At 46.0% G+C, this 139,845-nt stretch overlaps 9 protein-coding genes, 1 long non-coding RNA gene and 1 pseudogene across 16 annotated transcripts in view; 4 read left to right on the forward strand and 7 right to left on the reverse strand.

The window, feature by feature from the left end:
• Positions 1–439: 439 nt before the first annotated feature.
• LOC109576546 (tRNA wybutosine-synthesizing protein 5-like) lies at positions 440–3,890 on the forward strand (annotated as a pseudogene).
• A 9,186-nt stretch (positions 3,891–13,076) lies between these two features.
• Positions 13,077–21,143, reverse strand: LOC109577300 (antigen peptide transporter 2). The gene is made up of 12 exons (XM_070777799.1): positions 20,957–21,143; positions 20,043–20,540; positions 19,840–19,954; positions 18,950–19,080; positions 18,498–18,703; positions 17,850–18,047; positions 17,276–17,404; positions 15,042–15,230; positions 14,755–14,928; positions 14,442–14,601; positions 14,069–14,205; positions 13,077–13,843 (listed from the first exon to the last, which is right to left on the reverse strand). Exons 2-12 carry the CDS (start codon positions 20,530–20,532, stop codon positions 13,613–13,615), a joined length of 2,160 nt encoding a protein of 719 aa, XP_070633900.1. The 5' UTR covers positions 20,533–20,540; positions 20,957–21,143; the 3' UTR covers positions 13,077–13,612.
• Positions 21,144–25,026: 3,883 nt separating this feature from the next.
• On the forward strand, positions 25,027–25,849 carry LOC139178928 (male-enhanced antigen 1). The gene has a single exon (XM_070777802.1). It carries the CDS (start codon positions 25,089–25,091, stop codon positions 25,611–25,613), a length of 525 nt encoding a protein of 174 aa, XP_070633903.1. The 5' UTR covers positions 25,027–25,088; the 3' UTR covers positions 25,614–25,849.
• An 11,141-nt stretch (positions 25,850–36,990) lies between these two features.
• On the reverse strand, positions 36,991–44,691 carry LOC109577140 (antigen peptide transporter 2-like). The gene is made up of 12 exons (XM_019985915.2): positions 44,516–44,691; positions 43,607–44,104; positions 43,404–43,518; positions 42,515–42,645; positions 42,063–42,268; positions 41,416–41,613; positions 40,841–40,969; positions 38,698–38,886; positions 38,411–38,584; positions 38,097–38,256; positions 37,724–37,860; positions 36,991–37,498 (listed from the first exon to the last, which is right to left on the reverse strand). The coding sequence occupies exons 2-12, from the start codon at positions 44,094–44,096 to the stop codon at positions 37,268–37,270; spliced, it is 2,160 nt and encodes a 719-aa protein (XP_019841474.2). The 5' UTR covers positions 44,097–44,104; positions 44,516–44,691; the 3' UTR covers positions 36,991–37,267.
• Positions 44,692–48,417: 3,726 nt separating this feature from the next.
• PSMB8 (proteasome 20S subunit beta 8) lies at positions 48,418–52,425 on the reverse strand. Of its 3 annotated transcripts, none has more exons than XM_070777801.1 (6): positions 52,308–52,425; positions 50,721–50,868; positions 50,450–50,561; positions 49,536–49,665; positions 48,978–49,182; positions 48,418–48,739 (listed from the first exon to the last, which is right to left on the reverse strand). In XM_070777801.1, the coding sequence occupies exons 2-6, from the start codon at positions 50,809–50,811 to the stop codon at positions 48,651–48,653; spliced, it is 627 nt and encodes a 208-aa protein (XP_070633902.1). In that variant the 5' UTR covers positions 50,812–50,868; positions 52,308–52,425; the 3' UTR covers positions 48,418–48,650. The 3 variants fall into 3 exon arrangements, with proteins under 3 accessions (XP_070633902.1, XP_019841475.2, XP_019841477.2); XM_019985916.2 differs by lacking the exon at positions 52,308–52,425 and adding an exon at positions 51,627–51,825; XM_019985918.2 differs by lacking the exons at positions 50,721–50,868; positions 52,308–52,425 and adding an exon at positions 51,627–52,050.
• A 556-nt stretch (positions 52,426–52,981) lies between these two features.
• On the reverse strand, positions 52,982–61,808 carry TAP1 (transporter 1, ATP binding cassette subfamily B member). Its single transcript, XM_019985914.2, has 11 exons — positions 61,071–61,808; positions 60,527–60,641; positions 60,258–60,388; positions 59,093–59,298; positions 57,749–57,946; positions 56,772–56,900; positions 56,421–56,609; positions 55,401–55,574; positions 55,005–55,167; positions 54,604–54,740; positions 52,982–53,613 (listed from the first exon to the last, which is right to left on the reverse strand). The coding sequence occupies exons 1-11, from the start codon at positions 61,666–61,668 to the stop codon at positions 53,401–53,403; spliced, it is 2,253 nt and encodes a 750-aa protein (XP_019841473.2). The 5' UTR covers positions 61,669–61,808; the 3' UTR covers positions 52,982–53,400.
• Positions 61,809–61,928: 120 nt separating this feature from the next.
• On the forward strand, positions 61,929–68,757 carry PSMB9 (proteasome 20S subunit beta 9). Of its 2 annotated transcripts, none has more exons than XM_019985920.2 (6): positions 61,929–62,108; positions 64,184–64,251; positions 66,398–66,529; positions 67,195–67,324; positions 67,568–67,709; positions 68,574–68,757. In XM_019985920.2, the coding sequence occupies exons 2-6, from the start codon at positions 64,193–64,195 to the stop codon at positions 68,699–68,701; spliced, it is 591 nt and encodes a 196-aa protein (XP_019841479.1). In that variant the 5' UTR covers positions 61,929–62,108; positions 64,184–64,192; the 3' UTR covers positions 68,702–68,757. The 2 variants fall into 2 exon arrangements, with proteins under 2 accessions (XP_019841479.1, XP_019841478.1); XM_019985919.2 differs by lacking the exon at positions 61,929–62,108 and adding an exon at positions 62,158–62,313.
• A 17,278-nt stretch (positions 68,758–86,035) lies between these two features.
• Positions 86,036–86,493, forward strand: LOC109576805 (histone H2B type 1-C/E/F/G/I-like). Its single transcript, XM_019985427.2, has one exon. The coding sequence runs from the start codon at positions 86,072–86,074 to the stop codon at positions 86,450–86,452; it is 381 nt and encodes a 126-aa protein (XP_019840986.2). The 5' UTR covers positions 86,036–86,071; the 3' UTR covers positions 86,453–86,493.
• Positions 86,494–105,843: 19,350 nt separating this feature from the next.
• Positions 105,844–110,220, reverse strand: LOC139178929 (uncharacterized). Of its 2 annotated transcripts, none has more exons than XR_011563336.1 (3): positions 110,129–110,220; positions 108,638–108,760; positions 105,844–108,550 (listed from the first exon to the last, which is right to left on the reverse strand). It is a non-coding gene; the product is annotated as an uncharacterized lncRNA (long non-coding RNA). The 2 variants fall into 2 exon arrangements; XR_011563337.1 differs by lacking the exon at positions 110,129–110,220 and adding an exon at positions 109,434–109,523.
• A 12,052-nt stretch (positions 110,221–122,272) lies between these two features.
• Positions 122,273–129,134, reverse strand: LOC109577316 (HLA class II histocompatibility antigen, DM beta chain). 3 transcript variants are annotated; one of them, XM_019986211.2, is made up of 8 exons: positions 128,848–129,134; positions 127,551–127,737; positions 127,158–127,439; positions 125,045–125,329; positions 124,856–124,946; positions 123,652–123,768; positions 123,218–123,253; positions 122,273–122,869 (listed from the first exon to the last, which is right to left on the reverse strand). In XM_019986211.2, the coding sequence occupies exons 3-8, from the start codon at positions 127,312–127,314 to the stop codon at positions 122,821–122,823; spliced, it is 735 nt and encodes a 244-aa protein (XP_019841770.1). In that variant the 5' UTR covers positions 127,315–127,439; positions 127,551–127,737; positions 128,848–129,134; the 3' UTR covers positions 122,273–122,820. The 3 variants fall into 3 exon arrangements, with proteins under 3 accessions (XP_019841770.1, XP_019841768.1, XP_019841769.1); XM_019986209.2 differs by lacking the exon at positions 127,551–127,737; XM_019986210.2 differs by lacking the exons at positions 124,856–124,946; positions 127,551–127,737 and having other exon boundaries at positions 128,848–129,131.
• Positions 129,135–139,360: 10,226 nt separating this feature from the next.
• Positions 139,361–139,845, reverse strand: part of LOC109577307 (HLA class II histocompatibility antigen, DM alpha chain) — a 5,418-nt gene continuing 4,933 nt past the window's right edge. The window contains exon 5 of the mRNA XM_019986197.2: positions 139,361–139,698. Coding sequence (XP_019841756.2) covers positions 139,694–139,698 — 5 coding nt within the window. The 3' untranslated portion in view covers positions 139,361–139,693. The remainder of the gene's footprint in view (positions 139,699–139,845) is intronic.

Here is a 139,845-nt window from a genome sequence, read left to right on the forward strand (position 1 = left end):
TACGGTAAAGCTTCTATGAAGCATGAGACTCCAAGCAATGTTCTCATGTTTCCACTTTTACCACTGCTGCTGCTGCTGCTGCTGCTAAGTCACTTCAGTTGTGTCCGACTCTGTGCAACCCCATAGACGGCAGCCCACCAGGCTCCCCCGTCCCTGGGATTCTCCAGGCAAGAACACTGGAGTGGGTTGCCATTTCCTTCTCCAATGCATGAAAGTGAAAAGTCAAAGTGAAGACGCTCAGTCGTATCCGACTCTTTGCAACCCCATGGATTGTAGCCTACCAGGCTCCTCCATCCATGGGATTTTCCAGGCAAGAGTGCTGGAGTGGGGTGCCATTGCCCTCCACTAACCAGCTGTAAATCCTGAAGGACTAGAACTTCCAAGCACGTGAAGTGTAGGAAGAAGAAAGATGGCAGGTCACAAAGGAACTCTGTTGAAGATGGCGGAAATAATGTTCCAGAAAAGAAAGGCAAAACGTGGAGGTTCCCCAGAGTTGAAGGAGAATGGGCAGCGCGCCCCTGTACCTCAGCTCGAGGGTGATTCGCAGGAGCAGTTCATGGGACACCTGGATCCGCAGAGAAAACCTCTGGTGTTGAAAGGAATTGCTTTGGGAGCATGTACAAGCAACTGGACAGAGGACTTCCCTGGTGGCTCAGATGGTAAAGCATCTGCCTACAGTGTGGGAGACCCAGGTTCTATCCCTGGGCCTGGAAGATCCCCTGGAGAAGGAAATGGCAACCCACTCCAGTACTCTTGCCTGGAGAATCCCATGGATGGAGGAGCCTGGTAGGCTACAGTCCATGGAGTCACAAAGAGTCGGACAGGATTGAGCGACTTCACTTTCACAAGCAGATGAACAGTGGATCACGTAAGCTAAATCAGAAGGAGGGAAGTGAAGAGTCATGTTGGTGCAGTGGCCCCATGGGCTTTCTTAAACTTATAGCAAGCTGGTACAGAGGGCAACTGAAGAAAACCATAAGGAATTCTTTATATCAGAGGATCTACTGTACTTCATGCTTTGTGGATCCACTTTTTACTACAAGCATATATAGAGACACTTCTTCATAAGGCCACCAGAGAGCATTAATAGAAAAGACTGAGAAGGACGACCTAGGATCACTTGGGAAAGAACCTAGAAAGGATCTTGCAAATATCAGAAAACAATTTCTGCAATATCGAGTTTCCAAAATTCTTCAAAGAATGGTTCTTTTCCAGTGCTTTTCAAATTAAGCTCACCAAAGGTACAACTTTGGATCCACTATAATGTAATGGATAACTTCTCAATACAAGTAACAGTGGAAAAAATACATTATACTATTCAGTCTTCAAGATGCCCAATATTTATAATTATCAGGTATTAAATCAGAAGTGCTGAACATAGATAACCCAGACTTATCTAAATATCTACTGTTTGCCAAGGCTAGGTGGTACGAATGTTCCCCTAAAGCTGGAGATGTATTATTCATTCTTGCTTTATGATTCCATAATATAATTTCTGAAGAGTTTGGAGTGGGGGTGAATGTCTTTTGGAAGCAACTTCCCTCTGAATGCTATGGTAAAATGGATACTGCCAAGGTCCAGTCCCGGCTGATCCAGGGTATTCGAAGGGGAGACGGCTTCGGCGAGTACACTGGATACACTGGCTTTAATTAAATATTAATTAGAGATATAAAGAGTAATAGAATAAGGATAGCTCAGTAGGAAAATTCAGTGGAGAAAAGAGGCTGAGTAGCTTGGTTTACGCGGGAAACCAATAAAACTTCAAGACAAGAAGCTTGCACCACTTACATAGGCCGCAGGCGTCCTTCCGTTCTCCCAAAGGAGAGGAGACGCTGAGGCCTCCCCGGTCGGATCTTAGAAGCCCAGGCAAAGTTAGTAAGCTTGGCGGGCTCTGCGCTCCAGATGGAGACTCAGCCAGAGTTTGAGAGAGAGAGAGACATGGGAGACCAGTATTTCGAGGAATTGATCCCAATTCTTTATTTTCCAGAGTCTGTTTTTATACACTGAGGTGTTATACAAAAGTCACGTGGGGACAGCAGTCCTGACTTTTATTAAAGTCAGGTGCTTCATACAAATGTATACAGAGGTCTTAGGGGTGTTACATCATCTTCTGGCCAGGGGGGCCTGCTGACAATTTATGACCCTCTCCTTGTGATAGCAGTCAGTCAACCAGAACACTTATTTCTCCAGGGGTGATTATTTTTGAAACAGACGCCACCTTCTGAAGCTACCAGATAAAGTTACATTCCTATAGGGTGAGGGTGTAGTGGGTTTTAATTAAGGAAAGAATTTGCTTAGCCTAAGGTCTAATGTGATTAATATCAAAGGTTAATACATATTTCTTCTATATATTCATTAATGGCAGGGGATGTGGAGACTTAGCAGTAAACATTGGCTCAACAAATGAAAAACCCTTCACCAATACAATTTCTAATAAGCCCACTGTACTTATACTAATAGTTTTCTAACTAAAGAACCTGTTTTAGAAGGTTTAAAGTATCTCGTGCCTCTCACGGTTGGGAGGCTGTGAGCAATCACATGTAGCCAGACAAGCCTGTAAGGCAGGCTAGAGAACCTTCAGAGGAGATTGTAGGTTGAAACACTTCTATCACGCCCAGGAATTATTATTAACTGGAGCTCTAAGTTAACTCCTTCTCCGAAAGAGGTGGTGGGGGACAGCCCCCCATAAAGTCAGAGGTGTAGGTGAGAGCACAAAGTAGTAAAGTAGGCAGACTCTGGTTTTGGGGGTAGATGCTCGAGAATTTCCAGGGGGACTCCTGAGGCTCAATCCCGCCTTTGCGTATGTCGAGCCTCCTTCCTCATGACCTTTGCCATAGGTGGAGGTCCTCACGCCAGCTCCCTGCAGGATACCTATGGGAACAAAGATCCTACAGCAGCATCAAGAGCTGCACAAATTTTGGACAGAGACTTCAGTTCAGTTCAGTCACTCAGTCGGTCCGACTCTTTGTGACCCCATGAATCGCAGCACACCAGGCCTCCCTGTCCATCACCAACTCCTGGAGTTCACTCAAACTCATGTCCATCAAGTCGGTGATGCAATGCAGCCATCTCATCCTCTGTTGCCCCCTTCTCCTCCTGCCCCCAATCCCTCTCAGCATCAGAGTCTTTTTCAATGAGTCAACTCTTCCCATGAGGTGGCCAAAGTACTGGAGTTTCAGCTTCAGCATCAGTCCTTTCAATGAACACCCAGGACTGATTTCCTTTAGAACGGACTGGTTGGATCTCCTTGCAGTCCAAGGGACTCTCAAGAGTCTTCTCCAACACCACAGTTCAGAAGCCTCAATTCTTCGGCGCTCAGCTTTCTTCACAGTCCAACTCTCACATCCATACATGACCACTGGAAAAACCATAGCCTTGACTAGACGGACCTTTGTTGGCAAAGTAATGTCTCTGCTTTTGAATATGCTATCTAGGTTGGTCACAACTTTCCTTCCAAGGAGTAAGCGTCTTTTAATTTCCTGGCTGCAATCACCATCTGCAGTGATTTTGGAGCTCAAAAAATAAAGTCTGACACTGTTTCCACTGTTTCCCCATCTATTTCCCATGAAGTGATGGGACCAGATGCCATGATCCTAGTTTTCTGAATGTGGAGCTTTAAGCCAACTTTTTCACTCTCCTCTTTCACTTTCATCATGAGGCTCTTTGGTTCCTCTTCACTTTCTGCCATAAGGGTGGTGTCATCTGCATATCTGAGGTTATTGATATTTCTCCCGGCAATCTTGATTCCAGCTTATGCTTCTTCCAGCCCAGCATTTCTCATGAGAGCCTTAAAAACCCTCAAAGAATTGCCAGAGGAACATAGGGACTTCTATGCAGGGCGAATGGTTTTGCACATTCATGATAAAGCCTATAGCAAAAATTTTGAATAAATAATGAACTGAATGCAAAGAGCATAAACATTTAAACACAATTCAGTTCAAATATTGGAAAAGTGTAACAAGATGTAAGTTATTTTTTTAAAGATTTATTCTTCTCAGAGGGGTGCTGCTGCTGCTAAGTCATTTCAGTCATGTCCGACTCTGTGTGACCCCATGGACGGCAGCCCACCAGGCTCCCCCGTCTCTGGGATTCCCCAGGCAAGAACACTGGAGTGGGTTGCCATTTCCTTCTCCAATGCAGGAAAGTAAAAAGTGAAAGGCAAGTCGCTCAGTCATGTCTGACTCTTAGCGACCCCATGGACTGCAGCCTACCAGGCTCCTCTGTCCATGGGATTTTCCAGGCAAGAGTACTGGAGTGGGGTGCCAGTGGTAAAGAATCTGCCTGTCAGTACAGGAGACATAAGAAACATGGGGTCAATCCTGGGTTGGGAAGACCCCCTAGAGTAAGAAATGGCAACCCACTCCAGTATTCTTGCCTGAAAAATCCCATGGACAGAAGAGCCCGGCGGCTACAGTTCATGGGGATCACAAAGAGTCAGACACGGCTAAGCATGCACACCCACAAAATAGGAAAGGCAGCTCAATCTCAGATTTATAAATTAAATAAGTATGAAGGCGAGGGAGGTGAAAGGCAACTTTGTAACCTTTAGTGTCCTGTGATGCCCCTCCCCCTCTACTGTTAGTAAGCATGCTCTGCCCAGGGATCTGAGGCTCCAGAATAAATACTTCCCCTGGAAGGCCATGACAGGAAAAATAAGAAAAAGATGGAGGGAGTTCCCTGGGGGTCCAGGGGCTAAGACTGTGCTCTCACTACCATGGGCCCGGGTTTGATCCCTGGTTGGGGAGCTAAGATTCCCCAAGCCATGGGAAACAAAAATAAAATCAAAGTTTTAAAAGAAAGAAAGAAACAGATGGGGCAGTATGGAAGACATTATTGGTGTTCACCAACTTTCTCTATTCCTTAGGCATACAGAAAACTGCAGCTCCTACTCTCCTATAGCTGCTAGAGACTAGTTCTAGCCCCCCTGAGAGAAGAATCCACCGCATTGATTGTTAAATTCTGGAGGACTTTTCTCTTCCCCTACTGTAACCGACCAGAATCCTATGAGGTCTTCCCAGAATAGACGCCCCACCCACATTCTCCACCTGCCTTTCGTCTGTAGAAAAACCTCAATCAAAGAAATGAGAAAATACAAAAAAAGAAAAAAAATTAAATAGTGAAACAAGACAAAATAATAATATCTGAGCCATCATACAAAGGCAAGGACCTTGAGTTCTTCCTCAAGGACTATAGATAGTATTCTGAGTCATATCCTGTGAGCTGTTTTGAAGATACTGAGCACTCCCTGGTGGAAGACATTAACTGTAGGCTGCCCAAAAGCGTGTAGACCCCAGATCCCGGGAACCAGGAGGTTGATGATGCTGACTCCAGATTACCTCATCACCAACCAATCAGAAGAGCAGTCCACAAGCTGACCAGCCCCCTGCTGCTTGAACACTGTGAGACTCCTCACTACCTTCTCCTCCTATGACACCCCACCCAGCGTGGCAAAGGAATAAAGTTATTTCTTTATACTTCACCAAAACTCTGTCTCCAAGATGTAATCTGGCACTGTTGTAAAGAGGTCCAATTTTGGCAACATCACCAAGTCAACCAAAACAGGCTTGTATTCAAATGTTGGAATCATTATATAAAAGCAATCTAATTAGATGAGTCATTGGGGAAAGAAGGTCCCTGGAGCTTAATTAAGGCATTTGATAATGGGTCCTCCCTGGAGCTTCAGTGATTGGGACTCCACTGCAAGGGGTCAGGTTCACTCCCTGATCAGGGAACCAAAATCCCATAGTCCATGCAGTGCAGCCAAAAAAAAAAAGGCACCAGCAGTCCTTGTTACCACAGCCTCACTAAACTTGCTAGAACAGGAACCAGAATGTCACCCAAGTCCTCAGGTAGATTCAAATATTTATGAATTAAGAGCCTGACCACAGGTCAGAAATTGACTAAGTGTAGAGATGTGTCACCTGTTGTGAGTGTGAGTGTTATGGTTGTGAGTGTTCTAGAGCTGGGTGGGGGTGTTGCTCCCAGTTGGAAGGGTGTGTGTGCGCTGAGTTAAAAAAAAAAAAAAAAGGTAGCCATCAGAAGGAGCTTGAGCCACTGGATTTTAATTTCCTTCTTTCTTCACACAAATACCTATGTATCTTTCCCATGTATCTCACCTCATCTGAAAATGAAGAAAAGTGTTTTGCTTGCGGCTGAGTGAGTGAGGACGTGACCTGGGGGTACCAGAAGCAGAAAAAGTCGGAGATAAGAAGGCCCCAAGGGTCTCAGCCTGTCTCCCCTCCTCTGCTGCCAGCCCCCTGGCCGGGCTCCTGCACCTTCTCTCAGAGATAAACAAGAGCCCGGGGGAGAAGAGGACCGTGGGGCCCAGAGAACACAGAGTAAATGGGTCTTGTGCGTGCATTTGGAGGGAGGAGGAGGTCCTTAGATGGGGAAGACTGGAGGATACGGATGCTGAACCGGAAGTTAGCAGGCCTGTTCTTTCTTACTTCCGGTGTGAATGTGTCCGCACCACGTACGTTCTGAAATCTAACTTGACTGCATCATAACAATAAGAGTTAGTATCTGTCAGCTGCTTGTTACGAATCATTTTTCTAGGCACAGTGTGAATATGGGGGGCAGGAGGAGGGAGAGAGAATCATCAGAACAACTCTTCACTGTGATACTATCATGACGTCCCTTCTACAGGTGAAGTAATGAGAGAATGAACCAGAGTTCACAGGAAGTTAGTCCACGGGCTATGCTGTTTTCATTGCACTGTATTTCTTACTTGGGAACCCAGGAAAACCTCATTTCTACATCTTTAACATCCCTGCAATAAGATGCACAAAAGGTCAAAATGACTGAAGAATCGCACTACAACTTTGGTGCCAGGATAGATCTCCATCCCTGTCTCTTAAAAAGAAGTCAGTGGTCTCATGGATCAGGAACAAGGAATGACAGGGAGACCATCTGTAGGAAAAGGTAGCAAAGTCAACCGAAGAGAGAAGGCAATACCAACCTGGGAATCTCCCTTACCGGTGGCCTCTGAAACAGCTTGAATAAATGAAAGCATCAGGTTGGTCCAATCAGAAGCTCTGTTGTTGAGTCGTTTTCTGTGCTGCTCGTTACCGTCCCCAGCGGGAGGATCTGGGTTTCCCAGGCTCTTCAGAGAAACTAGACATTGCAGGGAGACAGCTAATAAAGACAGAGGTCATGCCTAGTTGCCTTCTCTCACATTTTTGTTTTTTGTTCTACTTGTATGAGTTTGAAAACTAAGATGGGGGATTTTTATTTTTCTCTTCCTGCCTGACTTCAACCAAGAGCTCTACTTCATAGAGATACGGGCTTTTCTGTGATTTTCCCCCAAAACTCACCCCTCATTTTGCACCCCTCATCCGCTTTCCCTCTCTGTTCTCTAGAGAGTGAGAGAAGTCGGGCATGGTAGATGCAGCTGTTCATTGAGGGCGTTAAAAAAATCATTCTCTCATTACCTGGCAAAAATATCTCTTCAGTCGCTATCTTGGTGACTTTATTATTTTTTATTGAGATATAATTAGGTTACAACACTATGTTAGTTCCAAGTGTACAACATAGTAATTTGATACTTCTATACATTACAAAGTGATCAACATGATAAATCTAGATGGCATCTGTCATCATACAAAGCTATTACCATAGGATTCACTGATTTAGCCACCCTGTGGATTTCATTCTTGTGACACATTCATTTGGTGTCTGGAGGTTTACGCCTCTGAATCTCCCTCACCTATCTCACTCACTCCCCAGTCCCCTCCCCTTTGGCAACCACTCTGTACCACGTGTCTTTCTGCTCTTTGCTTGTTCACTTGTTTTTCAGATCCCACATGTAAGTGAAACCGTACAGTGTATGTCTTTCTCTGACTTACTTTGCCTTAGTGTGATGCCTGCTGGGCCTGTCTATGTTGTTGCTAATGGCATGATTTTCTTTTTTTATGACTGAGTAACTTTCCATCGTATGTATGTACTGCATCTTCTTGATCCATTCATCTACGGATAGACACTTAGGCTGTTTCCACTTGATTTTGTTTCCTTTTCACTTAATTCACTTTGTTTCGGTCTTTCCTTTTATTGATATAAGTAATTAAGGTCATGAATTCTCCTCTGAACACTGCTTTAGCCGTATCCTAAAAATTTTGATGTGTGATTTTCAATTGTCATTTTTCTAGAAATTTTCCAGTTGTTGCTTTCTCACTCATGTGGAAGGGCATTTATCTTTTCTGACCTTATTATTATTATTTAGTTTGTTCCATTATAGTCGGAGAATTGTATCTATATCATGCCTACTTTTTTGGGGAAATTACTGAAGTTTATTGTACCAGAATGTGTGGTCCATTTTCATTAATACATTGTTGAAACTTGAAAAATTGTGTTCCCAGTTTTCAGTGAGAAGATGTCAATATAGATCCATCAGATCTAACTTTTGACTAAGTTAGTAGCATCTTCTGTGTTCATAACTTTTGTCTACTTGATTTCTCTAGTCCTAAGAAAAGTAAATTAAAATCACCTATTACTACCTTTCCGAATAGTTTCCTAGTATCTTCCTTAATTTCTGCTCCGTGATGGTTACTTATATGCTATTTGGAACTTATATATCTCTTAGATATCCATTTTTAATTTTACACTTTCCATTATAAAGTGCCTTCTTATCTCAATCAATTTGGGGAGATGGATCTGAATGTCACCTTCTTTAATAATAAGATTGTGACCTCTGCTTTCTTTAGGTTTACATTCTCTTTTTTTGTGCCTTTGTCTATCATTTTATTTGTTGAATAAATGAATGAATCTTTCAGGACTTCCCTATCAATCCAGTAGTTAATATTCCATGCTTTCACTGCAAGAGGAGTGAGTTTGATCTCTGGCCAGGGAACTAAGATCCACATGCCACATGGAGTGGCCAAAAAATTCAAATTTAAAAGTGAAAAAAAAAAGAATCTTTCTGAGTCACTGTATTTTTAAACATATCTTTTGTATATTGCAAACAGTAGAGTTTTTTTTTAATCTAATCTGAAAATATTTTAATATTTTAATGAGTTCAGTCCATTTACAATTATTAATATGGCAAATGGATTCAGTCTAATTTGGAGATTATTATTTTCTATTAAATATGTTTATATGAGCATTGCATTTTTAAAATCTTTCACTATATCTTTCTGTGTTTTTCTAAACTGCAGTCTTTCAGATTTGGGGGAAGCTGTTTATGTTGGCATTATCTTGATTTTACCTTTATATAATGCAGTTAGATAGTTCTTATTAGTTTTCTACTATAAATATCCGAAAACTAGCTTATATTCTCTCCCTTTCTCTTCAGTTGTCCTTGTGTATACCTTTGTATTCTTAAGTATGTTCTAAATATGTGAAGTTGCACAAAGTCCACCTTTACGTAGCTCTGTGTCCCAGGCAAGTGAGCAAATGTTTCTCAGTCTCCATTTCTCATTCTTACAATTGGGAACATAATGCATGCCACATAAGATTACCTTAAAGGTAAAGTAGGGTATGGCAGGTTCTTAGCACAGCAGGAGCACACAGAAAGCACTCCATGAATGATTATCATTGATACTGAATATTGTAATTCATAAAATCCTTGAAACTCAGTATTTCCCAGGACCAGCAGATGGCACTGGATTCAAGAAAATGGATGTTCCTCTCACTCAGCACCCAAAACAGGGAAGATCTTTGTTTTCCCTTCCCCCTAGTCCTTTCTCTGGAGAAGGCAATGGCACCCCACTCCAGTACTCTTGCCTGGAAAATCCCATAGACGGAGGAGCCTGGTGGGCTGCAGTCCATGGGGTCGCTAAGAGTCAGACACGACTGAGCGACTCCCTTTCACTTTTCACTTTCATGCATTAGAGAAGGAAATGGCAACCCACTCCAGTGTTCTTGCCTGGAGAATCCCAGGGACGGAGCATCCTGGTGGGCTGCCATCTATGGGGTCGAACAGAGTCGGACATGACTGAAGTGACTCAGCAGCAGCAGCAGTCCTTTCTCTGCAGATTCTGACAACTCCACACTTCCTTCTGAGGCCCCACTGCCATTCAGAGGCAAGTGGCTGCCCCACTCAGCTGGGGCGTGAAAGACTTGGAGTTCAATATCGTCCCCACATTGGGCAGGGCAGACAGGGTGGGAGGTTGTTTGGGGACCCACAGTAATCTGAGAGTCTCCTAAGTTTCCTCTTCACCATTCATATCTTGCTTCGGAAAGAGCAGCACATGGCTAAGTGGAAAGACTCTGAAGATAAGTGACGAGAAGATGGGGAATTTAAGGGGTGGGAGTGAAATGGTGATGGGCAGTGGGAGGGGAAAATGAAAAGAACTAGAACTGGACTTCCCTGGTGGTCCAGTGGTTAAGAATCCACCTGCCACTGCAGGGTTGCAGGTTCGATCCCTGGTCTGGGAAGATCCCACATGCTGTGTGGCAACCGCACACCACAACTACTGAAGCCAAGTGCCCTAGAGGCTGTGCGCTGCAACAAGAGAAACCACCGCATCAGAAGCCCTTGCACCACAACTCGAGAGTACCCCACTCACCACAACTAGAGGAAGCCTGCAAGCATCAACCAAAACCCAGCACAGCCAAAAAATACATAATTTTTTTTTAAAAAAGAACCGGAACTCGGGACAAATCAGAATTACTAATGCTTGTGGTTACCAGGCAGAACATACTTGTAGGAGTTTGTTGAATGCACTGTCAGGGAATGTTTTTCTGTGTCTCTGAAGTAAGTCTTACCTGGGACTGTCCCTCAATCAGATCAGATCAGTCGCTCAGTCGTGTCCGACTCTTTGCAACCCCATGAATCGCAGCACACCAGGCCTCCCTGTCCATCACCAACTCTCGGAGTTCACTTAGACTCACATCCATCGAGTCAGTGATGCCATCCAGCCATCTCATCCTCTGTCGTCCCCTTCTCCTCTTGCCCCCAATCCCTCCCAGCATCAGAGTCTTTTCCAATGAGTCAGCTCTTCACATGAGGTGGCCAAAGTACTGGAGTTTCAGCTTTAGCATCAGTCCTTCCAAAGAAATCCTAGGGCTGATCTCCTTCAGAATGGACTGGTTGGATCTCCTTGCAGTCCAAGGGACTCTCAAGAGTCTTCTCCAACACCACAGTTCAAAAGCATCAATTCTTTGGTGCTCAGCCTTCTTCACAGTCCAACTCTCACATCCATACATGACCACAGGAAAAACTATAGCCTTGACTAGACGGACCTTTGTTGGCAAAGTAATGTCTCTGCTTTTGAATATGCTATCTAGGTTGGTCATAACTTTGCTTCCAAGGAGTAAGTGTCTTTTAATTTCATGGCTGCTGAGGTTACCAAAGAATTTTAATAGATCCTTTTCTCCATGAAGACTATAGTTCCCACAAGGTAGGGGATATAGAACTTATTATTCCTATTTTACAGATGGAGGAAGGACACTTGGTGGGGAGGGGAAAGAATCAGGCCAGTCTTCTCTCTCCCAATGCTTAATTCGCCCTTGGTGACATTTGAAAGGCTACTGACTCCAGTATTCTGGCCTGGAGAATTCCATGGACTATACAGTCCATGGGGTCGCAGAGAGTCAGACAGAACTGAGTGACTTTCACTTTCTCTCTCTCCCAATGCTTATCTCGCCCTCGGTGAAATTTGAACAATGAACAGGTGTGGAGCAGTAGGACAACCGCGGATGAAGTAGAGGTTTGCACGAATAGGAAGTTATGTACTCTGGCCTCACCCTGATGCCAACAGTTGCCAGGCAGAAACAAACCCCAAACAACGAAAGTTCTGGGGAGTTCAGTGCTAGTCTGGAAAGTATCTGCCACTTCTGGGAAAGTGAAAGTTTCAGTTTTCTAAAAAAGAGCAAATGTAAGACCCTCCAGGAACCAGTGACATGTAGAGCTCTGGAATGTCAGTGATTTGTATGTGTAAGGAATATTGAGATGGAAGACAGTAGAGGAAGGAGATTTATTCATTTACCCAAAACAGTTATTTATCATCCAGTGTGAACGGAGCCCTGTGCCAGGCAGTAGACATAAAGCTTTAATAAGACAGATGGCCTCCCCTGCAGGGGCTCACGGTCTAGTTTAAGGATGGAGGTCGATCGTGGGGGTGGAGAATTTAATAGGGACAGTGAGAGAGGTGAGCCCCGGGAGCAGAGCAGCTGGAGCACATGGAAAGGAGCTCTGAGACATCTAGAGAAAGATTCCTGGGAGACTTAAACCCTGCTGCTGCTGGTGAATCTTAAAGAACTAGGGCCTAACGGGGAGAGCCATTTTGGGAATGGCAGGGCACGCCATATACAGAGGCACAAAGGTATCAGGAGGGCAGGAAGTTTATCATGGATGGAACGTCCTTTCCAAAAGGCAAAGCAGAGAGAAATGGGCTAGATAAGCTGTGTTTCTGGGGAAGAAATATCAGTGCAGAAAAGAGTAGGGACACAGGAAGGATTTTTCAGGAGTGATACTGCTTTACTTGTCCCCTAGAAAGAAAAATGACTTCATTAACAATGTCTGGAAGAGATGAACCAATGGTAGGGGAACCTCTTTGGACATGAGATCATTCCCTGGTGGCTCAGATGGTACAAAAACCTGCCTATGATGCAGGAGACCCAGGTTCGATCCCTGGATCAGGAAAAACCCCTGGAGAAGGGAATGGCTACCCACTCCAATATTCTTGCCTGGAGAATCCCATGGACAGAGGAGCCTGGTGGGCTACAGTCCATGACGTCGTAAAGAGTCAGACACGACTGAGTGACTAACACTTTCACTTTCACAACACAATGAATGAAAGTTGTAACAATGGAATTAGAAAATAAGGAATTCAGAGCTGTTCACAACTAGAAGTGAAAGAGCTTTACGAGGTTTGATTATTCAGTAGACTATAACACAAGGTGCAATATAATTGGTTGACAGTGTGGACTCCGGGGTCAGGCCTGGATTCCAAGTCCAATTCCACCACTGTGCAACCTTGGGAAAGTCCTTTAATCTCTTTGAGACTCAGTTTTCTCATACATACAATGGGTATAAGGGTAAACAACCTCAAAGGGTTGAGGATAAGCATTAAAAATGATAACACATGGAAAAGACTTCGCATATTTCCTACACATATTAAAACACTGTACACAGTAGCTGTTATCAAAATTTTATTAAAACTGTTAATTAGGGAACAGTACTCTGCTCCCCCATATCCTAGTGGTCCCCAAAATATCAGACCCTGGTGGGAACTGAGAAAAAGACAGGGAAGGGCAAACTCATGAATAGTTATGTATCTCAAAGAACAATCCAAAGACTGATCAGACAGCCAGCAAAATAGTCATGGTGATTATCTCTGGGACATGAAACAGTGCATAATTTTACTTTTCTCCTTTAGACTCTTTTCTCTTTTCTTTTCTCCTTTAGACTGTCTCTATTGTCTAAATTTACTATACAAATGTATGCTATTTATGTAAGAAAAAATAGTTTTAAATATACTCAAGATGCCACAATACAGTACTCAGCACCAGGCAAAGCTCTGTTCGTCAAGTAACTAAGGTTCCTGGATGCAGACAGATACCACGTCTTCCGTCCCCCGCCCTCCCACGGCCCCAGCAGAAGTACCCACGGTCTAAATCCAGCTCCAAAAACAACCAGCCAGGGGAACACCCCCAGGGAAAGCCAAGGCAGGAGCTACTCCGGGTCGCTGAGATGGCCCTGGGCGGGGCCGGGTGTGTCTGGGGTCTCCACGTTCCGGTTCTGCTGCACCAGCCAGGAGTAGAGGTCCTGCCCGTCCATGAGCTGCTCGGGGCCCTGCAGCCGCCCCTGCCTCAGCACCAGGACCTGGTCGGCGCTCTGAACCGTCTGCAGCCTGTGGGCGATCACCAGCACCGTGCGGGTCCCCTGTGCTCTCCAGTCCTGCAGCTGAAGGGGGAGGATCGCGATGCCCCGGGTGCCGGGTCAGAAGGGGCTGGAGGCCCGGGCCCACGGGGCTTAGGGGGAAGAGGCGTGAGCCACGAGAAGGTAGCACAGAGCAGAAGGGCAAGGTCAGCTGCCCTCCTCCCTCCGCGGGGTCAGGCAGCCTCAGAGGATCGGGGAGGTCCCCGCCCGGCCCCAGCCCCAAGAGGGGTCCCGCCGCCCCGCACTCACAGCCTGCTCACACTCCACGTCCAGGGCACTGGTGGCTTCATCCAGGATGAGGACGCGGGGGTCCCGCACGAGGGCCCGGGCGATGGCCAGGCGTTGCTTCTGCCCCACGGCCAGCTGGCTGCCTTTCTCCCCCACCTCTGAGGAGACCGAGAAAACCCCTCTCCTCAGAGGCAGGGGCCCAGACAACGCCCGCGTCACAGGCGCGGCTGGTACTTCCACGGGCACCGCTCCGGAGGACGAGCGCCCGTGGACGGGGGTGGGGCGGGGGACCTCCGCGGCGGCCGCTCCTCTGGGAACACAGGCTCCCGAGGGGGTCGGGAGGCCACAGCGCCCACTTCGCGCGCGCAGGGGGCGACGCCGTGGCCGCAGGTACCTGTATCGAGCCCGAGCTCCAGCTCGCGGATGAACTCCTCCGCGCGGGCCGCCCGGGCCGCAGCCAGCACCTTCTCGTCGCTGCAGCCCTTCAGGCCGTAGGTGATGTTGTCCCTCACCGAGCCCGAGAACAGCACGGGCTCCTGCCCTACCAAGACCACCTGAGCGGAGGCGACGGGAGCAGAGGACTGTGCATCATCCCCCGCGGCAGGGACCCGCCCTTCCTCCCCGCCCGCCCGGCTCACCACGGACCCCTTGGGTTCCCGCCCCACACCCTCCCCTGCCCTCTGCCCACCCTTCTCCGTCCTCCCCACCTGACGGTGCAGGTAGTGGTGCTCATACTCGGAGACCGGCTTCCCGTCCAGCAGCACCTGGCCCTCGGTGGGCTGGTACAGATTCTGCAGCAGCGCGGCCACCGTGCTCTTCCCAGACCCGTTAGGCCCCACCAGCGCCGTCATCTGCCCAGGACTCAGGGTGAACGTCAGACCCTAGAACAGCCGGGGAAGAGTCAGAGGCCTGCCCCTTCCCCTGGCCTCCCCTCTGCTTGGAGGCCGATCATCCGCGCGGGGAGTCAGGGGCCCAGTCTCCCCACATCGGACACCTGGAGCGCAGGCTGGTCGGGGCGACTGGGATACGCAAAGGAGACGTTCTGGAAATTCACTCTGCCCTGCAGAGTGGGTGGGGCCAGAGTCCCCGGTGGAGGCAGATCTGGCTTTCGGTCCAGGTAGCGGAACACCTTCTCGGCTGCCCCCACGTTGCTCAGCATGTCCCCAAACATGTACACCAGAGTCTGCAAAACAGGAAGGCGGGGCTCAGCTAAGCAAAGGCAGCTGGGCCACGAACCAGCTTCCCAGCTCCTCACACAGCCCCGCCACACTCCACCCCAGCTAGGCTTCTCCCCTTGTCCCAAAAAAGATCACCACCTTTAAATTTAAAGATTAAAAAAAAAAAAAAAACTTTCTTAGAAAAGATTTTTTAACTGGAGAAAGGAATGGCAACCCACTCCAGTATTCTTGCCTGGAGAATTCCATGGACAGAGGAGCCTGGCAGGTTGAAGACTGGGATGCAACTGAGCAACTAACACTCACTTTCCTGAATAATGAGGCAGATGGCTTCCATATGAGATAACTAGTATAAGAGTCTAAAAAATAAAAATAAAAAAGATTTTTACAAAAAATGTTGGCTGCCCCAGGTGGCAAGTGGGACCCTAGTTGCCCCACCAGGGATCAAACCCATGCATCCTGCAGTGGGAGCACAGAGTCCTAACCACTGGACTATCAGGAGTAAGTGTGCAATTTGACTCAAAATGGGCACCAGCACCCCATTATTCCAATTTGTACTGTAAAGGATGGAGACATCTTTGCCCCTCCCATCCAGCATCACCTTCATCTCCAGACCTTTCCAGCTACTGTGCTGTGTTACTTGTACACAGCTGTCTAGCCTGGTGAGACAGGGACTCCTTAAATGCAAGCACTGTGCCCACCTCATCTTTGCAGCCACCAGACTGCCTCACACAGCTCTCCACACGTAAGAGGTGTTTATAAAAGTTATAAACTAAAGCCCAAGGTGCAGTAACTAATTACTTTTCAAAACTGGTTTATATAAGGAGGGTGTCCCAGGAGGCTCACTGGTAAAGAATCTGCCTGCCAATGCAGGAGACAAAGGTTCAATTCCTGGTCAGGAAGAATCCCTGGAGGAGGGCATGGCAACCCACTCCAGTGTTCTTGCCTTAATATCCCATGGACAGAGGAACCTGGTGGGCTACAGTCCATGGGGTTGCAAAGAGTCAGACAAGACTGAGCAACCAAGCACACATCTCTAGGGAACTAAATGCTATAGAACTAAATGCTAATTAATTCTATAAATCTATAGAACTAAATGTTCATTCTGCCTTTCCTAATCAAACTATACCACTCAGCAGCTTATCAGCACATGAGAAGACATCTCCCCTGAGAGATGCATCCTGGCTAATAACTGAAGAAATGGCAGAGTGCCACCATTTTTGCAACCCTGAATAATTCAATAGATCATGATACTAAGCTTTATTGATTGTTGCCACCACAAATGTATATGAGAGAGAAAAAAAGAGATCAATATAATATATACTTCTATGAAACATGTGGAAATCTGACCACTGTATTTGGTGAGGTTATTGTTAATTTTTTTGGTATGATCATGGCTTTGTGGTTATATATTTGTAATGTTTACATTTAGAGATACATATTTACAGATGAAACCATATCTTGCCTCTGATTCAAAGTAATATGGGTGGGTGGTATAGATAAAATAACATTGGCCATGAGTTGATAACTATTAGATGCTGGGAGATAAAAAACAAGGTCCCATTGTATAGCACAGAGAAGTATAGTCTATATCCTCTGATATATACACACAATTATATATTAAATAGATAACTAATAAGGACCTACTGTAGAGCACAGGGAACTCTATTCAAAACCCTGTAATGACCTACATGGGAAAAGAATCTAAAAAAGAATGGAGATATATATATATATATATATATAGATATATATATATATATAAAACTGATTCACTTTGCTGTACACCTGAAATTGTCATAACGTTGTTAGCCGGCTATATACCAATATAAAGTAGAAAGTTGTCTTTAAAAAGTTAAACAAAAAGTAAAAAAAAAAAAAAAGATGCTGAGTACAAGGAGGTTCACGTTTATAGATTTATCGTTTTCCTCTTTTTTTAACCCAAGTTTGAAATTTTAAATGACAATGAGTTGGGGTTATTTCAGTTTGTTTTTTTAAGGGGAACAAAATAGAAGCCAAAGGAGGAAAATGAGAGCACGCACAGCTCCCAACTCACCTGCATGTACTTGCCCACGTCCTCCTGGTAAAGCAGGAAGGAGAGGAGCCCACCGCGGGTGAGGTCCCCGGCCAGGATCTGCTGCAACGCACAGTTCAGCAAGAGCACCTTCATTGCCAAGTGCAGCATCTGAAGGGAGAAGAAAGGAGAGCCTGAGGACCTTCCACTCTTTGGCCTCCCTGCCCCTATGACGAGACATTCCATCCGACACAAAAACACCTGTTATACTACATTCACTCGACTCTGTAACTATAATAAGTAATATAAACTTTGAAGATGTTGGAGCCAGGTGGCGAATGAAGGAGTAAATGGATGGATGCTTGACACAGAACAGTGAATGAACAAATGCAGACTTTTCTTTGTTTAAGTATTTTGTGCTTTGTGCACAAAGGGGATTGAAAACAGGAGAGTAGGTCCCCTGAAAAAACTGGGGGCTAACAAATCGCTCATCACCTACCTCCCAACAGAGAAGAGACACATGAAAAAGAAGGCACTGGCAAAAGCATCGAGAACCCCAAGGACCCCCAAGACCAGCCCCCACCTGTGCCCCTCCTCCAGCCCTCAGCTTCCTCACCCTCCTTAAGAGCAGATAGAGGGCCCGTTCCAGGTCCCGTCGCCACCACAGCCGCCGGCATCGTTCAAGGGCCTCCTTATAGCGACAGACCTCTTGCTCCTCGGCTCCAAAACTGCGCACGGTCTGCAGCCCTCCAACCGACTCCCGCACCACCTGCCCAGCTTTCGCCGTGGCGTCCTGGATCTCCCAAAGGACTGCCTGGAACAGTGGGGCCAACGATGGAGCGGGCCAATTTGGCAGAAGACAGCCAACCCCCACAGCCCACTCCAGTCCCTTCACGCTAAGTGAAGTAAGACAGAGAAAGACAAATATTATATGATATTGTTTATATGTGCAATCTAAAAAAAATACAAGTGGATCTATGCACAAAACAGAAACAGACTCACAGACATAAAAAATAAAAAATTAAAAAAAACTTATGGTTACCAAATGTGGAGGAGGGGATACATTTGGAGTTTGAGGTTAACAGATATAAATCACTCACACAAAGTAGAGAAGCAACAAGGATTTACTGTATAGCACAGGGAACCACATTCAACATCTGAAAATCTCTCCCTCTCCCCCCACTCCTCTCTCAAAAACACACACGTTCACATAAAGTCCCTGGGATGTGGTCTTCCCTGGGGATTCCCCAGCATCCGCACATACCTGACGGCGGGCATTGTACACCTTTTCAGCCGCTATCATGAGAGGCACCTCGAACAGAGAGAGGAAGGTGAGTCGAGGTGACAGGTTGAGCATGAAGCCATAAAGTCCCAGCACTTTCACCAGGCTTCGAGACAGCACATTGGTGTTATAAGGAAGCCAGTTACTCATCAGTTTGGTATCCGAGCTCAGCCGGGAATTCAGCTCCCCTGGGCAGGACAGAGCAGGCAAGGAAACCATGTGTTGTAATGCAGAACCCCCAGAAATTCCATCCTGACCTCCCAGTCATCTCACGGAGCCCCCCTTCCTTGCAGAGAGACAGGTCCCCAAAGAGAGAAAAACAGCTCCCGGCCCTGGCACCAAGGATGCAGGCAGGCCCGGCTGGGTGCAGGTAGGTGGCAGCAGGTGGGCAAGGAACATGTAGGGGGACCCCAGACCTGCACCCCAGGCCTTACCTGTCTTAGTCTCTTGGAAGAAAGGGAGGTCCTGGTGCAGGAGGGAAGAGAAAAGCATCTCCCGGATCCGCAGGTTGATTCTGGACATGGTGAAGATGAAGATGCTTCCTCGGCAGCCTGCACACAGAGAGCTGTGGGGAAAGAGGGTTGGAGGATGAAGGAGAGAGAGATGCAGAGAGGAAGGGGGAGGGAAGGAGAAGAAAAAGCACAGAAGGAAAAGAAGTACAAAGTTGGGGGTAGTATATCAAGACAGCAGAAGAGAAACAAATAAGAGACATGAAGGGCAGGAATCAACAGAGGAAGGAAAAAAGAGGACCCAGTGAGCCTCATCTTAGTCCCAACCCCTACCAAGTAGTTAGTTTGTAGACAGCAGATTCCTGGCTGTGTTGAAAAACAAAAGGGAAAGTAAATACAGTGGGAAAGAGTAAAGATGCTGGAAAGAAAGGTGACAAGGCTCAGAGTAAGAGCTTCCAAGACTGACAAGATGAGTTAGGGAAGAAGGGTCAGGATGAACAAACATGCCCCCCACCCTGACAATAGGCTAACTGGAAACAAACATGAGCTGGGAGGTCAGATCAGAAAAGAGAAACGGAACTTCACGGAGATAAAAATGCTCACAGGCAACTGAGAGACATTCCACTCAACACAAAAACACCTATTGTACTACACTCACTCGTATCTGAACTATAATAAGCAATATAAACTTTGAAGATGTTGAAGCCAGGCGGCGAATGGAGTAAATGGATGGATGCTTGATATAGACGGTGAATGAACTCATACAGGCTTTTTCTTCATTTAAGAGTTTTGTGCTTTGTGCACAAAGGGGATTGAAAACAGCAAAGTGAGGTCCCCTGTAAAAACTGGGGGCTAACAAATCGCTCATCACCTACCTCCCAACAGAGAAGAGACACACGAAAAAGATGGCACTGGCAAAGGCATCAGGATCAAAGTCGCCCCCCAGGATGTCAATCACACGGCCAAAATAGTAAGGGATCACGGTCTCACCTGCAACAGCCAGGAGGGCCCAGTCAGAGTGCGGCTGCTGAAGGGCCTCCTCCCAACCCCCAAGTCCCTGCGCCCTCTCCCCACTCACCCAACACGGCCAGGGAGAGGAAGGAGAAGGCGGCAACCAGGAAAGGCAGGTCAGGCCAGGACAGCTTCAGCAGCCTCCACATCAAGACTCTGTTCTCCTGGCCCTGCCCCTCCGCCTTGGCTCCTGAAGGGCTCAGCACGGCCCACAGGGCCCTGCTCAGCCCCACTGCCCCATACCCCAGCAGCAGCCAGGCCCAGGTGGCTGCAGCCACTCTGACCAGAGGGGCGCTCAAGGCCCCCAGGACAAGAGCCCTCAGGGAGAGAAACAGGGGGTTCACCAGGCAGAGGATCGGCAGCAGTGCTCCCACGCCCTCCAGCAGCCCTCCCAGCCTCAGCAGCCCCCAAAGTCCACCGAGTCGCAAGGCGCCCTCCAGCCACAGGCCGGGAAGCCCGAGGGGAAGTAGGGCCCCCAGGGGCCCCTGCAGCAGCCAGAGCAAGGCCAAGTCCGCCAGCAGCAGGGAGGCCCAGGGTCTCAGGTCCGGGCTCCGCATGGCGAGATCTAGGGATAGAAAAGAAGGACAGAGGTGGCTTCCAGTCCCTATCCCCACTCCCACTCTGCCCAAGCGTCCGCTGGCTTCCCTTTTTTTTTTTTTTTTTTTTAAACTCTGTGCTGCCCTGAAAGAAGCCCTGGGTACCCCGTCTCACCAGCACCCCCCTCCTAGGACCCAAGGCATTCGGCCTGACAGAGGGAGCTGGGAAGCCTGACCATCAGCAGCCTCGTCCTCTAAAACACGTCCCGTGACCCCCACCGCACACCCCGGCCCCGCCAGCCGCCGCCGAGTTCCCAGGGGCCAGACGATGCCCGCCGCGCTCCCCAGGCCCCGGGTCCAAAGGGGCGGGAGGCGGGGGCGCACGCGCGTGCCGGGCGGGCTGCGCCTGTGTCAGCGTTCCAGGTTTCCACGCGCACAAGCTCACCAGTGGGGGCTCCCGAGCTCTTTGCTGGTGTGCCGAGGGCTGAGCTCTGAGGTCCCCTCGCGCGGCCTCCGCTCCGTCTCGCCTCTTTTGGCAGGCGAGGCTCCCCCAGCCGGGGGCGGCCAGGCTCCTGGGCTTTCGCTTTTGCTTTCGCTTCCGCCTCGGCAGCCGCCGCCTGGTTGCGCGCCTGGCGGCCGGCCGGGGGCGCGCGACACCCGCGGAACGCAGGACCGGTGCCCGAGGCCGGCTCCGCGTGCCAGGGCGAGTCTACCACCCTCAGCCACAAGTACTCTGTCGTAGGAAACTACTGCACTTCTTAAAACTACGGTTAAGTAAGATGACGCTGTTTCAAGGATTGGGATGCTTTGCAATTGAAGAACCGCTGGATTTTCTTACCTCCCCTCTGAGGTGAGTGCAGCCATGAAATTAAGACGCTTGTTTCTTGGAAGAAAAGCTATGACCAACCTAGACAGCATATTAAAAAGCAGACACATTACTTTGCCAACAAAGGTCCGTCTAGTCAAAAATATGGTTTTTCCAGTAGTCATGTATGAATGTGAGAGTCGGACCATAAAGAAAGCTGAGCGCAGAAGAATTGATGCTTTTGAACTGTGGTGTTGGAGAAGACTCTTGAGAGTCCCTTGGACTGCAAGGAGATCCAAACAGTCCATTCTAAAGGAGATCAGCCCTGGGTGTTTTTTGGAAGGAATAATGCTAAAGCTGAAACTCCAGTATTTTGGCTACCTCATGCGAAGAGTTAACTCACTGGAAAAGACTGATGCTGGGAGGGATTGGGGGCAGGAAGAGAAGGGGACGACAGAGGATGAGATGGCTGGATGGCATCACCGACTCAATGGAGGTAAGTTTGAGTGAACTCCGGGAGATGGTGATGCTGGGAGACAGGGAGGCCTGGAGTGCTGCGATTCATGGGGTCGCAAAGAGTCGGACACGACTGAGCAACTGAACTGAACTGAACTGAACTGATAGTAATCCAAACAGTATGCTATTGGCATAAAAATAGACATATGGAACAATGAAACAGAAATTAAACCCACACATATATAATCAATGAATTTTTTTTTTAAGTCAAGACTATACAATGGGGAAAGGACAGACTCTAATAATTTATTGGGATATTGGGGAAATGGGCAAGTTGCATGCAAACCAATAAAAGTTGATCACTAACTTAGACCATACACAAAAATTAACTCAAAATGGGTTAAATACTTGACTAAAGATCTGAAGTCATAAAACTCCTAGTTGTTGTTGTTCAGTCGCTAAGTCTGATCCAGCTCTTTGTGACACCATGGACTGCAGCACCAAGGATCCTCTGTCCTTCACTATCTCCCGGAATTTGCTCAAATTCATGTCTATTGACTTGGTGATGCTATCTAACCATCTCATTCTCTGCTGCCCTCTTCTACCTTTTGCCTTCAATCTTTCCCAGAATCAGGGTATTTTTTTTTTCCTCCAATGAGTCAGCTCTTCTCATCAAGTGGCCAAAGTATTGGAGCTTCAGCTTCAATGTCAGCCCTTCCAATGAATATTTAGGGTTGATTATCTTTATGAATGACTGGATTGATCTCCTTGCAATCCAAGGGAATCTCAAGAGTCTTCTCCAGTACCACAGTTTGAAAACATCAATTCTTAGGCTCTCAGCCTTCTTTGTGGTCCAACTCTCACATCCATACATGACGACTGGAAAAACCATAGCTTTGACTATATGGACCTTTGTTGGCAAAATGATGTCTCTGCTTTTTAAAACACTGTCTATGTTTGTCATAGCTTTCCTTTTGAGTAGCAAGTATGTTTTCATTTCATGACTGCAGTCATTTTGGAGAGACTTTGAAGCCACAGTGATTTTGGAGTCCAAGAAAAAAAATCTGTCTCTTTTTCTCCTTCTATTGGCCACGAAGTGATAGGACCAGATGCCATGATCTTAGTTGTTTTGAAAGTTGAGTTTCAAGTCAACTTTCCCTTCTCCTTTTTCACCCTCATCAAGAGGCTCTTTAGGTCTTCTTCATGTTCTGCCATTAAAGTGGTATAATCTGCATATCTGAGGCTGTTGATATTTCTCCCAGCAATCTTGATTCCAGCTTGTGATTCATCCAGTACAGCATATCACATGATGCACTCTGCACAGAAGTTAAATGAGTGGATTGACAATATACAACTTGTTTTCCTTTCCCAGTTTTGAACCAGTGGTGTTGTTCCATGTGTGGTTCTAACTGTTGTTTCTTGACCTGCATTCAGGTTTCTCAGGAGACATGTAAGGTGGTCTGGTATTCCCATCTCTTTAAGAATTTTCCACAGTTCATTGTGATCCACACAGTCAAAGGCTTTAGCATAGTCAATGAAACAGAAGTAGATGTTTTTCTGGAATCCCCTTGCTTTTTCCATGATCCAATGAACACTGGCAATTTGATCTCTGGTTCCTCTGCCTTTCCTAAATCCTGCTTGTACATCTGGAAGTTCTTGATTCATGTACTGCTGAAGCCTAACTTGAAGGATTTTGAGTATAACCTTGTACAATGAGTGCAATTGTATGATAGTTTGAACATAATGTCATTGCTCTTATTTGGGTTTGGAGTGAAAACTGACCTTTTCCAGTCCTGTGGCCACTGCTGAGTCTTCCAAATTTGCTGACATATCGAATGCAGCACTTCAACAGCATCACCATTTAGGATTTTAAAGAGCTCGGCTGGAACTCCATCACCTCCACTAGCTTTGTTCATAGTAGTGCTTCCAAAGGCCCACTTGACTTCATACTGCAAAATGTCTGGTTCAAGGTGAGTGACCACTCCATCATGGTTATCCAGGTCATTAAACCTTTTTTCGTATAGCTCTTCCATGTGTACTTGCTGGTTCTTCTTCATCTTTTCTGCTTCTTTTAGGTCCTTACCATTTCTGTCCTCATACTCATCCTTGCATGAACTATTCCCTTGATATCTCCAATTTTCTTGAAGAGATCCCTAGTCTTTCCCATTCTATTGTTTTCCTCTATTTCTTTGCTTTGTTCACTTAAGAAGACCTTCTTAACAATTTGATGTATGGCAGAAACTAACACAATGGTGTAAAGCAATTATCCTTCAATTAAATATAAATTAAAAAAAGTTTAAAGGCCTTGTCTCTCCTTGCTATTCTCTGGAACTCTGAACTCAGTTGGATTATCTTTCCCTTTCTCCCTTGCCTTTCACTTCTCATCTTTCCTCAGCTATTTGTAAAGCCTCCTCGATCACCTCTTTGCCTTCTTGCATTTCTTTTTCTTTGGGATGGTTTTGGTCACTGCCTCCTGTACAATGCTATGAACTTCCATCCGTAGTTCTTCAGGCAGTCTGTCTGCTAGATCTAATCCCTTGAATCTAATTATCACCTCTACTGTACAATCACAAGGAGTTTGATTTAGGTCATACACAAATGGCCTAGTGGTTTTCTGCCGGGAGCCGGCATGTGAGTCCCCACCCATGACAAGGTCATGTGAGAGAGGTCTGGTGGGCAAGGCGAGCCAGAACTCGAGGGGTGCCTCTCTGGGCCTGCCTGAGTGTCTACCCCAAAACCTGAGCCTGTCTGTTTTACTGCTTCATGACTTTCACCAACTCCTCTGACAGTCACGAGGGGCTATCCCCAACCACTCTTATCTGTAAGGAAAGCAACTTAAAGCTCTAGTTAACAAGTCTCCAGGGTATAATAAGGTGTGTTCCAATTGTGATCCCCTCAGAAAGCCTTCTAACCTGCCTAACAGGTTTCCGGACTCCTATAGCTACGCCTGTGATTGTTTGCAGCCTCCCAACCAGGTAAGGCACAAGGAGACTTAGTTATCCTAACAGCGCAGAGCCTCTCGGGGAGTTAGAAATTGTTAAAAATAGAACTAATAGAAGATTTCTTTGTTGAGTTAATGCCTGCTGCCAAGTTTCCATATTCCTTGCCCACTGTGTCCCTGGGAGTATATTGATTGATATTGTTGGTATTTAAGAAATATAAGCAGAAGCTTTAATGTTAATAATAACCCTAGACCCTTGAGCTAATAAATTCTTCCCTTAATTACCCCCATGACACTCTTGCCCTATAGGAATGCAACTCTGGGCCGGAAGTGAAGGTGCGGGTTGGGTCGCGGGCTCTGAGCGGCCCCTGCCCGATGGCAACAGTAGTTCTAGGGGGCGACACCATGGGTCCTGAACGTATCTTCCCCAATCAGACTGAGGAACTGGGGCCACATCAGGGCCCCACGGAAGGCACTGGGGATTGGAGCAGTGAGGAACCAGAGGAAGAACAAGAGGAAACGGGGGCAGGACCAGCTGGCTACTCCTACCAGCCTCTGAACCAAGATCCTGAACAAGAGGAGGTGGAACTGGCACCAGTGGGGGATGGAGAAGATGTAGTTGCTGATATCCAGGATCGGATCCAGGCCCTGGGGCTTCATTTGCCGGACCCACCAGTAGAAAGTGAGGACGAAGATGAGCAGGGAGCTACAGCATTGAACAACCACAGCTCTATTCCCATGGACCCAGAACATGTAGAGCTGGTGAAAAGGACAATGGCTGGTATAAGCCTGCCTGCACCAGGGGTTCCTGCCTGGGCTCGCGAGCTATCAGATGCCCAGTGGGAAGACGTGGTACAGAAGGCCCTCCAAGCCCGGCAGGCCGCCCCTGCCTGGAAGTGACCACCCTGAGAGCTGCCCTAACTCCCTGCATTCCAGGCCAGAACCAGCACAGGACTGAACATATCCTGGTGTCACATTCATCTCCATCCTCCCCAGCTCCCCTCCACATCAAGGCAAATCAGACTTCTTCTCAGAGACCCACTTTATTCAGTTCTGTACATATGGGGACATCGGCCCAAGCCCAACCCACCGTAGCATGTATCACTCTGTGGAGAATAAAGCACCCTATGTACACAGCCAAAAAAAAAAAAAAAAAAAAAAAAAAAAAGGAATGCAACTCTGTTTAGTGCTTTGGGGGAGTGGTACTAAACTCTAAGAAAAGTCACCTTTGGAGAAAATAAGTTTTTCTGGTTGACTAATTCTTATCAGAAGAAAAATGTTAGCCGGTCTCCTGACCAGAAGATGATGTAAATCACCCAAAGCCTTTGTATTTGCGATAATGATTCACGTCTGCTGACTTTACATGACTTTGCATCCCTCATTATCTTCTATGTACAACTTGACGTATAAAAGTCCCTGCTAAAAATAAAGCTACGGACCCTGCTCACTGAGCTCGGTCTCCCCGTGTCGTTCTTTCTCGTCTCCTTTTCTTTCCTTTTGTCTCTACTCTTTCTTCAGGCCAAAGTAATTGGAGCATGGGGGTATATTGATTTCCCACATAAACCAATTATAATTAGGCCTCTGATTCTCTCCACTGATGCTATTCCTTTAAATCGCTGAAGCCGTCATCCTGAGGGAATCCCTGGATCCAACTGGGGCTGGACTGCGGTAGTTTTCCCTACTTTCTTCAATTTAAGCCTGAATTTTGCAATAAGGAGCTCATGATCTGAGCCACAGTCAGCTCCTGCTCTTGTTTTTGCTGACTGTATAGAGCTTCTCCATCTTCAGCTGCAAAAAACATAATCAATCTGATTTCAGTATAAAATTCCTGGACGATAACTAAAGGGGACGTAATTGATACCTGTCTTGGTGATGATTTTTAAGATTTGAACCAAAAACAAAGGCAAAAAATCTAAAAATAAACAAGTGGAACTATTTCAAACTAAAAATTCTCTGCACAGCTAAGGAAATCATCAATAAAAGGAAACACAACCTCCTGAATAGAGGAAAATATTTGCAAATGGTATGTCTGATGAGAGGTTAATATCCAAAATATATAAAGAGCCTTTATAGCTTAATCTTTAAATTTTCATTAAAAATGGGTCAGAGGATCTGAATAAATATTTTTACAGAGAAGACGTACAGATACCCAACAGGTACATGAAAAGGTACTCAACATCACTAATTATCAAAGGAATTTAAATCAAGCCACAATATGATATCATATCACCTCAGGCAATTGTAACCCACTCCAGTACTCTTGCCTGGAAAATCCCATGGATGGAGGAGCCTGGTAGGCTGCAGTCCATGGGGTCGTGAAGAGTCGGACACGACTGAGCAACTTCACTTTCACTTTTCACTTTCCTGCATTGGAGAAGGAAATGGCAACCCACTCCAGTGTTCTTGCCTGGAGAATCCCAGGGACGGGGGAGCCTGGTGGGCTGCCGTCTCTGGGGTTGCACAGAGTCGGACACGACTGAAGTAACTTGGCAGCAGCAGCAGCAGCAGCACACCTATTAGAATGGCTTTTATCAAAAAGACAACGAATAACAATGGTTGGCAAGAATGTGGAGAAAAGCGAACACTTGTGCACTGTTGGTGGGAGTGTAAATTGGTGCAACCACTATGAAAAACCCTATGGAATTTGCTGAAAAAATTAAAAAGAGAACTACCTTATGACCCCCCAATTCCACTTCTTGGTATTTGTCTAAAGAAAATGAAAAAACTAAATTAAAAAGATATATGCACCCCCATGTTCATTGCAGTACTATTTATAACAGCCAAGATACGGAAGCAACCTAAGTGCCTGTCAATGGATGAATGGATAAAGAAAATGTAATATAGAAACATCTACTTCTGGTTTGTTGACTACACCAAAGCCTTTGACTGTGTGGATCACAGCAAACGGTGGAAAATTCTCAAAGAGATGGGATTACCAGACCACCTTACCTGCCTCCTGAGAAATCTGTATGCAGGTCAACAGGCAACAGTTAGAAATGGATATAGAACAACAGACTGGTTCCAAATAGGGAAAGGAGTACGTCAAGGCTGTATAATGTCATCCTCTTTGGACATGAGATCATTCCCTGATGGCTCAGATGGTAAAAAAAAATCTGCCTATGATGCAGGAGACCCAGGTTCGATCCTTGGATCAGGAAAAACCCCTGGAGAAGGGAATGGCTACCCACTCCAGTATTCTTGCCTGGAGAATCCCATGGACAGAGGAGCCTGGTGGGCTACAGTCCATGACGTCGTAAAGAGTCAGACACGACTGAGTGGCTAACACTTTCACTTTCACAACACAATGAATGAAAGTGGAATTAGAGAGAAGATAAGGGATTCAGAGCTGTTCACAACCAGAAGTGAAAGAGCTTTACGAGGTTTGATTATTCAGTAGACTATAACACAAGGTGCAATATAATTGGTTGAGAGTGTGGACTCCGGGGTCAGGCCTGGATTCCAAGTCCAATTCCACCACTGTGCAACCTTGGGAAAGTCCTTTAATCTCTTTGAGACTCAGTTTTCTCATACATACAATGGGTATAAGGGTAAACAACCTCAAAGGGTTGAGGATAAGCATTAAAAATGATAACACATGGAAAAGACTTCACGTATTTCCTACACATATTGTAGGAACATATTGTGTACACATATGTACACAGTAGCTGTTATCAAAATTTTATTAAAACTGTTAATTAGGGAACAGTGCTCTGCTCCCCCATATCCTAGTGGTCCCCAAAATATCAGACCCTGGTGGGAACTGAGAAAAAGACAGGGAAGGGCAAACTCATGAATAGTTATGTATCTCAAAGAACAATCCAAAGACTGATCAGACAGCCAGCAAAATAGTCATGGTGATTATCTCTGGGACACGAAACAGTGCATAATTTTACTTTTCTCCTTCTCCTTTAGATTCTTTTCTCTTTTCTCCTTTAGACTGTCTCTATTGTCTAAATTTACTGTTAGGTAGGTAGAATAGGGAAAAGGAGTCCAAAATGGCAGTGGCTAAAAGACAAGGAAGGTCCGAGGACCAGAGTGAAGACTTCAGGCAGAACAAACAGAACAAACAGCACTCCTGGCTAAGCCCAATTTGCATAGGGCAGGCCCAGGTGGAGGAAAAAACATATAAAAGGAGGAGCCAAAGCGCTTTCTCTCGGACTCTCTCTCCCGCGTGCATGCGCGCTCTCTCTCTGTCTTTCTCTCTCTCTCTTTCTCCCTCCCCACACACTTCTCCACTCTCTTCTCTTCAAGTCTTGGATTCTCCTCCTATCTTATAAATAAAATAGAGCTGTAACACTGATTTGCCTAAGAGCTGTAGCACGGTTTGTCCAAGACCTGAGAGCTGTGACGCGCCAAGGGCTTTAAAGTCCGTTGCTCCAAATCTTTGTTGTGACAAGACAAAGAACCGAGGAACATACACTCGCGTGACATTTACTATACAAATGTATGCTATTTATGTAAGAAAAAAATAGTTTTAAATATCTTCAAGATGCCACAATACAATACTCAGCACCAGGCAAAGCTCTGTTCGTCAAGTAACTGAGAGAGTCATTTCCTAGGCAGGTCGATAAGGAGTCTAGGGGTTCCCAAGGAGAGAGGGGTCTGGAATTCTCAAGGAGGAAGAAAGGACAAACTTTTTTTTCTTTCTCCACATTCCTTAGGATTAAATAACAATAATGTATCCTGCCTAAGGACAGTCTCTGGATTAAGGACAGTCTCTGGTTTAAACCTTCTATTATCTTAAAATGTAAATTATGGGAGTAGGTCTGACAAGGTCTTTACAACCTCCAGACATTCTTTGGATTATATAACTTCATTGTTATCACTAGCAAGTGGGTACTCTTTCTGCCCCCTTCTGATGCCTATGTCAGAAGCTTTCTCTATCTCCTTTATACTTTAATAAAACTTTATTACACAAAAGCTCTGAGCGATCAAGCCTCGTCTCTGACCCCGGATTGAATTCTCCGGGGGCCAAGAATCCCGGTGTCTTCGCGTGATTCAACAACAACCTTTCATCTTGGGGGCTCGTCCGGGATCCTTCAGGACAAGGTAAGGCTGCTTGGAGCTTTAGTTCTTTGTTCTCTTAGCGAACACGTTTTCTGCTGTGCTTTACTAACTCTACGGTGTGCTTGTGTGAATGAATGACAGGCTCTGCATGAAGCAAGTAAGGAGCCCTGCTCTGCGGTTCCATGGTGATCTCATATGGCTTATGGCAGAAACCTGTCGGGGCATTATACCGACCTGCCAGTGCCAAGAGGCACCCAATGTCTCCTTCGGGAACCGACCAGAAATGGGCAAAGCGTGTGGACCGAACCCTCCTTTCTCAGTCAAACTTTTCGGTCCCTTTGACCATTTCATAACTCCTTGGGAATTAGAAGTACTAACCTAATCTATTGGATATAGACTTTCAAGGGACTTGTGATCTATACTGTTACTGTATACTGTGGCTTAGGTCCAAAACTTGGATTGGTAGTCAAGAAAGCGCCTAGCCTCGCTAGGAATCGAAAGTTTGGAAGCTAGATGGAGCTCTAGCTCCCAGAACATCTCTGAGGTTAAAGGTTACTCAGATTAGGACTGCAATGGGTTTTTTTTTCTTTGGTAACGCCGGCTCTTAGTGGATCAGAGGAGGCTGTTATACTGGTGTGGTGATGCTTGGAAAGAACATCTCAGTTTTGTTGGGGGCCAGAGTGAGGCACTCTGCCGGTGGCAAAGGTCATGAGGAAGGAGGCTCGACATACGCAAAGGCGGGATTGAGCCTCAGGAGTCCCCCTGGAAATCCTCGAGCATCAACCCCCATAACCAGAGCCTGCCTACTTTACTACTTTGTGCTCTCACCTACACCTCTGACTTTACGGGGGGCTGTCCCCCACCACCTCTTTCGGAGAAGGAGTTAACTTAGAGCTCCAGTTAATAAAAACTCCTGGGTGTGACAAGAGTGTTTTAACCTACAAACTCCTCTGAAGGTTCTCTAGCCTGCCTTACAGGCTTGTCCAGCCACATGTGATTGCTCACAGCCTCCCAACTGTGAGAGGCACGAGATGCTTTAAACCTTCTAAAAACAGGTTCCTTAGAAAAGTTAGAAAACTGTTAGTATAAGTATAATGGGTTGATTAAAAATTGTATTGGTTAATTGTATTGGCTCAAACATTTGTTGAGCCAATGTTTGTTGCTAAGTCTCCATATCCCCTGCCCTTATACACATTAATGAATATATAGAAGAAATAAGTATTAACCTTTGATATTAATCACGTTAGACCTTAGGCTAAGTAAATTCTTTCCTTAACTAAAACCCACTATACCCTCACCCTATAGGAATGTAACTTTATTTGGGTGGCATCTGTTTTAAGAATAATCACCCCTGGAGAAATAAGTGTCCTGGTTGACTGACCGCTGTCACAAGGAGAGGGTCATAAATTGTCAGCAGGCCCCCCTGGCCAGAAGATGATGTAACACCCCTAAGACCTCTGTATACATTTGTATGAAGCACCTGACTTTAATAAAAGTCAGGACTGCTGTCCCTTGTGTGACTTTTGCCTAACATCTCAGTGTATAAAAACAGACTCTGGAAAATAAAGAATTGGGATCAGTTCCTCCAAATACTGGTCTCCCCATGTCTCTCTCTCTCTCAAACTCTGGCTGAGTCTCCATCTGGAGCGTGGAACCCACCAAGCTTACTAATTTTGCCTGGGCTTCTAAGATCTGACTGGGGAGGCCTCAGTGTCTCCTCTCCTTTGGGAGAACAGAAGGACGCCTGCGGCCTACGTAAGTGGTGCAAACTTCTTGTCTTGAAGTTTTATTGGTCTCCCGCGTAAACCAAGCTACTCAGCCTCTTTTCTCCACTGAATTTTCCTACCGAGCTATCCTTATTCTATTACTCTTTACATCTTTAATTAATATCTAATTGAAGCTATTGTATCCTGATCCTCGCCGATGCTGTCCCCGCTTCTAATACCCTGGATCAGCCGGGGCTGGACCCCGGCACAGTTTTATATTCGCGTCGGTCTTGTAGTCAGGAAATACTCAGGGTTGTGCACAGGCACTCAGGTGACGAATGTTTCCCCTAGTAGTCTTAGCTTGGGAGGCATTCCGGAAGGTTACTCTGATTCACCCCGGGTGACATCAGAGGCAAGCAAGGTTAAAGGTGAAGAGCTGGACGTCAAGTAGGGATGCTATCAAGTCTACCCCTGGTACATCCCCACCCCATCTTGGTGGTAGAATCGGGAGGGATGCAGACTGCGCCTGCGCCGGTAAGGGACAGACTAAGTCCGACCAGGAAGGAAAAGCTTTTGGTGTAACGTCTGTCTACACCCCCATCTAGAGCAGGGAGGGACGCCTCCGGTAGAAAAATGGCGCTGGTCGCTTTTTTTCTCTCTTACAGATGGGAGCTAACAATTCCAGCCTCACTCCTTTGAACTGTATCCTGAAAAACTGGGATAGATTTGATCCCCAGGGCTTAAAGAAGACACACCTGGTCTTCCTATGTGATACTGCATGGCCACGGTATCCATTGGAGGACGGCGAATGGTGGCCAGTTGGAGGGTCTCTTAAGTATAATACTGTTCTACAATTAGACCGGTTCTGTAAGGAACAGGGAAATGGGTAGAAGTAGCATATGTGTTGCCCTTTTTCTCTGCGAAATATGCCAGACTTATGTCCTAAGGGTATAGATTTGGGCGTGAAACCTTCAGCTCCCTCCTGTCCTCTTACTTTGCCCCCATACCTAGGACTCCAAGTTGAGCAAACTGAAAGCCAGAGAACCCCCCTCAGAAGGGCTGCCTTGGTCTCAAGCTGCCCACGTGGAGGTCCAAACAACTCCTGTCTCAGTACGACCTCAGACTACTCCGGTTTCAGTAGAAACTCAGACCATCGAAGTAAGAGATGAGATGGAGGACAGGAGACAAAGAGAAGAGGAAAAACAGGTTTCTCCAATCTATCCCTGGGATTATATGCACAGAGCAGCCAGAGAGACTGAGGAACAGCCACACAAGCTGTTGCCTCTTTATGAAACACCCACTGGGAGAAATAATCAGTCTGTGAGAGTTAATAAGCCTTTCTCTTACCAAGAAATACAAAGAATCAAGGAGGATCTGGGAGACTATTTAGAGGACCCAGAAAAATATATTAGAGCTTTTAAAGGTGTTACTCTGTTTTATGACCTCACTTGGAAGGATGTGATATATATCTTGAGACAAACGCTGACTCCCGAGTCAAAGACTCGAATTTTGGGAAAAGCGGTTGCTTATGGAGATGAATGACTTGGTAATGCATCAGTAGGGAAGAGGGAGAATGAGATAGCGGCCCTCCCCACTGGGAATCAGGCAGTCCCAACTATAGAACCAGACTGGGACTACAACACAGCTAAAGGAAGATAGGATCAGAGTCATTTTGTTAGATGTATTCTTGAAGGACTTAGGCAGGCGCGTTCTAAGCCTTTAAACTATGGCAAATTGGCAGACATAGAACAGGAGGGGAAGGAAGCTCCTGGTAAATTCCTAGATAGACTGAGAGAAGGCCTTCACAGATTCACTGAGATTGATCCCGAAAGTGAAGAGGGAAAAGTGATCTTAAAGGATAGATTTCTCACTCAGTCGGCTCCAGATATCCGATGTAAGCTATTAAAACAGGCGTATGGACCAAATCAGTCTTTAGATACTCTGTTACAACTGGCTCAGACAGTCTATTATGATAGGGAATATGAGCAAAAGAAAGGCAAAAAAAGACAAAGGAAAAGGCGGAAGCCTTCACCATGGCTATGAAAAATGTTCTTAAACAGCCTGAGAAAAATGCCCAGAGGGGCCCAGGTGAAAAGGGATGGGCTTGCTATTACTGTGGAAAGGAGGGGCACCTCAAGCGGGATTGCCCTCAGGCATTTAAGCTGCCCCCGGCTCCATGTCCGGTCTGCAAGAGACCACACTGGAAGAGAGACTGCCCCCAGAGGCATAGGTCTCCAGGGTCGGACTCTCAAGACAATCAGGACTAAAGGTGCCCGGGGGTCCCCACACAAGCTCCCGTCCTAATTACACCTGAGGAGCCCCGGGTATCAATAATTGTGGGGGGCCAATACGTCGATTTCCTTTTAGATACTGGGGCAACTTATTCTGTGCTTACTGAAGCCCCTGGCCCACTTTCTTCCTGATCCGCTTCAGTAATGGGGACTGTCTGGACGAGCCAAAAGGTTATTATTTCAGTTATTCTTTATCTTGCAACTGGGATTCTGTGCTATTTTCACACGAGTTTCTGATCGTGCCAGAATCTCCCTCACCCCTTTCGGGAAGGGATATACTGAACAAGGTCCATGCCTCTGTTTTCATGAATATGAAGCCCTTCCTTTCTCTCCCTTTAGTTGAACAAAATGTAAATCCTAGAGTATGGGCTGATGGAAAATCTGTGGGTCGAGCACAAAATGCTATTTCTGTAGTTGTTAAGGTCAAAGACCCACACGTATTTCCACATAAGAAGTAGTATCCACTGAAACCTGAAGTTAAGGAAGGGTTAAAACCCATCATCGAAAATTTAAAGGAGCAGGGACTATTAATTCCCTGTAACAGTCCTTGCAACACTCCTATTTTGGGTATAAATAAATCAAATGGTAAATGGAGACTAGTTCAAGATTTATGAATAATAAATGAGGCTGTAGTTCCTTTACACCCCGTGGTGCCTAATCCTTATACTCTATTGTCTGAAATTCCTGAACGGGCCAAATATTTCTCAGTAATTGATTTAAAGGATGCCTTCTATTCAGTGCCTTTGGCGGAAGAAAGTCAATTTCTATTTGCCTTTGAAGACCCTACGCAGCCAGCTTCTCAGTTAACCTGGACAGGTTTGCCCCAGGGATTTCGTGACAGCCCTCACTTATTTGGACAAAGTTTGTCACGGGATCTACAAAACTTTAATAGCTCTGAAGTGGTGGTGTTACAATATGTAGATGATATTTTGCTCTGTGCTGAGACAGAGGAAGCTTGTTCGCGAGCCTCAGAAGATTTCTTAAACTTTCTGGCAGGCTGTGGTTACAAGGCGTCAAGAGAAAAGGCTCAGCTTTGTCAACAATTGGCTAGATATCTGGGCCTAATCATATCAGAAGGGACTAGGGCCATAGGCCCTGAAAGAATTAAACCTATACTAAATCATCCCCTACCTATGACTTTAAGACAATTGAGAGGATTTGGGGGAATCACAGGTTACTGTCGCATTTGGATTCCCGGTTATGGGGAACTTGCCCGGCATTTATATAAACTTATAGCTGAAACTCAGCAGGCCCAAACCGACAAACTGGTTTGGTCTCCAGAAACTCAAAAGGCTTTTAAGGTTCTTCGGACTGCTCTCCTGCAAGCTCCAGCTCTGAGCTTGCCCACAGGGTCAGAATTTAATTTGTTTGTCGCTGAAAGGAAAGGTGTGGCACTGGGAGTTTTGACACAACCCGAGGGCCTCACCAGCAACCTATTGCTTATCTAAGCAGAGAATTAGATGTAGTTTCATGTGGGTGGCCCCACTGCCTAAGAGTAATTGGGGCAGCGGCTTTATTAGCACCTGAAGCTTTAAAAATAATTAATGGACGAAACCTTACTGTACTGACTTCTCATGATGTGAGTGGAATATTAAATTCTAAGGTTAATATTTGGATGACAGACAGTAGGCTTCTTAAATATCAGTTATTGTTGTTAGAAGGACCAATAACTAAGCTTAAAGTTTGTGGAAATCTAAATCCTGCCACTTTCCTTCCTGAGAAGGAAAATCAAACACCTGATCACGATTGTTCTCAATTCCTAACTTTAAACTATGCAGCTCGGGAGGATCTAAAGGATACCCCACTAGACAATCCTGACATGGAAATATTTACAGATGGCAGTTCTTTTGTTCGGGATGGAAAGTGTAAAGCAGGTTACGCCGTGGTGACTGCTAAACAGGTTTTGGAAGCAAAATCTCTCCCCTAGGGAACCAGTGCTCAGTTAGCTGTGCTTGTGGCTCTGACCCGAGCTCTAGAGTTAAGCAAAGGGCAGCGGATGGGCCTGATAATCTATGTGAGTCTACTTCTGCTGACTCCAAAAATCCTGAGTCTGCCGTTTGAGCCTCAAGACAATGCCTTCCTGTCCTGGGCTCACTCCTACGCTGCATTCCACAATCGGTCTAACTGCTGGGTCCGTGGAGCACTCCCCTCTTCATCAGTGGAAGGCTTCTGGAGGTGGACATCTCCACTTCAAGGAAAAGACTTTCTCCAAGTCTGTGAATACCTTCGACAACAATCACATGCAATGCCTCTTCTTCATCTGATGACATCTACCAACCTTAAAATGGACTGATGCAGCACTTTGCACTTTAACTATGTACATAATGTGACTTTTAATTTCGATTTTAACTTGTTTTAATGACTGTGTTGCCTGCATCCGTAACTGTATAACTGGATTTGTTTCTAGCCGCTTGAAAGCTTTTAAGTTACAAATGGTTGCTCAAACTCCTGCTACTGCTGCAGCTTCCTCCAACTACTATTTGGGGCCCCTAGATCAGATATCCTCAATATGAGGATTAGGAGAATATGTTGCCTCACCAATTTAGGGACAACGTCCCTTGTCAGCTTGGAAGCAGTTATGGAACGAGAACAACACCCCTTTTCCCTAGGCAACATAATTCTCCTAAAAGAAAAGGGGGGAATGAGAGAGTCATTTCCTAGGCAGGTTGATAAGGAGTCCAGGGGTTCCCAAGGGGAGAGGGGTCTGGAATTCTCAAGGAGGAAGAACGGACAAACTTTTTTTTCTTTCTCCACATTCCTTAGGATTATATAACAATAATGTATCCTGCCTAAGGACAGTCTCTGGATTAAGGACAGTCTCTGGATTAAACCTTCTGTTATCTTAAAATGTAAATTATGGGAGTAGGTCTGACGAGGTCTTTACAACCTCCAGACATTCTTTGGATTATATAACTTCATTGTTAACACTGCTGCTGCTGCTAAGTCGCTTCAGTTGTGTCCAACTCTGTGCGACCCCATAGATGGCAGCCCACCAGGCTCTCCCATCCCTGGGATTCTCCAGGCAAGAACACTGGAGTGGGTTGCCATTTCCTTCTCCAATGCATGAAAGTGAAAAGTGAAAATGAAGTCGCTCAGTCGTGTCTGACCTTAGCGACCCCATGGACTGCAGCCTAGCAGGCTCCTTCATCCATGGGAGTTTCCAGGCAAGAGTACCGGAGTGGGGTGCCATTGCCTTCTCCATTGTTAACACTAGCAAGCGGGTACTCTTTCTGCCCCCTTCTGATGCCTATGTCAGAAGCTTTCTCTATCTCCTTTATACTTTAATAAAATTTTATTACACAAAAGCTCTGAGCGATCAAACCCCGTCTCTGGCCCCGGATTGAGTTCTCCTCCTCCAGGGGGCCAAGAATCCCAGTGTCTTCGCGTGATTCAACAACAACCTTTCATAACTAAGGTTCCTGGATGCAGACAGATACCACGCCTCCCGTCCCCCGCCCTCCCACGGCCCCAGCAGAAGTACCCACGGTCTAAATCCAGCTCCAAAAACAACCAGCCAGGGGAACACCCCCAGGGAAAGCCAAGGCAGGAGCTACTCCGGGTCGCTGAGATGGCCCTGGGCGGGGCCGGCTGTGTCTGGGGTCTCCACGTTCCGGTTCTGCTGCACCAGCCAGGAGTAGAGGTCCTGCCCGTCCATGAGCTGCTCGGGGCCCTGCAGCCGCCCCTGCCTCAGCACCAGGACCTGGTCGGCGCTCTGAACCGTCTGCAGCCTGTGGGCGATCACCAGCACCGTGCGGGTCCCCTGTGCTCTCCAGTCCTGCAGCTGAAGGGGGAGGATCGCGATGCCCCGGGTGCCGGGTCAGAAGGGGCTGGAGGCCCGGGCCCACGGGGCTTAGGGGGAAGAGGCGTGAGCCACGAGAAGGTAGCACAGAGCAGAAGGGCAAGGTCAGCTGCCCTCCTCCCTCCGCGGGGTCAGGCAGCCTCAGAGGATCGGGGAGGTCCCCGCCCGGCCCCAGCCCCAAGAGGGGTCCCGCCGCCCCGCACTCACAGCCTGCTCACACTCCACGTCCAGGGCACTAGTGGCTTCATCCAGGATGAGGACGCGGGGGTCCCGCACGAGGGCCCGGGCGATGGCCAGGCGTTGCTTCTGCCCCACGGCCAGCTGGCTGCCTTTCTCCCCCACCTCTGAGGAGACCGAGAAACCCCCTCTCCTCAGAGGCAGGGGCCCAGACAACGCCCGCGTCACAGGCGCGGCTGGTACTTCCACGGGCACCGCTCCGGAGGACGAGCGCCCGTGGACGGGGGTGGGGCGGGGGACCTCCGCGGCGGCCGCTCCTCTGGGAACACAGGCTCCCGAGGGGGTCGGGAGGCCACAGCGCCCACTTCGCGGGCGCAGGGGGCGACGCCGTGGCCGCAGGTACCTGTATCGAGCCCGAGCTCCAGCTCGCGGATGAACTCCTCCGCGCGGGCCGCCCGGGCCGCTGCCAGCACCTTCTCGTCGCTGCAGCCCTTCAGGCCGTAGGTGATGTTGTCCCTCACCGAGCCCGAGAACAGCACGGGCTCCTGCCCTACCAAGACCACCTGAGCGGAGGCGACGGGAGCAGAGGGCTGTGCATCATCCCCCGCGGCAGGGACCCGCCCTTCCTCCCCGCCCGCCCGGCTCACCACGGACCCCTTGGGTTCCCGCCCCACGCCCCTCCCCTGCCCTCTGCCCACCCTTCTCCGTCCTCCCCACCTGACGGTGCAGGTAGTGATGCTCATACTCGGAGACCGGCTTCCCGTCCAGCAGCACCTGGCCCTCGGTGGGCTGGTACAGATTCTGCAGCAGCGCGGCCACCGTGCTCTTCCCAGACCCGTTAGGCCCCACCAGCGCCGTCATCTGCCCAGGACTCAGGGTGAACGTCAGACCCTAGAACAGCCGGGGAAGAGTCAGAGGCCTGCCCCTTCCCCCGGCCTCCCCTCTCCTTGGAGGCCGATCATCCGCGCGGGGAGTCAGGGGCCCAGTCTCCCCCCATCGGACACCTGGAGCGCAGGCTGGTCGGGGCGACTGGGATACGCAAAGGACACGTTCTGGAAATTCACCCTGCCCTGCAGAGTGGGTGGGGCCAGAGTCCCCGGTGGAGGCAGATCTGGCTTTCGGTCCAGGTAGCGGAACACCTTCTCGGCTGCCCCCACGTTGCTCAGCATGTCCCCAAACATGTACACCAGAGTCTGCAAAACAGGAAGGCGGGGCTCAGCTAAGCAAAGGCAGCTGGGCCACGAACCAGCTTCCCAGCTCCTCACACAGCCCCGCCACACTCCACCCCAGCTAGGCTTCTCCCCTTGTCCCAAAAAAGATCACCACCTTTAATTTTTAAAGATTAAAAAAAAAAAAAAACTTTCTTAGAAAAGATTTTTTAACTGGAGAAAGGAATGGCAACCCACTCCAGTATTCTTGCCTAGAAAATTCCATGGACAGAGGAGCCTGGCGGGTTGAAGACTGGGATGCAACTGAGCAACTAACACTCACTTTCCTGAATAATGAGGCAGATGGCTTCCATATGAGATAACTAGTATAAGAGTCTTAAAAAAAAAAAAAAAAGATTTTTACAAAAAATGTTGGCTGCCCCAGGTGGCAAGTGGGACCCTAGTTGCCCCACCAGGGATCAAACCCATGCATCCTGCAGTGGGAGCACAGAGTCCTAACAACTGGACTATCAGGAGTAAGTCTGCAATTTGACTCAAGATGGGCACCAACACCCCATTATTCCAATTTGTACTGTAAAGGATGGAGACATCTTTGCCCCTCCCATCCAGCATCACCTTCATCTCCAGACCTTTCCAGCTACTGTGCTGTGTTACTTGTACACAGCTGTCTAGCCTGGTGAGACAGGGACTCCTTAAATGCAAGCACTGTGCCCACCTCATCTTTGCAGCCACCAGACTGCCTCACACAGCTCTCCACACGTAAGAGGTGTTTATAAAAGTTATAAACTAAAGCCCAAGGTGCAGTAACTAATTACTTTTCAAAACTGGTTTATATAAGGAGGGTGTCCCAGGAGGCTCACTGGTAAAGAATCTGCCTGCCAATGCAGGAGACAAAGGTTCAATTCCTGGTCAGGAGGGCATGGCAACCCACTCCAGTGTTCTTGCCTTAATATCCCATGGACAGAGGAGTCTGGCGGGCTACAGTCCATGGGGTTGCAAACAGTCGGACAGGACTGAGGGAGTGAGCACACGTCTATAGGGAAAGAACTAAATACTCATTCTGCCTTTCCTAATCAAACTATACCCCTCAGCAGCTTATCAGCACATGAGAAGACATCTCCCCTGAGAGATGCATCCTGGCTAATAAATGAAGGAATGACAGAGTGTCACCATTTTTGCAACCCTGAATAATTCAATAGATCGTGACACTAAGCTTTATTGATTGTTGCCACCACAGATGTATATGAGAGAGAAAAAAAGAGATCAATATAATACATATCTCTATGAAACATGTGGAAATCTGACCACTGACTGTATTTGGTGAGGTTATTGTTAATTTTTGTGGTATGATCATGGCTTTGTGGTTATATATTTGTAATGTTTACATTTAGAGATACATATTTACAGATGAAACCATATCTTGCCTCTGATTCAAAGTAATATGGATGGGGAGAAGTCGGTGGGTGGTACAGATGAAATAACATTGGCCATGAGTTGATAACTGTTAGATGCTGGGAGATAAAAAACAAGGTCCCATTGTATAGCACAGAGAACTATAGTCTATATCCTCTGATATATACACACAGTTATATATTAAATAGATAACTAATAAGGACCTACTGTAGAGCACAGAGAGCTCTATTCAAAACCCTGTAATGACCTACATGGGAAAAGAATCTAAAAAAGAATGGAGATTGATTCATTTGCTGTACACCTGAAATTGTCATAACGTTGTTAACCGGCTATATACCAATATAAAGTAAAAAGTTGTCTTAAAAAAGTTAAACAAAAAGTAAAAAAAAAAAAAGATGCTGAGTACAAGGAGGTTCACGTTTATAGATTTATCGTTTTCCTCTTTTTTTAACCCAAGTTTGAAATTTTAAATGACAATGAGTTGGGGTTATTTCAGTTTGTTTCTTTAAGGGAACAAATAGAAACCAAAGGAGGAAAATGAGAGCACGCACAGCTCCCGACTCACCTGCATGTAGTCACCCACGTCCTCCTGGTAAAGCAGGAAGGAGAGGAGCCCGCCGCGGGTGAGGTCCCCGGCCAGGATCTGCTGCAACGCACAGTTCAGCAAGAGCACCTTCATTGCCAAGTGCAGCATCTGGAGGGAGAAGAAAGGAGAGCCTGAGGACCTTCCACTCTTTGGCCTCCCTGCCCCTAGAAGGAGACATTCCATCCGACACAAAAACACCTGTTATACTACATTCACTCCACTCTGTAACTATAATAAGTAATATAAACTTTGAAGATGTTGGAGCCAGGTGGCGAATGAAGGAGTAAATGGATGGATGCTTGACACAGAACGGTGAATGAACAAACGCAGACTTTTCTTCGTTTAAGTATTTTGTGCTTTGTGCACAAAGGGGATTGAAAACAGGAGAGTGAGGTCCCCTGAAAAAACTAGGGGCTAACAAATCGCTCATCACCTACCTTCCAACAGAGAAGAGACACACGAAAAAGATGGCACCGGCAAAGGCATCGGGAACCCCAAGGACCCCCAACACCAGCCCCCACCTGTGCCCCTCCTCCAGCCCTCAGCTTCCTCACCCTCCTTAAGAGCAGATAGAGGGCCTGTTCCAGGTCCCGTTGCCACCACAGCCGCCGGCATCGTTCAAGGGCCTCCTTATAGCGACAGACCTCTTGCTCCTCGGCTCCAAAACTGCGCACAGTCTGCAACCCTCCAACCGACTCCCGCACCACCTGCCCAGCTTTTGCCGCAGCGTCCTGGATCTCCCAAAGGACTGCCTGGAACAGTGGGGCCAACGATGGAGCGGGCCAATTTGGCAGAAGACAGCCAACCCCCACAGCCCACTCCAGTCCCTTCACGCTAAGTGAAGTAAGACAGAGAAAGACAAATATTATATGATATTGTTTATATGTGCAATCTAAAAAAAATAGAAGTGGATCTATGCACAAAACAGAAACAGACTCACAGACATAAAAAATAAAAAATAAAAAAACCTTATGCTTACCAAATGTGGAGGAGGGGATACATTTGGAGTTTGAGGTTAACAGATATAAATCACTCACACAAAGTAGAGAAGCAACAAGGATTTACTGTATAGCACAGGGAACCACATTCAACATCTGAAAATCTCTCCCTCTCCCCCCACTCCTCTCTCAAAAACACACACGTTCGCATAAAATCCCTGGGACGAGGTCTTCCCTGGGGATTCCCCAGCATCCGCACATACCTGATGGCGGGCATTGTACACCTTTTCAGCCGCTATCATGAGAGGCACCTCGAACAGAGAGAGGAAGGTGAGTCGAGGTGACAGGTTGAGCATGAAGCCATAAAGTCCCAGCACTTTCACCAGGCTTCGAGACAGCACATTGGTGTTATAAGGAAGCCAGTTACTCATCAGTTTGGTATCCGAGCTCAGCCGGGAATTCAGCTCCCCTGGGCAGGACAGAGCAGGCAAGGAAACCATGTGTTGTAATGCAGAACCCCCAGAAATTCCATCCTGACCTCCCGATCATCTCACGGAGCCCCCCTTCCTTGCAGAGAGACAGGTCCCCAAAGAGAGAAAAACAGCTCCCGGCCCTGGCACCAAGGATGCAGGCAGGCCCAGCTGGGTGCAGGTAGGCGGCAGTAGGTGGGCAAGGAACATGCAGGGGGACCCCAGACCTGCACCCCAGGCCTTACCTGTCTTAGTCTCTTGGAAGAAAGGGAGGTCCTGGCGCAGGAGGGAAGAGAAAAGCATCTCCCGGATCCGCAGGTTGATTCTGGACATGGTGAAGGTGAAGATGCTTCCTCGGCAGCCTGCACACAGAGAGCTGTGGGGAAAGAGGGTTGGAGGATGAAGGAGAGAGAGATGCAGAGAGGAAGGGGGAGGGAAGGAGAAGAAAAAGCACAGAAGGAAAAGAAGTACAAAGTTGGGGGTAGTATATCAAGACAGCAGAAGAGAAACAAATAAGAGACATGAGGGGCAGGAATCAACAGAGGAAGGAAAAAAGAGGACCCAGTGAGCCTCATCCTAGTCCCAACCCCTACCAAGTAGTTTGTAGACAGCAGATTCCTGGCTGTGTTGAAAAACAAAAGGGAAAGTAAATACAGTGGGAAAGAGTAAAGATGCTGGAAAGAAAGGTGACAAGGCTCAGAGTAAGAGCTTCCAAGACTGATAAGATGAGTTAGGGAAGAAGGGTCAGGATGAACAAACATGCCCCCCACCCTGACAATAGGCCAACTGTGGAAACAAACATGAGCTGGGAGGTCAGAGTCAGAAAAGAGAAACGGAACTTCACGGAGATAAAAATGCTCACAGGCAACTGAGAGACATTCCATTCCACACAAAAACACCTATTGTACTACACTCACTCGTATCTGAACTATAATAAGCAATATAAACTTTGAAGATGTTGGAGCCAGGCGGCGAATGGAGTAAATGGATGGATGCTTGATATAGACGGTGAATGAACTCATACAGGCTTTTTCTTCATTTAAGAGTTTTGTGCTTTGTGCACAAAGGGGATTGAAAACAGCAAAGTGAGGTCCCCTGTAAAAACTGGGGGCTAACAAATCGCTCATCACCTACCTCCCAACAGAGAAGAGACACACGAAAAAGATGGCACTGGCAAAGGCATCAGGATCAAAGTCGCCCCCCAGGATGTCAATCACACGGCCAAAATAGTAAGGGATCACGGTCTCACCTGCAACAGCCAGGAGGGCCCAGTCAGAGTGTGGCTGCTGAAGGGCCTCCTCCCAACCCCCAAGTCCCTGCGCCCTCTCCCCACTCACCCAACACGGCCAGGGAGAGGAAGGAGAAGGCGGCAACCAGGAAAGGCAGGTCAGGCCAGGACAGCTTCAGCAGCCTCCACATCAAGACTCTGTTCTCCTGGCCCTGCCCCTCCGCCTTGGCTCCTGGAGGGCTCAGCACGGCCCACAGGGCCCTGCTCAGCCCCACTGCCCCATACCCCAGCAGCAGCCAGGCCCAGGTGGCTGCAGCCACTCTGACCAGAGGGGCGCTCAAGGCCCCCAGGACAAGAGCCCTCAGGGAGAGAAACAGGGGGTTCACCAGGCAGAGGATAGGCAGCAGTGCTTCCACACCCCCCAGCAGCCCTCCCAGCCTCAGCAGCCCCCAAAGTCCACCGAGTCGCAAGGCGCCCTCCAGCCACAGGCCGGGAAGCCCGAGGGGAAGTAGGGCCCCCAGGGGCCCCTGCAGCAGCCAGAGCAAGGCCAAGTCCGCCAGCAGCAGGGAGGCCCAGGGTCTCAGGTCCGGGCGCCGCATGGCGAGATCTAGGGGTAGAAGAGAAGGACAGAGGTGGCTTCCAGTCCCTATCCCCACTCCCACTCTGCCCAAGCGTCCGCTGGCTTCCCTTTTTTTTTTTTTTAACCCTGTGCTGCCCTGAAAGATGCCCTGGGTACCCCGTCTCACCAGCACCCCCCTCCTAGGACCCAAGGCATTCGGCCTGACAGAGGGAGCTGGGAAGCCTGACTATCAGCAGCCTCGTCCTCTAAAACACGTCCCATGACCCCCCTCCGCACACCCCGGCCCCGCCAGCAGCCGCCGAGTTCCCAGGGGCCAGACGATGCCCGCCGCGCTCCCCAGGCCCCGGGTCCAAAGGGGCGGGAGGCGGGGGCGCAGCGCGCGTGCCGGGCGGGCTGCGCCTGTGTCAGCGTTCCAGGTTTCCACGCGCACAAGCTCACCAGTGGCGGCTCCCGAGCTCTTTGCTGGCGTGCCGAGGGCTGAGCCCTGAGGTCCCCTCGCGCGGCCTCCGCTCTGTCTCGCCTCTTTTGGCAGGCGAGGCTCCCCCAGCCGGGGGCGGCCAGGCTCCTGGGCTTTCGCTTTTGCTTTCGCTTCCGCCTCGGCAGCCGCCGCCTGGTTGCGCGCCTGGCGGCCGGCCGGGGGCGCGCGACACCCGCGGAACGCAGGACCGGTGCCCGAGGCCGGCTCCGCGTGCCAGGGCGAGTCTACCACCCTCAGCCACAAGTACTCTGTCGTAGGAAACTACTGCACTTCTTAAAACTACGGTTAAGTAAGATGACGCTGTTTCAAGGATTGGGATGCTTTGCAATTGAAGAACCGCTGGATTTTCTTACCTCCGCTCTGAGGTGACTGCAGCCATGAAATTAAGACGCTTGCTCCTTGGAAGAAAAGCTATGACCAACCTAGATAGCATATTAAAAAGCAGACACATTACTTTGCCAACAAAGGTCCGTCTAGTCAAAAACATGGTTTTTCCAGTAGTCATGTATGAATGTGAGAGTCGGACCATAAAGAAAGCTGAGCGCAGAAGAATTGATGCTTTTGAACTCTGGAGAAGACTCTTCAGAGTCCCTTGGACTGCAAGGAGATCCAACCAGTCAATCCTAAAGGAGATCAGTCCTGAATATTCATTGGAAAGACTGATGCTGAAGCTGAAATTTCAATACTTTGGCCACCTGATGCAGAGCTGACTCATTGGAAAAGACCCTGATGCTGGGAAAGATTGAAGGCAGGAGGAGAAGGGGATGGACGACAGAGGATGAGATGGTTGGATGGCATCACTGACTCAATGGACATGAGTTTGAGTAAGCTCCAGGAGTTGGTGATGGACAGGGAGGCATAGCGTGCTGCAGTCCATGGGTTGCAAAGAATCAGACACGACTGGGTGACTGAACTGAACTGAGCTGAACTGAGCCTATTTTGAGAACAGCCCTCTTTCCCCCATCCAAGTTCCAGTTGTGGGATCTTGGGGTTAAAAAAAAAGAGAGAGCAGAGACCAAGTGAGAAACAAGCAGGACTTCTGCAAAACAGAAGGCCCCTCCACTCTCACCAGGACCTGTGTGAGTTTCCACCTGCAGATTCTTATCTGAGAAGGCACTCACCCCACATCTTCATGTCTTCCTCAGCAGAGCTCCTGAGCAAGCACGTGCTCAGAAGCCTCTAAATGTGTGCCTCAGTTATTTGGGGAGTGCCTTCATCATATGAGGAAAGTGGGCTTTGTTTCTTGGTCTACTCTAACACTGATTAGCTCAGTAATCAGGTTTCTATAGGTCCTACCAGACCCAGAGCCCATTTGTGGAACATGCAACTGGGTTTATTCCAGAAATAACTCTTCTAGTTGAAACTACCTCCCAGACTCAAAATGTCCCCCAAGGGAGGACCACTTGAATTCCAAACCACCCTCTTGGAATGTTGTTGGCACAATTACCATGAGTCACTTCAAATTTAGATTTGAAGTTAGGAAATTATTTAAACTTCTCCAACCCTGTTCATTCTGGAATTTTAAGGATCTCTCTCTAATTAAAAAAAAAAAAAAAAAAAACTCCACACTCAGCTGCTTTCTACTTACAGGCTTTTCTCTTGATTAATTCTCCTGGGAAAGTGACACTGTGCTGCTTCTCCCTGCAGGCCCAACATAATTCAGAGAATCTCACAGTGGGGACCTCCCTAGCTGTCAAGTGGGACGTTTCTAATCCAGGAGACATGGTTCGATCCCTGGTGAAATGATTTTAATATTTAATAGAGGATTATCTGGCCTGATTTCAATAGACAGTCATTAAAAGAAGAGAAATAGAAACAATTGAGAAAATTGAACAACAAGTACATCACCAAATTGGGCTAACCAACATTCCGACTTAAACAGCTGGGAAGTCCCTCATTAACAGCAATCTGGAATCCTAGTTAGGAAAAGTTCCCGAGTGGTGCATCCACCCCACGAGTGAGACTTCGAATTGCAGTTTCCGGGGCTCCTGATTATAATTCCAAACCATAGACTGATATCATCATGAGTTTGTGTGCAAAAATACCTTTTTATAATGCTGTTTCTTTTACCTTGTGAGTCATAGGGTTTCATTATATCTTGGGGGGGTTGGCCAGACCTCCAGGGGCTCAAGAATTCCAAGGTGCACCCCTTTCTCTTTTTTTAATATAATTTTATTTTTGGTTATTTTTGGCTGTGCTGGGTCTTTGTTGCTGCTCAGGCTTTTCTCTAGTTGTGGTGAGTGGGGGTACTCTCTAGTTGCTTGCGTGGGCTTTTCATTGCAGTGGCTTCTCTCGTTGCCAAGCACAGGCTCTAGGGCAGGAGGGCTTCGGTAGTTGTGGCTCCCGGGCTCAGCAGTTTGGCTCCGGGCTCTAGAGCACAGGCTCAGTGGCTGCAGCACTCGGGCTTAGTTCCTCTGAGACACGTGAGATCTTCCTAGATTGGGGATCAAACCCGTGTCTCCTGCATTGGCAGGTGGATTCTTCACCACTAAGCCACCAGGGAAGCCCCACCATTATCTTTATTTCAAGTGCCACCTGACTTGCTCTGCTTGAAGACAGCCACGGAATTGGGCAGTGTCCAGGCAGGTCAGAAGCAGGTCAGAGGCCTGCTCTCCTGCTTCTGAAGCCTGAACAAGACTACCTCCACTTTAATTTCCCTAACAGTCAGGGGACTAAAATCCCACATACCATGCAGCACAGCCGAAAGAAAAAGGAAATCTTACTATGCCTGTCTCATCTTTCTAACCGGTTACTTTTTCCTCATTTTTTCCCAACTTCAGGGAAGCCTCCTTTATCTCCTCTTCCACTTCAATCGCAGTCTTGTCATCTGGCAATGAGTGTGACCCATCATGAAACTGAATGGCTAACGTGCATCTTTTCATGTAATATCCACTCCACAGGAGCGAAGCGGGCAGGGCCCCACCTTTAAAGGAATGAAGGAGCCCAAGGACATAACACAAACTGACTGAACCAAACAGGTCCAAGATGGTGGACAAGTCGACTCACCCTAGATCTTGATCCTAGGTGAATGCTCACTGTAACACATAATCCAGGTAAATGACACTCCCACAAGGTGCCATGACAGTTCCAAGATCAACCAGCAAAGACCCATATGTGGGTGGGGGCCCAGTTCCTGGAAATCTCCACCCCTTCCCCAAAATAGTTGGAATAATCCTCCCACTCATTAGCCTATGAAGTTACCCAGCCCATGAAAGCTAACCGTACTACGTTTCAAGCCCATTCTTGCCTTCTGAGATGGCCCACACTCCATCTGTGGAGTGTGTTCCTCTCTGAATAAATCCACTTCTCATCTATCACTTCGTCTCTCACTGAATTCGTTCTTCAACGAGACGTCAAGAACCTGAGCTCCATTAAGTCCTTAAGCCAGGTGTGTGATCTGTCGGAAGATTCTGAGTTTTGTCTGGGTTCACACCCTGGCCACGTGTGTTCGAGTCCCAACCTGAGGTGAACGGTTTCATCTCCGTGGGGCTATATGAGGTAAATGGGGCTGTGTTCACAATTCGTGCACACATGTGAGGAGGAAACTTGTTCCTCCCATTCTAACGCAGTTAAAAACAGGTGTTCCAAGTGCCCTCCTCCAACATATCCAAACCATTAACAAGCAGCCACACAGGAGCCGCCTGGTTGAGAGCCCGCAGAAAGGACCCTAACCTCGGTTAAACACAGATAACACAGCCTTCCAGCGGTCCTGGAGGAATGAGAGTGGAAGCCCGGGAGAAATATTTGGTGAGGCCCCATTTCTGAGGCAGGGGTTTCTCTCTTCTCAGGAAAAACCTGTCTCTATTTCCTGTCCCCTCCTCCCAGCCACCCCAGCCCTGAGCCCACAGCCACAACACACAGCTTTTATAACCGTTTTCCTTTATTGTGCTTAGTGGGGCATCCAGGAGGGGGGGTGGGGGTGACGTTCATTGAGACAGAGAATACACAAAGGGATAAACTCTGTGCTGCCTTCCAGTGGCCGCTGGTTCTCCGTCTCTGGGCCAGGTCAGGCCTCCTTCTCCCAGAGTGCGATCCGGCCCAGGTCCCTGAGTCAGCCAGGCTTCCCCCGAGGAGGCCCGCGGGTCACCGCCACCATCACTGACTGGCCTCCCGGTACTGGTGCATCAGGTCACTGACGTCTGTACTTTCCACTTTCACCCAGCCGTCCTCCTTCATGTGGTACACTGCAGGCAGACGGGAAAGAGCATGGAGTCATGGTCCCCTCGGCGAGGTCCTGCTGACACTGTTACATCAAAGGCGACAACAGCAGCACACGCTCTCAATGCCCTTGTGACAGGGGCTTCAGTGCCCCTCTTCTGGCTCAGAAAACCTGCTCTCTGCCACCCTGCCTCCCCCATACCTCCCAATCTCAACCCCCTTGCCCCCACCCCAGGGACAGAGGGGGGCACTTTGATCTCTTACTATTGACAACGCCTCCAGAATAGCTGTCTCGGTGGGTGGCATGAACAATTGCCCTTCGGCCCAGGTCATAGGCCTCTTCAATACTAAGGTCAGGTCGATAGCCACTATCCATGACCCCATAGGCATGGGAGTTCCCACTACCGGTGGAGAACATATTTCCCGAGAGTCGAGTCCCATTCTCATCCACATAGTAGAGTCCAGGACCCTGTAGGAAGCAAGAAGGTTGGAAGTTGTTGGTAACACCCAGATACAAGTGTGAGCCACAAGAAGTGGACCAGAGACTACAGATGAGTCCAGGAACATGGGAACTAGGAAAGCACTTTGGAAACAATCGTAGAACTTTGAGGAGGAAAAACAAACTTGGAATCAGCCATTTGATCCAAAGGGACAAGCTTATGAAACAATGGTCCACATCCGGACCTAGAAATTGCTGTTGAGCAACAGTTCTGCAACTAAGCTTTCTCTGTGCCCTGCAGAGGAGGGGAGGGAGGGGAGTGTAAGGCGAGGAAACTTACCTCTCGTCTACACCTTGGAATATGGAGCAGGGAGGGGACTCACCTTCTTGTCCCAGCCACAGATCATGCTGCCCATGGAGAGGCCCATGCCCCGGTACTGGCACATCATGTTGGAGAGCAGCTTGGAGGCGGCCGACACGGAGATACGCTCCCCATTCCGCAGATAGTACAGCCTGGGTGAGGACCGGACAGTCCAGGGAGAGAGTTTACAAGGGGCAGGAGGGCAGCCCTCTGGGCAGGTTACTTGATGGGCAGAAAATGGCTGAAGAGATTAGCATCTAAAAGGAATGGTTCTGTAGGATCTCAGGATGGGCAAAGATCTGGAATTTATATAGAATTCTTTTCTTTTTTTTAATTCTTTGGGCTCTTGGTGGAGCATGTGGGATTTAGTTCTTGAACTAGGGATCAAACCCATGCTCCCCGTGTTGGTGTGTGGAGTCTTAACCACTGGACTGCCAAGGAAGTCATCAAAATCACCTAGAGAAATCCCAGTAAATGATATCCCACTAGGGTTGATGGTCATTGCTAAATAGTTGACAAATAACCTGGGCTTCCCCAGTGGTTCAGATGGTAAAGAATCTGCTCGCAATGTAGGAGACTTGGGTTCAATCCCTGGGTTGGGAAGATCCCCTGGAGAAGGGGCTGGCAACCCACTCCAGTATTCTTGCCTGGAGAATCCCATGGACAGAGGAGCCTGGTGGACTATACAGTTCATGAGGTCTCAAAGAGTCAGACAGGACTGAGCTACTAACACGTTCGCTTTCACTTTCAATCTGGCTTCTTGGCAGGAGCACAGGCTTGAGATTAGAGAGAAGGTTTTTTAATCACCAAAAGGTGGCTTTTTGAGATAAGACATTAGCACTAAGATGTTCTGTGAGTGTAGGGAGAATGGGGGAGGAGCAGTGATCTGCAAGAAGCAGAACCTGGGCTTAGAAGAGAGTAAGAGGCCTGGCCTACCTGCACTCCTTAGCCAGCAGGCGCTCCCAGTACAAGCAGTCAGCCGCACAGCCGGACATGGTGCCGAGCAGGTAAGGGTTAATCTCAATCACCTTGTTCACCTTTAATGTGGCTGGAAGAAGATGGAGTTTGGGGAGTGGGGGGATGAGTGCACAGGTTTCCCTGAATGTCCTGAGTCAACATCTGGTCCCACTTTGGTGCAGATACTGGACTCCTGCTGAGAGGAGGGCCCAGCTCCCTAGATTCCACCAGCCGGAACCCACACACTCACCAATGTAATTCCCAGCTGAGGCCCGAGAATCCACGGCCACAATCACCCCATGCTGGAACTTGAAGGCCAGCGTGGTCGTGCCATGAGCCATCTCGATCTGCACCTTACTTTCTCCATTCCCACCCAGGGACCGGAAGAATTCAGTGGGCTAATGAGACAGAAGAGGCAGAGAAAGGACCACTGCAAACTTCCGAAGATGGATGCTCCAGGAAAGCAAATTTGCAGAGCGTGGGATGGTGAAGATAGCCATACCACGAATAAATGAAGCAGTTAACAACCCAGTTTTGCAAGGAAACGATTGGGGAGACGAAAAAGACAAGGCCACGACACTGACCTTTTCCATTTACCAGCACAATCAGAAATGAAAATAAAAATTTTTTAAGTTACCATAACTAAACATTTTAAGGGTAACTATAATGATTTTCCATTCATAGGTCATTTAATCCTCAGGAAACACGTTTTATGAATTGTATCCCCACTTTACAGAAGAGAGGCCCAGGAGATCTAGACCAAGTGCTAGGGGACTTGGCCAAGGCACAACAATGAACGGCCGGGGCCAGGCCAAGCGCTCAAGGTCATAGGTTTCCCAAGAGAGTCTACAGCCCCTGTATCATAGGGTCGCCCAATACGGAAGACTCCGTGATCTGTGTGTGATGGAGAACGGGGATCCCACCCTCAGCTCTTTGTCCTAATCTGCACTTCCTAGCCCTCAGGCGGCCAGCCCCCAGGTCCCACGTGGCCTCTTCCCCAGCTCCGGCCCTGGACCCCAAACGAGGCTCTCCTAAAGGATGCCCCCTGCGCGTTTCCCTGCCTCGGAACAGCCTCCAGGCAGCCCCTCCGTTACTCTGTGCACACCCCCACTGCACCGCCCGCCTGCCTCCCACGGGATTTTGTTAGAGCCCTGACCTGCATGCCCCGGGGGAGGGCGAGCTCCGGAGATCGCAGGGAGAAGCCGTAGTGGCCGGGGTCCGAGCGCTGCCGGCTTCCCGCGAGGGGCACAGCCCAGTCCCCCCGCTGCCCTCCGGGGGCTCCGCACACGTCTAGCAGCGCCATGGCCGCCCAGCACCCAGAGATCTGGCGGCTCGCGGAGGAGGAAGTGAAAGCGAAAGCCCGAAGCCTTAAGGGGAGGGAACCAAAATGTTTTCCACATCCCCCTGCCCTTTCCGAGGAGCCGTCCCGTGCGAGTCCGGGCACGGGGAGTGTTAGGTTGGGAAGAGGCTTCTCTGCTTCGCCTTCATGGAAATTGGGGAAACGAGGGTGCCAGGCCGTTAGAAGAAAGGAAGAAAGACAGAGCGGCTTCGAAAGCCACCCCCCTCCCCACCCGGCGATGAGGTTTCAGCGAAAGACACGGCCAGCCTGCGGCATCCTCCGGGGACAGTTACGGGGCGGGGTGGGGGTCATAGCATCAAAAGCGCAGCCTCACCCCAAACGGGCTCAACCTCAGCGAGAACCTGGGAGCAGTTTCAGCGGAAACGGAGGAGGGGGGCGCCTAGGAGCCTCGTTTTATAAAAAGTAGGGGAGGGCTAGGAGTGCGTGGCGGCCCTGAGTCCCAGGACAGGTCCCGGGGCGACCGCCCGCCGAATATACCTGCACGAGTGGGGGAACGGAGCGCCCAGGAGAAGGCACAGCCCCAGACTTCCGCCTGGTGCCTCCTAGGGCCTCTCCCAGTTCAACGGTCTCCCCAACCTGTAGCCACCCACAAGAACTGCGCTTTCCGCCCCCAGCTCCTCGCGTAATTCTTGCTGGACCGAGCACTCCGGAGCTCGCCTTTTCTAAACCCCGCCTCTCCTTGCAACCTGATTAGGCCTCATCTGCCCAGCAACTGTTGACGTCACACGAGCACGGCGCGCTCTGAATGGAGGAGGTGTACTAGAGCGCCCCGCCCACTACGCTGATGACTCCCGCAGGTTCCACCGCACAGCGCGGTGAACCCCGCTGCAAAGGGCCGGCGCTAGCGAGAGGGATGAACTGCTTTCAGCCGTGCTCACCCTCCAGCCTCCTCCTCCAGGTTCTGAGGCACTGCTGCTGCTGGCGCCTTGGAGGACGCTGCATCCCTGTCTGGCTCACTCTTAGGGGGGCTGGCACAGAGGGCTGGAGAAGTGGAGAGAGCAACCATGGAACAGAATACTTAGGGGAGAAGATGCCACACTTCGGGCTGGGGATCACTGAGGATGCCGAAGGAGGGAAAGATCAGGCTTCCGAAAAGTGCGCTGCAAACTTCGGCGGGCCACTTGGGCCAATGAAAACATGAGAAACCAGGGTAACAAAACACCAATTTTATTATAAATATCAAGAAACTACAGTGTACTTACGCAAGAAACTATAGTGTATTTATGGGCCAGCATCTGCCTGGGGTCGGACTGGAAAGAAGCCGACCTTCCATGTGTATTCTAAATATTTCTCTTCATTGTCTGGGTGCTAGCCACAGCAACCCTGGCTCCAAACCCAGTTACACAAGGAGTTAGCACCCCTGTTTTCAAGCCTGAAATCCGCATCACCACAAGAGGAGCTTGGAGAGCAGGTAACACTCATGGCAAAATTTCAGGCATCACCTAGGGGGTTACGTTTCAGAAGCAGCTGCCCATGCTGCAGCTCTGGTAAGACCTCTGTTCTCAAACTCTCCACTATAGACAGGAGGGAGTGAGGGAGGGAGACAGAGTCTGCGGGTCTGAGGAGTGTTTCATTCTGGAGCCCCTGGCCCGCCAGGAGCCTGCACCATGGCCCAATAGCGTCCTTCATTCGTCATGAGCTGCTGGTGGGTTCCTGCCTCAATGATCGTGCCTCCTTCCAGAAAGAGGATGTGGTCAGCCTGCTCCACCGAACTGAGGCGCTGGGTGATGAAAAGCACTGATCGAGAGCCCCGCTCAGGGCTTTCATAGAGCAGCCGCTCCACCTGAGAAAAGACACAGACTGTCAGAGCTGAGGACCCCTCCCGGCTCAGGAAGACACCTGTGTTTCCAGAGCTGGGAGAGACTTTGCCTCAATCAATACCACCTCTGCCAATAACCTCAAAGAGAGTGAAGAGTCTCCTTCTGAGTGCTTCTCTGTCAAACTTATGATCTGTGAAGGGCTGTTTACATGAGGTGGCAACAGTGGAATAAAAGTAAAGAGTCCTAGGGTGAAACTCAAAACAAGAGAGGGGAGGGTACTGGAAAGTCTCTCCACCCTAATTTTTATATTCTTTTAAGGAAATAAACTGAGTAAAGAGCATGAGCATTCAAGTCAAGCAGACTTTAACTGGGGTCCAGGTTCTGCTACTCAACAGCTGCACAACACTGAGCAGGTAATTCCACCTCTCTTAGTGTCCATGTGCTCATCTGTTGAATGAGGATGACAAGAGCCAGCTCACAAGGGTTCGTGATAAGTGAGGGAGAGAGTACATGTGAAGGGCCATCCAGCATGGCTGGCACATAGAAAAAGTTCAATTCACATTAGCATTACAAGCATGGCCTTTTGCTCATGTTTGGCTTCACTGATTCAGGATTGTAGATCATCTCTTCTAACCAGTTTTAGGCCTCTTGGGCTCCCCTGATGGCTCAGTGGGTAAAGAATCCACCCACAATGCGGGAGACACAGGAGACTCGGATTCCATCCCTGGGTCAGGAAGATCCTCTGGAGGAGGAAATGGCAACCCACTCCAGTATTCTTGCCTGGGAAATTCCATGGACAGAGGAGCCTGGTGGGCTACAGTCCAGGGGGTTGCAAAGAGCCAGATATGACTGAGCATATGGCTCCAGGCACTAGGCCACCTTGGAGAGAAGCTCATGGGAACTGAGAACTACAAGGACTGGATTGGAAAATTTCCACGTAGTATAATGACAGAGGACGAGTGAGGCAAGGCAGCTTGGGTGGGAAATAGGCGATAAGAAGACGACTGTCTCACCAGGGATTGGCTGTTTGCATCCAGGGCGCTGGTAGCATCATCCAGAATGAGTACGCGTGGTTTCCGGATCAGGGCTCGAGCCAAGGCCACTGCCTGTCGCTGACCCCCTGACAGCTGGCTCCCAGCCTCACCCACCTCTGCAGAGACAAGGGCCAAGGCGAGGACTGGGTAAGCACACATGCACACACACGCACACCCAACAAGGACTGCTGGATGCAGCAGGGTAAGAAAGGTTCTGGGAAGGTAAAGGAGTTCTGAGAATATGAGGATGCAAGAGACACGAGAACAGGATCTTAACTTCAAACTGATGTCAGTGGGGTGGGAGGACCTAAGGAATGAAGGCAAGACTACTGGGGTTTCAGTGAAGGTAAAGATGTCTGGGGGGTGATGGGAGCAAGCACCTGTGTCGTAGCCTTCAGAGAGCTCAGAGATAAAACCGTGGGCTCCGGACTCCACCGCAGCAGCTGTGATTTCCTCCATGGTTGGCTCCTGGACCAGGCCATAGGCAATATTTTCTTTAAAGCTTCTTCCAAACAGCAGAGGCTCTTGTCCCACAGCAGCCACCTAGGACAAAATACAGTGCAGAGTCATAGAACGAGGAACATAGGAGTGTGGTCATCTAGAGACTGAAGGCTGAGCATCTCCACTGACAGCCTGTCACAGAGTGACACGGCCTCTCTGCTGACCACACGCCCACCTCTCCCCCAGGGTCTCCTAACTTCCGCTCAGAGTGCCCGCAGAGAAGGCTCTCCTGACTTGAGGCTCCCTGCCCTCCCCCATGCCATCTTCTTGCTCACCTGTCTGTGCAGGTAGCGGTGCTCGTATTTGGGGAGGGGCTCCCCATCCAGCAGCACCTGGCCCTCGGTGGGCTGGTACAGGTTCTGCAGCAGCGCGGCCACCGTGCTCTTCCCAGACCCGTTGGGCCCCACCAGCGCCGTCACCTCACCAGGACGAAGGGTGAAGGTCAGCCCCTGGAAGCCGGAGAACCACACACTAAAAGAGAGCCAGAGGCCCCTAACCTTAAGTCCAGGTATCATCCACTCATTATGGTGTCTCGTCTATGTCTTCCCCCAGAGAAGAAAGGAGAAAAGCAGGGGAAATACAGCAGCTCCTCCCTTCCAACAGACATAGATTGCTCCCCGTGGAGTAGAGATGAAAGATGAAACAAAGACAAAGGCAGAACTTAAGCACCAAGAGCCACACGCTGGATCTCAGACACTGCGGGGAAAAAAGAAAAAATCATATTCAAAAGCACAGTTGGAAAGAAAAAGGAAATACGGAAGACTGGAGACACAGCCTCTGCTTCGGTGATGCCTTACAGGAGAACCTTCTCCCTAAGAGCATCCACTCCCATTCTCCTTGGAAATCTGGACTATTCTTGAGTTTGGGGCGGCTTTTTGTTTATTTATGTGTGTATTTTGGCTGTGCTGCATCTTTACTGCTACATGCGGACTTTCTCTAGTCGCAACAAGCAGGGGCTACTCTATTTATGGTGTGTGGACTTGTCTTTATGGTGGCGTCTCTTGTTACACAGCACAGCCTCTAGAGCACATGGTCTTAATTGCCCCATGGTGTGTGGGATCCTCCCAGATCAAGGGTCGAACCCATGCCCCAGCATTGGCAGATGGATTCTTAACCAGCGGACCACCCACGGAAATCCCTGGGGCAGTTTTAGGGGACAAATGCTACTCATCTTTGCCTCTGAGGGGTGAGGGAGGGTCTGTACATGGTGCTAAGCAGGCTGAAGGCAGGAAGACCATTTAGGATGACCGAGTTGAGAGGGAGGCTGGAGGAACGGAGGGATCTGTAGGTTGTACCTGCAGCACGGGGACATCCGGACGGTTTGGGTAGGCAAAGGAGACATCCTGGAACTGGACGCCGCCGCGCAAAGTTAAGGAAGCCAATGATCCACTCTTTGGGCAGTTAGGGACCCGGTCCAGGTATTCAAATATTTTCTCTGAAAAGCCCACAGCCTTCTGTACCCTGGGGTAGCTGGACAGCAGCACCTGGAGGGGAGGTATGAATAGTGCGGTGGGACGCAGGAAGGACCCAGTCTGTTGCTAGGGTTACAGGATGTAAGGAGGGTGAGGGAGGGAAGGGAGGTGACTTGAATGGCGGTGGCACACAGGAAGGAAAAGCACTGGGGAGTGGCCACGGAGGGACCTCACCTCTACAGCTATGGTGAACTGGATCTGGTACAGAATAAAGGTGACCAGGCGCCCACTGCTGACAGACCCACTTGTCACCAGCTGCCCGCCAAAATACAGGATTCCCACCTTCAGCAGCATCCCTGAGAGCTGTGGAGAGACCACAGAGAAAAAGGGACTGAAGCAGGAAAGTCAAGAACCAGAAAAAGTCAAGAACCAGAATGGTTAATATCAAGGAGAGAGAAAGTCCCTTTGCACCAAGTAACACATGGGGCTCAACGGGGATTAAAGGATGAATCACAGCATCCCGTAGTGTGATCACTCAGGCGCACAGGATACAAGTCAACTACCATCATCACCATCACCAGGAATGCCTTGTTTGGGGAGCATTCTGCTCTTCACAAGAGGCTTTCATGAACGTGATGTCATCTAATTTTCATATCAAGAATCTTATAAACAAGGTTATAGCACTCTCATCTTTTAAAATAAGAAAAAATAAGTCTCAGAGAAGGTAAGTTACTATTAATAGCCCATGGCTACAGAGCTAACAAGTGGTAGCATCAAGGCAGGAACTTCTGATCACTGGTCTAATTCTCGGTCAATTACATCACAAGATGCCCCTCCTCCTTGGCTTCTGCTAGTCCCTTGTCTCTCACAAGTTCATCTGCATAGTCCCAGCATGAAGCTGCCCAACAAAAGCTACCTGCCATTCCCCATGCTGCCCCATGAGGCAAGGAGAAGTCCTGGGACTGGAAGACATGGTGCTTTCCTACAAAGGGGGTCATGGAGATTCTGTGCACCATGGGGAAAAGAAGCCATGTAGCATGCCTAGAAAGAAGGAGGGGGTTCAGAACACTAGGTCACCCAGCCCCTGGTTGCTAGGATACAGACACTGAACCCACCCCTGCCCAGTGAAGGAAGAGTGCGGAGCAGGGTCAGGGGAAGGGGAATGGTGATAGGGGATATCAGGGGATAGGCATTCATGCCCAGGTGCTCACACTGGAGGTCCAGAGGTTGACCGCGTAGGCCAGGGCCTCCTTCCGGTTGAGCACCATCATCTCATGCAGCTTTTGCCTGAACTTCTGGGCCTCACCCTCTTCATTGGCAAAGCTCCGAACTGTAGGCATGGCTGACAGCACCTCGATGGCCACCTGGCTGGACTTTGCCAGAGATTCTTGTACCTGTTCTGCCAGCACCTGTGGAGATATGAACCAGAGATACCACACAAGGTTGGCAAACCATGAGGGATGCTAGGACCTGAATTATCCAATCAGAGATTACAGGTGAGAGGCAGCAGAGGGACAAGAGAGAAAAAGACACAGCTCCTACCACTCACCAACCCCCCCGCCCCCATACCAAAGAGAAACAGAAAAGAGGGAAATGCTTCAGAAGGGCCATGGGGGTCATATTCCTGAGATTGGTGTCATATTCTTTTATTTTCTTTTATATTACAGTACAGTTTATTTGGGGGCTTCTGTTGTGGCTCAGTGGCAGAGAATCTACCTGCCAGTTCAGAGATATGGGTTTGATCCCTGGGTCGGGAAAATCCTCTGGAGAAGGAAACAGCAACCCACTCTGGTATTTTGCCTGGGAAACCTCATGGACAGAGGAGCCTGGTGGGCTACAGTCCAGGGCAGGGGTTGCAAAGAGTTGGACATGACTTAGCAACTAAACATGGAAAAGGAAATGGCAACCCATTCCAGGACTCTTGCCTGGAAAATCCTGTGGATGGAGGAGGCTGGTAGGCTACAGTCCATGGGGTTGCAAAGAGGTGGACACGACTAGTGACTTCACTTTCTTTCTTTCTAGCAACTAAACAACAACATAGCTGATTTATAATATTGTATTAGCTTCAGTAGTACAGGAAAGTGATAGATATTTATGTATATATATATATACATATATATATGACTTCCCATGTGGCTCAGTGATAAAGAATCCGCCTGCCAATGCAAGAGATCTGGGTTCCATCCCTGGGTTGGGAAGATCCCCTGGAGAAGGAAATGGCAACCCAGTATCTATTCTTTTTCAGATTCTTTCCCTATATATCATTACAAAGTATTGAGCAGAGTTCCCTGTGCTATCCAGTCGGTTGTTACTGATTATTTTATTAATATATATACAGTAGTGTCTATATGTTAATCCTAACCTCAGGTTGTGGGAGACGTTAGAAGACACGGAGAACATGAAAACTGACACTGAGCAGCCCAAGAATGTGCACAAATAGACCCACAGAGATGATGAATCAGTGCAGGTGCCAGGAAAGAACCCTGACAGGAAGCGAGCCCACCACATCTGGGCAATAGGAGTCAGTGTAGGTTGAGGCAACTCCCCAGACACACCTTGTACCATTTCCCCATCTTCTCAGGCAGAAGAAAAAGCAGGGGCAGGGCGACCAGGGTGATCATAGTGAGGGACGGGGACGCCCAGAGCATGAGCCCCAGGAGACACAGTCCCCGGATGAGGTACCACAGCAACAGGCTGAGATCCGAACTCAGAGACTCACTCATGGTGGACGTGTCATCTGTCACCCGAGATGTGATTTCACCTGTCAAGGGTTGGGGAGAAGAGGGTGGTGTGAATGAGAATCTCAGAGTGATGGGAGGGACAGGTGAGCCAGGGTGCCAAGGGAAGGGTTCTAAGAAGGCTGAGAAGACAAGGTCAGTGGTTAGGGAGACTTGGAACCTCAACACAAGGAGAAAGTATTCCAGAGGAAAAGACTGGCTAAAGACTTTCCAGTTTAAAAAAAAAAAAAAAAGATGCACTTGTGAATTTCCTTTTCTCTGACAGATTTCTGTTCTCTAAGAACTTTTATATCCCAGGTACAGGGGCAGGAAAAACTTAAGCAGATCATCTAACATAGCTGGAGAGAAACAAAGTTGCTGTTAGACAGCAGTCCAGGAAACTGTAGCAAGCACTGGACTGAGAATCAAGAGAGGGGTTCTGTCTCCGAGTTCATCTCTGTCCATACGGATCTATTCAAGTGCCAGCAGTTGGGGATGGCCTCAGTTCCCTTCTCTGCAAAGCAAGGTGGCTGGACTCTGTGATCTCAAAATTCCAAGGTTTTAAATTCCAGTCATTTGTATCTAAACACACACAGAGGGATAAGTCTGTAAGGCTTGGATGGAAACACTAGGCTTTTCTTAAATAAAAGGAGTATGTTTTGCTCTTGAGACATGTTGAGAATAAGACATGACAATGTTTATGTGTGAGAGATAGAAATCAAGGTTATAAGTAAAAGAGGAGGTATGGGCTTCCCTGGTGGCTCGGATGGTAAAGAATCTCCCTGCAATGCAGGAGACCTGGGTACGATCTCTGGTTCGGGAAGATCCCCTAGAGAACCCACTCCAGTATTCTTGCCTAGAGAATTCCATGGACAGAGAGCCTGGTGGGCCACAGTCCATGAGGTCCCAAAGAGTCGGACATGACTGAGAGACTAATAATTTAATACTTTATGGGTATATAAACAGTAAGTGAATGGATAGTGAAAAGATTTTCATGAGAAACCTGTTTGGTTCTTTTGAAAGAACTCTGTCTCCTGGCGCAGGACAGCCTGAAACACCTCTCCCTGCAAGTGGCTATGCACGCGGCCCATGGTGCTGTTGTAGATTCCATCCGCTGCGAACTCCAGCACTGCGCTACAGGGAGACAAGAGAAGGGGGCCCAGGGCGGTCAGGAGGTCCCCCAGAAGTTCACCCTGGACGGCAGCCCCAACTTCCAATTCCCACTTTTTCCGAATCCCCTGTCCCCCAGCCTTCTAACTTCAGTGCCCAGACCTGGCTATGGTGAGGACCGACATGAGAGTCACGTTCTGAGTGAAGGCAGCGGCGGTCTCATCCTGTACAATCCAGTCGGTGAGCCGGCCAGTGAAGAACGGAATGGCCATCTCCCCTGCGGAGGGGAACAAATAGCAAGTCTAAGCAGGTCAGCTCTCACCAGGCCCTGGCCCACCGGCCTTTATTCATTCTCCTGCAGAGCAGTGGCAGAAAGATACCATCTCCACTTACACGGGGCCCAAAGACCTTTAGAGGTTTAATGAGGAAGCCTAGCGGTTGTAGGATGGGCTGCCCCGGAAAAGCCCTTGTCCACGGTGGCCAGTAAAGCAACAACACGCAGGGCAGCCCTGGAGTCCAGGACCCCTGACAATTACCCAGTCAGGACCTTCCCGCTCCAGTGGGGTGATCAAGACCTGAGCTGGGTCCCCTTCCCCTCACCCACATTTCCGAGAACCCACACCAATTGATCTCACTGACCATGCCCCTCGATTCTTACCCAGTCCTCCAGTCCCGTCCCCCTTCCCGTTGCACCACCCCCCCTTACCGAAACAGGAGAGGAACACCAGGGCCAGAATGAACTGCACGTGGCTTTTCTCCGGACCCAGGAAGACTAGAAGCCGACTCATCGCCAGGCCAAAAGCCCCGCGAGCTCCTTGCACCCAGAGGCTCCTGATCTTATACCACAGGGTGGCCGCGGGCAGTGCCGCCCAGTAGCTGAAAGCGAAAGCATCCAGGCGACCTTCCCAGTGCAGGTGCCCGGCGCTGTCCGCGTCCTCGGGGGCTCGCCAGGAGACCAGCTCTCGGAACAAGGCAAGTCCCGGCAGGGCCAAGCCCAGCGCCGCCGCCAGCGGCTCCAAAACAGCCAGCCACCCGAGGACTCGCGTGCTTTCCCTCCGGAAGCCCAGCGCGGCCCCGACGACGCCGCGGGCCCCCAGCCACAGCAGCGCGCAGCGGCTCAGGCCGGCCACCCAGACCCGGAGCAGCGGCAGCTCAGGGGGCACCAGCCGCGAGGCCACTCGGGGCAGCGCCGGCCGGAGCAGCATCCAGTCGGCGAGGAGAAGCAGCGCCGTCCCCAGCCACCCGACGGCGGCGCGGGGGAGGCGCGGGCGCCCGCGGGGAACTGGGGACCCCGAGCAGGCCATGGGCGCGCGCGGTCCCGGATCTCGCTGTCCCCGACGGGGTGCTGTAGGAGTCCGAGCCCGGGGCAGGAGCCGGGACCGCCGCGGGGAGGGGCCGGGGCGGGCCGGGGCGGGGCCTCGGAAAGTCCCGGGAGCCGGCCGAGCCCGCGGCGCTGCCCAGAAGCGGGCGGTTTAGAGGAAAGAGAAAACGAAAGCGGCCCGGCTTCCCAGGCCCGGCCCCTACGGAGGCGGCCGGCCCAGAGCACCTAGGAGGAGCACGGAGACCTCAGATCCGAGGCTGACCTCCTCCATCGCCACCCGAGCCCCGCCTGCAGGTGCCGCGCTGCTGGGGACTTTCTGGCCCCGGGTCTGCAGGCGGGGCTCCTGCGTCATCCGTCTCTGGGCAGATCCGCTGGCCCCGGTCTCTTGCGTCATCTATCTCCGGGTAGACCCGCCCCGCACAGGTTAGCTCCGGGCCGCCCCACGCGGCGGCGCGGACTCGGGCGCCCCCTGGCGGGCGCGGCGCGGGGGCGGGGCCTCGGGCAGCGTGCCGCGCGCGGTCCCAGGTCGGAAACCAGAGCCCGGAGCGGCGAGCCTCGCGGAGCCGGGATGCTGCGGACCGGAGCCCCCAACGGGGACTTGCCCCGGGCAGGAGAAGTCCACACCGGGGTAATGAGTCTGGAGCATCAGCTGAGGGACGAAGGGACGGGCGGACCCTGGAAGCGCCACAGGGTGAACTCGGAGACTCGCAAGAGGGAGGAGACAGCTTGCAGCAACCGGGGCGCGCATCCCAAAAGGAACACGGGCGTCTCCGTACAGAAGCAGGGTGCCCGGGTGGCCGCCAAGGGACTGGGCGCGAGGGGCCGGCGGGGAAGGGGCGCTTGGGCTCCGATCTGAAAGCGTTGAGGGGAAGCTGCTCTAGAGCGCTTTCGCTTTCACTCTGGACTAGAGACAGGGGCTGCTTCAATGAAGGGGAGAGAGCTGGGGAAGGTGCGCAGAGATAAGGACACGGTGCCCAGAGTGAACAGGACGGCACTTGGGGAGGAACGCGTCCCACAGACCTTTGATGGACTCGCGCGGGGGAACTTACGGCCGGGGCCCTGCTCACGAGGGTTCCCTGTGAGCTGGCGCTGCCAGTGCCCAGCCTGGTCCAGGAAGGAAGGCAGCTACTTGGGCCGGGTGCACCGTGCTCCCCTCCCGGTGTCTTCCTCATCCACCTCCACAACCTGCTAGAGGACTTTTGCCCAGGCTGGGCCCCCGGGGGGCTGGTGGCAGCCCTTGGCTGGCTGGCTTCTGCTCTCAAGTGACCGCCACCATTCTCAGCTTCCGGCAGCCTTGTTATAACGGAGTAACCTCTCGGGTGGGGTTACTCCTTATCTCTGGTCCGCTCTTCACGATGAATCAGTGTGTCAAAATGAGCACCCCGGCCAATATCCCCGGAGGCCAGAACAACTTATGAAGCCCTGAGGAATATAGCAGTGAAATCATTTATTAATTAGAAACTCTTCCCCTCACCACCAGATGAACAGTGGAAAGTAAGAAGTACAAGTCAGAACAAACCCTGGGAGCTGGATGGGGGTTTTAGTCCTGTGTGACCTTGGGCAAGTCACTTGCCTTCTGTATGATGCAGTTTCTTCCTTTGTAGGATCTTTAAAGTTAAAAAAAAGAAAATGTGGCTTTATTCTCCTTCACTTTTCCTGGAAAAGTCAGCTAAAACTCCCCAATCAAATCCTCTCTTGCTACAGATCTCTTCCCCTGGCTATTTACTCTTTTAAAGAAAAAAAAATTACTTTTTAGCCATTCCACATGGCATGTGGGATCTTGGTTCCTTGACCAGGGATCAAACCCATGGCCCCTACAAAGGAAGCACAGTCTTAACCACTGGACCGCCAAGGAAGTCCCCTTGCTGTTTACCTCTTGATCAGAAATTCTTAAATGAGACCTTTATTTTAAACTGTCCCATGTGTTTCTTGATATTTTACTCCTTCCTGGACACGTGGCCATGGTAACCACTGACCTCCGAGATGTTTTCCCTTGTTCAGTAAACTGATTAAGGGGAGAGTGGGGTGGACGATTCTGGGCTAATAAAAAGGCTTGAGCTTGTTTCCCAAGGTCACGGTCACTTGCTGTGTGGCAAGATCTGCAGCACATCTGTTCACACAACAAGCCCGAGCAGAGGTCATTCATTTGTGCAGCTGCGTCATCAGGGCCTGGAAGTGCCCCCCTGAGCCCTTCACTCAGAGGGAGCACTTAAGCCCCTGGGAGCTTCATCCCACCTCTCTCTTCACAGCGGGAATAATTTTAGGGATGCCATTCTTTCTATGTGATACCACCAGCCAGACTCTGACGTTCCCTTGCAGCCAGGAAAGACAATAGACAAAACGGGAAGAAAAAAAAAATCCCATCCTGGGAGTCAACTCTGGCCTAAATTACCAGATAACCTTGAGCCAGTTGCCTCCCCTCTCTGAGAATGTTTCCTTATCTAACATGAAAGGGTCAAGGCTCTTCTGCTCTGACGTTCTATCCCATGTCTCCGCAGACAACCATCATGGCAGTAGAGTTTGATGGGGGCGTTGTGGTGGGATCGGATTCCCGGGTGTCTGCAGGGTGAGTACCAGTGACCCTGGGTACTTTTGGAAGGAAGCCCATGGCGCCTAATGCACAATTTTAATCATTCATAAAGAGACTGGCAAACTGAAGCTCTGGAGAAACTGAGTGAACCTTTCAGAAAGGCACTATAATAAGATATTGGGTGAGGGATTGGGTCTCTGAATTCATGGAGAGCAATCTGGGGCCTGAATGCTAACGTGGCCTGTCCCAGGGGGTCATCGAATTGGGTCTGAAAACAGTTTAGGAAATAGGGATTTCAGAGGTCTTCCTTCCATCTGTGTTTAGAGATAGAAAAGATGGTTCTGCCGAGCAGGTATCCTGGTTTCCGATCCACTGTGTGAACTAAGTTTGTCTTTCTCCCTTTGGCCAGTTTCCCCACATACAAGAAAAGTATACAGGATTAGATCAACATTACTTACTTTACATGCCATAGGACACACAACTTCCTCAAGATGGTTAATAACAAAGAAAAATTAGTAAGGGGAAGATTGTTCTTAATTTAATGTAGTATTTTTGTTTTATTATAAAATGTAAGTCTGATTTTGATTATTACTTGCAGGGTTTCATTTGTCTGAGACAATTTTTTCCTTCCTGCTTTAATCTAGGCATTAAATTTCATGTACTCTGAAGCCATTCTATTGTCAAAAGAACATCAGAAATTTTAACAACTCGATGTATGATCCTGCAGTCCCACTCCTGGGCATATAGCCAGGCAAAACTGTAATTCAAAAAGATGCCTGCACCCTTGTGTTCATAGCAGTACACATGTTCTTTATCCATTCCTCTGTTGATGGACATTTAGGTTGCTGCTGTGTCCTGGCTATTGTAAATAATGCTGCAATGAACACTGGGGTGTATATATCTTTTTGAATTATAGTTTTCTCCAGAAATATGCCCAGGAGTGGGATTTCCAGGTGATATGGTAGTTCTAGGTTTAGATTTTTAAGGAAGCTCCACACTGTTCTCCATAGTGTCTGTACCAATTTACATTCCTATCAACAGTATTAACGATGTTCCCTTTTCTCCATACCTTCACCAGCATTTATTGTTTGTAGATTTTTTTTATGATGGCCATTCTGACCAGTGTGAGGTGATACTTCATTGTAGTTTTTATTTTTACAAAAACAGAGACTCACAGACATAGAAAACAGACCTGTGGATGTTAGGGTGGGAGAAAGGAGGAGGACAGGGTCTGGGATTGGCAGGTGCGAACTGTTAATGTACAGAGTGGATAGAGCGTGTCTCTGATAATCAGTGGTTGAGCATCTTTTCATGTGCTTTTTGGCCATCTGTATGTCTTCTTTGGAGAAATGTCTATTTAGATCTTGCACCCGTTTTTTGATTGGATTATTTGTTTTTTGATATTCAGCTGAATGAGCTGTTTGTATATTTTGGAGATTAATCCCTTGTTGGTTGCATCATTTGCAAATATTTTCTCTCATTCTGAGGACTGTCTTTATACTAAATTTTAAAAAAGGAGTGGATAACTGTATATAATTCACTTTGCCATACACCTCAAAGTAACACAACAGTGTAAATCAACTATACTCCAATACAAAATTTTTAAAGATGTGATATATATGTATATTATGTGTGTGTGTGTGTATATATATATCACAATGGACTATCAGTCCTAAAAAAGAATGAAATAATGCCATTTGCAGCAATGGCAGAGATGATCAAATTAGGCACAGTCAGAAATAGATACCATATGATATCACGTATACATGGAATCTAAACTACGACAAATGAACATAGCCGCAAAATGGAAACAGACTCACAGACGCAGAGAGCAGACCTGTGGTTGCCGAGGTGGGGGCGGGGAGAGGACTGGGAGTCTGGGATCAGCAGACGCAGTTATATACATAGAATGGATAAACAAGGTCCTACCATACAGCACAGGGAACTTATTCAAAATCCTGTGATAAACCATGATGGAAGGGAATATGAAAAAGAAGAGTATATATGTATAACTGAATCACTTTGCTGATCGAACCTGGGTCTCCCGCATTCCAGGCAGACGCTTTAACCGCTGAGCCACCAGGGAAGCCCCGTAGAAATTAACACAACACTGCAAATCAACTATACTTTTTTTTTTAATTGGCAACTCTGACGCTGATGACTCTGCACTGCTTGCTGACAGGGAGGCGGTGGTGAACCGAGTGTTTGACAAGCTCTCCCCGCTGCACCAGCACATCTACTGCGCTCTCTCCGGCTCAGCTGCTGACGCTCAGGCCATAGCGGACATGGCCGCCTACCAGCTGGAGCTCCATGGGTATGAAACGGTGGGCTCCCCCGTCCAGGCTGCCTAGAGTTCCCCCACTCAGTGAACGCCAGCACCGTGTCCTATTCCAGGGGTGCTACCGTGGAAAATGAAAACTTCTTGCTTTGCCTTCAGCTTTCATTTCTCTTTGAACTGGCACTTGGCTCTCTCAAAGCTGGTTTCTGCATCTGTAAAGCAGAGATAACTAACAACACCTCCCCTACCTCACCAGATAGTTATTTCCAAAACCAAAAAATATGCGTAAAAGTGATTTGAACACTGCAAATCACTCTCCTAATATAAATAGTGAGGAAGAAAATGAGGACTTCGCCCACCACGGTATCAGGTGGTGACCGTGTGGGAACCAAGGTCACGGGGCAGAAGTGATGCTTATCTGCTAAACCCATATGTGCAGGGCTCCGGCAGCCAGGAGACTTTTGTCACTGGGGACCGGGGGGCGGGGGACAGAGTAAAGGAGGGAGAACAATTAACAATTGAAACCTTCTTCCTAGTGGGTAATGTGAGACTCTGGTTCCCCTGCACCAGTGGGAAGGGAGCTGGAGTCTGAATCCTTACAGCTAGTTTTTAGGGGTCACCTGGCAGAGATGAGGATGATGGTCTAGGAGGGTGGACCTCCAGGAAAGCGTATCACCACCTATTCCTAACCCTTCCTTCAGGATGGAACTGGAGGAACCCCCGCTCGTTCTGGCTGCTGCCAACGTGGTGAGAAACATCACCTATAAATATCGAGAGGACTTGTCCGCACATCTCATGGTAGCTGGCTGGGACCAACGCGAAGGGGGCCAGGTGAGTCTCTCCCAGCGTCCCCCCTTCCTTGGAGTTACCCTCTCCCCCAGAGAGGGAGATGGCGGTTATATGGCATTCCAGCCTTGAGTTCCAAGACACTGCCCCTAAAAGCATAGGACCGTCTCAAAGGAGAAGCGTATGAGGTGCTGGGACTTCACTGCAGGGCGTGGAGACCACCTGCCTGTCTCAGGGCTGAGCAGAGGATGCAGGCTCCCAGAGTCTGAACGGAGGGTGCCTCCCCAGGTGTACGGGACCATGAGCGGGATGCTGATTCGACAGCCCTTCGCCATCGGTGGCTCTGGCAGCACCTACATCTATGGTTACGTGGATGCAGCGTATAAACCAGGCATGTCCCCGGAGGAGTGCAGACGCTTCACCACAAATGGTAATACGCAGGTGGGAGGGCACCTGGGGCAGGGGCTACACATGGTAAGGACGTCGAGTGTGAGGACGAGAAAGACATCGATGCCCATCTAACGAAATGTCCAAATGGGACACCTTTGAGAGTGAAGGGGCAAAGGCTAAATGAGATGGGCTTTCAGGACAAAGTTCAGATGGTCAAGAGTCCGCCTGCAATGCAGGAGACTTGGGTTCGATCCCTAGGTTGGAAAGATCCCCTGGAGAAGGGAATGGCTACCCACTCCAGTACTCTTGCCTGGAGAATTTTATGGACAGAGGAGCCTGGCGGGCTACAGTCCATGGGGTTTCAAAGAGTCGGACACGACTGAGGAACTAACGCACTTCAGGACAAAAGGCATAAACCAAGACTGTTCTGCGCACACCAAAGATCTAGGGTGACCGCAGGAAACGAGTTGTGTGCTTGGGCCAGCCCGTAAGAGCCAATTGTTACATATTCAAGGATTTGGGAGCTGCTTGCTTATCTACTTGTTACAAAATCATCATGGTGGGAGTATTGAGACCATGGACATTGCATGAAGACCTTTGTATTTTTCTAAGTTGCATCTCTAAATACGCATCTCTAGGAGATGTGCTCTGAAGTCTGCATGTAGTAGTAGGCATATGGGCAGAAGGGAAGGGAAACCGTTTTTTAAAAATAGTTATTTATCTGGCTGCACAGGGCCTTAGTTGCAGCATGCGGGATCTAGTTGCTTTACCAGGAATGGATCCCAGGCTCCCTGCACTGGAAGCACAGGGTCTTAGCCACCAGACCACCAGGGAGGTCCCATGGGACGCGACTTCTGCAGCTAAGCTGCTCTCACTTCCTCTCTCCACCCGGCACCCTTTGCAGCGATTGCCCTGGCCATGAAGCGGGACGGCTCCAGCGGGGGTGTCATCTACCTGGCCACCATCACGGGCGCTGGGGTGGACCATCGCGTCATCCTGGGCGATGAGCTGCCAAGATTCTATGACGAGTGAATCTCCTTCCTCGGACTCTCCTTCTTTATTTTGTAATAAACTTTCTGGAACCAGAAGCTGGTATGGTCCGTGTGCACTCAGAGAGGTGAAGCTTGGGAAGGGGGCTTCTGCCCACCCAAATGTTAGCGTATCTTTTGTATTGTTTTGTCCCCTACTTCTAAAACATCTTTCCCAGAGGAGGGCAGTGGGGGAGCAGGTGAGAATCAGGTGTACGTGACAGATCTCAGGTAGCTAAGACAGCTACACACCTGAGAATTAGCTAGAAGCACCAGCCAGATCACATGGAAAAGGATTCCTCTCATAACGCATTCATTCACATTAGAAGCCAAAACATGATAAGTGTTTAAATATTTGTGGAAGGGGGACTTGTGAATTTCAAAGAATAGTAACAATAACCCAAAAAAGCAACATTTATTGAACTGAGCATTGGCTACATGCCTGTAAACTTTTTATGTCTTAGAACCCAAACCAAAAGACCTTAGGTATGGGCTACAACTATTGACTCTTCAATGTAAGAATCGATGGAAGGTTACTATGAGTAAGTCATGGCAATTCAAAAGTGGAGATGTGGGATTTTGTTTACAAATGCCCTTCCTCTACCACTGACGTGAAACCTGTTCCCTCAAGACTCAGATACCATCTCCTCCCTGAAATCTGCAATAATTAGCCCAGCCCAACATTTAACACTTGGGACGCTGTTTGATGTTTGAATAACGGTATTCAACAGGCTGAGCTCTGGACCTGTCTTTGCCAGGCATTTCCTGAGAAACAGGACAAACCACCCCCCTCCTCTGAGCCCTTGTTTTCTCTTCTGTCAAATGGGGTGTTGAGTGACTTCTGAGATGCTTTAATGACAGTCAATGCCATTTGACACACAAGTGAGCAGTCAAGAGGTATATTTAACAGAATCCTAGTGGGCCACCGAGGAAGCTTCTGTCTGCTTTTCTTTCCAGATCTCAGGGGAAACATACAAAGCACCCTAAGACATCCCTATGTTCTTGGTAGTATGTATTCGGTTTGGAGAAAATGAATCTAAAATTACTATTGCCTTGAGTTCTTTCTAGCCACGAGATTTAACTTATTTTGAAATTCAGTGTAATAGTTTTGAGTATATTTTTCCTGCTGATTACAACAACTCAGAACACTGGAGAGTAGACAAAAGCAGGCACTAAACCACTCTGAAAAATAAACAAAAAACAGGTGGATTGTAGAGAGACTGAAAACCGGAGGAGACAGCATTCTGAGGGGAAAGGAGGGCTCAGAGGCTTTTCCACTTTCCTCTCACAGCTCTGCCCTGAAGTCCAGCGTCGACTGCAGAGCTGCACTCCTGAGCTTCATCTCCGAGAAAAACACTATGGTTCTGGCCAGGGGAAGGGAGAAAGCGGCCCCTGTGGGCCGGAGGGCGCAGGGGAATCTCCCAGATGAGAGAGCTGGGGATGGGGATTCCCTGACTCTAGGGATGAATCCTTGTGACGACCTAAACTGCACATGTGCGCCACAAAATCAGACAGCACAGCAGAGGCCTTGAGAACGTAATGCAGATACCAACCTTTAAAAACTGGAGAACTCAATGCAGATACCAACCTTAAAAACCGGATGGCCGGCTTTTTCTTTATTGGTCAAAAAATTTGCATTGTTTGCCCCTCATTCCACAAAGGGCTTGTAGCAGCTTACAATGTAAAAAGGAGGAGGAGGAAAAGAAGAAAATAATTGGAGAAAAGACAAAGTTAAATAAATGAAGCCAAGAGGTAAAACTAAAATACAACATGAATATCTGTTTTTAAAAAAGAGCAGTGATATGCTGGAGCTGTCTTGAACAGCTTAACAAGAGCAGATTGTAAAACACTCAGGAGATTCGAAAGGCAGTTGTTAACCACTGGTAGTTTTGACATTGACCACGGCAGAAATATTTATACTACAGAAACCAGAAATGCTACGTATCAGAACTTTGGGTTTTGTTTGTTTTTTTTCCCCAGAAAGCCGGTTTACCAGGCCATGCATTGACCAGCCAGCTATCCACAAGCTTAGTTAGTTTTAAGCTACAGGGTAGTGAAAGCAAAGAAGGAAATGAAATCAGGTACAAGATTCAAAAGATTCATTTAAAAAGCAGGGACCTCCCTGGCAGTCCAGGGGTTAACACTCTGCACTGTCAAAGGCCCACATGCCACCTGCTATGGCCAAAAGATTAAAATAAATAAATACAATGAATATAAGGAGGAAAGCTTTTTAAAAAACTATAGGGACTTCCCTAGTGGTCCAGCAACTAAGAATCCATCTTCTAATGCAGGGCATGCAGGTTCGATCCCTGGTCAGGGAACTAATAAGCCCGCATGCTACATTGAAGACCCAGTGCAGGCAAAAAAAAATGTTTTTAATTTTTGAACTAAAAAAATTAATAAAACTTCTAAGAGTATTTTAAAAATAATAATAAAGGAAGAAAGAAAATCATCCAAAAGCAACTATATATATAATTTTTCAAGTCACGTAGAACATTTACTGAAAGAGAATATGCATGATGCCATAAACTCCAAAGTATTAATATCTTTGAAACCACACTCAGCAGCCATACCCTATTAAATTAGAACTTGATAACAAAAGGACACCTAAAATTCTCATGGTTTGCAAACTAAGAAAATTTTGATAAATAGCAGATTTAAAAGATGAGTCATAAAAGAAACTTACTCATTCAGGAGCACACGGTAAAACTGTTAGCTATCGAATTCTGTGAGACACGATTAAAGGAGTGCTGGGAATTTTATAACTTCAAATACATTTATTAGAACAAAAAAATGTTTAAAATAAATGATGTAAAAATTCTCCTAAAACTTTGGGAAAATAGCAATTAACAAACCTAAAGAAATAAGGAAGGAAATTCTCTACAGTGGTATCATACCCACTGCATTGTGTTGTGTGTTCGTCGCTCAGTCGTGTCCGACTCTTTGCGACCCCGTGGACTGTAGCCCGCCAGGCTCCTCTGCCCATGGGATTCTCTGGGCAAGAATACTGGAGTGGGCTGCCATTTCCTTCTCCAGGGGGTTTTCCCAACCCAGGGGTCAAACCTGGGTCTCCTGCATTGCAGATCTTAGTAACCTATTGCTATGTAAAAAATGACACTGAAATTTAGCAGCTTAAGGTAACAATCATTTACAAGTGGGCATTACTAGGATCACAGGGGAAATTTAAATATGGACTGCGTGTTAGATAATATTATATCCTACGTGAGTATCTTGGAGGTGATGTTATTCTGCTTCTGTAGAAGAAATGTCCTTATTCTTAAAATACACATGCCAAACTATTTCAGGGTAAAATGTCATGATGTCCACAAATTTTCTCAAATGGCCTAAAAAAATAGTTTCTCAACAGGAAACAAACATAGCTTATTAATACAACAGAATACTACATAAGCAATGCATATTAATGAACTACTAATAATGCAACAAGATAAATTTCATAGAAATAATTTGAGTAAAAAAGCCACACATACACAAAGCTACATAATACAGTATGTTTTGAAACACCAAGGTCCTACTGTGTAGCATGGGGAACTATATTCAATGTCTTGAAACAAACCATAATGGAAAAGAATATGAAAAAAAATGTGTATAGCTGAGTCATTTTGCTGTGCAGCAGAAATTAACACAACATTGCAAATCAAGTATACTTCAATAAAATTAGAGAAAGAAAAAAAAAATAGTGTATCTATTGCTGTGGAACAAACCACCCCTAGACTTTGAAGCTTAAAACAAAGATAATCATTTTATGATTTCTTGTGAGTCTGGGGGTTAACTGAACTTGAAGAACTAGTGATGTAACCCATGAACCAAAGCATTTATCACAGCAGCCACTCCACACAGCCCCTCACAATTCATGTAAGGACACTGGTTATGTGTCCCATCAGACTTGAACACCTTAAAAATGCCATAAAATTTCCCCGGACTTTCTGGACCCTGCCTTTCCATAGTACAGTGTGGAAAGCCCACTGCTGCTGGCCCTCTTGGAAGTCAGGGCACCAATAGAGGACCTAAGTCCTACTTTTAAAAAAAAATCAAATTTGGGCTTTCCTGGAGGCTCAGTGGTGAAGAATCCCCCTGCCAGTGCAGGAGACATGGTTCAATCCCTGGTCCAGGAAGACCCCACATGCCTCAGAGCAGCTAAGCCCATGAGCTCCGACTACTGAGCCTGTGCCTTAGAGCCCAGGAGCCGGGACTACAGAGCCTGTGCTTTAGAGACCATGAGCCCCAACTACTGAGCCTGTGCCTTAGAGCCCAGGAGCCCGGACTATGGAGCCTATGCTTTAGAGACCATGAGCCCCAACTACTGAGCCTGTGCCTTAGAGCCCGGGAGCCCCAACTACTGAGCCCACGAGCTGCAGCTACTGAAGCCTGCATGCCCCAGAGCCTGTGCTCCGCAACAAGAGAAGCCCCCACACCGCAATGAGGAGTAGCCCCCGCTCGCCATAACAAGAGCAGCAACAAAGACCCAGCACCGCCAAAAATAAGTTAAAAAATTTTTAATAAATCAAATTCATGCACCTGAGACTTCAATTCACAGTTAAGCAACAGGAGGAAATGGGAATCTCCCCTCCATTCATTTCACTGGCAAAGGTGACAAGAAAAGCAACTGGCTTTGGAGAAGCAGCGTTAAAAAAAGGTGAAGTTCCTGACACAGAAGTGGCTTGGAAGTGGTTTGAGCGGTGGTTGCTGTAAAGTCTAATTCCTGACGACACAGCAAACAGCAACACTTAGAAGCAGAAGTAAAGCGGTTTGTCAGATCGGTTCTGGCTGGCAGTTGCAGGGGGTGCTTTATCTGTTTATAATGTGCCTCCCATATGTTGCAGAAATGTATTTGTTAGACTTTTTAAAGTGTTACCAAACATGAATCGGAATCAGGAAGAATACAAGAGGCTGGATTCAAAGAGTATTTGCAAACCAAAGATGTACATACATAGTCTGGGAAATGGCTGTTGGAGATTCAGAATGGTTAATGTACTACAAGCAATAAAATCATAACCATGGACTTATCTTCCTCACCAGAGAAAAGGCAAAGTCATCAGACCTTATCAGCTTTCTGCAGATCAACCTCTCATGGTACAGGGCCAGCTGGGTTTTTAGTCAAGTTACAATCCTTGAAAACACTCAGACTTTGGTCAGGCAGGATTATGAGAAAATGTTCACATACAATATTAATCAAGAAAGCTGATTTTTGCCTTATTTCCAATTTTTGGAATATTTTCCCTACATGGTTCCTACCCTTAAGGTAATGAGTTGACCAAATAAAATTTTCCGGAAATGTTCTAACTCCATGTCCTTAATCTGACAGGCTGTTTTATATGGTCTGTTTTAGAATAAGATGTGACGATCGCCTTGCTGTGTGGCTAACAAATAGAGGTCTCAGTGATGTTAAGACTAGAGAGTTGTCGTCTCTCTAGAAGACTTTTGCCCATAAGGTCATAGTTTTATTTACCCCTTTGATAACCAGAAATAATTTTATTGCCATGTATCAACTTACTGATTCCAAGAACCCTCCCCCAACTCACCTTCTCAGAGCTTTGCTGATAGGGCCTTTCACTGTGGATGAAATCTCATTTTCTCTGAGACACCCGAAGCTCATCAATGATCCTGGCTCACCAGAAATTAACATCCTTTCTGGGATTTTCCTGGTGGCCCAGTGGCTAAGACTCCATGCTCCCAATGCAGGGGTCCTGGGTTCAATCATTTCAATCAGGGAACTAGATCCCTTATGCCGCAACCAAGACCTGGTGCAGTCAAATAAGTAAATAAATATTTTTTAAAAACAGAAATAAAAAACATCCTTTCCACCTGTCAGGCAGTGACTTAATAAACTAGGAACTGATGTGCTCAGAGGATTTCGTAGGCCTTGTTTCCACATATAAACTTCAGTCCTTTCTCTTATTACTGACTGGTCATACCCAATTAAATGAGATTTTCTTTTACATGTGACATTTCTGGCCTGCTCAGGATTCCAAATTAGGGGATGTGAACCACTGCTTATCACTACATTGCCATAAAGACAAAGCAACCCATAAAAGCACTTGGCATAGTATTTGCAGAGAAGAACCATATACCAGATTTTCTATAGAATCATCATATATTCCACCAGCGAGGCTGGCCACAAAAATATTTCATTGTCTCTAGAGGTATGGTAGCTCTAAAAAGCAAAATTTGACTCACTATCCTTTAACCAAGAAGAGTTGGGATTTTTCTAAGCTTAAAAATTGTAAAAGCATTTGTCGGAATTCCAGTCATTAGGGTCATCATTATCTTTCATTTTTCTTGAGTAGTTTTCAGTCTATATTAAGATTTAGATAGAATACTTTTCTTGAGTTGTGAAGTTTCACTGGAACAAGAAAGACATGGTTCAAAGAACACTGAGTTTCATTTTCCACAGGCACAGGCTAACGTTGAGGATTATAGATAGATAAGAAGAAAATAAAATGGCTTATTCACAAGCTTATCAGAAAACAGAACATTTAAAACCATATTCTAAAACAAATCACCACAATTAAATATGGGTTAACAGTTTCACTCAGTCTTATTCCTTATTCCATTGATCTAGGGCTAGCAGACTATCTTAATGCCAAAGAATGTTCAAACTACTACCCAGTTACACTCATTCCACACGCTAGCAAAGTAATGCTCGAAATTCTCCAAGCCAGGCTTCAACAGAAATATGAATGGAGAACTTCCAGATGTTCAACCTGGATTTAGAAGAGGCAGAGGAACCAGAAATCAAATTGCCAACATCTGTTGCTGCTGCTGCTAAGTGGCTTCAGTCGTGTCTGACTCTGTGCGACCCCATAGACGGCAGCCCACCAGGCTCCCCCATCCCTGGGATTCTCCAGGCAAGAACACTGGAGTGGGTTGCCGTTTCCTTCTCCAATGTATGAAAGTGAAAAGTGAAAGTGGAGTTGCTCAGTCATGTCCAACTCTTAGCTACCCCATGGACTGCAGCCTACCAGGCTCCTCCGTCCATGGGATTTTCCAGGCAAGAGTACTGGAGTGGGTCGCCATTGCCTTCTCTGACCAACATCCATTAGATCATAGAAAAAGCAAGAGAGTTCCAGAAAAACATCTATTTCTCCTTCATTGACTATTCTGAAGCCTTTGTATGGATCACAACAAACTGTGGAAAATTCTTAAAGAGATGAGAATACCAGACCACCTGATCTGCCTCCCGAGAAATCTGCATGCAGGTCAAGAAGCTGTCAGAACGAGACTGGTTCCAACTTGGGAAAGGAGTACATCAAGGCTGTATATTTTCACCTTGCTTATTTAACTTACATGCAGAGTACATCATGCAAAATGCTGGGCTGGATGAAGCACAAGCTGGAATCAAGATTGCCGAGAGAAATATCAGTAACCTCAGATATGCTGATGACACCAAAGTGAAGAAGAACTAAAGAGCCTCTTGATGAAAGTGAAAGAGGAGAATGAAAAAGTTGGCTTAAAACTCAACATTCAGAAAGCTAAGATCATGGCATCCAGTCCCATCACTTCATGGCAAATAGATGGGAAAACAATGGAAACAGTTACAGACTTTATTTTCTTGGGTTCCAAAATCACTGCAGATGCTGACTGCAACCATGAAATTAAAAAACACTTTGCTCCTTGGAAGAAAAGCTATGACCAACCTAGACAGCATATTAAAAAGCAGAGACATTAAAATCTTCTGCACAACAAAGGAAACTATAAGCAAGGTGAAAAGACAGCCTTCAGAATGGGAGAAAATAATAGCAAATGAAGGAACTGATAAAGAATTAATCTCGAAAATATACAAGCAACTCCTGCAGCTCAATTCCAGAAAAATAAATGACCCAATCAAAAAATGGGCCAAAGAACTAAACAGACATTTCTCCAAAGAAGACATACAGATGGCTAACAAACACATGAAAAGATGCTCAACAGCACTCGTTATCAGAGAAATGCAAATCAAACCCACAATGATGTACCATTTCACGCCAGTCAGAATGGATGCTATCCAAAAGTCTACAAGCAATAATTGCTGGAGAGGGTGTGGAGAAAAGGGAACTCTCTTACACTGTTGGTGGGAATGCAAACTAGTACAGCCACTATGGAGAACAGTGTAGATATTCCTTAAAAAACTGGAAATAGAACTGCCATATGACCCAGCAATCCCACTGCTAGGCATACACACTCAGGAAACCAGAATCGAAAGAGACACGTGTACCCCAATGTTCATCACAGCACTGTTTATAATAGCCAGGACATGGAAACAACCTAGATGTCCATCAGCAGACGAATGGATGAGAAAGCTGTGGTACATGTACACAATGGAGTATTACTCAGCCATTAAAAAGAATACATTTGAATCAGTTCTAATGAGGTAGATGAAACTAGAGCCTATTATACAGAGTGAAGTAAGCCAGAAAGGAAAACACCAATACAGTATCAGTTCAGTTCAGTTCAGTCGCTCAGTCGTGTCCGACTCTTTGCGACCCCATGAATCGCAGCACGCCAGGCCTCCCTGTCCATCACCAACTCCCGGAGTTCACTCAGACTCACGTCCATCAAGTCAGTGATGCCATCCAGCTATCTCATCCTCTCTCTCCCCTTCTCCTCCTGCCCCCAATCCCTCCCAGCATCAGAGTCTTTTCCAATGAGTCAACTCTTCGCATGAGGTGGCCATAGTACTGGAGTTTCAGCTTTAGCATCATTCCTTCCAAGGAAATTCCAGGGCTGATCTCCTTCAGAATGGACTGGTTGGATCTCCTTGCAGTCCAAGGGACTCTCATGCATATATATGGAATTTAGAAAGAAGGTAACAATAACCCTGTATGCAAGACAGCAAAAGAGACACAGATGTACAGAACAGTCTTTTGGACTCTGTGGGAGAGGGCGAGGGTGGGATGATTTGGGAGAATGGCATTGAAACATGTATATTATCGTATGTGAAAAGGATCGACAGTCCCGGTTTGATGCATGATACAGGGTGCTCGGGTCTGGTGCACTGGGATGACCCAGAGGGATGGGATGGGGAGGGAGGCAGGACAGGGGTTCAGGATGGGGAACACATGTACACCCATGGCTGATTCATGTCAATGTATGGCAAAACCAATACAATATTGTAAAGTAAGATAAAGAAATAAATTTTTTAATTAATTAAAATTTTAAAAATAAATAAATAAAATAAAAAGCAGAGACATTACCAACCAAGGTCCCTCTAGTCAAAGCTATGGTTTTTTCAGTAGTCATGTATGGATGTGAGAGTTGGACCATAAAGAAGGCTGAGCGCCAAAGAATTGATGCTTTTGAACTGTGGCATTGGAGAAGACTCTTGAGAGTCCCTTAGACTACAAGGAGATCAAACCAGTCAGTCCTAAAGGAAATCAGTTCTGAATATTCATTGGAAGGACTGATGCTGAAGCTGAAGCTCCAACACTTTGGCCACCTGATCCAAACAGCTGACTCACTGGAAAAAACCCTGATGCTGGGAAAGATTGAAGGTGGGAGGAGAAGGGGACAACAGAGGATGAGATGGTTGGATGGCATCACCAACTCAATGGACATGAGTTTGAGCAAGCTCCAGGAGATGATAAAGGACAGGGAAGCCTGGTGTGCTGCAGTCCATGGGGTCACAAAGCGTCGGACACAACTGAGCGACTGAACAACAGCAACAAAAGGGCTAACAGACTATGTTAGTGACTTCCTCTGCTTCTGTACTAAAGCAGTCTTACAAGTTCCCATTTTTAAGTCCCTGGTACAGTTTGACAAGTGTCAACAGGTGGCAATGGCAGCTTACACTGACCAGTTTGTTCTCATAATTCTATGCTCTGCAAGAGTGAGGATCAAGAAATCATGGTCATCTCATTTCAACTGAGCCCTGAGATTGTCCTTTTCTGTTGTTTCTCTCAGAAGACCGAATTTTCTAACACTTTTCTTTCTTTATTTGGCTGTGCTAGGTCTTAGTTGAGGCATTCAGGACCTAGTTCCTCCACCAGGATGGAACTGGGGCCCCCTGCATCAGGAGCATAGGGTCTTAGCCATCCGACCACCATGGAAATCCCAGAAGACCCAATTTTGATGACAGCTTCTAGCAAAGGGCTTCAGAAATTATGAGAGAAAAACAGAAAACATCTCTTTGGTCCTGTTGCTGCTGCTGCTTCTAAGTTACTTCAGTCGTGTCTGACTCTATGAAACCCCGTAGACGGCAGCCCATCAGGCTCCCCCATCCCTGGGATTCTCCAGGCAAGTGGGGTTTAATTAATCGCAGTAACCAACAATATCAGAATAGAGGAATAGAATCTAGAAATCTCACAGTTTCACAAAGACTTACCAGTCATTACCCCAAAGGTAAGTACACATCTGGACACTGAGGGACTTTGGCCACTTTCCAAGGTCTTCTAATCCAGCCTGTAAATTGAAGACTAGGGTTTCTACTAATCAACAAGGGTATTTTAAACCCAGAAACAAAGCTTCTTTAAAATGAATGTATTAAAATAAGCCTGCCAGACTTGGAATATGAACCAGAGTGTGCTTTACTCTTTCTGAAACATCTACGTGCGTGCATACTAAGTCACTCCAGTCGTGTCCGACTCTGCAAACCCGTGGACTGCAGCCAGCCAGGCTCCTCTGTCCATGGGGTTCTCCAGACAAGAATACTGGAGTGGGTTGCCATGCCCTTCTCCAGGGTTACAGTCATTAATAAACCCCTACAATCTGCAGTGGGGCTCCCTGGTGGCTCAGATGGTAAAGAATCTGCCTGCAATGCAGGAGACCCTGGTTCAGTCCCTGGGTGGGGAAGATCCTCTGGAGTAGGAAATGTAACCCACTCCAGTGTTCTTGCCTGGAGAATCCCATGGACAGCGGAACCTGGTGGGCTACGGTCCACGGGATCACAGAGTTAGACACGACTGAGCAACTAATGCACACACACACACAATCTGCAATACTTTTATCCGGACAAGATTAATCAAAGAAAGATTGAGCACCCTGTGTTTTGTCAGCTCTTTCTACATTGTGGGGTTGAGACACAAGGTAGCTTTTTTGAGAGTACGGAATGACTTCAAAGTGAATGCGCTGTGCTGTCCTTCACCACAGCGTGTGCTAAGTGCTACACGTAGTGGGAAGTGTATGAAGCTTGCCAAGTGCACCTAAATAACGTCCTTCTGCAGTTCATGTGGTGACAGGTTAAGCCTTTGGCGCCACCTAGTGGTCAAATAAGTAGTGGCTATCTAGTGGGGGGAACGGAGGCAACGGCACCCCACTCCAGTACTCTCGCCTGGAGAATCCCATGGACGGAGGAGCCTGGTAGGCTGTAGTCCATGGGGTCGCTAAGAGTCGGACACGACTGAACGACTTCACTTTCACTTTCCACTTTCATGCATTGGAGGAGGAAATGGCAACCCACTCCAGTATTCTTGCCTGGAGAATCCCAGGGATGGGGGAGCCTGGTGGGCTGCCGTCTCTGGGGTCGCACAGAGTCGGACACGACTGAAGCGACTTAGCAGCAGCAGCAGCAGCAGTGGGGGGGAAAGGGTTTTTTTAAGAGTAAAAAATAGCTGGACAATTTTAGTATTTTCAATTCAGAGTTTAGGCTTCAGGAAGGGGACAAAAATTTTTTTTTTTCAGATGGAAACTGGTCACTTAACTAATATAAATGGACAGGCACTTAAGAGTGGGCAGTTGTTAAAGCTTTTGCTATCCCAATAACCAGAGTGAAAATAAAACATTTTAAAATAAAGAAGTTAACATAATAATTATAAGAAGCTTTAGGTCTCTCATGATTCAAAGGGGTTTTGTTATTTGTTTTTAAAACAATTTAAGAACATGGAAGTATCAGCAAAATATTCAAATTATCAGGATACTGAGTGAGTGAGAGTATTCTGAAAAGAAATGGCTGTTGGCTGGGCTGATTACACTCAAGGGGAAAAAAAAAAAACTTTTTTATTTCTTTTTAAGAGTTCAGTGAATATTCCAAGAGCAAATTTGAACAAATCCTCTCTTTTTTTGCTTATTAATTTTAATTCATCATTGTGTATGTGTTTTAAATGTACAGAAATATAGTTAGATGACAATATTATTTAAAGCTTTCAGCTTCAGCTTTAAATGTAAATTAATCTTATTAATACAATACAGTAATGTGTGTATGACACTGAGCTGACCATCATTTTTTTATTGAAGTATAGTTGATTTACAGTGCTGTGTTAGTTTCAGGTGTATAGTTTTACATATATGTGGGTTTCCCAGGTGGTGCTAGTGGTAAAGAAGCTGCCTACCAAAGCAGGAGATATAGAGACGTGGGTACCATCCCTGGGTCAGGAAGATCCTCTGGAGGGGAGCATGGCAACCCACTTCAGTATTCTTGCCTGGAGAATCCGCATGAACGGAGGAGCCTACAGTCCATGGGGTCGCAAAGAGTCAGACACGACTGAAGTGACTGAGCATGCACACATGCAAATATGTATGTGCATATATTCTTTTTCATTTCTCGGCCTTCCGGCTAAGATCAAGTGTAGTATGGGGGCTTCCCAGGTGGCACAGTGGTAAATAAACTGCCTGCCAATGCAGGAGATGCAAGAGATGCAGGTCCAACCCCTGGGTCGGAAAGATCCCCTGGAGTAGGAAATGGCAACCAACTCCAGTATTCTTGCCTGAAAAATTCCTTGGAAAGAGGAGCCTGGTGATCTATGGTCCATAGGGTCTCCAAGAATCAGACGTGACTGAGCACACATATTCTTTTTCAGATTATTTTCCTGTATCTGTTCAGCTCAGTTGCTCAGTCATGTCTGACTCTGCGACCCCATGGACTGCAGCACACCAGGACAAAATTTTGAGTATAGTTCTCGGTGCTATACAGTGGGTCCTTCTTGGTCATCTGTTTTATATATAATAGTGTGTGTGTGTGTATGTTACTTCCAAATTCCTAATTTATCCCTCCCACCAACCTTTCCTCTTTGGTAACCATAACTTTATTTCCTCTGTCTATGAATCTGTTTTATAAATAAGTTCCTTTATATCATTTTATTTATTACCACATATAGGTTATACATGGGACTTCCTTGGTGACTCAGATGGTAAAGAATCTGCCTGCAATGCAGAAGACCAGGGTTCGACCCCTGGGTTATATATGGTATTTGTCTTTCTTTGTCTGACTTACTTCACTTAATATGATCATCTCTAGGCCCATCTAGGTTGCTGCAAATGGCATTATTTCATTCTTTTTTATGGCTGAGAAATATTCCATTATACAAACACACACACACACACACACACACATATGCCACATTTTTTAATCCATTCATCTTAAGTTGACCATCTTAATTTGAGTTTTGCAAAAAATAAATATTGTTAAGAGTATATACATAAAAGCTGATTCAGTCTTTTTCAGTGAGTCAGTATTTTTCTTCCTTTGTCTCTATAAATTGTTATTTCTTTTAAGCATGCTGCAGGTAATCAAAAGTTATTTCTTGATTAGCTCAATTTAAATTAGTCCAAAGTTATAAAATCATTTAGGTGAGACTACAAAGTTAACATAATCACTATTGATCTTAGAAGTTTTCACTTAGAGGTGAAATTTTGAATTTTTAGGGAGAAAGTAAGTGGAGAAACTGTCAAATGATTTGCAACATTGTCTAAAGGTCACAAGAACCAATAGTTTAAAAAATAAAAGCATGTCCTGTGTTAATTAGATTAAATATGTATGCCTACATTTAGGTTTGCTTCCCAGAAATTGAGACAGCAAAATGAATCTGAGGACAGAAGTCCTTTAGTTTTTTTCCCCCAAAATCAATTTAAAGTGATAGAAATCAAATTAGTAAGTGACTAGACTGGGAAGTGGGAGAAGGCAATGGCACCCCACTCCAGTACTCTTGCCTGGAAAATCCCATGGATGGAGGAGCCTGGTGGGCTGCAGTCCATGGGGTCGCTAAGAGTCAGACACAACTGAGCGACTTCACTTTCACTTTTCACTTTCATGCATTGGAGAAGGAAATGGCAACCCACTCCAGTGTTCTTGCCTGGAGAATCCCAGGGACGGGGGAGCCTGGTGGGCTGCCGTCTATGGGGTCGCACAGAGTCAGACACGACTGAAGCGACTTAGCAGCAGCAGCAGCAGAGTGGGAAGTGGCTGCAAAATGTCAAGACAGAGTGAACTTTTTGAGGCAAGAAAAATGTTCTATGTATCAGCTGAGGTGGTGGTTACACGTGTATTCATTTGTTAAAACTCATCAAGCTGAATACTTCAAATGGTTCCATTGGGTTTTAGGTAAATTACACCTCAATAAAGTTTTTCATGTTCTTAAATCATTTTAAAAGCAAATAACAAAACCCTTTGAGTATAAGAGACCTAAAACTTCTTATAATTATCATGTTACCTGCTTACATTTATTTTTAAATGTTTTATCGTCACTCTAGTTATTGGGACAGCAAAACCAAATAGGTTATAGGTCAAGAAGAGCACATCAAATATACTGTTTCCTTTTTTGCTCCCGAATTTAGTAGGTCAGATTTTTAAACTCAAATTATTTAAACTAAACTAAAACAAAAGCATCTGTGACACAGTTTAGAAGGATTAGAGTGTAAGGCTCCTGTCCAGTCCCTGACACTCTCCTCAGCCCATAGATCCTGTATCGACTCCAGGCAAGAAAAGTGGCACTAACTTCATCAGGAGTCCTTCCCAAATCTACCATTTACTGACCAGATATTTACTAATTTAGGCCTTTCATTCTTCTTTCTTCTACCGTAGTTTTCAAAAGTAAACTTTAAGTTCAAAAGCTTCACCATTTTTTATCTTTTTTTTTAAAAAAACTGAAGTATAGTTGATTTACAGTACTATGTTAGTTTCAGGTGTAAAGTGATTCAGTTATACATTTTTTCCAGATTCTTTCCCCTTACAGGTTATTATAAAATCCTGAGTACAGTTCCCTGTGTTATACAGTGGATCTTGCTGCTAAGTCGCTTCAGTCGTGTCCAACTCTGTGCGACCCCATAGATGGCAGCCCACCAGGCTCCCCTGTCCCTGGGATTCTCCAGGCAAGAACACTGGAGTGGGTTGCCATTTCCTTCTCCAATGCATGAAAGTGAAAAGTGAAAGTGAAGTTTCTCAGTTGTGTCCGACTCCTAGCAACCCCATGGACTGCAGCCTGCCAGGCTCCTCCGTCCATGGGATTTTCCAGGCAAGAGTACTGGAGTGGGGTGCCATTGCCTTCTCCGACAGTGGATCTTAGTTATCTGTTTTATATAGTAGTGTGTTTATGTTAATCTCTAACTCCTAATCTATCCCTCCAAGAGTTTAACCTTTTGACCATCTTTGTCTGCCTGTGGCCACTCAAGGCATGAAGTGGTGATGCTTTATCTGTCTCTATAATATAAGGACAAAACAATCTTCAGCTGATGTCTTAGAATTTTTCTGCTGTACATCTGAATATGTAAAAAATACAGGAAGTGTTCTTGCAGGATACAGGACACAGGGCACAGTTACCTTTGGGAAGCAGAGTGATAGGGGAAGGGGAAGTGAGAAAAGGAGCCCTTTCACCCTTTTTACACTCTTCTGTAGGGTTTGAACTTTTTATAACAAGATAACTTTATAAGAAATCAGGTATTTACTGCTGCTGCTAAGTCACTTCAATTGTGTCCGACTCTGTGCAACCCCATAGACAGCAGCCCACCAGGCTCTGCTGTCCCTGGGAGTCTCCAGGCAAGAACACGAGTGGGTTGCCATTTCCTTCTCCAAGGTATTCTCCAGATATTTACAACAAAGCTAGTGGAGGTGATGGAATTCCAGTGGAGCTATTCCAAATCCTGAAAGCTGATGCTGTGAAAGTGCTGCACTCAATATGCCAGCAAATTGGGAAAACTCAGCAGTGGCCACAGGACTGGAGAAGGTCAGTTTTCATTCCAATCCCAAAGAAAGGCAATGCCAAAGAATGCTCAAACTACCGCACAATTGCACTCATCTCACAGGCTAGTAAAGTAATGCTCAAAATTCTCCAAGCCAGGCTTCAGCAATATGTGAACCGTGAACTTCCTGATGTTCAAGCTGGTTTTAGAAAAGGCAGAGGAACCAGAGATCAAATTGCCAGCATCCGCTGGATCATGGAAAAAGCAAGAGAGTTCCAGAAAAACATCTATTTCTGCTTTATTGACTATGCCAAAGCCTTTGACTGTGTGGATCACAATAAACTGTGGAAAATTCTGAAAGAGATGGGAATACCAGACCACCTGATCTGCCTCTTGAGAAATTTGTGTGCAGGTCAGGAAGCAACAGTTAGAACTGGACATGGAACAACAGACTGGTTCCAAATAGGAAAAGGAGTATGTCAAGACTGTATATTGTCACCCTGCTTATTTAACTTATATGCAGAGTACATCATGAGAAATGCTGGACTGGAAGAAGCACAAGCTGGAATCAAGATTGCCGGGAGAAATATCAATAACCTCAGATATGCAGATGACACCACCCTTATGGCAGAAAGTGAAGAGGAACTCAAAAGCCTCTTGATGAAAGTGAAAGTGGAGAGTGAAAAAGTTGGCTGAAAGCTCAACATTCAGAAAACGAAGATCATGGCATCTGGTCCCATCACTTCATGGGAAATAGATGGGGAACAGTGGAAACAGTGTCAGACTTTATTTTTCTGGGCTCCAAAATCACTGCAGATGGTGACTGCAGCCATGAAATTAAAAGATGCTTACTCCTGGGAAGGAAAGTTATGACCAACCTAGATAGCATATTAAAAAGCAGAGACATTACTTTGCCAACAAAGGTTCGTCTAGTCAAGGCTACGGTTTTTCCTGTGGTCATGTATGGATGTGAGAGTTGGACTGTGAAGAAGGCTGAGCGCCGAAGAATTGATGCTTTTGAACTGTGGTGTTGGAGAAGACTCTTGACAGTCCCTTGGACTGCAAGGAGATCCAACCAGTCCATTCTGAAGGAGATCAGCCCTGGGATTTCTTTGGAAGGAATGATGCTAAAGCTGAAACTCCAGTACTTTGGCCACCTCATGCGAAGAGCTGACTCATTGGAAAAGACTCTGATGCTGGGAGGGATTGGGGGCAAGAGGAGAAGGGGACGACAGAGGATGAGATGGCTGGATGGCATCACTGGCTCGATGGACATGAGTCTGAGTGAACTCCAGGAGTTGGTGATGGACAGGGAGGCCTGGCGTGCTGCAATTCATGGGGTCGCAAAGAGTCAGACATGACTGAGCGACTGATCTGATCTGATCTGATCTGATTTACTATGGAATTACTATGGAATTTACTATGGAATTTTTAAAATAAGAAACAGATGGATTTTCCACTAGGTGGTAGTAGAGAATTACAATCAGTATTAGTCTGAACCTATAGGGCATTTTCAGATTTTTCTGTGTTGTTGGGTGTTGTCATTATAGACATGCCTGAACCGGCTAAAAAAGCTCCTGCCCCTAAAAAGGGCTCTAAAAAAGCTGTGACCAAGGCCCAGAAGAAGGACGGCAAGAAGCGCAAGCGCAGCCGCAAGGAGAGCTACTCCGTGTACATGTACAAGGTGCTGAAGCAAGTCCATCCGGACACCGGCATCTTGTCCAAGGCCATGGGAATCATGAACTCATTCGTCAACGACATTTTCGAGCGCATCGCTGGCGAGGCATCATGCCTGGCGCATTACAACAAGCCCTCGACTATCACATCCAGGGAGATCCAGACCGCCGTGCGCTTGCTGCTACCTGGGGAGCTGGCCAAGCACGCCGTGTCCGAGGGCACTAAGGCTGTCACCAAGTATACCAGCTCCAAGTAAATATAATATGCCTAGCCGCTGTTAACGGAGAAGGCAATGGCACCCCACTCCAGTAGTCTTGCCTGGAAATCCCATGGACGGAGGGCCTGGTGGGCTGTAGTCCATGGGGTCGCTAACAGTCAGACACGACTGAGCGACTTCACTATAGGGCAGAAGGAAATACTAAGCTGAGAAGAAAAGGCTCTAGTTCATTTGTAGCTACAAATGTTTATTTAGAAATTCAGTCTCAGGTTTCATTGCTTCATGAACATTAGATAACAGATTTATGCATTTGAGCAACGCTTTTCTGGTCACATTCTCCTATAACCTGCCTTTCTGAAAACTGGCCTGAGATGTACTTCTACTGAAATTGAACAGTCATAATACCAGGAGCCCTGCCTGGCTCTCTGTGATGACCTAGACAGGTGGAATGTGGGGTGGAGCTCAAGAGGGAGGGGATATATATATACAATTATGACTGATTCATGTTGATGTACAGCTGAAGCCACCACAACATTGTAAAGCCATTATCCTTCAATTAAAAAAAGAAGTATAAAAAGCTTGGTTTCTTTGGTTGCAGAAGTCTGAAAGGGTTTCTTAAAATTAATTATTGAAGTTTCACTGTTATGATACTATGTGATACTATTTCTTGAGACTTTTACTCTAAGGAGTTGAGGAATTTGGATGTAACAACTTTGCATCCTGAAGGAAAGAATTAGATTGTTGATTGTCTCTTCCATGGAAGATCTAACAGAGAAACTATAGAGGTTCAGAGACATGGGTTTTTTAAACTCTGTTAATTCAACCTTTCTCTCTGGGCTTAAAAGATAAAAAAAAATTTTTTAAGGACTTCTGGGAAAAAAAAGAAATTTGAATAATTGAGATGCATTATGGAATAATGGAATCTTGAGAAAAGATACATACTGATAACAAATATATACATTTTTTCCTTAGCTGAAGTGAAATTGCAGAAATATACATTGAATCTGCACACATTCCTCCCCTTAAGTCTCCCTGGATGGAGGCAGGGTGTGTGTGCTGAAGGAGGAGCCTCCCACAAGCCGGCTGCCGCATCCTCACCCAATCTCTTGACCCATCGAGTCAATGACCCTCATGTCTCCGCCCAGTTGCAGTGCCCACTCCACCCAAAAGCAGCGGGACACACGTTCTTCTCAAGTGCACGGGGGACATCCTCCAAAGCAGATCGCATGTTTGGTGACGAAATAAGTCTCAAGAAATTTAAGGCTGAAATCATATCAAGCATCTTTTGGGATCACAACAGTATAAAAGTAGAAATCAACTACAAGAAAAAAGCTGCAAAAAACACAAACACGTGGAGACTAAACTACACGCTTCTAAACAACCGGTGGGTCAAGGAAGAAATCAAGGAAGAAGTCAAAAAGTACCTTGGGACAAGTGAAAATAGAAACACATCTGTCCAAAATCTATGAGACACAGAAAAGCAATCCTAAGGGGGAAGTTCAAAGCAATACAGGCCTAATCCCAAGAAACAAGAGAAATCTCAAATACATAACCTACTTTTACACCTAAAGGAATTAGAAAAAGAAGAACAAATAAAGCCCAAAGTTCACAGAGGAAAGAAAATAAAGATTAGAGCAGAAATACATGAAATACAGACTTTTTAAAAGGAGAAGACTAATTAAGAGACTAAGAATTAATTCTTTGAAAAGATAAACAATCAGCACTTAGTCCCTTATATATTTTTGATATGTCTCCTTAGGCAAAAGAAAAAATAAAGAAATGGGATTACACCAAACTGAAAAGTACAGCAAAGACATCACCAACAGTGCAAAAAGGCCCCTACTGAACTGAAGCCAGCATTTGCCCATGACATACCCAACAATGGGTTGGTATCCCAAATGTGTAATGAACTCATGCAACTAAAGCAGAAAAGCACAACCCGGTTAAAACCTGGGCAGAGGACCTGAAGCAACACTTTCCCCCAAGATGCATAGATGGCCAACAAGCACATGAGAAGGCGAGCAACTTCACTAATCATCGCAGAAAGGCAAGTCAGACCCTGATGAGACACCACTCATACCTGTCAGAACGGCCGACGAGAGGACAAGAAGTAACAAGCGCTCATGAGGGTGCGGAGCACAGGGAGCCCACATGGACAGCTGGCGGAAATACTGGTGTCATCATTGTGGAAAACAGCATGGAGGTCCCTCAAAAACCTAAAAATAGAACCATCATGCTGCTGCTGCTGCTAAGTCGCTTCAGTCGTGTCCGACTCTGTGCGACCCCATAGACGGCAGCCCACCAGGCTCCCCCGTCCCTGGGATTCTCCAGGCAAGAACACTGGAGTGGGTTGCCATTTCCTTCTCCAATGCATGAAAGTGAAAAGTGAAAGGGAAGTCGCTCAGTCATGTCCGACTCTTAGCGACCCCATGGACTACAGCCTACCAGGCTCCTCTGTCCATGGGATTTTCCAGGCAAGAGTACTGGAGTGGGGTGCCATTGCCTAGGACCCAGCAATTCTGGGTCTTTATCTGAAGAACATGAAACACTAATTTTAAATCCAGTATATATATATATGTGTGTATATATATATATATATACATACACACTTCTATGTTCATTGAAGTACTATTTACAATAGCCAAGATTGGAATCAACCTAAATGTGGATCAATAGATAGATGAAGAAAAAAGATGTGGTACATAAATATACAGCAGAATACTCCTCAGCCATAAAAAAGATGAAATCTTGCCATTTGCAGCAACATGAATGGACCTGGAGGGTATTACACTAAATGAAATGTCAGAGAAAAACAAAGCCCATGTGAGTTTATATAGGGATCCACATAGGCAGTGACAAAAAGAAATATGGACAACAACAAAAAACAGAAATAGACTCACGGATACAGAGAACAAACTGGCGGTTCTGAGAGGGCGAGGGGCTGGGAGGGCGGATGAAATCAGTGGAGGAGATTCACAGGTACAAACTGCCAGGTATAAAGTAAATCACCCGAATGTAATGTACACATAGGGAGTATAGTAAAGACTATGGTAACAGCTATGTGTGGTGACAAAGAGTAACTGGTCTTATTGCAGTGACCATGTCATACACACGGATTTGGATCACTGTCGTAAACTGAAACGAATGTAATATTGTGTGTTGATACAACTCAATACAAGAATAAAATAAAAAGTGATTCCAAATGCATCTCTATTGCAGGGCAGCAATGGAGATGCAGAGAGAACAGACTTGTAGACACAGGGAGGAAGGAGAAGGGAGGAAGAATAGAGAGGGTAGCTTAGAAACATATTCACGAAAAGACCCTGATGCTGGGAAAGACTGAAGGCGGGAGAAGAAGGGGACGACAGAGGATGAGATGGCTGGATGGACATGAGTTTGAGCAAGCTCCGGGAGTTGGTGATGGACAGGGAGGCCTGGCGTGCTACAGTCCATGGGGTCACAGTCAGACACGACTGAGCGACTGAACTGAACTGAACTGAACCTTATGTAAAATAGTCAGTGGGAATTTGCTGTGACTCAGCTCAAACCAGGGCTCTGTGACAACCTAGAGGGGTGGGACGGGGTGGGGGGCAGGAGGGAAGTTCAGGAGGGAACCTATGTATATCTCGGCTGACTCATGCTGATGTATGGCAGAAACCAACACCGTATTATAGAGCAATCATCCTTCAATTAAAAATAAGTAATTTTAAAAGGCCATTCTAATTCATAATTCTGATAATTATTGAGGATGTACATAATTTTGTATATTTATTGGTCATTCATATTTCCTTCTTTTGTGAAATGCCTATTCCCATCTTTGACCATTTTCTCTTGGATTGCTATGAACTATTCTGAATATAATCCTATGTGAATTATGTGTGATACAAGTAAATCTAGTTTGTAGCTTTTGGTTTTCTTTCTTTAAAGTGTATTTTGATGGAAGTTTCTAATTTTAATATGGCCAGATTTATTAACCTTTCCTTTATTTTTCTGTTTTCAAGTATTTGTGTGTGTCTTATTTGATAACTGTTTTCCCATCTTGAAGTCATACAGTTAATTTTTTTACATTTTTATCTGAAAGTTTTAATGTCTTGTCTCTAACATTTTTTTTTTAATTATTTAATTAGTATACATATGTTCCCCATCCTGAACCCTCCTCCCTCCTCCCTCCCCACACCATCCCTCTGGGTCGTCCCTTGCATGTGTGTTAAATTGTTTCAGTCATGACCAATTCTTTGTGACTCTATGGACTGTAGCCCCCGAGGCTCCTCTGTCCATGGGATTCTCCAGGCAAGAAATACTGGAGTGGGTTGCTGTGCCCTTCTCCAGCAGATCTTCCCAACCCAGGGATCAAACCCATGTCTCTTATGTCTCCTGCATAGGCAGGCAGCTTCTTTACCACTAGCACCACCTGGGAAACCCTTTTAAACCTTAGTTCTTCTGAAATATATTTTTACATGTGATGAATGTATATTCAATTATTTCAGTGTCTTTTATTTAAGAGTACATCTTTTACCCACTTGAAGTGAATGCCCACTCTTCATATATTGGTACCAGGGGACCTGATGCTGTCTTTCTATTCTATTTTATTGGTCCAGTTGGCTACACACATACCATCATCAGTAGTGCATGCTCTTAACTACAGTGGCATTGTAATATCTTGTTACATAGTTGAGAAATCCCCTCAACTTCCTCTTTCTCTTCAGTGGTATCTTGCTTCTTCTTAACCTTTTTCTACTTTATTTCATTTAGAATCAGTTTGTCTACATTCCATGGGACTTCCCTGGTGGCTCAGCCAGTAAAGAGTCTGCCTGCCATGTAGGAGCCGCAAGAGATGCAAGTTCGATCCCTGGGTCCAGAAGATCTCCTGGAGGAGGGCATAGCAACCCACTCCAGCATTCTTGTCTGGAGAATCTCATGGACAGAGGAGCCTGGCAGGCTCTAGTCCATAGGGCCCCAAAGAGTCAGACACAACTGAACCCACTTAGCACCCACATTCCATGAAATACCCAATAGAGACTTTTTTTTTTTTTTTGAGGAATTGCATTGAAGTTGTAGATCATACAGGGGAAAACTGACATCTTCTAATATTGAGGCTTCCTAACCATGATTATGGTATATCTCTCCATTTCCACGGGGCTTTCAATATTTTTAGTTTCCCCCATTTAAATCTTGTATGTCTTTTCTTTCTGAGAATTTATTTCTAGTTCCTGTAAATTTGTTATTAAATGAGACCATTTTATCACGTCCCACTTGTTTGTTTTGAAAGTGCAATTGATTTTTGTGTGCATTTATCCCACCGCCTGGCTAAACTGTTATTTATCCTTATATCTTAGATTTGGGGGTATTTTTCCTGTAGACAGTCATACCATGTATGAATAATGAAGATTTGTTTTTTCCTTTGCTACCCTTCTAACTATATTTTTCCTTCTTTCCTTCCTTTTGGCTGTTGTTAAAACTCCTGAATTCTCTCCCTAAGGAACTCCATTTTCCATTTCACAGTATAACATTTGACTCTCTAGAAGGGTCTACCTCTTTTTAACTCAATGCCAATGATAGGATTTCAGTTCTTAGCCTTAAGACGCAAGTGACAAAATTCTCTGTAAGATAATAAAAAAAAGATGTTCTTTTCTTCTCAGGAAGATGGGGAGAACAATGAATACATTTTTAACATAAATCTGTCTTTGTAAATGCTATATCTAACAAAGATAATTTGTCAAACCCTTAGACCTCAAAGACTTTGGACAAGATCAGATCAAATACCCCTTAACCTGTAAGTTTGAGCACCCATCTTTCTTAACAGTGTAGAGAGCCCTAGTGATATTGTTAACATCTCCATCTGCAGGAAGTTAAAATTACTTGAGAATTTTTTTCTGTCAAAAAAGAAAAAGAATAACTTGCATTTTTCTCTTCTCATACACAGAATAAAATGACTCTACTGGACTTTATATTAAACAAAGAATGAGAGACTGTTGAATGACTGAACCAAGCAGAAAGTAGAACCATAAGGTGAGTGATTCTATGCTGAGCCTAAAGATGAGCCCACAGTAATAACAAGAAGAAAAGTTCTTAATCCTAAGAAATCAGGTAAGACAAATCTCTGTTTGGGCTTCAATGGGAGTCTGCCCAGTTCTGTGATCTTTCCCCAGATATCTCAAAACTTTGTCACTCAAGACTCATTTGTACTAAAAATCCAGAGCTATTAGAAAGTAAGAGAATTACAGGATTTTCTTTCATTGTTGATTTTTGTCTAAAGATTTTTGCCAGATGTCACAGGTGTGGGTCCAGGTGGAATCTCATCTGTGCGTGACTAGTTGAACCACGCAGGCATTCCCAAACTTGAGTGCGTAGAAACTCTCTGTAAAGTGGGTTAAAATGCAGATTCCTGGGTCCTGTATCCGGAATGTCTGATGCAGAAGGTTTGAGTTCAGACAAAAGAATTTGCATTTTAAGTACATCTCTGGGTGATGAAGGTTCTAGTCTGAAGACCACATGTTGAGAACTACTGGAGTAGAAAAACACCTGTAATTCCAGCATACGTTCTATATTCATTTTTCTAAGTTGGTTGTGCTCTAAATTCATCTGATTCCAGGTGAGTGATTCTTTGTGAGAAATGAGGCTGAGCTGGAGAGTGTCTCCATGGAGAGGCCTGAGAACAACCCAGCCTGGGTTAAGTCCATGCTGCAGAGCACAGAGGTTGCGATCGGTGGTTATTCCTCAGTAAGACACCCACAACCCACCACCCCAAGTTTTTATTAAGGAAACATAAGGAAGCCATGTGCTTTTTTTTCTCTTCTAGATGTATGCATTTTCTTCTTTCTTTTCCTTGGCAGGAAAACGCTATTGTACAATCTCCAGCTTTCCCAAGAAGTTAATGATTTCTCCTTTATTAGAGTGTGAGATTTATTTTCCCTGTTGTGAAAGCCCACGTGAGCCATGTGTTTAGGATGTTTGTATCTATATTCATGGATGAGACTGACTTATTTTCCTTTCTTGTACTGTCTTTGTCAAACTTTTAGAGTAAAGTTTACATAAGCCTCCTACAGGGCTTCCCTGGTGGCCCAGTCAGTAAAGAATTCAGGAGACATAGATTCAGTCCCTGGGTTGGGAAGATCCCCTGGAGGAAGGCATGGCAACCCACTCCAGTATTCTTTCCTGGGGAATCCCCAAGAACAGAGGAGCCTGGCAGGCTGCAGTCCATAGGGTCGCAAAGAGTAGTACATGACTGAGCACCTAAAGCATAGCATAAGCCTCCTAAAGTACGGGATATACCCTCCTTTAATACTCTGTACGAATTTCTATAGGATTAGAATTGCTTTTTCCTTCATTGTTTGGTACAACTTTGTTGTTATTGAGTTGCTAAGTCATGTTCGAACTCTTTTGGACTGTAACCCGCCAGGCTCCTCTGTCCATGGGATTCTCCAGACAAGAATACTGAAACAGGTTACCATTTCCTTCTCCAGGGGATCTTCCCAACCCAGGGATTGAACCTGCATCCACCCGAGTCTCTGCATTGTAGGCAGAGTCTTTACCACTGAGCCATCAGAGAAGCTCTTGGTACAACTTACTGGTGTAGCATTCAGGGTTTGAGTTTCTTTTGTGCAAAGACATTCAACAATCAATTTAATTTTTCCTACACGATTATTAAAACAAAGAATTCAATGCAACTGAAAAATGATGAGTTGATCACTGTGTGGAACCTCCACCCAGAGCTATTTTCAGAAAGAAATGGCAGAGTCCCTTTCCATTACATGCCATGTCCTGAAGGAAGGTCACTCTGACTCAGGGCTCCTTTCCTTATAAATGAGTCTAAGGGTGGTGGGGGAGGGCTCAGAGGGAGAAGGCTCTCAGTTACCTTGTTTGGGGGTGGGGGGGTTGTGTTTTTCTTTGCTTTTCTTTTCTTAATTTTATTTACATATAGTTGATTTACAATGTGTTAATTTATGCTGTACAGCAAAGTGATTCAGTTTTATATATATATATATAGTATTCTTTTCCATTATGGTTTATCACAGGGTATTGAATAAAGTTCCCTCTGCTATATAGTAGGACCTTGTTGCTATCCATCCCATATATAATAGTTTGCATCTGCTAATCCCAAATTCCCAATCCATGTCCCTCCTGCCCCCAAACGCCTTAGCAACTACAAATGTGTTCTTTATGACTGTGAGTCCCTTTCTGTTTTGTAGAAAGGTTCATTTGTGTCAGATTTGAGATTCCACATGTAAGTTGGGGGGGGGGGGTGCTAAGTCGCTTCAGTTGTGTCTGACTCTGCAATTCTATGGACTGTAACTTGCCAGGTTCTTCTGTCCATGTGATTCTCCAGGCAAGAACACTGGAGTGGGTTGCCATGCCCTCCTCCAGGAGACTTTCCCAACTCAGGGATCAAACCTGCATCTCCTGCAGCTCCTGCCTTGTAGGCAGATTCTTTACCACTGAGCCACCAGGGAACACCCCCATCTCCCCCAGCCTGCACATAAGTGATACATGGTATTTGTCTTTCTGTTCCTGACTCACTGGGTCCATCCATGTTACTGCTGCTGGTTTACTTTGGAAGCAAGGGCACCAGGAGTTCAGTTCATGGAGAGGGATCAGTGCTTTACAAACTTGAAAAAAAAAAAAAAAAAGTTTTGTTTAGGACTCCCCTGGTGGTCCAGTGGTTAAGAATGCACCTGTCAATGCAGGGGACACAGGCTCAATCCCCGGTCCGAGAAGATCCCACATGCTGTGGAGCAAACTAAGCCTGTGATCCACAGCTATTGAATCCACATACTCTGGAGCTCATGCTCTGCAACAAGAGAACCCACCGCAATGAGAAGCCATGCACCGCGGGGAGAAGGCCCAGGCACAGCAGTGAGGGCCCAGTGCTGCCAAAAATTAATTAATTAAACATTTTTAAGTATTTACAAAGAAGCAAGTTTTTTTAAATATATTCACCTGTTGATACACACTAATATATTTAACTGAAGCATTTCACGAAACTGTAGTTACACTCACTATCTGTGGTGCAGGTTGCTACTTTCTATTCCACTGTATTATATTCCATTCCACTAAATATATAGTTATAGTATATTTATTTCATATAGGGCTTCCCTGGTGGCTCAGCTGGTAAAGAATCCGCCTGCAATGCAGGAGACCCGGGTTCGATTCCTGGGTTAGGAAGATCCCCTGGAGAAGGAAATGGCAACCCACTCCAATATTCTTGTCTGGAGATACAATATTACTATATATTTTATAAATATCTATATAGATATAGATATATATAGATGGCGCTAGTGGTAAAGAACCCGCCTGCCAATGCAGGAGACCTAAGAGACCAGGGTTCGATCTCTGGGTCGGTAAGATCCCCTTGAGAAGGGCATGGCAACCCATTCCAGGATTCTCGCCTAGAAAATCCCATAGACAGAGAAGCCTGGCGGGCTAGACAGTCCATAGCTGTCGTTCAAAGAGTCGGACACGACTAGAGCGACGTTAGCACGCCCATATATTATATATAAAATATATACAAATATTACATACATTTACATTACTTACCCCATTCCACTAATAATACACATACACATACATACAGGCTTTCAGCGCCGTGGATGAGGCTCGGGAATGGATCTAGGAGCGTGACCCGCGCTGGGGATTCCCAGGACCCACCTTTCCACATCCGTGGTGCCAGTGACTCCAGGTTTCTCTCTTCCACCCGCCCACGGGGAAGATTCCAGCCTTAGTCAAGATTCGCACTGATCAAGTCAAAGGCAGGGAATTTCCTTTCTGAGTTCCCACTTCGTGCTGTGGCATCTGGAACCCGATAACTACTAGAAGTGCCCGTCCAGCTCCTTTCATGGGCCCTGCCGCAGGGGCGAGCAGGTGCGTGGGGAACCGCGCTGAGGCCGAACAGCCCGGGTCACGGCGGGATGGCGCTCCTCCCGGGAGAGCGGAGAGCAGCCCTGCCTGGTCCAAGCGGGAGGGTGGGGCTCTGTGCCCCGGGCCGGGAGCCGAGCTGTGACTGGCGTTCCAGAGAGCCAATCTTACCCTCCGACGCGAGCGGGTGGGGCCCGAGTGCGCCAGGCGCGGTGACTGAGAATCCTCCCGGCCCGGTGCTGCGGTTTCACCAGCGCCGGAGGAGCGCCCCGGGAGTCCTGCTTCTCCGCGCCTCAGACAGCGCTCCTTAAAAGTTTGCACCTGGGCCTGGAGACTCGACAGAAGCGGAAGCTGCGTCTCGAAAGCCCAGGCTCCGTGGGAGATTGCGAAAAGTCCTGGAGCGCCTGGCTGGAGGAAAAGGGTATCCGTTCGGTGGCTGGCACACAGCTACAGAGCGCGCAGGAGACGCTTATAGCGGGTGAATTTTGGGACGGTGATTGTAGCCCCCAGGGATCACCTAAGTAGGGTTCAGTTCAGTTCAGTCGCTCAGTCCTGTCCGACTCTTTGCGACCCCATGGACTGTAGCACGCCAGGCCTCCCTGTCCATCACCAACTCCCAGAGCCTACTCAAACTCATGTCCATCACATCGGTGATGCCATCCAACCATCTCGTCCTCTGTCGTCGCCTTCTCCTGCCTTCAATCTTTCCCAGCAGCAGAATCTTTTCCAGTGAGTCAGTTCTTCGCGTCAGCTGGCCAAAGTACTGGAGCTTCAGCTTCAGCATCAGTCCTTCCAAGGAATATTCAGGACTGATTTCCTTTAGGATTGACTGGTTTGATCTCCTTGCTGTCCAAGGGACTCTCAGAGTCTTCTCCAACACCACAGTTCAAAAGCATCAATTTTTCGGTGCTCAGCTTTCTTAGTAGTCCAACTCTCACATCCATACATGACTACTGGAAAACCCATAGCTTTGACTAAACGGACCTTTGTTGGTTATGTCTCTGCTTTTTAATATGCTGTCTAGGTTGGTCATAGCTTTTCTTCCAAAGAGCAAGCATCTTTTAATTTCTTGGCTGCAGTCACCATCTGCAGTGATTTTGGAGCCCCCAAAATAAAGTCTCTCACTGTTTCCATTGTTTCCCCATCTATTTGCCATGAAGTGATGGGACCGGATGCCATGATCATAATTTTCTGAATGTTGAGATTTAAGCCAACATTTTCACTCTGCTCTTTCACTTTCATCAAGGTTGCCTGAGCTGCTCAGACCTGGGAAGGCCACAAAACACATGCCCAACCCGCAGAGACTGAGCCAGAACTGTGTTTGAGCATCTCCTGTGGAGGTACGGGTCAGCAGTGGCCTGCCACAGGGTCAGGGGCTCTGGGGCAGCAGACCTGAGTATGGCATAAGCCCTCTTGGAGGAGGTCGCTATTAACCCCACCATAGAGCCTCCAGAGCTTACACAGGACTGGGGAGACAGACTCTTGGAGGGCACAAACAAAACCTCATGTGTACTGGGACCTGGGGGAAAGGAGCAGTGACCCCACAGGAAGCTGACCAAGACATGCACATGAGTGGGACCCAGACTTGCCCGTGAGGGTCCAGGAGTCTCCGGCAGTGGCCTGCTGCAGGGTTGGGGGCACTCTGCAGCAGTGTGTGCACGGGACCTGTTGAAGGAGGTGCCATTATCTTCATTACCCCTACCACAGTTTGGCCTCAAGTCAAGCAACAGGGAGGGAGCACAGCTCCGCCCATCAACAGAAAATTGGACTGAAGATCTGAGCATGGCCCCTCCAATCAGAACAAGACCCAGTTTCCCCCTCAGTCAGTCTCTCCCATCAGGAAGCTTCCAAAAGCCTCTTATCCTTATCCATCAGAGGGCAGGCAGAATGGAAAGCGAAGTAGGGTAGTGAGGAAGGAATCCGGACCTCCAGAGTCCTTTCTCCTTCCCTCCACGAAGCCCTGGCGAAGCCCTGGGCGGGGCTGCCCAGACCTGTAGACCCTGTGCTGCTGGCAGGCACACTGAGTGCTCCTCCAGGGTCGTGGCGGGAACCCAGGTCCTTGAGGAGAGTCCTAGGAGAACACTAAGGACGGGACATTTATCCCTTCATGTCTCACTGCTTAACCTGCGGTGGCCTTAGTTTGTACAATAGTCTTCTTCTTATACATTACCTTCTTATACATTCTCTTATACATTACCCTCTGAGCCTCACACCCACATCTGTCACCTTAGGAAGGGTTACTTAGGAAGGAGGGATGTGGGCAAGGAAACCTCTTATCAGACCGGGGCAATCAGGAGCCATCCAGGGCGCCTTAAGCAGGACCAGAGTTCCAGCCGAGAGAGAATCATAAGCCATCTCCTTTCCTCTACTCAAAACCCATCTTCCTACCTCCTTGTAATCATGAACACAGTTGCTCAATAATTCAAACTAATAAAGAAATTTAAGGGGAAAAAAAAACCCTAAGTTGAGCTTCTTCTAAATATCATATTTCTAACTGAAATGTCACTGATTAGAAATATCTCTACACGCATGGGATAAATAGTATTGTAGATATTTGTTCTATACATAGTCCTGAAAGTAAATATATTAACTAACGATTTTTTTTTTTTTTTTTACTGTTTGGAATGGTATAATCATGGAAGTATAAAACAAAGATAAAATGTACAATTAAAAATTTTAGCTGTAGAAAGCAAGTTTTTTATGGAATCTTCACAATATCTAAAAAGCAATTTTAATTTAGTTTCATAATTTAAGATAAAAGCCAAGAGCTTTTTGCATCCCAGAAATAATCTTCTATTAAAGTAAGATATCTCATGTATTCTATATTCAATCTGAACTATGTAGCCCTCCCTTTTATAGATCTTTCAGTTGGTATGGAAAAGGACTAATGAGGCAAAAAATTTACTGATAAAAAGTTGAATGAACTTCCATTTTTCTGTAAATCTTAAAAAAAAAAAAAAACATTATGGACATAATTGCTGGCCTGCTCTTCCCTGGTGCTCTGGTTATCAGAATGGAGATTGGATAATATAGAGGAAAAGCTTTAAAAAAAAAAAAAAAAAAAAGTGGATTGAATTTGTTACAATATTGCTTCTGTTTGAAGTTTTGAGTTTTTTGACCCTGAGGCAGGTGGAATCTTAACTCCTCCACCAGGTATCAAACTTGCACCCTCTGCATTGGAAGGTGAGGTCTTAACCACTGGAGCACTGGGAAATCCCTAGATGGAAAACTTGAGTGAGGATGCCAGATCCGTTTACCCTGACTTGTGGGTTTCCCACTCAAGTCGGTGAGTTACACGATCACCCCCAGCTCTTACTCCAGGGCCAGAGACGGTGACTCACAGGTGTGCTGCAGAGAGCAGGGAGCTGTCTGGTGTGAGGCAGGCAAGTCCAGCTTGGTAGAAGGGTGTGGCCAAGTGGCCAAGTAGCCACTCGCTGAGGGGCCAGAATGTGCAAGTGTGTTCCCAGCGCTGCTTGTGTGAAATGAGGGAAGGTGAGAAGCTGCTGAAAACTCAGCCTCATGGGCAATCCAAGCAGCAGTCAAGACGGAGGACTGCAAAATCCGCAGTCCAGGTTTTCCAGATGTCCCGGGGCCCGGTGGCAGGCTTCCAGCAGGGATAGCCAGGCTCTGAGGGCTGTGCCCCGTGCCTGGTCTGCACTCAGACCTCCCCTGCTTACTCAGCTGGGGGAGCTGAGCCAGGGGCCTGAAGAGGGACCAGAATGGGACCCAGGCACCCGAGGAAGGGTTCTCCTGTCTTCAGGAGATCCTCTCCAGGAATCTTCTTCTCCACTTTGTCAACAGTGATTCCAAGGGAGGAAACCAGGTGCCAGCCTTGGTTAAAAACAGAAGCAAACCCCGAAACCTCTAGGTGAGCATGTGTGGGTACGGATGGTGCTACAGCTGGCATGCCAAACACTCAGAAGGGGACATCTACCCCAAGCAGAGAGGAGGAGAATTGTAGAGCAGAAGCAATGGTGTGGCCCCCAGACGGAGGGTCCACTGGAGGAGTCACTGCTGCAGGACAGACCTCTAAGACAGTCTCTGTCCATCTTCCCCTCCCTTGTTTCCAGACACCGCCCTCGGCCTGGTGTCCACCTTTTTATACTACTTCAAAGAGAAGACTGACGGGGCTGCTCCAGGACGTCACAACCTCCACTCCACCCTGACCCCACAGGGCCATTTTCTCTTCACAGAAATGAAAAAGGGTAGGATCTTCATCATGGGGAAAATAAAGGGGACGGATTCAAATCACATGGGAAAGGGAAAACTGGTTCTTTGCTGTGGGGAAGAGTTACTGAGAGTTTAAGAACAGTCTACTGAGCAGAAGGGAGCCTTGGTGGTTGGTCATTGATGTTGCGGGCAGGCCTTCCAGAATACCAGGGGTTTCAAAGCTCGTGTGTCTTATTGTCTCTTTCCTCAGTTTGAGTGGACTTCCTGGCATAGAACTGAGAAAAAGGTCCCCTCCTTCCCATCTCTGCTGACGCGGAGGTTCCTTCCCCAGTTGCAGGTCTGTGTTCCTATCACGGTAACACAGAGAGGGTAGAGTTACTTAGTGCTTGTCTATCCACCTCGCTCCTAAAAGAAATGTGAAACATCTTCCCACTTCGGGCTGAAGTGGACCTGAAATTCTCAGCATGGATTCAAATAGTTGCAAAGAAAAGAAATTTCAGTATATTATATATTTACATTAAACTGTCATTCACTCCATCACATGTCCAGTGGAATCCATGTACCGTAATGATTGACACCCATCATTAATTTTTGAAATGTGCAAGCAACCCCTTCCTTAACAGTTGGAATTTTTACTTTGCTCCTCCTCCTTTTTCCTTTGAATTCCTATTTTCATTGTACTGTCCCCTATAGAATTGTTTTTGAATTCTCCATGCTGGCTGCATCCTAATGTAATATGTTTTTGTTCTTGGAAATCTTTTCTTGATCCAGCTATTATGTTTCTTTGCAGTAAAGTACATTCTTAAAATGAATTTTTAGTTTTCTCTGCTAAGTGCTTAAAAAGTCCTGTGGATTAAAATAATATTACAATTATTAAAGATACACAGTTGCTCAAAACAATACAAATAATACAGGTTATGGTAAATAAAAATATAAAAAGTAGAGGGAACTTTCTGGTTTTCCAGTGGCTAAGACTCCACGCTTGCAATGCTGGGGCCCCAAGTTCAATCCCTGGTCAGGGAGCTAGATCCCACATGCTGCGACAAATGTTTACCTGCTGCAACCAAAAGATCTCGTGTGGGGCATCTGAGAACCAGCACAGCCAAATAAATAAATAAAAATGAACTTTAAAAAATACACACAGAACAATGTCTATAAAAGATTGACATATATAAAAAGTATGTTTTAAAAGTAAAATTTAACCAAAATGCATCTCTTACTGAGATGAACAGGAGACTTATTTTCCCAGCTTCATGTTGATGAAAGTTACTTACCGATTGTGAGGCCAGGTTCGGTATGATTTCTGTTCCTTAGGAAAAAAGTTTACCATCGAATAACTAAATAATTTTGTTCACGTATAGAAGTATGGGGAACAGAAAAAATATGGGAGTGGGAAAGAATCTTCTTGAAGCAACTTCACCCAATTTTACAAATTTTCTCTTAGTTAAATGCCAAAAACTCACATAGCAAGCTCTTATTAAATGCTATTTTTAATAGCCTCACAACTCAAACTTAGAATCTTTCTGCAGTTTTGTTGAAGCAAAGAATTAGAAATTACTTGATTTGCAAAACACATACATAAGGTTTTATCACTTTCTCAATGCCAAAAAGGCTTTACACATGCTTGTAGAAATAACTAATAATTATATGTTAGCCCTTCACTGAAGAGACATCTTGTTTGTGAAACTCAAATTACATGAAAATGGGGTTAGAAAGAAACAAGTGCACAAAATTGAAAATGAAAATTCAGTAGGTTCTGAATAGACTTTTTTTCCACTTTTTAATGTCATCTGGAAATGCATTTATAATGCAAAATATGGCACAGAGGATACTTTAACATGTGTATATCCTTTTATTTCATTGTCAAAAATGATGTTTTATAATTTTTCACTTGACAAATAAAAAACAGTGAGGCAACATTCAAGATGGAGAAATTAATCCAAAATAAATGAACCTGCGTTTTTAAATTTAAGGTATTACATCTAAAATTGTATTTGGGAACATTTTGTTTTGTATTTATTCGTAAGTGGCTTTCTGCTTTTAAGATCACCATTTAATCTACTTAATGAAAATCAACAGCAAAATGAAAATAAAGTATTAGGTCATCAGTGTGTTACAGAAATCCTATCCCTGATTGCTGTGTGCATTATGTAAAGCAGAATTCACAAGATCTTTTCATCAGATTAATGTGAATCTGGTCAGTATATGATAATAGATAAATGAACCAAGAAATAACAGTCTATCATAGACCAGAACCCAAGCAGAAAAATGTATTTCTACAATCCAGTAATATTTGGTAGAAGTTAAAACATTTCTCCTATGAGTCTGAATAAGTTTAAGAAAATATATATTAAAGTACCCCGGATACGTGTTTCTTTTACTGCAAAATGTGGTGTCGATCATTCAGAAATGAATGTTGAGACTTTTGCCTTCACTGCCTCGAAATCATGCGAACTAAGCAAGTGAAGTACCAGTGAGATACGAGTGAGTCTTTGTTAGCTTAGACTGCTTTGCCGCAAGTTACTGTTTCTTTCCATGGTTTTATAAATTACATATCCTAATCTTGAAACAGGTAAGGATTGGAACCTTGCCTTGAGTTTGTCACTTGAATGAAATCACCACTACCATCAGTATTTCTTGCCAATGCCAAGGAGCTATTCATTCTTTATCACTATCAGAGAGGAAGCATCAAAATCATCAGATGAAACTTTTCAGCATCCCAGCTTCTCCACCGAGAGATTACATCACTCTGGAATATTGTAAGGTAGGCCAAAGCTCCTTTTTTTTCTAATGCCACCTCACCCTTAACACAAGGTTCCCACTCAACCTGAAGCATTATTTATCCTTTTTAATTGAATAGTTGATTTACAATGTTTCAGGTGTAAAGCAGAGCGATTCAGTTACATACACACACATACATATTCTTGTTCAGATTCTTTTCCATTATAGATTATAAAATACTGAATGTAGTTCCCTGTACTATGCAGTAGATCCTTATTATTTTATATATAGTGGTATGTATCTGTTAATCCCAGATTCCCAATTTGTCTCTCCCTACCACTTTACCCTTTGGTAACCGTACGTTCGTTTCCTATGTCTGTTAGTCTAATTCTGTATTGTAAATAAGTTCATTTGTATCATTTTTTTAGTTTCCACAATGTAAGTGATATCATATGATATTTGTCTTTGTCTGACTTACTTCACTTAGTACGATCATCTTAAGGTCCGTCCATGTTGCTTCAAATGGCATTTTTTCAAAGTATTATTGACATCTGAGGTTCAACAATTCTTCATTGTAGGGGGCTGTCCCGTACCATGTAAGATGTATGGTGTAGCATCTCCCCACCTCTGCCCACTAGATGCCAGGAGCACCCATCTCCAACCCCAGAGACAACCAAAAATGTCTACAGATACTGCAGATGTTTCCTGGGGAGCAAAGTGTCTCAGGGTCATTGCCCTTAACAGAAATAAGACATGAGACAAAGAAGACACAGCGCTGCAATGAAAGAAGGCTTCACGGATGCAGGTTTTGAATTGTCCTTTCCTTTAGTACTCAGGTCAAAGTACTGTAGTTATACTTGGGATAGGCAAGCTGTATGCCTTTCTTGTGTAAAGTGAGAGGAAAATTATTATGAGAGGGCGGTGGGAAAGAGTAAGAGCAGTAAGTACTGTTACAGTCAGTGTGCATGTAGGTGTTGGGCATCTAGATTCCCTTACAATTTTCTGTGCCTAGGTACCCAGAAATATAAGAACCCCAGTTTAAAGACTGCTACTCTTGGAGCCTGGAACAAATACCAGCACAGACACAGGGCCATGATAGATAAAGCAGAGCAAATAAGTTCTACCTTCAACACAGGAACTTCTGGGGTTTTTTCCTCTAAGATGAAACAAAGAAGTACCAATTCTCTAATGTCCATGTCCTGAACACTTAGGGAGGTTTTCACCTCTGACTGCCCAGCTGTTCAACACACATGGTGTAACTCACACATACCACACCGATTCCGCCCTTGGTACCAAGTAGAATGTGAAAGCATCCTTGGCCTTTAAAAACTTTAAGTGTTTTGTGAATAGTTATGACAGTCCAGTGAATATTATTAGTGAATCTTTGAATTCCCAAAAAAAAACATTCATTGTGTTATTAGACAGATTTAAATATTTTATGATATCTCACAAGGACATTTCTCAAAACATGGTGAGAAATGATATGCACTGACTTTAAGATAATAATTACATCTGAGGAGGGAAAAGAATGGTGGAACTTAAGTCAGTCCATAAGTATGACTCTATGTTTTCTGTGTGTTAGAAATGTTTAATATGAATTATAACAATGTAAAATGTACTCTAGATCCCTCATGCTGCCAATTATAGAATGCTACTCTTCGGATCAAACTTCTTATTCTCATAATCCATATAGAGATGATAGAATAAGTTTTAATTCTGTCTAGTTCTAATGGAATCAGGTATTATTAATTATATCTGGTTCTTTGGGCAAGTAACAACTGATTTTCTTCCTATACTTAATATTTTTTAAAATCCATTTACTGATTTAAATCCATTTAATAAAAATCCATTTAATGATTTTTATTTTATTTTAACAGTTACATATTTAGACATAAAGACTAAAAAACATCCTTGCCTGAACACCCAGGTTTATTAAATCTTAATATTTTGCCTTACTTGTTTCAAATCTTTTTTAGGAAATCAATGACCGTTTGTATATTTTGGAAGCTAATTCCTCATTGGTCATATTTGCAAATATTGATATTTTCTCCCATTTGTAAATAATGTGACCAACGAGGGATTAATTTCCAAAATACCCAAACAGCCTATACAGCTCAATATAAAAAATCAACCAACCCAATCAAAAACTGGACAGAAGATCTAAATAGACGTTTCTCCAAAGGAGAAATACAGACGGCAAATAGGTACATGAAAAAATGCTCGACAGAATTAATTATTAGAGAGGTGCAAATCAAAAGTACAGTGAGGTATCACCTCACACCAGCCAGAATGGCCATCATCAGAAAGTCTACAAATAATAAACGCTGGAGAGGTGTGGCAAAAATGGAACCCTCCTACACTGTGGTGGGAAAGTAACTTGGTACAACCATTATGGAGAACAATATGGAGGTTCCTTAAAAAACTTAAAGTAGAATTACCATATGATCCTCCAATCCCATTCCTGGGCATATAACTAGAGAAAAGATACCTGCACCCCAGTGTTCATTGCAGCACTGTTTACAATAGCCAAGACATGGAAGCAACCTAAATGTCCATTGACAGATGAATGGATACAGATGTGATATATATAACTTACAAGGAAAGAGAATCTAAAGAAGAATAGGTAGATGGATATATAGGTATTTTATATATATATATATATATTTTGCTATTGTTGTTCAGTAGGTAAGTCATGTCCAACTCTTTGCAACCCCATGGACTGTAGCACACCAGGCTCCTCTGTCCTCCACTACCTCCCAGAGTTTGCTCAAATTCATGTTCATTGAGTCAGTGATGTTATCTAACCATCTCATTCTCTGCCGCCCTCTTCTTCTTTTGTCTTCGGTTTTTCCCAGCATCGGGGTCTTTTCCAATGAATCTCTTCATATCAGCTGCCAAAGTATTAGAGCTTCAGCAAGAGTCCTTTCAATGAATACTCAGGGTTGATTTTGTTTAGCATTGACTGGTTTGATTTCCTTGCAGTCCAAGGGACTCTCAAGAGTCTTCAACAGCACAATTCAAAAGCATCAGTTCTTTAGGATTTGGCCTTCTTTATGGTCCAACTCTCACATCCATACATGACTACTGAAAAAACCATAGCTTTGACTAGACAGACTTTTGTCAACAAAGTGATGTCTCTGCTTTTTAATACGCTGTCTAAGTTTGTCATAGCTTTTCTTCCAAGGAGCCAACGTCTTCAAATTTCATAACTGCAGTCACTGTTGTTCACAATGATTTTGAAGTCCCCCAAAATAAAATGTCACTGTTTCCACTTTTTCTCCATCTATTTGCCATGAAGTGATGGGACTGGATGCCATGCTTTTAGTTTTTCGAATATTGAGTTTCCAGTCAGCTTTTTCCACTCTCCTCTTTCACCCTCATCAAGAGGCTCTTTAGTTTCTCTTCGATTTCTGCCATTGGAGTGGTATCATCTGCATATCTGAGGTTGTTATTTCTCCTGGCAATCTTGGTTCTAGATTGTGATTCATCCAGCCTGGCATTTTGCATGATTTACTCTGCATGTAAGTTAAATAAGCAGGGTGACAATTTACAGCCTTGTCAAACTCCTTTCCCAGTTTGGAACCAGTCAGTGGCTCCATGTCTGGTTCTAACTGCTGCTTCTTGGTCCACATACAGGTTTCTCAGGAAACAGGTAAGATGGTCTGGTACTCCTATCTCTTTAAGAATTTTGCATGGTTTATTGTGATCCACACCGTCAAAGGCTTTAGCATAGTCAACGAAGCAGAAGTAGATGTTTTTCTGGAACTCTTTTGCTTTCTCCATGATCCAACAAATGTTGGCAATTTGATCTCTGGTTCTTCTGGCTCTTTGAAACCTAGCTTGTACATCTGAAATATCTCAGTTCATGTACTGCTGAAGCCTAACTTGAAGGATTTTGAGCATAATTTTGCTAGCATGTGAAATGAGCACAGTTGTACAGTAGTTTGAACATTTTGGGGCTTCCCTGGTGCCTCAGATGGTAAAGGATCTGCCTGCAATGCAGAAGACCGGGGTTCGATCCCTGGGTCAGGAAAATCCCCTGGAGAAGAGAATGGATATTCACTTTAGTATTCTCGCCTGAAAAATTTTGTGGACAGAGGAGCCTGGCAGGCTACAGTCCGTGGGGTCGCAAAGAATCAGACACAACTAAGCAATTAACACACTTGAACATTATTTGGCGTTGCCCTTCTTTGGGATTGGAATGAGAACACCTTTTCCAGTCCTGTCACCCTGCAGAGTTTCCCAAATTGGCTAATATATTGAATGCAGCACTTTAACAGCATCATCTTTTAGTATTTGAAATAGCTCAGCTGGAAAGCATCATCTCAGGATTTTAAAGAGCTCAGCTCCACTAGTGTTGTTTGAAGTGATGCTTCCTAAGTCCACCAGACTTCACACTTCAGGATGTCTGGTTCTAGGTGAGTGACCACACCATCATGGTTATCCAGATCATTAAGACCTTTTTGTTTAGTTCTTCCATGTATTCTTGCCACCTCTTCCTAATCTCTTTTGCTTCTGTAAGGTCCTTACCATTTCTGTCTATGGTGCCCACCCTTGCATGAGATATTCCCTTGATACCTCCAATTTTCTTGAAGAGATCTCTAGTCTTTATCCATTCTATTGTTTTCCTCTATTTCTTCACAGTGTTCATTGAGGAAGGCCTTCTTATCTCTCTTTGCTATTCTCTGGAACTCTGATCTCTGAGTATATCTTTCCTTTTCTCCCTTTCTTTCACTTCTCTTCTTTCCTTAGCTATTTGTATAACCTCCTCAGACAACCATTTTCCCTTCTTGTGTTTCTTTCTCTTGGGAAAGGTTTTGGTCACTGCCTCCTGTACAGTATTACAAACCTCTGTCCTTAGTTCTTCAATAACTCTGCTTCCCAGTTCTAATCCCTTGAATCTATTCATCACCTCCACTGTGATTTGATTTAGGTCATACTTGAATGGCCTATTGGTTTTTCCTACTTTCTTCAATTTCAGCCTGAATTTTGCAATAAGGAACTTATGAGCTGAGCAACTGGCAGCTCCAGGTCTTGTTTTTGCTGACTGTATGGAGCTTCCCCATCTTTGACTGCAAAGAACATAATCAATCTCATGTCAGTATTGACCATCTGGCGATGTCCATGTGTAGAGTTGTCTCTTGAGTTGTTGGAAAAGGGTGCTTGCTATGACCAACGTGTTCTCTTGACAAAACTCTGTTAGTCTTTGCCCTGTTTCTTTTTGCACTCCAGGGCCAAACTTGCCTTTTATTCTGGGTATCTCTTGACTTCCTACGTTTGCATTCCAATCCCCTATGGTAAAAAGGACATCCTTTTTTGGTGTTAGTTCTCGAGGGTGTTGGTCTTCATAAAACCGATCAGCTTCAACTGAATTATTGTGCTGTACACCTGAAACTGACACATTATTGTAAATCAACTATACTTCAATAAAATTAATTTTTTAAATAAAAAAAAAATTTCACAGTGTACATATACACCTACCTTAGGAACAGGATTCAACAGAACTATACCTAATTTCTTGGTGATGTCATGTTTTACTGTATAGTCGTGGTCTATAAGTTAAGGAATATTTGAAAACCCAGTGCCTTCAAATTGATACATATTCTGGAGAAAGAATAAACATGAAGACATTGCTTCAGCAATACCACATTCATCAATAAATTAAGTTCCATTTAAGAAAAACTGTGGTTGCACAACAACATGAAGATACTTAAACACTAAACACTTAAAACTGGTTAAAATGGTAAAAATAAAAATATATAAAATATTTATTGTTATATTTTATTTATATATATATATTATATATATACAAAATTCCAATGTGTTACCTTTGCATCAAGAAATTAATTTTCATAAAGACTAAATATAATTCATATTATTTTTTTAAAAAAGAAAAGATAAGAAAAAGAAAACTTTACAAACAGATCTGGAATGCATTTTGTGAAAATGATAGTCATTTAACTTAAGGAATAAGAAATATATGCATGCATGCATATATGCTGCATTTCATAAAATTTTCAAGATTAAAAATAACTTTGAGGAAGTATATCCAATATAGTAATAAATACCTTAAGAATAAAAAAAGGAAAGAATAAAGGTAAGTAAACACAAGTGTCTGTCTTAAAGGCAACTACAGAAGAACAGAATCAATATGTATATTTTTTAATCCAGCAGGAAAAAAAATCAGTCTATCAAACTTAAAGCAAAAAAAAAAGGGGGGGAAGAAACAATGTAGAATAAATATAAAGCATGAGATGAATTGCAAAATAAGCCTTACTATGTCAGCAGTCGCCAATCAAAAAGATAGATCTTCTCATAACGGAGGAAGTAAAAAGACCAAAATATGGGTTATTCACATACAAATACTCCTAGAGCAAGAAGACACATAAAGATTGAAATTAAAAGTAGGAAAAAGATTAACCAGGTGGCAAATATGACCCCCCCCCAAAAAAACTGGGCAATAATTACACAACAAAATAGAATTCAAGTTTTAATAAAACCGTGTAAAGGAAAAAACAAAATGTGTTTATATAATTAAAAAGAAACAATAGACCCAGAAGAGTATCATAAATATATATATAAAATTTAAAATTCAGCCTCACAATTTATAAAGCAAGCACTACAAAAACTACAATTAGAAGCTGTGGGTCTTTTTAAATTGCAGTTGGAGATTTTAACAAATCCCTGTCAAAATATGGAAGTTAGAAAATAAACAGATCTTAAATAGCAGAATATCAAATTATTCAGATCTCAATAAATAAGAAACTGAAGAGCTCTTCCAGATTATAAATGACTAAAGAGATAAGACAACTTGAGAAGTCCCTGGCAGTGCAGAGGTGAGGACTCCATGCTTTCAATGTGGGGGGTGGGGAGGTATAGGTTCAATCTCTGGTTGGGGACCTAACATCCCCCAAAGCTGTGTAGCCAAATTAATTAATTCATTAAAAATAAAAAAGAGGTAAGACAACTTACTGAAATGCATGATTCTGGATTGCAGGGCAGAAGGTTGGGGATGGGAGACTTTGAGGATCTTTATTGGGAAAATTAGTGAAACTTGAATATGCACTGTGGATTAAATAATAGTATTACAACAAAATTAAAATATCTTGGATATTATTATTATTATGTATTTATATAAAAGAATATCCTTGCTGTTAGGAAATACACTGAAATATTTAGTAGTAAAGAAACATCTGTTTCAACTTAATCTAAAATATTAGGAAAAAATCTTAGAGAAAGGGGCAGAAATAGGGGAAAAAAAAAAGCAAATATGAAAAAATGTTAAAAAAACTTGAATCGGGAGGAAGTGTACATAGGAATCTTTGTACTATTCTTATAACTTTTCTGTAAGTTTGAAATTACTTCAAAATAAAAAGTTTACACTTTTCATAAACAACTTTCAAGTTAAAATTATTAAGAATAATTCAAACTGAATAGAAATCAAATCAGTACATGTCAAAATATGTTAGATAAACTAAAGCAGAACTTAAAGATATTTTTTACCTTTAACTATACTTATCAGGAATAAAAAGATGTGAATAAAATGAGCTAACCATTCAACTCAAAACTTAAGATGGAGCTTCCCTGGTGGTCCAGTGGTTAGGAATTACACCTGAGAATGGAGGTTCAATCCCTGGTGTGGGGAGATTCCACATGCTGCAGAAACACGAAGCCTGTGAGCCCCAACTACCGGGCCTCGAGCCCTAGAGCACATGCTCTGCGACAAGAGAAGCCCCAGCACTGCAGCAAAGAGAAGCCTCTGCTTGCCGCAACTAGAGAAAGCCTGCACGCAGCAGTGAAGACCCAGTGCAGCCAAAAATAAATAAATGTTTTTTTAAGATGACTAGAACAAACCCAAAGAGGGAAAGAAATGATAGAGATAAGTACAGAGATTAGTGAAATAGAGAACAGAAAGCAATAAAGTTATTAATGAAAACAAAAGCCGGGTGTTTGAAAAGATACATATGTACCTTGTTCCAGAAAACAGAAGAACAAAATCTGCTCACCACATTGTATAAAGGAATTTTTACTGCAAAAATAAGTAAAGAAATAAAAGAAAAACAAATTTTATGTCCATGCTTTATAAAAGTAAGTATATACCCTAAGTAAAATATTATCTAAATAAAACCAACATTAATATGTAATTATAGGGTGATCAAACAGGGTTTATCATAAGAAGGCAAAAATGGTTCACATCAAAAATCTCTCAATATAATTCACTATGTTTGGAGATTAAGAGGGGAAATATATATAATGAAATAAATCAATGCTGGGAAACTATTTTTTTAATTTCAACATCTATTTATGATTTTTTTTTTATTTTAAAAAACTCAGAAAACTAGGAATAAAAGAAAACCTACTTAATTTAGTGAAGGTTGTACTCAAAAACCTACAGAAAGGAGTTCTGTTTCTGGGAGGAAGAAATAGATGTATATTTCCTACTCCTCCTGCTAAGTACAGCCAAAAACCCCAGGCATCATATATAAGACAAACATAAGACTCAGAAAGGTAGAGATAAGAAGGCAAGCCATCTAGAAGGCCAAGATCTGAGGACTGGCCACACCATCCATGGGACGATACAGCAAGAAGGTACCATCTGCAAGCCAGGGAGAGAGTTCTTACCAGAAGCCTGTCATTCTGGCAGTCTGAGATCAGAATTGAGAAACTTAATTTCTGTTGGTTAAGCCACCCAATCGGTGGTATTTTGTTATGGCAGCTCAAGTAAATGTGCATATCAATAATTACGTTAAATGTAAACAGTCTAAATACATCAATTAAAAGAGATTGGAAGAGTTGACTTTTAAAAAGGTGTACCAAAGATATGCTAACTACAAGAAACTCAGTTCAAATACAGTCATACCTCATTTTGTTGCACTTCACTGCATTGCATTTTGCAGATATTGTGGGTTTTTTTTTTTAACAGATTCAAGGTTTGTGACAACCCTGCGTCAAGCAAATCTATCAGCATCATTTTTCCAGCAGCATTATTTTTAAATTAAGATACATACATTGTTCTGTTAGACATAATGTTTTTGCACATGTGATAGACTATGGTATAGTGCAAATATGAATTTATATGCACTAGAAACAAAAAAATTGTGACTTGCTTCATGGTGATATTGTTTTATTGCAGTGGTCTGGAACCAAATGTACAATATCCTGAGGTATGCCAGTATGTTAACAAAGGTCCCTCTGGACAAAACTATGGTTTTTCCAGTAGTCATGTATGGATGTGAGAGTTGGACTAGAAAGAAAGCTGAGCGCCGAAGAATCGATGCTTTTGAACTGGGGCGTTGGAGAAGATTTTTGAGAGTCCCTTGAACTGCAAGGAGATCAAACCAGTCTGTCCTAAAAGAAATGAGTCCCGAAAGGACTGATGCTAAAGCTGAAACTCCAATACTTTGGCCACCTGATGTGAAGAACTGACTCACTAGAAAAGACACTGATGCTGGGAAAGATTGAAGGCAGGAGAAGGGGACGACAGGTTGGATGGTTGAATGGCATCACCAACTCAATGGACATGAGTTTCAGTAAACTCTGAGAGTTGTTGATGGACAGGGAGGCCTGGCATGCTGCAGTCCATGGGGTCGCAAAGAGTCGGACACGACTGAGTGGCTGAACTGAACTGATGCCAGTACAGCAATATGCATGCATGCTAAGTTGATTCAGTTGTGTCTGACTCTTTGAGACCCTACGGACTGTAGCCCACCAGGCTCCTCTGTCCATGGGATTCTCCAGGCAAGAATACTGGAGTGGGTTGCCATGCCCTTCTCCACAGGATCTCTCCCACCCAGGGACAGAACCCAAGTCTCTTATATCTCCTGCATTGACAGGCAGGTTTTTTTACCACTAGCGCCACCTGGGAAGCTTCAGTATAACCAAACTGGTAGGCTAGAAGTAACATTTGCAAATCATATATCTGCTAAGGGATTAATATCTAGAATCTATTTTTTTTAACTTACATGATACATGTGGGGTGTCTGGTTTATTCGAATAGTCAGAATTCCCACCAAGGAGCAGAAACTTACTAGCTGGGAGCTGTGGAGCTGAACAGGGCAGGAATGTCCAAGTATCAGAAAATAAAAGGAGTTCAGCTTAGCAGCCAGGGAAGCGTTGGGGCCAAGCCAAGCCTCATAGAGCTCAGCCCCACTCATGGCTTCAGCAATATCCAGAATCTAAAAGCCACTACAATATTGTAAAGTAATTAGCCTCCAAATAAAATAAATAAATTTTTTAAAAATTCCTGTAACTCAACAACAACAAACAAGACCATGCGCAAAAACAACTAAAAAAATGGGCAAAAGACTTGAACAGACACATCTCTATAGATGTGGCCAACAAGCCTATCTAAAGACGTTCTACATTACTCCTCATCAGAAATGTGTAAATCAAAACCGCAGTGAAATACCACTGGGATGCATTGATGTGCTCAGTCATGGCTGACTCTTTGCAACCCCATGGACTGTAGCCAACCAGGCTCCTCCGTCCATGGGATTTTCCAGGCAAGAGTACTGGAGTGGGTTGCCATTTCCTTCTCCAGGGGATCTTCCCAACCCAGGGATCGAACCCAGGTCTCCCGCATTGTAGGCAGACGCTTTACCGTCTGAGCCACCAGGGATCAGACAGTTACATATTTTCAGAAGCTGGTTTTATGAGTCCAATTCTTGTATCTCCTCATATCTAGAAAAGCACTAAAATCCTTCATGGGGATGACTGTTCCCCGTGACTAGCAGAAACCTTCTGCAAAAATATGTGCTTGGTTGCAAGCACTCTCCTTTCATCAAAAATCACACATATGTACTGTCCTCCTCGCCGCCCCCCCGCCCCCCGCCACCTCCCCCCCACCCCCGCCTCTTAGGAGCAGTTTCTCAGAGCTATCTGAGGCGCTGTCTCTCAGGCTACAGTCCTCATTTTGCCCCCAATAAAACTCAACTTGCAGCTTCCACATTGTGGATTTTTGTAAGTTGACATGAGGTGTCTAAAGCAGTCAAATTCAGTAAAACATAAAGAAGCACAGTGGTCAGCAGGCGCTGGGGAGAGAGGGACACGGAGAATTGGTGTTTAAGGGGTACAGAAGCTCAGTTGTGCAAGATGAAGACATTTGAGCAATTTGTTACACAAATATGCAACAAGTGAACGTGCCTAACACTGAAACTTATACTTTAAAGTGGTTGAAATGGTCGATTTTACATTAAATGTTTATCACAATTTTTAAAAATTGGCTATATTTCTCTGTACCAGAAATAACTAACTTGAAAGTAAAATTACAATAAGACACCAATCCCTATCACAACAAAATCTCTAAAATGTCCAAGAGTTAACCAGCCATACCCTGGTCACTATGAAAAAGTGAATTTTTAAAAACATAATAAGTTCCCTCGTGGCCTAGTGGTTAGGAATCTGCTTTTACTGCCAAGGCCCAGGTTCAATCCCTGGTTGGGAAACTAAGATCCTACAAGCTCCATGGTGCGGCGAAAAAGCATCTAAGAGCAAATAAGTCATTTGAATGAATGAGGACATACCCTCTGCTTTTTCGTGGGATGACCTGACAAGAAAAGGAAATCAATTCTCCCCACGTTGCTGTATATATTCAGTATAACCTCAATCAAAATTCTACTTTAATTCTGAGAACTCAGTAAACTTACTGTGAACTAAGTAGGAGAAAAAAGGAAGATTCAGAAAGAGTTACAGAACCTTGCGGGGGAAGGGGTGGAGAAGGGAGTGTTCCACCCAGTCTCCCAGCAGGAAAGTACAAACCTGGTCTTGCTACTGAGGTCTTGTCCAAGGCCAGAGAAACCAAGGCTTTGCATCTCCCACACACACACACCCACACGCCCCGACCTTGGCTTCTTTCCTTCACATTGTAAACTGTGCTGACCTCCTCCCTCTGCCTTCTGGCCCCGCCCTCTGTATGCTCCACCTGCGGGTCTGTATGACATCACAGGATTCCTGCTCCCTGGCCTCTCCTGCTTTCAGCCTCACCCAGAGAGGAAGGGAAGAGAGGGAGGTCAGGGTTTTTATTCCCTTGGCTCTCACCCTCCAAGGTCACCTTAGGCCAGCTGTGTCTCTGGGCTGAAGGGCATCTGCTGGCAAGGCGGGGGCGCTACGGGATTCGTCCTCCTCTGGGTCCTGACAGCCCCTCCCATTGCGGGCGGGGGTGGGCTGGTGCTACTGTCCTGTCCTCCAGCCGCTTCCTTGTAAACAGACTCTCCTTGAACTATCCTGGTTGAGGGCCCTGAAATAAGAGACATTTGAAAGTGACAATGAAAGTCACTTATGTCTTCATTCCCTGCCCTGCTTAGAAGCCTCCCGCTTTAGAAGCCTCATGTGCAACAGAAAAGAGGGAGAGACAGGGTCGGGAGAGTCAGTGAGTCCCGGTCTAGGAGTACACTCTGAACTCGGGGCCTCTTGCTGCAGCCCCCAGGGGCCAGTCTGGCCAAGAGGTGGCCAGAAGCTCTGTGGCCGAAAGCTCGGCCTCTCTGTCAGTCAGTCAGTTCAGTCGCTCAGTCGTGTCCGATTCTTTGTGACCTCATAAATCACAGCACACCAGGCCTCCCTGTCCATCACCAACTCCCGGAGTTCACTCAAACTCATGTCCATCGAGTCAGTGATGCCATCCAGCCATCTCATCCTCTGGCGTCCCCTTCTCCTCCTGCCCCCAATCCCTCCCAGCATCAGGGATTTTTCCAATGAGTCAACTCTTAGCATGAGGTGGCCAAAGTACTGGAGTTTCAGCTTCAGCATCAGTCCTTCCAATGAACACCCAGGACTGATCTCCTTCAGAATGGACTGGTTGGATCTCCTTGCAGTCCAAGGGACTCTCAAGAGTCTTCTCCAACACCACACTTCAAAAGCATCAATTCTTCAGCACTCAGCTTTCTTCACAGTCCAACTCTCACATCCAATACATGAACACTGGAAAAACCATAGCCTTGACTAGATGGACCTTTGTTGGCAAAGTAATATCTCTGCTTTTCAATATGCTATCTAGGTTGGTCATAACTTTCCTTCCAAGGAACAAGCGTCTTTTAATTTCATGGCTGCAATCACCATCTGCAGTGATTTTGGAGCCCAAAAAAATAAAGTCTGCCACTGTTTCCACTGTTTCCACATCTATTTCCTATGAAGTGATGAGACCAGATGCCATGATCTTCGTTTTCTGAATGTTGAGCTTTAAGCCAACTTTTTCACTCTCCTCTTTCAGTTTCATCAAGAGGCTTTTTAGTTCCTCTTCACTTTCTGCCATAAGGGTGGTGTCATCTGCATATCTGAGGTTATTGATATTTCTCCTGGCAATCTTGATTCCAGCTTGTGCTTCTTCCAGCCCAGCGTTTCTCATGATGTACTCCGCATGTAAGTTAAATAAGCAGGGTGACAATATACAGCCTTGACGTACTCCTTTTCCTATTTGGAACCAGTCTGTTGTTCCATGTCCAGTTCTGTTGCTTCCTGACCTGCATATAGGTTTCTCAAGAGGCATGTCAGATGGTCTGGTATTTCCATCTCTTTCAGAATTTTCCACAGTTTATTGTGATCCACACAGTCAAAGGCTTTGGCATAGTCAATAAAGCAGAAATAGATGTTTTTCCAGAACTCTCTTGCTTTTTCGATGATCCAGCGGATGTTGGCAATTTGATCTCTGGTTCCTCTGCCTTTTCTAAAACCAGCTTGAAAATCTGGAAGTTCACGGTTCACGTATTACTGAAGCCTGGCTTGGAGAATTTTGAGCATTACTTTACTAGCGTGTGAGATGAGTGCAATTGTGCGGTAGTTTGAGCAATCTTTGGCGTTGCCTTTCTTTGGGATTGGAATGAAAACTGACCTTCTCCAGTCCTGTGGCCACTGCTGAGTTTTCCAAATTTGCTGGCATATTGAGTGCAGCACTTTCACAGCATCATCTTTCAGGATTTGAAATAGCTCAACTGGAATTCCATCACCTCCACTAGCTTTTTCAGCCTCTCTGTAGCTGGTGCCAAATCAGATCCCGGAGACACAGTTTTGGGTGAGGTAGAAAAGAATCACTTTATTACTTTGCCAGCCAAAGGGAGACACACCAGGCTTCTGCCTTGAAAAACTGTTGCCACCCGGGAGGATTTGATGAGGATTTTTATAAAGGTGGGTCAAAGGTGAGGTCTAACAAGATTAGGGTGGGAACAAGGCTAGTGAAGTCATGTCCAACTCTTTGTGACCCGGCCCTGGACTGTGTAGCCCGCCAGGCTTCTCTGTCCATGGGATTTTCCAGGCAAGAATGCTGGAGCGGGTTGCCATTTCCTTCTCCAGGGGATCTTCCCAATCCAGGGCCAGGTCTCCCACATTACAGGCAAGACTCCTTACCCTCTAAGCCACCAGGGAAGCCTCAGTTGTGGGAACAAGGCTAGCACTTCCTTAAACTCTTCTCAGGCAGTCTGTCTCCTAATCTCCTAACTTTCTCAGGTCCCTTTAATCTTTTTTTCTAATTTAAGTTTATTTATTTTAATTGGAGGCTAATTACAATATTGTATTGGTTTTGCCATACATCAACATGAATCCGCCACGGGTGTAGACGTGTTCCCCATCCTGAACCCCCCTCCCACTTCTCTCCCCATACCATCCCTCTGGGTCGTCCCAGTGCACCAGCCCCGAGCATCCAGTATCATGCATCGAACCTGGACTGGCGATTCGTTTCATATATGATATTATACATGTTTCAATGCCATTCTCCCAAATCATCCCACCCTCTCCCTCTCCCACAGAGTCCAAAAGACTGTTCTATACATCTGTGTCTCAGGTCCCTTTAATCTTGCCTTGGGTGGTTTCTTGGCTGCCCCTCCCTTGATGAGCAGCCATTGGAAGTGGAACTCAGGGTAGGTTGTGGAAGCTGGAGTCTCGCCTATAAGCACCAGGAGACAAGGGCCTCCATGCCTGGAAGCCCTACTGGCGCTGCTTGGTTTCCACACCCAGAAGGAATCCCCCAGGCCCTGCTCCAGGGCAGTTTGAGGACTCTTGGGAATAGCAGGCACTCCAACCACGACCATGGTTCCACTCCACCCTCGTTTGTCCTCTGATCCATCTGATTTTACTGGGGAAACAGAATTACTTGAGATGATGATCTAAAAATAATTTCCCTAAATTATTTTTCCTAAATGAACAGTGAGATTAGCTACCAATGCCTATCTGCTCCTTTCCCATGATCGTGCAGTAAGGAAGCCAAGTACCTGGAACATGGGGCCCCGAGGAGACAGCCTCCTGGGGTGCATTTGATGCTTTACAAAAGGGGGTGGAGCAGAAATTGATTCTCACACGGCTAAGAAGCCCAGAAGTCCAAGATCAAGCTGCCGAGAGGACTGGTCCTCCCTGGAGACTCTAAGGGGAAATCTGTTCCCTGCCTCTCTCCTGGCTTCCTGGGTTGCTGGAAATCCTTGGTGTTCCCTTCGTTTTTCCCTTTTACATGTTAAAATTTTATTAGCACTTAGTTGGCTTACAATGTTGTGTTCTTTTCAGGTGGGGGTGCATCTGGTTTTACTCCCATCGTGTTCAAGGGCCCAGAGAGCCTCAAACTTGGGGTCAACACCTTTGACTAAAGCGTTGGTATCTGCCCTCATGGACACAGACGCATGTCTGCTATGCTCTGAGAGTTGGACTAGATGACCTTCAAAGTCAATTCCCTGCTCCCAGTTCGGTTTTTAAAACAAAGAAGACATTGAAGGGAGAGAACAATCGTTGAGCCACTTATATTAGACATAATGTAAAAGCCCAGCTCTTTCTCTCTCTCTCACACACACACACACACCCCTTTCTGGCACTTTGTGGTATGCAGCATTTTACTCCCCTCACACAGTCCTGGAGGTGACCCATCATTCTGCCTTCCTTCCAGGCTCCACTCGCTTGCCTGGGTAGCACACACATCCTCCTTTCTCTCCCCTTGTAATCTGGTTTCCTGGATCCCAGGAGATCTACGTGGTATTTTTTTTTTTTTTTCCAGCTCCCCATCTGAAAGAGGACAGCCTTCCCTATAAAACAAAACCCAGTAAGATTAGGGCAGAGCAAGCGTGCCTGGGGTCTCCAGAGGGGGACTGGAGGCATACTCATTAGCTGCCTCTCTCCCTCTTCCCCTGGGGTCCTGCCCCTTTGATTTCCACAGCTGAGGCCACACTCACACCCTCCAAATGTACAGCGTCTCCTTCACAAATGGCCAAGCATAGACCAAAGCCCCGCCCCAGACTAGACTAGAATTTCAGAAGGAGTTGACTTTGTCAAGCAAACAAAAGAACAGTGAACAGAAAAGTGGAAATGAAAGGATATGGCAAGGCTTCAGACGGCAAGATCTTAAAGCTCAGAGTTGCGGAGAGACCATAGATTGTTTACATGATACACAAGCTAATTAACTAAATGTTACATAAAAACCGTTTCCCTTTGTTTTTTTTGGTTTTTTTTTTTTTGCTGCACTGCACAGCATTTGGGATCTTAGTTCCCTGACCAGGGATCGAACCCAAGCCCCCTGAAGTGGAAGCCTGGGGTCTTAACCACTGCACTGCCAGGGAAGTCCCTATAAAAACCTTTTTTCAATAAAACATAAAATTGATAAAATTTGTAGGGATTTGTTTCTGAGCCTACACTCACCAATCACAGCACAGAGCACCCTACTGCTTCCTACCTTACATGGCCCAGCTCAGAGAAGAGCCATTTTGAACTCAGGAGCCTTTTCCCGTTCCATTGACTTTCTGGTGAAACTCCTTCCAGAAGAGGTGCCTTGATCACAAGGACCTTTCTGGGGAAAGCATGGACGTAGTGGAAATCAACTCACTGACTAGACAAACCCTGAGCACCTACTTTTTTTTTCAATTGAAGCATAGTTGATTTACAATGTTGTTAATTTCTGCTGTACAGCAAAGTGATTCAGTTACACACACACACACACATATCAGTTCAGTTCAGTTGTTCAGTTGTGTCCGACTCTTTGCAGCCCCATGGACTGCAGCACCCCAGTCTCCCTGTCCATCACCAACTCCCGGAGTTTATATATACGCATCCTTTTTTATATTCTTTTCCGTTATGATTTATCACAGGATACTGACTATAGCTCCCTGGGCTCTACAGTAGGACCTTGTTGTTTATCCATTCTTTTTTTTTTTTTTTTTGGCCGGGACTTGCAGACTGCCTACCCCCCCAGCTCGGACTCGGCTCTCCTGATCCAAAAACGTCAAGGCGGCCGCTCGTTTATCCATTCTATATACAATAATTTGCATCTGCCAACCCCAAACTCCCAATCTGTCCCTCTCCCAAGCCCACCTCTTGGCAACCCTCCATCCATTCTCTGTATCTGTGAGTCTGTTTCATTGATAAGTTCATTTGTATCTTATTTTAGATTCCACATGTAAGTGATATCACATGGTAATTTGTCTTCCTCTTTCTGACTTCACTTAGTAAAATAATCTCTAGGCCCATCCATGTTGCTGCAAATGGAATTGTTTTCTTCTTTTTTTATGCCTGAGCACCTGCCTTGGATATGAAGTCTGTACAATCAGTGCTACCCGCACTGTTCTCCAGGCCCCCATCAGGACAGAGACCATACAGGGAGGAAGGGACCCAATCCCACCCACCAGGAACCCACACAGACCACCATGAAGACAGGAAGATTCCACACACTGTCTGTCTTTCTGACCCCTTCTCCCAGCTCATCAGATTCTGCTTACCATGTTCCTACATAGACACGCACACACAGACATGTATTCTTCTTTTTCTTTTTTGGCAGACGTGCATTCTTAACCGCTTGTTCTCTGTCCACAACTTTCTGTTAGGCTAAACTCCTCCAGTACCTGTTTTCATTTCTGGTTTTTTTCTAGAATCCAACTCTCATTCCAAAGACAATGCCACCTGGGCCCAGCAGGTGTCGCCCTTCACTGGAAATGATCAGCACCTCTCCAGTTCAGTTCAGTTCAGTTGTGGTCATGTCTTTGCGACCCCATGGACTGCAGCACGCCAGGCCTCCCTGTCCATCACCAACTCCCGGAGTCCACCATACCCATGTCCATTGAGTTGGTGATGCCATCCAACCATCTCGTCCTCTGTCGTCCCCTTCTCCTCCTGCCTTCAATCTTTCCCAGCACCAGGGTCTTTTCAAATGAGTCAGCTCTTCCCATCAGGTGACCAAAGTATTGGAGTTTCAGCTTCAACATCAGTCCTTCCAATGAATATTCAGGACTGATCTGCTTTAGGATTGACTGGTTGGATCTCCTTGCAGTTTGGACTCTCAAGAGTGTTCTCCAACACCACAGTTCAAAAGCATCAATTCTTCCGTGCTCGGCTTTCTTTAAAGCACCTCTCTTGCCCTGTGTGAAATCCAGCCCCAAACGGTGGATGCCCTGTGAGCTCCAGGTGGAGGGAATGGAAGGGGGGCTCTGAAGAATGGTATGTTCGCCAGCAGGAAAGTCCTCAGAATACAGCAGCCTAGTTACTTCCAGCTCAGGCAGACCGACATCCTGTAGAGAATTTGCTGTTCAATCTTGGGCAAGCTATTTAACCTCTCTGAACCTCACTTTCATCTCGGGACTTGGAGGAGACCACTTCCCCCTTACTGGGTGATTGTGGAGCATGAATGAGATATAGCATAAAGCACCTACCCAGTGCCTACAAGCACTTGAGCTGTGGTCCCTTTCCTATGCTGGTTGTGGAAGGAATAACAGCCCAGAATTCAGATCTGAAGTTGAGCTCTGCCCCTTGAACCCTGACTACCTGAGTTGTGATGAAGATCAAATGAAACAGAGCAAGCAAGCTGGTAGGAAGCCTGGCCCGGAAAGTAGAGTGACTGCTAACAGCTAACTTCGCCGCGGTGGGCTGGCTGGGTACCGGGTAATGTTCTTGGCCAATTACAAGTATGAACTCATTTAAGCTTCATTAAGATCTCTTATGAGTTCAGAAAACTGTTAACTTCCTACTATCTCTGACTCTGTGACTCCCTTCCACCAAAGTTTAAAGTCTTCTTATGAATTATCCAGCAGAAAGCCCCCAGTTCCGTCGTGTCCAGATGGGAAAATGGGAGGAAACACCAACTCGTCTGCTCCAGGAAGAGCGAATCAAGCCCAGCCCCGACTGCCCACTGTCCCTCCCCAGGACCACAGGAAAAAACATGGAAAAAAACAGGATTCTACCAGTTTATTCCTCAGAGACAATCAACAGTGACTCACGCCCTCTGTGACACAGGGGGGCCCCCAAGAGGGTCTTTGACCTTCCTCCCCAGATGATATTCACCCCAGATATTTAGCCCTGGGCTCTGCATATGGACAGCACCTTGGTTACAGAATATTTTTTACCAGGAATGAGTTTCCCCAAGTTACTAAGGTTCACATAAGGAAGTGAAGTGAAGTGAAGTGAAGTGAAAGTCGCTCAGTCATGTCCAACTCTTCGTGACCCCATGGACTTTACAGTCCATGGAATTCTCCAGGCCAGAATATTGAAGTGGGTAGCCGTTCCCTTCTCCAGGGGATCTTCCCAACCCAGGGATCACACACAGGTCTCCCGTATTGCAGGCGGATTCTTTACCAGCTGAGCCACCAGGAAAGCCCTCACATAGGGAAGACTGGGAAATTCAAAGAATTAAATAGAGAAACCATAGGGTCCAAGAAGATGTGGAGGGCTGGAGGAGCTGGAGGGCCCCAGCAGCATCCCCAAGAGTTCAGAACTCCTTCTCACGTGGAGGGAAAGCTGTAGGGTTCTGCCTCTATCAATTGTGCTGACCTGCAGAAGAAATGAAAAGGAATGAAAATGAATAACGCTTCAACGCTTCGAGCCAACTTGACCCCATCGTTTGTCCCTGTAACCATCCATGCCAGAGCCCTTAACACAGTGATGTGGAAAATTTCAGATCACCAAGCACTAAGGAGCCACATTCAGACACACTGTTGGGCAGAAGCGGAAGGGGTCGGTGCTCCTGCTTTCTGCTCCTGAGCCCAACAGCAGCAGCTTCAATCACACTCAGCCTGATCCCAGTGGACGCGCACCGCCCCCGCCGTCAGCACAGGACATAACACCCTCTGTCACCCCCTGCAAGGGACCAGGAGGCACACAGACCAACAGAGACATTACCTTCTGGATAAGTGGACCCCGGGAGGAAAATGTAGCCTAGGAGAAGAAAATATTTGAGTTGAGGACAGTCTTTTCTTTTTTTTTAATTTTTATTAGACTATAGTTGATTTACGCTGTTCAGTTCCAAGTGTACAGCAAAATGCATTGGTTACACATACAGCTGTACCCACTCTCGTCTTCAATTCTCTTCTCATCTAGGCCACTGCAGAGTACCTAGGAGTTTTCTGTGCTATTTAGCAGGTTCCTATTAGTGATCTATTTTATCCACAGTAGTGTGTAGATGTCGATCCCCATCTCTCAGTTGATCCCTCCCGCCCAGGACGGGCCTGGTGGATGAAAGTCTCCTCCACGGCAATGGGGGACGCCACGGGAGAACCAATCACAAACCCAAAGCGAGCAGAGGTTGGGACGGACGTTTCGGGAGGCTCACTCACCGGAGGAGGTGGCTCTCCGCCAACTGTGCAGACCGAAAACGAAGATGATGAGACCCAGGACCAGCGTTACCAGAGCCACAGAAACCTTCACCGTCTGCGCAGGCAACAGCCCAGGAGCTGCGGAAACAGGAACTGAACTGCAACCGGTTCCCAGAGCTGGTTCCCAGAGCTGGTCCCCAGAGCGCCTTCGCTGACTGCAACCTCCGCCCAGAGCTTCAGAGGTGCTCATCCGCGGCCCAGGCCTCACACCAATCCAGGCCCGAGCAAGCAGCCTTTCCTCAAAACCCCTGTCCCGTGGGTCTCTGTTCCTGCAGGTCCCTGAGGAACCCCTCTCCCCAGGTTTGTACCCCGGCTTCCAGATGCTCTCTGAGACCGTGGGGGCCCTCCAGGCTTCCCGTTTTCTTTCTTCACCCCAAAGGCACCCTGACCAAAGAATGGAGGGCGCCCCCACTCCTCTCTTCATTTGCCTGTGGTGACAATACTTGCTCCCTTGACTGCTTTATTCGAGCATTTTCCCATTAAATTGTCTTTCCACCTTTCCTTTCTGCAGTTCCTTGCTATCCGAGGGCTTAGGTGTCTCTACCTGTCCACTTTCAGATTGGCCATGGGTCCTTCCGGAATCTGTCTCTGCCTCACCTCCACAGCCCCTACATCCTGGGGCTGGTCCTAGTCTGAATCCTGTCCCCCTCCCAAATTCCTTTCCTTTAACTATCTCCAGTCCTGGGGTTCAAACAGCGATGATTGGCTTGACGCGGTAGCCCCCAAGCATGCACATCAAAGCCTCTGTCAGCCTTGGCTTCCCCTCTCTGACACCAAGAGGGTCCTCGCTCTCCTGAGATCTTTATTTCTCCAGTTCCCATCCCTGACTTGACAACAGTGGAAATCTGAAGATCCTAGAATATTGCATCACAATTTGGGGTTCTGAAAATATGGTTACCAAATCGACTTCCTCTTTTCAGGACAATCAGGCTCCCCTCCCACCTTCCAACAAGCACGGAACACCAACCACAGCACCATAGCAACAGCAAGGATGATTAACGCTTTCTGTCCCAGTATCCCCTGGCCCCATCTCTGGTCGAGAACTCTCCACGAGTTCCTCCAGACTCACTCATTTTCAGCATCTCCCTCTCTTCCCTGTACCGTGGACCTCTCTACAGCTTATTCCCTCTGCCAAAGTATTGGTGTTCTTTTTACAACCACCCACTTGCAGTAGCTCTCTGCTTTGTTGTTGTTGTTACTGTCAGCCACGCTAGAGCAACATGTGGGGGTCTCAATTCCCCGACCAGGGATCAAACCTGCAAGTGGAAGCGAAGAATCTTAGCCACTGGACTGCCAGGGAATTCCAGTAGCTCTCTGCTTTAATGCTAATTCCTCCCGCCTGCTACACACTTACTCCAGTCCTGAAGGATGAGTTCAGGAGCCCCAATGTGCTCGACCACACAGGTGTAGGTATCCCCAAAAGAGGGGGTTGTGGCCAGATGGGAGACGGTCTGGTATGTCCAGTCTCCGTTGGGCTGGATGATCCTCCAGGCCCTGCCGTGTGGGAGGACCTCCTGCCCGTTCCTCCTCCACGTGATGGCCACGTCCGCTGGATAGAAGCCCCACACATAGCAGGCCAGCATCACAGACTCCCTCGTGTTAAAAGGAGTGGTTTTGGCTACCTGCACGGTCGGTGGGCCTGCACAGGAGGAAAAAACAGTCACGAAGGAGGGCACCACCCTGGCTTTTCCTCCAACCTGGTTTCTCTCCTACTTCAATGCTTCTTGGATTTTGCCCACCTACCCTGCCGGCCCTCACCCCAGGCCTGCACACATCCCTCTGAAAATGAGAAGCTGGAATATATTCCTCTGTACTCTTTCCTGTCTCCCACTCCATCCCTGCTCCTTACTTTCTTGTTCCTCCAAAATCCTGTTTGGTCACCGTAAGTAAAAGCTGGGGCTGAACTGCAAGCTGTTTCAGAAGGCATTGTATTCATTGCAAGTACATAAAAGCAAATTGTCATCCAGACTTAGAGGTGGGGGTGAGCAAAAGTAGGAAAACACCCTTGTCCTCAAATCTCATTGAACAGATTAACTCAGTAAAAAAAGTATTTTTTCCTTGAAGAGTTTAAGGCATGTGTGCGTGCTCAGTCGTGTCTGACTCTTTGCGAGCTCGTGGACCGTAGCCTGCCAGTCTCCTCTGTCCATGGGATTTCCCAGGCAAGAAGACTGGAATGGATTGCCATTTCCTACGCCAGGGGATCTTCCTGATCCAGGGATTGAACCCCTATCTCAAGAGTCTCCTGCATTGGCAGGCAGATTCTTTACCACTGTGCCATCTGGCAAGCCTGAATAGTTTAAGGAAGCAAGACTAATTCAGGACCAACTCTTAAATTTGGATGAGGGTGGACCCTAATTCATCAGATCATTCATATTGCCGTCTGTTAGTAATTTATTTTTCTAGGTGACCCTTCAGCTTGCTTGGGTGTCTTTCAAATAAAATCCTCAATAAAAATCCAAGATACTGTGTTAAAACGCAGATTCCCTAGCCTGTATCCCTGGATATTTTTATTCAACAGATCTGCAGTAGCTCTCAAGGACTTGCATTTTTATTTTTATGTTTTTATTTTAAATTTATTTCTGTTTTTGTTTTTGGCTGTGCCACACCGCTTTCAGGATCCTAGTTCCCTGACCAGGGATTGAACCTGTGCCCCCTGCACCGGAAGCACTGATTCTTAACCACTGGACCACCAGGGAAGTCCCAGGACTTGCGTTTTTAACAAGCACCTTCCCAGGCAATTCTGAGAAATGATATCTTGAGACACAATACTTTTTAAGATAGAGAACTTCAAGTTTGGGTTGTTTTTTTTTTTTGCCAATCTCAAGTCATTCTCTATGCAAGTGATTAGGGAGAGAGTTTGCTTCCCTTGTGGCTCAGCTGGTAAAGAATCCGCCTGCAACGTGGGAGACCTGAGTTTGATCCTGGGATTGGGAAGATCCCCTGGAGAAGGGAAAGGCTACCCACTCCAGTATTCTGGCTTGGAGAATTCCACGGACTGTATAGTCCATGGGGTCGCGAAGAGTCGGACATGACTGAGCGACTTTCACTTTCACTTTGCTTCAGAATTCCCTGGGAGGCTTTCCAAATTGTCCCATGCCTGGGCCCATCTTAGACCCGGGACACCAGAACCTGGGATGCAGAGGCACAAGCACTTTGGGGAAAGCCATTCTGGTTCTTCTGACAGTTCAACCCCTGGCTGAACTTGGATCTGTCTCCTGAGATGCCCTGAATCGAAGGAAAACATTTTTACTCTCCCTGCAGAAGCTCCTTGCCTGCTCAAATATCACCACCTGGTTTGCATTCCAGCCCCACCCCTGTCAACCCCCTTGTTTCCCTCTCTTTCTACATCACAGGTGCTCCCATTTTTCTGCTTCTTTTCTGCCCACATCTCAAACCCCCCTGTCAACAGAGGGAGCCTTCGAGGCCTCCCCTCTCCTCACCGCCCCTCTGCACCCCTCTCTCCTTACGTGTCCTGTGGGTCAGAGAGCTCCAGAAGGGCTGGGTGTGCGCGGCACAGTTCTGCAGACCATTGGACAAGCGCTGGATCAGGTAACTATTATTGTTGAGGAACTGTGAGAGGTACCGGGCCAAGCCGTTCAGCACCCCAAATTCACGAGGAATCATACTGGCCTGCAGGGGATCCCAGCAGGTCAGCAAATCCTTGTTGAAGGAGATGCAATACGAGAAGTCTTTCGGATCCCCATCATCGTCCAACACACAGGTGCTTTCCACGTGTGCCACAAAACCACCTGTAGGAGCCAGAGAAAGGGGGCGGCTCAGGGTCCTCTGCCAGAGCCCAAGGCTCAGTTACATCCAGTAAGGAGGGTGCAGGCTTCCTGCCTGAGGCATCATCTGCTCACCAAGCTCACGAACAGGAGTCTCTGCAAGTCCTGATTCAGGGACTGCTGCTGCTGCTGCTAAGTCGCTTCAGTCATGTCCAACTCTGTGTGACCCCATTGACGGCAGCCCACCAGGCTCCCCTGTCCCTGGGATTCTCCAGGCAAGAACACTGGAGTGGGTTGCCAGTTCCTTCTCCAATGCATGAAACTGAAAAGTGAAAGTGAAGTCGCTCAGTCGTGTCCGACTCTTAGCGACCCCATGGACTGCAGCCCACCAGGCTCCTCCATCCACGGGATTTTCCAGGCAAGAGTACTGGAGTGGGGTGCCATTGCCTTCTCCGGATTCAGGGACTAGGTGATCCTAACAGAGAAGTTCCTAGATCCCATTTCCTCTTTACATAAGACTCAGCATGGAGACACAAGTGACCCAAAATTATTTGCATGTTTAAACCCAACGATTTACCCAGGATTAAGACTTTCAGTAAGGCCAATGACTGAGTGAGAAAAGGGGTCAAAGAGTCAGGCTTGTTCTGTGCTGGATACATTATTAAATATCCATGCCACATGTATATCTGGAGTACTCGCAGTGTGCCAGACACCGTGCGAGGAACTGGGGACACAGCAGTTATCAACAGGGCCGTCATCACCTTTGCCTACATTCCAGCAAGAGATATCTGTTACACAAATAATTACACAACTTAATTACATTAAATTTTCTACACGGATGAACAAGTTTCTACTGTGTAGCTCTGGCAGCTAGAGTAATACCTGGGATAAACCATAATGGAAAAGGATATAAAAAGAACTATACATGTGCGTAACTGAGTCTCTTTGCTCAGCAGAAATTAACACAATATTGTAAATCAACAATACTCCAATTTAAAAATATAAATTCAAAAAATTGCTGTAAAGCTACAGTACAAAGTGCTGTGGGAGTATATAATAGGGAGATAGACTGCTTTGGCAGAGAAGGCAATGGCACCCCACTCCAGTACTCTTGCCTGGAAAATCCCATGGATGGAGGAAACTGGCAGGCTGCAGTCCATGGGGTCGCTGAGGGTTGGACACGACTGAGCGGTTTCACTTTCACTTTTCACTTTCATGCATTGGAGAAGGAAACGGCAACCCACTCCAGTGTTCTTGCCTGGAGAATCCCAGGGACGGGGGAGCCTGGTGGGCTGCTGTCTATGGAGTCACAGAGAGTCGGACATGACTAAAGTGACTTAGCAGCAGCAGCAGACTGCTTTGGGGTATCCGAATCCAATAGCAAAACAGAACCCCCCAATACAAAGGGAACAGAGGAAGGGAGAGTCCTTACCTGCTGCGGTGCAGCCCAGGCTGAAGCCCAGCAGCAGCGACAGGAGGACAGTCATGCTCTGCTCTGGGGAGACACGGGGAGTTCGGTCCCCTGGACCAGCTCCTCCAGGGGCCCTGGGTCTTCGTCTACCCCAGAAGTCCCAGCCTGGGTAGAGGATCTCCACACACTAAGTGGGAATGTGGTATTGCCCGGGGCCCCTTGATGCTCTCTAAATGAGCAATTTGGGGCTACTAAGGCCTGAGATAAACCTGTTCCTTGCCAGATCATCTGAGCGTTCCAAACTGAGAATTGTCAGATTGCCTAGGTAGGCGGGGACAAGTACAGAGACAAATCATTGAGCATCTCAGCCCAGCATCATCAGTTACCAGGTAGATCTCATCCTGCCCTGGGCTTTTAGCAACTAGTCTCTTACTGTGGCACCCCACTCCAGTACTCTTGCCTGGAAAATCCCATGGATGGAGGAGCCTGGTGGGCTCCAGTCCATGGGGTCGCTACCAGTCTGACACAACTGAGCGACTTCACTTTCACTTTTCACTTTCATGCATTGGAGAAGGAAATGGCAACCCACTCCAGTGTTCTTGCCTGGAGAATCCCAGAGATGGCGGAGCCTCGTGGGCTGCCATCTATGGGGTCGCACAGAGTCGGACACGACTGAAGCGACTTAGCAGCAGCAGCAGCAGCTCTTACTGTTCCACAGAACAACCAGTCTGCAGGTGGGTTTCCCTTAGAGAAGGAAATGGCAACCCACTGCAGTACTCTTGCCTGGAGAATCCCTTGGACAGAGGAGCCTGGTGGGCTACAGTCCATGGAGTTGCAGAGTCAGACACGACTGAGCGACTCTCTCTCTCACACACACACACACACACACACACACACACACACACAGGTGGATTTCCCTAGACTGGTGGAGAGAATAAACCCTGTATCCCCAGGATGTATGCGGCCTAGACTGCCCATTGGTCTAACTGTTTTCTCTCAAGGTCTCCCCAGATACTGAGACAAGGTAACCTCTCTTGCTCCTTTAAGGGAAGTCACTGGGGAACTTAACCCTTGATTACATAACCCGTGGTCTGTCCTGTCGCCCAGGAAACAGGTGGACAAGAGGCACTTGTGGGGAATGCAGTAGAGTCAGGGCTGCTAAGAGTGCAGTTGTCTGGCCTCAAAGCAAGATGGCAGAATAAGAGGCGCTGCTGGTAAGAGCTTAGGGCCACAGCCCTGAACAGTCCCTCCCTGGGCTCCCATTGCTTTTTCCATTCTAGCCAGACGAGCTTCATTTTCCCCTTTCTGCTTTCTGGAGCCAGGACACCCTGTCCTCCTAGCCTTTGAACCATCTCAGGGCAGACCGCTGGGCAACCCCACTAATCTGCTTGATAAATAGCTGGTCATGAGCCAGTGCCCATAGCTCACTTGTCTCCCCCAAACTCAAAACTCCCCTATGTGTTTCCCTGACAGGTGCCATCTATCTTGGGGCAGGCCCTCCTCGCATTGTGAAGCCACTAGAAAAATGAGATAAACGTTCCCTGTTTTTCTTCCCCAGGAAAAGACAAGCTTCACGTAGCAATTCATTCTCACCTGTGACCTATACAACTGGTAGATTTTTCCATTACAAATGTAAAACCCTCAGTTGACTTCCCTGTGGTCCCCACCAGGCTTCAGGGCTGCCTCTCCCCAGCTTGGTTCCTGAAAGCTCTTGAACTTGACTTAATAGTGAGCTAAACAAAGGAGGATGAGGAAGGAACCCCTTAACACGACACTTACCTGTCCCCCTCCAAGTCCCTGACTCCAGAAGAATACGATATTTCTGAAGAAGAAAGGAAAGGGGAAAGCATATCCCCCAAATGAATATATAGACAAATATCAAGAACCAAAGGCTGGTTTTGTGTAATTAATTGAGCTTCACTTCAACTGTCTTGAGTATTGTTGGTAATTCACTTCAGTTCAGTTCAGTCGCTCAGTCGTGTCCGCTCTGACCATGTTTTCCTACCACCCCCGCCCTCAACCCCACCTGGTTACAAGATTGTTCTACACTTGAACTTCTCTAATCAGCCGTGAAGGGTGTTGAATGAACCGAAAACAGAGGAGTTGTGGGGGGGGGGGGGGCGCGAGTCCAAAATGTGTTGAGCTTCTACTTTATGGTGGATACTATGAGATCCACACTGTTTCATTTACTCTTAAAAGTCTTGTTATGAATGGTCCTTCTTACAATTTGGAAAACAAGTTGAAGATTCACACCAAAGGTTTCAAGGTACACCCACACACACACTGCCCTAGGACTGAGAGGACCACATAGAGGTAGCTTGTGGCGGCCCCCGCTCAGAAAAGGAAAAAGGGAAGAGCCAGCACATCCCTCTGAGTCTTATCTTTCCAATGCTCAGAGCTCCTCCCACTCCAAACCAGTGTCTCTTCTACTTTCTCTTTCAACAGTCTCAAAACTGTGTGAGCTCTCCTACACACATGATCACTTCTCCTTTGAAAGTCTCTCCTCCACCTCCAAGTAGGTGGTGAGCCTAACCTTAGGAACCAGGTCTCGGGATCCTTATCAAGGTCTTCAAAGCCTGCCTGGAACCGGAATGCTCGCTGCGTGGCCCTCTGCCAGCTCCTGGAGGCTCAGCGAGCTCCCTCTTGTGCCTGGGTCTCTGCTCAGGCAGCCAAAGGAGATGTGAAACCTTCCATAAGGCAGCAACAGGAAATGCAGGCAATTTCACTTCTCTATTAATGAGAAGATTGAAGGTGGTTTTAGAATTAAGCTGGACAGAAAAACCCAGAGACCTGTGCTCAGCGAAGTGGTTTCTTCCTTCCCTTTTTCCTCTTAACTCTACTTTTTTGTGTTTTATTTTACACATATAGCTCTGTCCCCCACTTCTAGTCAACTCCAAAGAATATTTCAACTGTCTTGAGCACTGTTGGTAATTCACTTCAGTTCAGTTCAGTTGCTCAGTCGCGTCCGACTCTTTGCGACTCCATGAACTGCAACACGCCAGGCCTCCCTGTCCATCACCAGCTCCCAGAGTCAAACTCATGTCCATCAACTCGGTGATACCATCCAACCATCTCATCCTCTGTCGTCCCCTTCTCCTCCTGCCTTCTTCCCCAGCATCGGGGTCTTTTCCAATGAGTCAGTTCTTCGCATCAGGTGGCCAAAGTATTGGAGTTTCAGCTTTAACATCAGTCCTTCCAATGAACACCCAGGACTGATTTCCTTTAGGATAGACTGGTTGGATCTCCTTGCAATTAAAGGGACACTTCAAGAGTCTTCTTCAACACCACAGTTCAAAAGCATCAATTCTTCAGCACTCAGCTTTCTTTACAGTCCAACTCTCATGTCCATACATGGCTACTGGAAAAGCTATAGCTTTGACTAGATGGACCTTTGTTGGTAAAGTAATGTCTCTGCTTTTTAATATACTGTCTAGGTTGGTCATAGCTTTTCTTCCAAGGAGCAAGTGTCTTTTAATTTCATGGCTGCAGTCACCATATGCAGTGATTTTGGAGCCCAAGAGAATAAAGTCTGTCACTGTTTCCATCGTTTCCCCATCTATTTGCCATGAAGTGATGGGACCAGATGCCATGATCTTAGTTTTCTGAATGTTGAGCTTTAAGCCAACCTTTTCACTCTCCTCTTTCACTTTCATCAAGAGGCTCTTTAGTTCCTCTTCGTTTTCTGCCATAAGGGTGGTGTCATCTGCATATCTGAGGTTATTGATATTTCTCCCGGCAATCTTGATTCCAGCTTATGCTTCATCCAGCCAGGCATTTTGCATGATGTACTCTGCATATAAGTTAAATAAGCAGGGTGACAATATACAGCCTTGAGGTACTCCTTTCCCAGTTTGGAACCAGTCTGTTGTTCCATGTCTGGTTCTAACTGTTGCTTCTTGACTTGCATACAGATTTCTCAGGAGGCAGGTCAGGTGGTCTGGTATTCCCATCTCTTGAATTTTCCACAGTTTGTTGTGAGCCACACAGTCAAAGGCTTTGGCGTAGTCAATAAAGCAGAAGCAGATGTTTTTCTGGAACTCTCTTGCTTTTTTGATGATCCAACGTTGGTAATCCATTTTGAATTACCAACGGATGTTGGTAATTTGATCTCTGGTTCCTCTGCCTTTTCTAAATCAAGCTTGAACATCTGGAAGTTCATGATTCACATACTGTTGAAGCCTGGCTTGGAGAATTTTGAGCATTACTTTGCTAGCATGTGAGATGAGTGCAATTGTGCGGTAGTCTGAACATTTTTTGGCATTGCCTTTCTTTGGGATTTGAGTGAAAACTGAGCTTTTCCAGTCCTGTTGGTGATTGGATGACCATTTATGTAGAAACCAGGACTGACATTAGGGAACCCCAGGCAGCTTCTCTTGTGCTGTCCCTCTGTATTTATTTATTTATTGGCTATACTTGGTCTTCATTGCTGCTCTAGTTGTAGTGTAAGGATTTCTTGTTGCAGTGGCTTCTCGTTGCGGAGTACAGTCTATAGGGCTCGCAGACTTCAATAGTTCTGGTACACAGGCTTAGTTTTCCTGTGGCTTGTAGGATCTTCCTGAACTAGAGATCGAACCTGTGTCCCCTGCACTGGCAGGTGGATTCTCAACCACTGGGCCACCAGGGAAGTCCCTGTCCCTCTTCTACTGCCACTATAGAAGGGCCCAAAGAGTGAGTCCCCTCCTTGCCCACTGCCTCTTCCACCAACCTAGCCACCATGGCCAGAAGTGGACTAACTATGGTGTGTATGTGCAAAGCATTATACGAACTCCCAAGAGCTAAGAGATGTGGCCTCTGCCTCCATGTCGTTCACTTGCAGGTCGGTTGGAGAGTGGAAAGAAACATCTAGAAAGAGAAGAGTTTTTGTTAAAGCAGGCAAGCAATCTGGATAGTGGACTTAAAAGAGAAAAGAGAAGTCATTGTGGGTTTGGTGCACAGGAAGTCCTCTCCATTGAGTAGGCCTGGAAGTGGGCTGCATTCATATCAGAGAAGAGGAAGGCGGTTGGTGTATAACCGCACAAGCTTGGAAATGCAAGTTTCTGTTGAGGGTCTACCAGCCACCTGGACTGGTGAAAACAAAAACAACTTCAGTGACATCATTGGCACATGGAAGAAATTCACTAATGTGGTCTTAGGCTTTTTCTGAGAGGCTGGCCTTAACACTGAAGCCCTTCTAGGTACTTCTTAGTGTCCCTGTACGCACACAGGCTCCTCTTCTGGACAGACGGTTTTCACTTAAGCTTCCATTTTATAAAGTCAAAAATTGTTCAACCCATCCAACATCTGTAATTGAAAACCAAGAGTATAAGACCACATTTGTGACTTCCTTCAATGTCTTCTCAAAACTACACACTTCTGCATTGGGTCAGGATTACATGACTTCCCAGTCTGTTCAGCTTCACGTCCACCCACATGCCATCCCGCCTCTTCTCATTCTCCAACTTCTCTGTTGGGATTCACTACTCGAGACCCTGACCTTTGGGTTACAGTGGCTATAACTAGTTCAACATCTTTCCATCCTGTAGCCAGATTACTTGAACTGCTAGCATATATTTTCCCTGATTTGCCACCACAAGTCTTTTTTAAAAAACATTTAATTTATTTGACTGAGCCAGGACTTGGTTGCAGCTTGCAGGATCTTTAGTTGTGGCATGTTGGATCTTATTCCCTGACCAGGGATCAAACTCGGGCCCCCTGCATTGGGAACATGAAGTCTTGGACACTGGACCTCCAGGGAAGTCCTGCCACCACCACTCTTGAATCATGTTATTACCTTCTCATCTTAACTATGAGAAAATGGAGGCAGAGGGAGGTTAGTGACTGCTCAGCTTTACCCAGATGCTGGGTAATAGCACGATGACAACTCAGGATTTATGATTCAAAATCCTACACTATAATATCTTGAAAAAGTGAAAGTATTAGTCATTCAATCCTGTCTGACTCTTTGCGACCCCATGGATTATAGCTAGGCTTCTCTGTCCATGGAATTCTCCAGGCAAGAACACTGGAGTGGGTAGCCATTTCCTTCTCCAAGGAATCTCCCTGACCCAGGGATCAAACCCAGGTTTCCTGCATTAGAGACAGATTCTTCACCATCTGAGCCACCAGGGAAGCCCCATAATAATATCTTAATAATCAGAAAATAATTGAAAATTGCCAACCATTTATAGCAGGAATTTAAAAACCATAATATATTTATATATTTAGAAATTAACATACAAAAGTATAAGAACTTTATGGAATAAAAGGAAAACTTTATTAAAGTATATAAATGAAGACCTCAAGAAGTGAAGAGACATACCATTATTCATGGATGAGGCATCCTATCACAATGAAGAAGTCAGGTTCCCCCCATATTTCTAACAAAAATCAAAGCAGAATTTGGGGAGAATTTGACAAACTGATTCTAAAATATATATGATAATAAAGCCATGAGAATCTTAGACAATTTTGATAAAGAAGAGCATAATGTAGTTTTCTGGGAAGTGAGGTGGCAAATAAATGGAAATTAGCACTGTCAAATATGAAAACATTTTTAAAAAGCCTTAATAATTTAAACATGTTTACGTGACCTCAGATCAGACATGACAACCTGCTGAATTTAAGCATATTGGTCAGGGGAGGAAAAGAAACTAACCAGGATTCCCTCAGTAAGGGCCAGTGAACAGGGAACAACCCAGCGCGGAATCCCTGCCCCGCGGTGGGGAGCGGGACACGTGGCTTACGGAAGACCCAGGCCCGGCGCCGCTCATGGGGGCCCAAGTCCTTCTGATCGAGGCCCTGATTAAAAAAAATAATTAAAAATAATAAAAATTAAAAAATAAACATGTTTAAGTGAACAAGGAACTGACAAACCAATTGAACAGGATAATTCAGAGATAAATCCATGCATATGGCAGAATTTGGGATAAAATTCCTGGGAATAAATCAAATAGTTTCTAAATGACATTAATGTCAATTTAGTGTTTGGAGAAAAAGAAAGTTGTAAACATACTCACACCATATGCAAAAACTCCAGATCAGTAAAGATCCAAATGTAAAAGGAGAATAACAAACACCAGTAGAAGAAGGCTTAGTGTAATATCATAGATGGCCAGATAAAGCAAAGCGTTTTTACCTAAAATTATTCATCAGAAAAGAGAGAATTACCTTCGATATAAGTCCTTAAGTTTTTCCCTTTCCAAATTATGGCCACTCTTTCAAAGTTCCTTGGAGAAGATACATTATTCTAAAATGATTTCAATTAATAAATATGTGACATATGCATACTGTTTTCCACAGTGGCTTAACCAACTTCCATTCTTACCAATATTGCATAAGGATTCAGCAACAGTATAGAAATTCCTCAAAAAAATAAAAATAGAACTACCATATGATCTAGCAATTTCACTTCTGGGTCTTTATTCAAAGAAAACAAAAACATTAATTCAAATATATATATATATATATACACCCCCATGTTCACTGCAGCATTATTTACTGTAGACACAATATGGAAACAACATAACTGTCCATCAGTGAATGAAAGAATAAAGAAATTGTCATGTGTACATATAATGGAATATTATTCAGTAATAAAAAATAAAATGTTGTCATTTTCAACAACATGGATGGACCTCAAGGGCATTATGTGAAATGAAATAAGTTGGAGAAAGAAAAATATCATATAATCTCTTTATTATGTGGAATAATAATAATACACAAGCTTATAGAAAGGGAAGAGAACAGATTTGTGGGTGCCAGAGACAGGGGCCAGGAGGTGGGAGAAAAGAACACACTGGTTTTGGTGGGGCGTTTTAGTTTAAATAAATGGATTTATTTTTAAATCAATCAATCAAATAATTTAGAAACCTTAGCATAATCAAAAATAAATACATGAGAAAAATTAGAATAAAAATTATTTTATGGAACATGAAAGTGGAAACAGCAATGTGTGTTAAAATACTATATTATAAATTATGTGATTTTAAACTTGTGAGTAACTAAATAAAAGTAGTTAGCAGACATTTGACTATTTACCTATAACTTCTATGTACCTAAAGCTTTATATTTTGAAACTGGTCAAAATTTTTTAAAAATATTCTCACTGAGAATATGGAGACTCACCTTATCACTGTGCTTTATGTTCCAGCAAAAATTATAACTTTACTGCCTTGGGTTTGGAAAGAATTTCTTAAGATTATGAAAGCACAAACCATATGGGTTTTTGTTTGTTTTTTTTTAAGGTTTTGGTCACATCACGTGTATGTGGTATCTTAGTTTGCTGACTAGGAATTAAACCAGTACCTTCTCCATTGGCAGTCTTAACCACTGGACCCCCAGGGATTTCCCACCATATGGGTTTTGATCATGAAAATGAAATCATTCTATTTAGGGAAGGAATCATATACAAACTTAACTGATGAGCAGCAAAGTGGAAGAAGGCACTTATAGTATTTATATACTGACATAGGATTACTATACGGAATATATCAGAACCCCCCCCCCACCACCACAGTCACATGAAAAAACCATTTTTAATATAGATGAACAATATAAATCAGCAATTCACACAGAGAGAAACCTAGGAGATGATGCCCAGCCTCACTAGTAAGGCAGGAAAAGCAAATTAAAACATGAGACCACTTGACGCCCACTGAATTGCCAATATTTGAAAGTCAAATAACTTCCAGCGCTAGTGACAGTAAAGGAAGGTGAGAGTTGGTGCGCGTGTAAACTGTTTATGGTCCCTGAATCACTGAAATGACAAAGCAGTCGCGTGAAAAAACCAACACATGAGCCAAGATGGCGTAGCCATGAGAGCAGAGCCGGGGCTGAGTGCCTCAAGTCTTGGAAGAGTTCAGTCAAGGTCGGTTAGGGCTGGAAGATTAGGAATAGGTTCATGGAAGAGGAGGCACGAAGTTTTTTATTAAAAGGGGGACCTCAGATGAGAGAGGGTCTGGAAGGCTTCTTGAATATTATAAGTGGCAGTATCACAGAATGCTTGATCAGAGAGCACCTAACTAAGCCCACCACTGTACAGATGAGGCGTTTGAGGCCCAGAGAGAGTGTGACTTGCCTAGGGCCACACAGTGTAGTTAAAAAGAAGGTTTGGAAATCTTCTGGTGGTCCAGTGGTTTTCGACTCTGCACTTTCACTGCCGAGGGCCCAGGTTCACTCCTGGTCGAGGAACTAAGATCCCACAAGCCAAGAGGTGCAGCCAAAAAAATACAGCTAAATAAATAAAAGCACTTTTAAGGCTTGAGTGGCAGGAAGTTTCTGGATAGGTTGGAAAATGGGGAGAGAGAAATCAAGAAGAACTAGAAAGCAACAAGGGACAGATGAAAAAGTGAAAGAAAAAGATGTCAAAGAGAGACCATATAATACTTGAAGGTAGAGTCAAAGGTGTTTCCAAAAAAGAAGTTAATGATGCTGCTGAATTCCCCAGTGAAAATCTTTGCTAAGTTACAAGCACCTTTTCTACATGCGAAGCACTGTTCCAAGCATTCTGCAAGATATTAATATATTTAAGCTTCACAGCAACCTTATTCAGGGAGGCCCCACTGTTAACATCATCCTTTTACAGAAAATGACACCAAGACACAGAGAGGTTGAGGAATTCATCCAAGGGCACACAGCTACAGTCATGACTGAATCCCCAGAGGTCTGGTTCTGCACCCCATCTTCCTAACCAGTACACGTGCTGCTCTTAGCAATAAGATGGTTCAGAGGAGGTGCCAGGTCCTCGGAAGAAGTGAATATTTTCCCTGAGATTCTGATACAAGGCAGAAAACAGAGACTCTTGCACCAACACCAAAATAATTTCACTTTTCACCTTAACGCCACTCCCTCCTTCAAAGCAACTCCCAGACCTCGAGAAAAGCAAGAAGAAAGTGCAGGCAAAGGGAGTTGCCACCATTCGCCACGCGCCCCACCACACCACCACCGCCCACACGGGGCGGCAGCAGCATGGCTCCCTGGACAGTCCCCGCAGGCCACGGGACAGGCCATCAGAGAGGACACGGGAGTTCTGGGCCCTTCCAAGCTGTTCACATTTCACTTCAGTGATTTTTGATTACACTATTTTCACAAAACCGAGATGACTGAGTTAGAACAGCATCTGAAGTATTATTTTTCCCACTTTGAAGCTCTTATTTTCCCAGCTGTGGTGAAGGTTGAAGGTAGTTATATATTCCTCAAGGCAGCCTCTACTAGGCATGAACATTTTCACAAACAGTAGAGTGCAAAAACAAAAACAAAAACAAACAAACAAAAAAAACCAAGCAGCTTCCTCCACCATTGTGTGAGCAGATTATCAGAAAGAGGCTCTGCTTTCCTTGCTCACATATTTTGCACAGACTAATAGGAGTAAAAGCCATTGTGCTGTGTGGAGACCAGGGAGCAGGAGTCAGCCATGAGTTAGGGGTTTTCCCATTTCTCTCCCTAATGAGGGCAAACTGTATCAGGTGAAGGCATGTTGAGTTTGACATGATAACCTACTAGAGTTAAAGTATCCAGAAATAAAATATCATGAGTTAAAAAAGAAGCCACACCAATATTAAGAAATAAGATTTATTGCCTTGACATGGCAGGGTTGTGATCAGAAGGCCACTCTGGGTTCCCCTGGATGCAGAGCCCTTAGCTGAGAAACCTGGGTACAACACACGCTCGCACAGACACACACACACAGACACACACACACACACACACACACACACCCCCCAGAGGAGTCACACACACACACACACACACACACACACACACACACACCCCAGAGGAGTCCCAGGGCCTCCTGCTCTGGGAAGGAGAGATCCTGGTCAGGATGTGAGAACCTGAACACCTCCTGCTTGGATGGCTGCAGCTGTTGGCATCAGACTCTGGTCAGGAAGAGTCAGCCTGAGGAGAAAGAAGGATGGAGAAAATACATCGGGGGGGTCCTTCTCATCCCCAAAGGGCCTTCCCCACCAGCAACACACCAGCCAGAAGTTGCTCTCTCCTTGTCTCCAGATCATCTCCAAACACCCTTCCTCCAGCTCCCCCGCT

Source organism: Bos indicus, chromosome 23 (genome assembly GCF_029378745.1).
Source record: "Bos indicus isolate NIAB-ARS_2022 breed Sahiwal x Tharparkar chromosome 23, NIAB-ARS_B.indTharparkar_mat_pri_1.0, whole genome shotgun sequence".
NCBI classification, from domain to species: domain Eukaryota; kingdom Metazoa; phylum Chordata; class Mammalia; order Artiodactyla; family Bovidae; genus Bos; species Bos indicus.

Bases quoted from the DNA above. Each gene is read 5' to 3' on its own strand.
- LOC109577300 (XM_070777799.1), bottom strand. From the start codon at position 20,532: ATGCGGAGCCCGGACCTGAGACCCTGGGCCTCCCTGCTGCTGGCGGAC. The intron at 18,048-18,497 runs GTATGTGCGGAT...CCACTGTTCCAG, and splicing joins TGTACAATGCCCGCCGTCAG to GCAGTCCTTTGGGAGATCCA. The intron at 14,206-14,441 runs GTACCTGCGGCC...CGGTCTCCTCAG, and splicing joins GGAGCTCGGGCTCGATACAG to AGGTGGGGGAGAAAGGCAGC.
- LOC139178928 (XM_070777802.1), top strand. From the start codon at position 25,089: ATGGCAACAGTAGTTCTAGGGGGCGACACCATGGGTCCTGAACGTATC.
- LOC109577140 (XM_019985915.2), bottom strand. From the start codon at position 44,096: ATGCGGCGCCCGGACCTGAGACCCTGGGCCTCCCTGCTGCTGGCGGAC. The intron at 41,614-42,062 runs GTATGTGCGGAT...CCACTGTTCCAG, and splicing joins TGTACAATGCCCGCCATCAG to GCAGTCCTTTGGGAGATCCA. The intron at 38,585-38,697 runs GTGTCCGATGGG...CGGCTGTTCTAG, and splicing joins CCGACCAGCCTGCGCTCCAG to GGTCTGACGTTCACCCTGAG.
- PSMB8 (XM_019985916.2), bottom strand. From the start codon at position 51,773: ATGGCGCTGCTAGACGTGTGCGGAGCCCCCGGAGGGCAGCGGGGGGAC. The intron at 50,562-50,720 runs GTGAGTGTGTGG...ATCTTCTTCCAG, and splicing joins CTCAGCTGGGAATTACATTG to CCACATTAAAGGTGAACAAG. The intron at 49,666-50,449 runs GTAGGCCAGGCC...GTCCTCACCCAG, and splicing joins CTGCTGGCTAAGGAGTGCAG to GCTGTACTATCTGCGGAATG.
- TAP1 (XM_019985914.2), bottom strand. From the start codon at position 61,668: ATGGCCTGCTCGGGGTCCCCAGTTCCCCGCGGGCGCCCGCGCCTCCCC. The intron at 60,642-61,070 runs GTAAGGGGGGGT...TCCCCTCCGCAG, and splicing joins GGTGTTCCTCTCCTGTTTCG to GGGAGATGGCCATTCCGTTC. The intron at 56,901-57,748 runs GTGAGCACCTGG...GTCTCTCCACAG, and splicing joins TCAACCTCTGGACCTCCAGT to CTCTCAGGGATGCTGCTGAA.
- PSMB9 (XM_019985919.2), top strand. From the start codon at position 62,254: ATGCTGCGGACCGGAGCCCCCAACGGGGACTTGCCCCGGGCAGGAGAA. The intron at 62,314-64,183 runs GTAATGAGTCTG...ATGTCTCCGCAG, and splicing joins CAGGAGAAGTCCACACCGGG to ACAACCATCATGGCAGTAGA. The intron at 67,325-67,567 runs GTGAGTCTCTCC...GTGCCTCCCCAG, and splicing joins ACCAACGCGAAGGGGGCCAG to GTGTACGGGACCATGAGCGG.
- LOC109576805 (XM_019985427.2), top strand. From the start codon at position 86,072: ATGCCTGAACCGGCTAAAAAAGCTCCTGCCCCTAAAAAGGGCTCTAAA.
- LOC109577316 (XM_019986209.2), bottom strand. From the start codon at position 128,902: ATGACTGTCCTCCTGTCGCTGCTGCTGGGCTTCAGCCTGGGCTGCACC. The intron at 124,947-125,044 runs GTAAGTGTGTAG...TTCCACTTGCAG, and splicing joins ACTCATCCTTCAGGACTGGA to GTTTGATCCCTGGTCGGGGA. The intron at 122,870-123,217 runs GTAATGTCTCTG...TTTCTTCTGCAG, and splicing joins GGGGTCCACTTATCCAGAAG to GTCAGCACAATTGATAGAGG.